The 107,123-nt window shown below is 52.2% G+C and overlaps 9 protein-coding genes across 13 annotated transcripts; 7 read left to right on the top strand and 2 right to left on the bottom strand.

Annotated features, from left to right (window-relative positions):
* Positions 1-5,349: 5,349 nt before the first annotated feature.
* LOC309581438 (specifically androgen-regulated gene protein) lies at positions 5,350-8,425 on the bottom strand (the record flags this gene model as incomplete). Its single annotated transcript, XM_082296046.1, has 3 exons — positions 5,350-6,497; positions 6,896-7,058; positions 8,339-8,425. The coding sequence occupies 3 exons, from the start codon at positions 8,423-8,425 to the stop codon at positions 5,350-5,352; spliced, it is 1,398 nt and encodes a 465-aa protein (XP_082152172.1).
* Positions 8,426-15,217: 6,792 nt separating this feature from the next.
* YOD1 (YOD1 deubiquitinase) lies at positions 15,218-19,149 on the bottom strand. The gene is made up of 2 exons (XM_082296294.1): positions 18,924-19,149; positions 15,218-18,319 (listed from the first exon to the last, which is right to left on the bottom strand). The coding sequence occupies exons 1-2, from the start codon at positions 19,129-19,131 to the stop codon at positions 17,613-17,615; spliced, it is 915 nt and encodes a 304-aa protein (XP_082152420.1). The 5' UTR covers positions 19,132-19,149; the 3' UTR covers positions 15,218-17,612.
* Positions 19,150-19,677: 528 nt separating this feature from the next.
* On the top strand, positions 19,678-32,378 carry PFKFB2 (6-phosphofructo-2-kinase/fructose-2,6-biphosphatase 2). 2 transcript variants are annotated; one of them, XM_082296285.1, is made up of 14 exons: positions 19,678-19,836; positions 20,476-20,601; positions 20,691-20,787; positions 21,151-21,217; positions 21,355-21,429; positions 21,546-21,602; positions 22,058-22,182; positions 22,695-22,902; positions 23,079-23,225; positions 23,794-23,898; positions 24,528-24,657; positions 25,639-25,701; positions 26,229-26,302; positions 29,203-32,378. In XM_082296285.1, the coding sequence occupies exons 1-14, from the start codon at positions 19,740-19,742 to the stop codon at positions 29,224-29,226; spliced, it is 1,395 nt and encodes a 464-aa protein (XP_082152411.1). In that variant the 5' UTR covers positions 19,678-19,739; the 3' UTR covers positions 29,227-32,378. The 2 variants fall into 2 exon arrangements, with proteins under 2 accessions (XP_082152411.1, XP_082152410.1); XM_082296284.1 differs by having other exon boundaries at positions 20,476-20,787.
* A 1,659-nt stretch (positions 32,379-34,037) lies between these two features.
* On the top strand, positions 34,038-41,207 carry LOC309581497 (complement component receptor 1-like protein; the record flags this gene model as incomplete). Its single annotated transcript, XM_082296121.1, has 13 exons — positions 34,038-34,125; positions 34,608-34,799; positions 35,390-35,489; positions 36,022-36,107; positions 36,504-36,716; positions 37,201-37,383; positions 37,909-38,097; positions 38,514-38,711; positions 39,381-39,563; positions 40,008-40,196; positions 40,435-40,614; positions 40,740-40,909; positions 41,052-41,207. The coding sequence occupies 13 exons, from the start codon at positions 34,038-34,040 to the stop codon at positions 41,205-41,207; spliced, it is 2,127 nt and encodes a 708-aa protein (XP_082152247.1).
* A 1,169-nt stretch (positions 41,208-42,376) lies between these two features.
* Positions 42,377-47,852, top strand: LOC309581498 (membrane cofactor protein-like; the record flags this gene model as incomplete). The annotated part of the gene is made up of 8 exons (XM_082296122.1): positions 42,377-42,449; positions 43,898-44,077; positions 44,549-44,728; positions 45,185-45,367; positions 45,871-46,059; positions 46,313-46,492; positions 47,184-47,383; positions 47,700-47,852. 8 exons carry the CDS (start codon positions 42,377-42,379, stop codon positions 47,850-47,852), a joined length of 1,338 nt encoding a protein of 445 aa, XP_082152248.1.
* A 1,813-nt stretch (positions 47,853-49,665) lies between these two features.
* LOC309581499 (complement decay-accelerating factor, GPI-anchored-like) lies at positions 49,666-55,866 on the top strand (the record flags this gene model as incomplete). The annotated part of the gene is made up of 8 exons (XM_082296123.1): positions 49,666-49,786; positions 50,020-50,208; positions 50,638-50,829; positions 51,466-51,565; positions 53,175-53,257; positions 53,757-53,951; positions 54,620-54,748; positions 55,847-55,866. The coding sequence occupies 8 exons, from the start codon at positions 49,666-49,668 to the stop codon at positions 55,864-55,866; spliced, it is 1,029 nt and encodes a 342-aa protein (XP_082152249.1).
* Positions 55,867-58,309: 2,443 nt separating this feature from the next.
* On the top strand, positions 58,310-64,882 carry LOC309581500 (uncharacterized protein; the record flags this gene model as incomplete). The annotated part of the gene is made up of 15 exons (XM_082296124.1): positions 58,310-58,373; positions 59,507-59,698; positions 60,207-60,398; positions 60,604-60,700; positions 60,868-60,953; positions 61,213-61,407; positions 61,783-61,842; positions 61,942-61,968; positions 62,075-62,138; positions 62,305-62,415; positions 62,644-62,835; positions 63,080-63,175; positions 63,434-63,529; positions 64,430-64,641; positions 64,760-64,882. 15 exons carry the CDS (start codon positions 58,310-58,312, stop codon positions 64,762-64,764), a joined length of 1,689 nt encoding a protein of 562 aa, XP_082152250.1. The 3' UTR covers positions 64,765-64,882.
* A 1,798-nt stretch (positions 64,883-66,680) lies between these two features.
* Positions 66,681-90,876, top strand: LOC309581501 (complement receptor type 1-like; the record flags this gene model as incomplete). The annotated part of the gene is made up of 45 exons (XM_082296125.1): positions 66,681-66,912; positions 67,334-67,430; positions 68,129-68,211; positions 68,311-68,454; positions 68,921-69,103; positions 69,211-69,399; positions 69,526-69,625; positions 69,956-70,032; positions 70,613-70,636; positions 72,806-72,830; positions 73,164-73,450; positions 74,070-74,249; positions 74,836-75,018; positions 75,175-75,354; positions 75,466-75,648; positions 76,151-76,333; positions 76,490-76,669; positions 76,843-77,025; positions 77,241-77,459; positions 77,754-77,945; positions 78,191-78,290; positions 78,563-78,648; positions 79,542-79,736; positions 80,090-80,269; positions 80,365-80,556; positions 80,717-80,816; positions 80,990-81,075; positions 81,611-81,805; positions 82,294-82,476; positions 82,829-83,008; positions 83,638-83,820; positions 83,998-84,180; positions 85,042-85,233; positions 85,747-85,929; positions 86,144-86,335; positions 86,581-86,680; positions 87,209-87,294; positions 88,009-88,188; positions 88,603-88,650; positions 88,858-89,040; positions 89,309-89,491; positions 89,703-89,882; positions 90,297-90,326; positions 90,470-90,545; positions 90,795-90,876. The coding sequence occupies 45 exons, from the start codon at positions 66,681-66,683 to the stop codon at positions 90,874-90,876; spliced, it is 6,702 nt and encodes a 2,233-aa protein (XP_082152251.1).
* A 2,117-nt stretch (positions 90,877-92,993) lies between these two features.
* On the top strand, positions 92,994-103,701 carry LOC309581396 (membrane cofactor protein-like). Of its 4 annotated transcripts, XR_014227044.1 has the most exons (13): positions 92,994-93,155; positions 93,999-94,190; positions 94,396-94,492; positions 95,100-95,185; positions 95,490-95,678; positions 96,218-96,400; positions 96,873-97,061; positions 97,171-97,362; positions 97,673-97,699; positions 98,369-98,435; positions 99,927-100,032; positions 100,495-100,547; positions 101,836-101,874. XR_014227044.1 is itself a non-coding variant. In XM_082295984.1 (12 exons), the coding sequence occupies exons 1-11, from the start codon at positions 93,077-93,079 to the stop codon at positions 100,502-100,504; spliced, it is 1,311 nt and encodes a 436-aa protein (XP_082152110.1). In that variant the 5' UTR covers positions 92,994-93,076; the 3' UTR covers positions 100,505-100,547; positions 101,836-101,896. The 4 variants fall into 4 exon arrangements, 3 of the variants coding, with proteins under 3 accessions (XP_082152110.1, XP_082152108.1, XP_082152109.1); XM_082295984.1 differs by lacking the exon at positions 99,927-100,032 and having other exon boundaries at positions 101,836-101,896; XM_082295982.1 differs by lacking the exon at positions 100,495-100,547 and having other exon boundaries at positions 101,836-101,894.
* The last annotated feature ends 3,422 nt before the right edge of the window (positions 103,702-107,123 follow it).

The raw sequence follows: 107,123 nt of genomic DNA on the forward strand, positions 1-107,123 counted from the left end.
GATACAGGTGATGGTGGGACCCCCTTAGGAGTACTCAGTGTTGGAGAATCATAAAACCATGGAATTACGGGAGACCCTCCTGGGGCAGCACCGCTGCCTCGCACCTTCCACTGCTAAAGGAGAGTTACAGTTCTTACAATTTATTCTTCCGGGCTGTGCCCGTAAAGGAAATTCCTCTTCCTTCCTCTGGCAAGCCCGAGCTGGAGGGGGAACCTCTCCCCAGGAGCAGCACCAGGACAGGCAGAGGCTCCATCCCGTGTGCTCCATCCCTGTGCAGATCTCCATCCCTGTCAGCACCTCAGCACGGCCTGCCCGCGCTCAGAGCTGTAATTAATGAATGATAACAACCCCTGCCTGCTCCACGGTGCCCGGTTAATGATTAAACTCCTTCTTGGAACCAGCCGGGGATGTCACTGCTGCACATAAACCCCTCTGCAAGGAACAACACTGCCCCTGTCTGTCTCTTCCTGGACTTCCAAATCCGAGGGTGTTTGGCAAAAACGAGCTGAGCTCTCGGGAAGTGGAGATCCTCACTCGCTGCCCTGCCAGCGTGATCCATCCTTGCCTGAACCCACCGGGTTTTAAGAGCAGGAACGAGGAGCACCGGGTCTAGTTCTGGTTTAAGATATTATCGGGTAACTTCGCACCCCCGGCAAACAGAGGAAAGCAAACCCAAACCAGTAAACCCTGCTTGCTTTGGCACAGCAGTAAAAGGCTGGAATGCCTCTGGCCGGGCTCCTCTTTGCAGGTTGTTGGATCTGTGGGACCAAGCCCTGCTCGGGTGGGAGCTGCAGTGACGAGCTTTGGCCTTTTTCCATTTACAATTCCATTAGAAACAAAGGCCAGGGGCAAAAAAAGAGAAAAAAGATAATGGAGAGAAGCCTGGTGGAGTTGGAGAGGGTCCCTCCCTCCACGTGGGGAAGGGCAGAGCCTCGGCTCCTGGTTATTGCCCAAACCATGCTGGAATGTGGTCAAAAAGCCGCAGACATCTCCAGCCATCTCCCACAGAGCTGGAGCAAGCCCAGCTCGATCCTGGAGCCCAGGTTTGGTGTTTTCCTGCTCGGTTCAGCAGCCTCCAACCCTCCTTCCCCACCTCTCAGCCCCAAGGCTCCCCTGACACCACCCCAGAGGCACAAGGGCTGTTATTAACAAACACAAATGATTCCTGCTGTGGCCTGTGCAGCTGATGATCCCTGACACCGCCAGAATTCCACCAGCCACTGCTCCTGAATTTGATCTTTGTAATGAAAGATGTGCACAAGGATGTTTCAGTTGGGCCAGTAGGTCTTGACAGGCTCATGTAGACATGGAAATGACACGTCTGAGCCAGGGTGGGACTGATAGTTAGGAATTAGATGAATATTCCGTGCAAAATGCAAAGCTGGGCGTTTTCTTTGTTGTTTTTAACATTGTTTTGCCACATAAACTCAGTCTGGATAATCTGCATGAAGACACTGAGGGTACATTCACCAACTCTTCTGAGACTTGTTGCTTCTGCAAGGCTGTGATCTCTCTTCGTGGCTGTTTTGTGTCTGGGCTCTGCTGGGATTTTGCCTTCTGGGCACAAATTGAGTCAAATATGCCCAGAATTAGATTCATGGAATGGTTTGGGTTGGAAGGGACCTTAAAGATCGTCTCATTCCATCCCCTGACAAAGTATGAAGTCTGATTTTGGGGGTCCCCAGACCAGAACCCAGGAGCTCTACTGGGCTCTGGCTGAACCTGGGGGTAGATTTTGTTTGTGTTCTTGCTTTGTCCCCCACCCAGACTTGGAGCAACCTGGGATGGTGGGAGGTGGGTGGAACTGGATCACCTTTAAGGTCCCTTCCAACCCAAACCATTCCATGATTTTATGCTGATGACAAAGTGAGTGCCCTTGTTCCTTACAGGCAATTTAATTTCCAAACTAACGCAGGCTTTCTTTAGAGAGAGGGCCTGACCCGTGGAGGCAATCGCACCAAACAATTTACTGATGTTAATTTAATTAACTGCTTGCAGCACTAAGCTGCACTCAGTCGTTTCCATCGCTGACCTTGCAGCACCAGCACCTTTCCAGGACAGTCTGTGAATACCAAACAGGCTCAGGCTGACAAAACCCACAGCCAGGCTTTTAATCCCTCTCCAAACAGGCAGCACTGGAGCTGCTCTGCGTGGAGAGGAGGGGAGGGGAGGGCACCCTAGAGCAGAACGGCACCGCTTCGCCCCCGCACACGGAAGGTGTGCACGGGGGGGGACGGTGCTGAGCCACAGAAAGAACCCGAGGAATGCAAGGCACCGATGCCTGGTGAGCTGCACTCGGGGGAAGCAGGGAAACACTCGCTTGTAGCTGAGCAATTCACTGAATTCCTCTGGGGCTGGCCAGCCTGATGCAAACCTGTACATCAGCAGAAGAAAACTCGCCGGCAGCAGGAGGCAAAAGGAGCAGCTGGGCTGCAGGAAGCCACTGCCAGGTGCTCCAGGTGGAGCTGAGGTGGCCGCGCTCCCAGCAGGAGCAGGAGCAGGAGCAGGGGCAGGGGCAGGGGCAGGAGGAGGAGCAGGGGCAGGGGCAGGGGCAGGAGCAGGGGCAGGGGCAGGGGCAGGGGCAGGGGCAGGGGCAGGAGGAGGAGCAGGGGCAGGGGCAGGGGCAGGGGCAGGGGCAGGAGCAGGGGCAGGGGCAGGGGCAGGGGCAGGAGCAGGGGCAGGAGCAGGGGCAGGAGCAGGGGCAGGGGCAGGAGGAGGAGCAGGGGCAGGGGCAGGAGCAGGGGCAGGGGCAGGAGCAGGGGTAGGAGCAGGAGCAGGGGCAGGGGCAGGAGCAGGAGCAGGGGCAGGAGCAGGGGCAGGGGCAGGGGCAGGGGCAGGAGCAGGGGCAGGAGCAGGGGTAGGAGCAGGAGCAGGGGCAGGAGCAGGAGCAGGAGCAGGAGCAGGGGCAGGAGCAGGAGCAGGAGCAGGGGCAGGGGCAGGGGCAGGGGTAGGGGCAGGAGCAGGGGCAGGGGCAGGAGCAGGGGTAGGAGCAGGAGCAGGGGCAGGGGCAGGGGCAGGAGCAGGAGCAGGAGCAGGGGCAGGGGCAGGAGCAGGGGCAGGGGCAGGAGCAGGGGCAGGAGCAGGAGCAGGAGCAGGAGCAGGAGCAGGGGCAGGGGCAGGGGCAGCGGCAGGGGTAGGAGCAGGGGCAGGAGCAGGAGCAGGGGTAGGAGCAGGAGCAGGGGCAGGGGCAGGGGTAGGAGCAGGAGCAGGGGCAGGAGCAGGGGCAGGGGTAGGAGCAGGAGCAGGAGCAGGGGCAGGAGCAGGGGCAGGGGCAGGGGCAGCGGCAGGGGCAGGGGCAGGAGCAGGGGTAGGGGCAGGGGTAGGGGCAGGAGCAGGATCCCTCTGTCAGCAGCAGGGCTCGGCTCTGGGTGGCACCAGGCACAGTCACGGGCCTGCTCTTGCATAAGGTCCTGGCCCCTGGGCATAAACAGCTCGGTTTCTAATGGCTACCGACAGATCCAGCAGGTAAAATTCCGTATTCTCGTCGCAGGATTAAACAGCAACGCCTGCTCTTGGAACGGGGCTTGCCCGTGGTGAGCGATTCAGCCCAGAGGATCTGGCAGCAGCAGCAGGAGAGGCACAGAAATGTGGAGTTCATTCCCAGAGGAATGACCCTGCTGCTCTGTGGCTGTTTTAATTTATTCTCTTTTGTTTCCATTTCATACCAGCGTGCACAGCTCCTGTTTGTGAAGATCACCACGTCACAGACTGATAAGTGATCTTTGGAAGATCTTTGAGATTCCTCCTTGGAAATCTGAACAGAACTGAGCTTTCATGGCACCAGCACACAATGGTTCTGACTAAAGCCAAGGACTGGAAGAGAAACCTTTTGTTTCCAAAACAATCTGATTTTAAGAAATGTTTAGGTTCTGTTTCAGGTCAAAAATGTTTTGAGAGAGTCCTTAATGCTCCCCTCCCTTCTCAGTAGATAAACAAGGTGAGATTTCCCTTGGGACTTGCATCATGCAGGTGCTGAGCAGTCAGACAGAGCATTAAATAGCTGGAATCAGCCCTGGGTGAGACAGAGTGGTCAGAGGAGAGGAGCACAGGGATGAAAATGCACCTTTCACCCAGGCAGGAGCTTGGCTGACCCTTTCACTCAGTGCTTACCCTGGCATCTCCTCTCTACACGGTGCTCTTGCTGCCTTTAAAGCCAACCATTTGCACTTGAAAGTCCCCAGCCCGAGGAGCTCAGGGCTGGGCGGAACTTCTGCTGCTGCCTGGCTGCACATCGGGCTGCTTCGAGCCTGCCAGCAAACACGGGAGCACCAGGAATTCCACACTCCCTCTTTGTGCTTGCAGGGAGAGCTGGGAATCACAAAATCATGGAACAGTTTGGGTTGGAAAGGACCTTAAAGCTCTCCTTGTTCCACCCCTTGTCACAGGCAGGGCCACCTTCCACTGTCCCAGGTGGCTCCATGGAAGACTTTGCCTGTGCTGATAAAATGATTCCATGTTATAGGTGGGACAGACCTGACCTGGCTCATCCTTTGTCTCAGAACTCTTTGTTTTACAACTCCAGCATTTAGATTTACCTGACTGCGACATAAATCTGTAGCACACGGCACTTTCTGATCACACACGGGTTTATTAGGAACACAAACCACCTCTGTTCCCCAAGGTGAGCAGCGAGGTGTTGGCAGCATCAGCCGGGCCTGAGAGGTGCCAGGACAGCTCAGAAGGGAAGGAGTTGGGGCTGTCCCAGCTTTGCATCTGTCCCATTTTGGCAGCACTCCTGGATCTGACACCAGCACAGCCTCTTGCCTCCTTAGCTGTCCCGTCCCTGCAGTTCAAAGTCTTCCACCTGCTGGATTCAGGTGGTCAGGGCTGGATGGGAGAGCAGAGAATGGCACAGGAAGCAGTGGGTGTGCAGCCCTCCAGCCCCTCCAGCAGGCAGTGGTGGTTTTGGGAGGCACTTTCATGTGTGCCTCAGGCCTCAGAGGCTGTGATAAAATTAATAAAAAAAAACCCCAAAAAAGTCCTAAAGGAGCAGCAAAGTCCGGCAGTTCTTCCCAGAGACGCTTTATCCACAGGCAACCCCTTTGAAAATATGCCAAATCCCTAATTCCATGGCTTCCCTGTTTTGATGAATCCCCAAATGCATTAAAGCCCTTGCAGGAGACTCCACCCCGTCCATGCTGAGAGATGCTTTGTATAAATAGCTCATATACATCTGCTCTATACAAAATACTCTGTACACGCGGCGCTCCTTTATTTGGCGTGAAGCTCCCACAGCGCTCCCGAGGTGCTGGGGCAGGAGGTGGCAGCAGAAAATGCTCATGGCCGAGGCCAGGCAGTGAAGGCCGCTGGATTTGGGGTGAAAAGCCCCTTTTCCACCAGCCCCGTGAGCTATTCCTTCAGCAGCCCCAACTTCTTGAGCGCCTCGCGCCGGTTCTCGTCGGCTGCACCCTTCGGGGAGATCTTCACGCTCACAGCGGAGCGGGGCGGCCTGGGAAAGCTGGGCAGAGGGTGGGATCTCCTCTTGCTGCTCTTGTCCTGCTCCTCCTGCTCCTTCAGGCCGGTAAAGTCCTTCCCTGCCCCGAGGGAGGCGGGCCGGGGGCGGCCGCTGCGGAGGAAGCTGGGGGCCAGGCGCTCGATGAAGGACATCTTGCCCAGGGAGCTGCTGCTGCTCTTGGCGTTCTGCTCCTTGGTGCTGCTGATGGAGCTGCCCAGCCCCACCCCGGAGCGCTCCAGGGTGTTGGATTTGAAGGCCATCTGCCGGATCCCCGGCACGGAGCCCTCCGCAGGCTGCCCAGGGATGGGGAGCGGCGTCTCGCTGGGGTGGGGATGGAGGTGGGCGCTGGGCTCCCTCCTGTCCTGGGACAGTCCCAGCTTCTCCAGTGCTTCCCGTCGGGCTTTCTCCTTCTCCTTGGGGTCGAGGTGCCCAGAATTCCCCTTTTCAGCAGTGCTGTCGCTGGCAGGGCTGGGGTGAGAGGCAGCTGAGGGTGGAGGTGCTGCTTTTACCTTCTGGTTGTGCTCCGTGGCCAGCGGCACGGGGCTGTTCCTGCTGGTTTTCAGGATGATGTTTGGTGGCAATTTCCGTGGTTTGGGGGCAGTTGGAGGCCCACGCTTGGCATCGTGGTCCTGAGGGGCCTCCTCCAATGTGGATTTCCCCGGGTGGCCCCACAAAGTCCAAGTCTTGGTCTCCTTGGCCGCCTCCCCTTTGGCATCTGAGCGAGGGCTGCGTGACCACTCCAGGTCATCCTGGAAGGGGTCTGGTGGTTGGATGATCACGGACTTCGTGTGGCTTCCTGTGTTGGCTTGGTCCAGCCTGCCCTCCTTGGGCACCTCCTGTGCAGGTTTTCCTGCTGGCACTGTGGAGACACATCCTTTGCTGCCAGAAGCTCCATTTGCTGCAGGGTTGTTCCTCGGGAGACTGGAATAACCCGGGCTTGGAGCAGCTGCTGGAGCCGAGCTGGAGGAGGCAGAGACGCTTTTACCACTCCTCTGTTCAGCCCCACACTGCTGATCTCTGCTTGGAGCCCCATTGCCCAAATCTGGGAAGAGAGGGAGATGAAGTCACGCACAGCACAGGGCCACAGAACACCCCTCACCCCTGCTGGGCCCACACAGCCACGGCTCAGGACGGGCACCCAGGGCTCCTCTGACTCCACCGATCCATCCCTGCTGGGGAAACCGGATCCTTTGGGCCTGACAAAGCCTTGTGAGTCTGTGTGAGCCCGTTCAGAGCACGAGCACAGATGCTGTGCCCCGCGGTTCTGCCGCCTTTGCTCCACACCCGCCTGTGAGAACCAGGAGGGCACAGATGGTGCCCGACTTGTGTGGCTACTGCAGCGTGATGGGGACCACCTGTGCCTTATCGACCCGGGGCACTCCCTCCCTGCCAAGGACATTCCCTTGGCACAGCCAAGCTGCACAAGGGTTTCCAGCTTACCCCGGGGCACAGGGCCCTTCCTGGGCTTGGAGGGCTCCCCGTAGTCAGTGTCGTCCGTGGAGACCCCGCTGTCTCCCTCTGCATCCAGGGAGCCAATGGTTTCTTCTAGGAACATCAAACACTCTTTCTCTTCCACAGATAAATAGTCATAGCTGTTGTCACTCTGGAGAAAGAAGATGAAGCAGTGCAGGTAAGAAAGAGAGGTTTACTTTATTCTCTTTTATATATATATATATATATATGTAACTTTATATAACTTTTTATATACATATAACTTTGTACTGTTTAATGTCTAGGTAGTTTAGAGAGCCTGTGGCAGCTTGGCCAGTGGCTGTTCAATGATGAGTATTTACAGCTCCAGAAAACCAGACAACCTCCTCTAAAATAGGAAATATATGTATACTTAAAGCCTTTTTTTATATTACCCTACTCTGTGGGTCAGGAGGTGGATTATTCTTAACTTGGGAACTTGGCCTCTTACTTTCAGTTCTTTAAATTACTGTGAAATGTGAGCAGATGGGTGACAGATCTGTAGGTACAGACACCTCTATTAATGCTTAGAAAACACCATAAATACTGAAGGTTTCTGTGCAGGTGATGAATTCTCCTTGTTCTCCCATTCACACCTCAGCAAGAGCTGCTTAATTTTTGTTGTATTTTGAGTACCAGGAGATGCGATATGTGATCAGATATCAAGGTGATTCCTGCAATCTGTCATGAACAAAATGAAGTGCAGGACAGGATGGAATGTGCATCAGATCAACAAGCACGGGGCAGGAATCATCCCAGGTGGAGTTGTTTTGCAGAGGCACCTTATCCAAATCTTTTACTGTGCACTATCACAACCAGTTTTTCCATCCCTATTACATTCAGAGGGTTTGGTTCTGGTTTGCAATACATCAAATGGAAAACCTGCCACATATCAATTATACTCCCAGCAAGGCAGGATGTAATTAGTGCATCAATCTTGGAATCGGCGTTGGGAGACAAACGAGCTTGAATGGAGAGATAGTGAAAAATGACACATCTACACCCACGGCCCACACTCATCTCTGCCTTAACTGGGGCATTCCTCTCTGCCAGGCAGGAGGAGCTCAGCTCGCTGTCTCCTCCAGGTGAAGTCACTCTCCTCGGAGCCAGTGTGACCCAGTTACCCAAGGGTCTGCCCCGCACCCCTGGCAGCGCAGGAGCCGCTGGCACGGATCCCAGCCTGGCCCAGAGCAGACCCTGCAGCAGCGAAGGCTCCCGGCTGCTGCCACACACGTGGCAGCTTGGGAAGGCTGCGAGTGCTCTGGGGCAGGAACTCATCTGGTCCTGGTGCTGGCTCAGGGCCTCCAGGTGCTCCCGAAGCACCGATGGAGAGCGGATTTGAACTGAGATCTGCCCCAAACCCTTGCTCAGCTCAGAGGGGCGAGCTGGGCCGGGCACCCCAGGGTTACTCACCCGCTGTGAGTGGTCGGAAGCCGTGCTGACCATGCTGTCACAGCTGCCGGAGCTGCAGCCAGCCATCCCCAGCTCCTTCCTAGGCATAGCACGGGCTGCCCTGGTGGCTGGAGAAAGGAGAAGCATTAAGTTGTGAGATTCTCCCGGGGCTGACTCAAGCACGCTGGGAGGGAGGACAGGCAGGCTCTGATGCTGCTGGGTGGAGGAAATGTGCTCCATCTCAGGCTGCTGTCTCCAGGAGAAGGCACAGCTGGGCTTTTTAAAATAATCTTTGAAGTTTTCCCCAAAATAATTTGGAATAGGGTCATCTCTGCACAGCCAGCTCGTGTTGGTGGCTCTCTAATCACCTCAGAGGGGTGGGTAAGGCAAAGGCAGGAGCTGCAAGCCCAGCTCAGCCTCAGAGATCCCAGCACCAGCCCCAGCCCCGACTCACGGGACCTCTTTCCTCCACCACACCCTGTGCCAGCCCTGCAGCTTGAACTTGAGAACGAGCTGGCCCCAAGTGCTGCTGGTTACTCACATCCTCGCTCTGTCAGGAGCTTCCTCTGCCGCCCTTCCTTGGGGGCCCCAGGGAGGTGCCCCCGGCCTTTGGGGCACGCCTGGGTGTGTTTGTGCACATGGCTGGTGCAGCCCGTGGGGAGCAGGGCAGGCTGGGGCTGTGCCCAGGCTGCTCCAGGGGGGTTCAAGCAGCCCCTCAATGTCCCCCCTGCTCACAGCAGGGTCCCCCTGATGCTCCTCTGGATGCAGCCCGGACCCCCCATCACCAGTGGGACCCCAGTGTGGCAGCAGCTGCCTGACAAACGCCCTGAACTTGGGTTCCAGCACCGTGACAGGGGCAGGGCAGGGGCCCACGTGGCACAGGGGACAGTTATCCCTGCACAGAGCTCTGCTGCCCGCAGAGAGAGGCTGAGCGCCCACGGAAGGTGTCATTACTGATGGATGCAAAGCACTGAGCTTCAGAAATTTCCTGGCACCACCAGTTAGTTCCCTCCACATGCACCACCCCATTCCTGGGGAGGGAATTGGGCTGTGGAGGCGAAAGGGAGCAGCAAAACAAACACCAACACCCCCTCCAAGACACACGGACCCACGCGAGAGGATTTGCTCCTCAGAAGACAGAGGAGCCCTTTGTGCTGTAACCTGCAGGCAGGAACACACTGCTGCTTTTATTTCTTGTAGCAGGATCAGGGAATTAGATCCAGCGATAAGTGAGCAGAACTGGCTGCTTGTTCAGAGCGTTAGACCCTGAAAGAATTCCTCTGTAATTGGAATATGCCGCAAAAATCAGATTTCAACACCCACGCCCTGACAGATCTAATCCTTCCACGCAGGAGGATTTTAATATTTCAGTCTCAGCTTTGCATTATTTACTGCTTAAATGACGTTGCAGTAAGTGGTGGCTTTGGAACAGCAGTTCCCTGGATTCTTTGAATTCAGATCACTTCATGGCCAGGGATTTGAGCTGTCAGGAAGCAGAGCTGAGCTTGGGGGACTTCAGGCCTCTGCAGGGTTTTGCTGTGCACTTGAACATCCACAGTGTGAAATTTAGATTTACATCAAAACTAGATTTATAGATTTATATCGACTCCTAAGTAGCAGGAGGCTTGACCATGGTTGTTGCAGTGTTCCTGGCTGCCTCCCTCCCAAATTTCAGACAGCAAAACCCTCCTGGGGAAGTGAAAGCCTTGCTGGAAGTTGAGTGTGCAGCTGGTTGGGGCCAACAGGGAGGCATTTCCACCATGAGGATCCCCACCACCACCAGGCCGTTAAAGAAAGAATTTCCTCTCATTCAAACAGCATTTGCAGGGACCTAAAGCAGCCGCCAAGGCTTTGGCACCCACCGAGCCCCGGCTCACGGGAGGCAAAGTTCAGCCCGAGCCCGCCAGGCGCTGCGGAGGATCCGCACTGAAACAAGAAGTTCCTTTTCCCGCCCATTAGTTCTCTGATGTGATTACGGCTCCAGCACACTCATCCAGCTTGGGAAAGGGGAAAAATCAGTGTTGAAACTCCCCAGTTTTAATGATTCAGAAGGATTTCAGTTCCTTCTTTTCGTGAATAAGAGCCACGAATTAAAAATGCAACTGAGCGTTTGATTTAAAAGATGCAGTACTCAAAAAGCTGTTTTATAGCTGGGTTTCAACGGTGTTGATCTCTTCCCCCACTAAAAATATATTTGGAAGAAGTTTTTTTAATCTAAATCCAAAGGCCAGGTCCCTCAGCTCTTGTGGCCGTTCTCATAACTGTCCTTTGAAAGCCCACGGAGCCATCAAAGAGGTGCTGGGTAGCAATTAATGCTAATTGCTTTAGACAAGAGGCTACTTTCTTTCAGCCAGCACCACCCCAAGCTCTCCATCCCGGGTTAAAACACCTCGGTTTTGCTGCCTGGGGCAGAGCAGCCGGACCCCTGCTGCCTCTGGCTTTGTCCGGCCACCCCAAACACAACCCGAAGCAAATCCCCTTTTGCAGGCACCTGCTCCTGAGCAGCCCAGGGGATGGATCGCACCTCAGGGGCAAAGGGGACGGTGGCAGATCCGCATTTCCTCCTCTCTGGACAAGAATGAAGCGCCCCAGCAGCTGCCTGAGCTGTTTGCTGTCCTGGGCACAGCTTTTCCCAGCTTTCCTCCACCACCACCACCACCTTCAAACCACCTTGTCCAGCTTCGCTGGTGAATCCCCCACCACATTTCACCCCTCCAAAGCAGAGCCCTGCAGGTACCCAGAGCCCCCCAGCCCTTCACCCGCAGCCCGTCCAGCACGAAAAGCACAGAAAGCAAAGGGCAAGCAGGAACACAAATGATTATTAATCCGTTTCGTTGTTTTTACCAGGCCGTCTGTCGTTCCGTGCTGCCCAATTCCTTGTCCCAGCCGTGCCTGTCCCAGGACTTCTTTGCTTTTCTGGGCTAAGCAAACACAGCCAGGTTACACATTAACTCTGCTCCCGCTGCAGATAAGGCTGTGCCGGGCCCGTGGCTGCTCGCAGGTACGTCCTGACAGGCGATCCCTGGCCCCTCACCTGCAGCCAGGGCGAGCGAAATTCATCCTGCAGCCCTGCAAGGCACCTTTCCTCCTGCTCCAGGCTGGGGTCACGGCGTGGCTGAGCCCCTAAAACCCGTCCGTGCCATGCCCCAGAGCGCTGGGTCGTGGCTGCAGCGCTGCCAGCGCTGGGTGTGAGCTGGCAGTGCCCGGGAGCTGCGGGCAGCTCTGCTCGGTACCACCCAGCTCCCTCACTTCCCTGATGTCCTCTGCCGTCCTCGGCACGGGTTTTGCCGGAGACTCCTTAATCCGACATCCTGTTCTGCCGCATAGCTGCTCGCTGACACCGGAGCAGCCGAGCCGAGCCCTGACCCGAGCCTTGCACACAATAATTACGTCCCCGGCTGGGCGTTTGCGCCCAGGAACGCGTCACCCACAACAGGTTTCTTCTCTCAGGTGGTTTGTGCAGGGATCCCGCAGCTCGGGGTAGAAGCTGGTTCCTCCTCGGCTCTGAAAACACAGCCTGGGCTAGGACAGGTAGGGACTTGCATTTCACCACAGCTTCCCAGAGGCCAAAAGTTTGCTGCCTGCAAAGGAAGGAGGTTGTGAAGACAGGCAGAAAGTGTTTTGGAAGGGAAGCTTCAGCACAGATTTATTTACGTGCTGCAGGATGGGGTGCCCAGGTCTGCGCAGCTCCGAGGCTCCTTCTGCCTGTCCCAACCTGCAGCTGCTTTTGCCCCAGTTGGCACCATTCCCTGCTGGCACCAAAACCCTCTGCAAGCTCCTTCCAGTGCTGGGGACTCCTTCCCCAGGCAGCTCGAGGTCAGTTCCTGGAGCTCTGGTGAAAGCTAAAGCTCCCCGAGATGCCCACCACACTCATCTTCACCCTGATGACACCTCCTCAGAAACTCTGCCAGGCATTTCCTTCAGCAGCATCTCCCACTCTGAGCCCCAGGGTACCACCTCTGCTGCCCCTTCCAAAGAGGGGCCCAGATTCGCCCACCCTGCGCAGGGTGACACCGACCCCCAGCCCGGGTGGTGCTGCAGGGCAGGGAGGCAGCAGCCGTGCCTCCTTATGACTGACTTTGGGCTCTGTTACTAAAATCAGAGCTTTTCCAGCTGATAAACACCACTTTGGCCATTCCCCACACACAGCACGGACTTGTACCTGCTTGACAAGGTGCTGCTCACTGAACATCTACAAACACCCTGCAGGGAATTTCCAGGGCTGACACAGCTGCGGGATTCGTTCACATTTCTATGCTACAATGATTTTTATTTTTTTTAGATTTGTATTTTTAGCAAAAGCCTGTGTTGCCACACATGTTCCCTGCTCCACAGAACAGGGAAGTCGAGCTAATGAAAGCCACAGGAAGATGGAGGGAAAGCAGATGAGCCGGGAAGCGTCGAGGCTCCCACTGGCGGTGCCGAGCCCAGCCGAGTGCTGTTCCAGAAGGGAACGTGCTGGGGAGCAAATCAACGAACCAGAGGCTGCTGCCAGCCCCAGCCAGCCCCAGCCCTTCCTGCTCTCCCATGCTGGCCTGCAGCAGCTGAGGGATGGGGATGCAGCACGTCGGGAGCAGCCGGAGCGCTGACAGCCAGGGATTGAGGGCAGGATTGGTGCCAGTGCTTCAGGAGTTGTGCTGGATGGTGCAGCAGTTTAAACAGAGTTTAAATGTGAAATTAATTAATGGAGTGGGTTTGATTCTAAATTAATTTTAATTTTAAATGGAAGCTTTAGAGCCATGCGGGTTTTGTCGAGTTGTGCCCGGTGCTGAGGCTGCTCTGAGAGAGGGAGGAAACCAAAGCTGGGGTTATTTTGTTATTGCAGTGCCAGCAGGGTGTGAGTGAGCACCAGCACAGGGCAGGGATGTCCTGACAGCACCAGGACTCCAATCTGGGCAGTAGAACAGGCAGAGCTGGCTGCCTGCAGCCCTGTGTGGGTCAGGAAGGTGTCATGATCCATCAGGAGAAATCTTGAGCTGCTCCAAATCAGAAGCCCAGAAAGAACCTGTTCTTTCTCCACATTCCTCTCCCTCTAACAAATACAAATAGATCCATCCCAAAACAAGGTGTGATTTCACACAGATGGCACGAAGGGTATGTGAGGAATCAAATGATGCAGAGAAAACTTCCCAGTGCCCTGGAAGGACTTTGGCAGGTTCACAGCCCTGCTGTGCCTCACCCTGTTCCTAAACACGAGGGCACAAATGACTCAGGCCTGGCCCTGAAGGAGAAGCATCCACATGGCGTCACTGATAAGATTCCTGTCAAGGTAAGGATGTTTATTTGACTCTGTGGAACTCTTGGGTACTTTCCTTCGCCCAAATTGCAGGTACAGCCTGGGTGCTGACAAATCAGTTATGGAAAGCACCACGTAGTTAATGCCTCCTGTTGCACAGCAGTCATTAAATCTTCCTATGGCCAAGGAGCTCTGTTTGTTATCTCTGCTTTACAGAAAAGAGCCAGAGAAGGGACGTGAGGTGTTTCCATAGCTTGGTTACCATTAACACCAGAGATGAGAAGGCAGCTCTCAAGCTCTCAAGTTCTTCTCCCCAACACTTTCCTCAAGACTTTAATTAAAAATAAAAGACAAGGGCACTGCAATCTTGGACAACCTGATTTTGTTAGCTCCTCTTTTGTATTCCTGCTCCAGGAAGCATCTGGTGCTCAGACAGGTGAAACAGCAGGAGTGATTTCACCCAATTTGAAGGATTTTTTTTCAGAGCAAGCCTGACGGCAGTTTTAGAGCTGGATGCAGTTTGATGTAAAATGCAGGCAGACATTTAATTGTGTGGCAGCAGCAATTTTCAAAACAGCAAGCTGACTACTTTTAGTTCCTCTTCTGGAGAGTTTCCTTGCCAGGGAGAGGTTCCCAGGGCTGGCCCATGGGCGGGTTCTGCAGCGAAATCAGCCAAACACAGATGATTCAGCACTCGTGTGTCCGTCTGATTTCTCAGAAGCTCCCCCAGCACAGGGCACAGCAGCACAGAACTTCTGCTCCCTCTTCACTCAGCCCTGTCCCCTCCCACGTGGAGAAAGGCAAAGAGGCAGCACTGCGGGGTCAGAGAGGTTTCAGTTTCACAGGGGGTTGGTTGCCCCAGAACAGATCCCAGTTCCAGTGCTGGGATGCTCTCCAAGTCTCCAGGAGAGCAGGATGGCTACAGGGGACTGTCCCCAACCTGTCTCAAGTGGCCCCTGCTGGGACTGTGCTCAGGGAAAGGTGCTGATTTTAGATACACCGTGGAACAAGATGTTCCTTTCCTCAGTGCTCTCCCCAGAAACTGCTCTTTTGATAGGATTCACACAGAACTTAGGAATTAGGTTTGTCCTTCAGAAATTCCAGTTACTACTGATTTTCTCCCCAGACTGGTCTTTCAGTCTACTGCATCCACGGAGTAGGTCTTTGTAACTGGACCCAAATATTCATAAAGTCTGTTTAATGATTTATATATTTCAATGCATAATAGATTCTGCAGGGATGTAAAACTCTCTTTACAGTCCTGATATCTCAGGTATCATATTTCATAGAATCCCAGAATGGTTTGGGTTGGAAAGGACCTTGAAGCTCATCTTGTCCCATTCTGATATTCAGAATTCATCCCACCACTAAAGGATGTCATTTTTGTGATAATTCCCTGACTGTGTCATTAAGGGCAGGAAAATCCTGGTTAAAAAGTACTAAAAAAACCCCTAAGAATAATTTGTAAAAAGAAAAGGAGCTGTAATTTAAATCTATCCAGACCTTACATTTTAAACAATGTAGATACTTTTTGTTTGGGAAAGTTTAGGAGAACAAGGAGAAGTTTTTCTCACAATCAGTGCCAAAGATGACTTGTTCTTTTACAACACAAATTACAGGTATTTTTTTTTTTTTAACCAAAGAGATTTTATTTTCTAGGCAACAGAAGAGAACATCCAAGCAGTGATAGTGACGCGCCTCCCTCCAACGGAACTGATTCTCTGTTAGCAGATTCCCAATGCAAACATGATCTAGCAAGCTCAACACTCTGGATTAAATAAAGCTCTTTTTTTTTTTTTTTTCAAATACTGCAACTGAGAAATACCAAAAAAAAAAAAAAAAAAAAAAAAAAAGGTTTCACACACTTTGAGAAATCCATCCAGGACACAAAGCTAAAATCTAAGGGTTGCTCCCCAAAGTCAAGGCAGACAATAAATATGGATCTTCCACTTGTGTTTCAAAGACACCTTGTGCACCTCTCTGAGGTAGGTATTGTGTCCATGTAACAGATGGCAAAGGGTGAGGATCAGCTCCTTGTCCCAGGCACGTCCCTGCTTCCCTGGGAAAGCTGAGAGCACACCTGGGGCTTGACAGTCTCTTGGTCTCATTCCTAGCCAGTACTTCAGCTCAAGTAGTTATAACACAGTGTAATCTTCAAGTTCCTTTGAACTGTCAGGTATTTCTGGAGGTTTTTAAGCGTCAGCTTCTACAGGGCTGGGTTTAATGCTGGGTTTTGGGGGTTTTTATCTTCTTTTCCTAATGAGAGGCTAAAAGCAGAGCGGGGTTTAACACTGGAAGCTAAATGGCTTTCTGTAGGAAACTCCCAACAGTGCTCATGTGTATTTTAATACTGAATTAAAAACAAACCTGGTCCATAGTGCTCTTGGCGATTCTAGGCTTTCTGTTTAATTATTCATGCCTTAATTCAGCAAAGCACTTATGTAATTATGTTCCTTCTTCAGTAAAACCCTTTTGCATTTCAAGATCCAAGTGGGAGCCTCCGCTGAGAACCTGAAATGTGATTTTTGCAGAAAAGGTGGTGTTGCTGCACCGGTTTGATCAGGTGCCTTAGGGAACAGAGGCCTTTCAAACTGGATTTTAGGTTCCACGTGGAAAGGGGGTTTATTTCTGCCTCAGTCCGAAGATGCTCGCTCTTGCTCCCCCTTCTAAAAGTGCAAGGAAGGTCACTCAAAACAGTAGCACAAGAATGGCAGGCAAAGGATATTTTAAAATTCAAGAAACAAGGATGTGTTGCAGGCATTTCAAAGAAAAAAAAAAACACCCCATAAATCCCCTTCAGTAATATGCACCTTTACAGCACCTTTTAAAAGCCCTCGAAAGCACTTGCTGTTAAGCTTCAAAGCCCCACTGTGAGGTAAGAGATCCCATTAAACCAATTTCATCTTCCCTGTTTCTGAACAGTCCAAGGAGTGGGGCACTTCACCCAGCTTATTTTGTTCTGAATATTCAGCTGCACCCTTCATGATCACAACGAAAGTCTCGCTACTCCACAGTCACCGGTGACAAATCAAACACATTAAGGCAGAAAGCAGATGAAATTTCAAGCCTCCCTTCTGGCTCTGGCCTTCAGAGGGCAAAACTTTTTACCAGCAAAGAGTGAGAACTCAACCTTAAAGTGCTCATTTACAGTATTTGGAAACTGGAACAGCTTAGTGACACCATGGCCGTGATTGGCTCTACTCAAGTAAAGTATTCAATGTATTTAACAGATGCAAATTAAGTCACTTCCCTAACTACTCACTTCCCTCTTGCAGGAATTTCCAATGCTCTTATGAAGAAGAATCCCAAGTACTCCAGGAAACATGCCTATGCTCTGATGCAGTGTAAACACCAGGGGGTTGAGAGTTATTTTTCAAGCAACTAAAAACTACCTACGGAGGATTAATAAGTTTTATTCAACACTTATCCATCTACTCATTAATTTAAAGGCTACCTTAAAGCTTAGAGGCCATTTCTCTCCCTAAAGTTGTCTCCACACAAACTACACAGTCTATTCCCGATGGTACAGGGCAGCTCAGAGATCCTCTTTCCACTACAAATTGTATTTTGCTATTGTACTTGATCTTTCCATTACAAATCATGCACCACACGAGCAGTTTCCCCTCTGAGAGCTGCTCCTGTGTGCAGAGCCTAATTCCCAGTGTAAGTGGTGCTGATGTGTGTGTGTCCCAAAGCCTTGCATCCCCTGAATTACCCTGAAATCGTCCAGAGACATTCATTCAGCACCTCAGAGGTGGGTTGGACAAGCCTGGTTGTGTCTGTCTGCTCAGATCACACACACACACACACACACACACAGAGAGAGCAGGTTATGAACTCAAGGTGTGGCTGCCACTGTCCACCACCAGCCCAAGTGCCATCCCTTAGCATCCCTACTCCCAGTCCCCTAGTCCCAAACCTGTGCGTTGGCCACCATTAAGTTAATTCGCTTTTCAAGCTCTGTGAACGGAATTTTATGATTACAAACAGCTTATCTGGGACTCCAGAATTTGATTCCAGAGCGGTGAGGTAGTCGATGGCACCCTCCTCATGCTGAGCTCACACCTCCCCGAAGTTGGTGTGTCCAGTCTCCTTGGCGTGCTCCCTGGCCTCCAGCTGCCCCGTGAGTCCCTTCTGGCACACCATGCAGCGCAGGGTGAAGTGATTCACATCCGTGAACTGCCTCTTCCTCCTGGCCTCGTCCGCCAGCTCCAGGGCTTGCGCCAGCACCACGTCATCGCTGGTGGAGAAGATGGTCTGGGGGGGAATGTCCGAGGCGGGGACGCGGCGCTCCAGGGGGTCGTAGTGGATGCCGTCGTAGATGAGCAGCACGCGCTTGGCGTAGCCGGCGTCCTCCCCGAAGCGGTCGATGCGCACGGTCTGCGTGTCCACCACGCAGATCTCGCACTGGTAGAACTTGGACAGGATGGACACTTCGATGGCTCCTCCCCAGGTCTCCTCCCTCCTGATCCAGTCACAGTATTCCCTGTTGGTTTTGCCCAGGACGGCCTCGCAGTAGGACTCGGGGTCGCTGGCCACGATCTGGGCGATGAGGCTGCGCATCTCGGGGGCGCAGCCGGGGTCGTACACGCCGCCCTCCACCACGTAGGACACGCTGGTGAACAGGCAGGAATTGTCTGCTGGCACAACCCTCCTGGCCAGCACAGGCACAGCTTCCCTGACAGGGTGGGACATTGTTTTTTTGGTGACCACAGGTGAGTCGGGCTCGGGTTTGGATGTGTCCTCTTCGACTATGAGAGTGTCGCCTGCCAGACAGGAGGAGGGAGAGGTGAGAGGGACATAAAGTGGGTACTTAAAAGCTGCTGCTGCTCCTACAACACAACAACACGGCTGTGCTGTCACTGCTGAGGATCACAGAGGACAATCATGGAATCATGGAATGGCTCGGGGTCTTAAACATCACCCAGTCCCACCCCTGCCACGCGTAGGGACACCTTCCAGTACCCCAGGGTGTTCCAAGCCCCGTCCAACCCGGCCTCGGACAGCTCCTCCCGTTTCCCCCATCTCGGTATCCTGCAGGGACACAGCCCCAGCCAACAGCCGCTGGCACCACAACGGCCCCGCGGGACTCACCTGGCGCGGCGCCGTCCCTGTCCCCTCCAGCCCCGCTCGCTTCTGCCTCCGGAGCCCCGGGACGCGGCCAAAGCACCACCGGCACTCGCAGCGAGCAGGAAGCGCCGCCGAGCCGGGCGGTGACGCCTCCCCCGGGACCAGAAACCGGCCCGACCGCCGGCTGACGAGGGGCGTGTGTGCCACGGCCTCTTTAATTAACGTAACAGCAGCCGGCGGGGCAGCAGAGCCCGCAAAGCGCCGCCCCCCGCCCTCCCCCTCCCCGCGCCGGGCCCTCACCCGAGTGGATGCCGAGCTCGCCGAGCCGCCGCTCGCCGTCGCTGAGGTCGAGGCTGCGCGGCGGGAAGCCGTGCAGGAGGCGCTGTGCGGGCGCGGGCACGCCGGTGAGCGCGGCGAGCGCGGCCTGCATGTCGCGGAGGCGGGAGTGCGGCGACAGCCCCGGCAGCGCGTGCGAGCCGCTCCGGGCCTTGCAGCGCAGCCGCAGCATCCTCGGGGCCGCCGCCGCACCGCCCGCCGCCGCCACTTCCGCTTCCGGCCCGCGCCCGCCCCGCTCTCGCGAGAGCGCGCGGCGTCACCGCGGCGCGCGGCCAATCAGAGCGCGGCCCGGGGCGGGGGGCGGAGCGCGCGCGGCGCCGGTTCATTTGCATGGCCTCATTTGCATGGCCTCATTTGCATAGAGCCGGGCCCCCGCGCCCGTGCCGTTCGTACAGCACGCCGGGCGTCTGATTTGCATAAAGAAGGGGATACCGCCCGTCTAATTTGCATACAACCGGACAGCCCCTGCCAGTCGTTTGCATAACGCGAGCTGCCGGGGCGGGCTCCGGTCCCCTCCCTTCCCCGTCGAGCCCCGCCCATCTCATTTGCATAGCCCGCCTGAATTTGCATGGAGGCGCGAGCTCCGTTCCCCTCTCATCCCCGGTGCCCCTCTCGCCCCGCCCACCGCCGCCCGGTTCATTTGCATGTAGCGCGCGCCCGCCCTCCCGCCCCGCCGCGCCCCTTTTCCCGCGCGTGCGGGGCCCGGGGCCCGGTTTCCGTCCCCGCTCCGCCGGGTGCGACCTCCCCCCTGCATTTGCATGCGATTTGCATGCGATTTGCATGCGGCGAGGCGCGGAGCGGCGGCGCGCAGCCATGTCGGCGGCGCCGCGGGGCTGCGCCGGGGCCCCGCGGGGCAGGGCCGGCGAGAAGCAGTGCTGTGAGTAACGGCGGCCCCGGGAGGGGGGGTGGATGATGCGGGGCAGGATGCGCGTTTCGTGTCCTTAAATGAAATCGGTAGCGGCGGGGGGATCGGGCGGCGCGGGGAGAAGCGCGCGTTTGCCCCGGAGCCGCGTCCGTCCCGCGCGGGACGCGCTCCGGGCGGGGATGCCGGTCCTGCTGCCTGCCCTGGCTCTCCCCTCCCTGGGGTCACGCTGTCCCGCCCGCCTCCAACCTCCCGGCTGCTGCATCCATCCCCATCCCGTGCTTTCCCCCCCAAATCTGCCTCTCCGCGGGCGTTTTCGGAGCTTTCTCCGGCTGTTTGCTGAGAGAACGTGATCGTTTTGTTAAAAACATCTTTCGTTCGCCCTTGACGGCTCCTGCCCGGGCGGTAAATGCTTCTAACGCTAAAAGCCCCATTAAGCAGCGGTGCTGCCCGTCCGCCTCGTTAGCAACGCCTGGGAGACCACAGAGTGGTCACAGCAGCTCATTAACGGCGCGGACTCAACGCGAGCCCGTTGTGGGATGCACGGAGGTGCTTTATCCACCGGGAGATGCGGTGACGCTGGCCTGGGTCTCGCTTTCTGCTCTGCAGTGCCGCTGATGCTGTTTTGGGGTGTTTGTATTTCTTTTTTTGCAGCATGGGCTTCCTACATGACCAACTCCCCGACGCTGATCGTGATGATCGGGCTGCCCGCGCGGGGCAAGACCTACATGTCCAAAAAGCTCACCCGCTATCTCAACTGGATCGGTGTGCCCACCAAAGGTGGGGGTGTGTGGGGGGGGACATCCCTGCCCTGTGCTGTGACACCTGTCAGGGCCGTGGCCTCATGCCCTCCTCTCTGGTGTGCAAAGTGTTTAATTTAGGGGTGTATCGGCGCGAGGCGGTGAAGTCCTACAAGTCCTATGACTTCTTCAGGCACGACAACAAAGAGGCCATGGAAATCCGCAAGTGAGTCCCTGTCAGGGGCTGAATCGGTCCGGGGTGGGCTGGGGGCACTCGGGTCTTGGCAGGCTGCGTGTCTGAGGAGCGCAGAGTCGCTCTGAGTGCCTGTGGCAGCGGGAGGGAAGAGCACAGCCTGTGCAGGGATCCTGCCAGGGATGGGCGTGGGAGTTTGGGCCTGGCACAAAGCTCAAGGACTGCGAGTGTCGGGTCACAGAGCAGGTTAGAGACAGAGGTGCCCTAAGATCTCTGAGGCTCTTAGGAAGGTGCAGGGGTGGGAGGGAGGTGTTTGAATCCCTCCCTGCTGGCTCAGGAGCTTTGCTGTGGGAATGCTTTCTGTCAGCTGTGAGCATCCCTTTTTCTGTCCCGCAGACGCTGCGCCTTGGTGGCTCTGGAAGATGTGAAGTCTTATCTGCTGGAGGAGTGCGGGCAAATAGCTGTAAGATCCTCTGCACTAAAAACAGTTCTACACAGGGGCAGTTCAAAGCTGCCCGGGGTGTTTGGGGACCTGATTTGGGGCTGGTTTAAAAGTCTTAAGCCAAACTTGCTCTGTGCTCCTTCCTCATCTTCTGCCAGGTGTTTGACGCGACCAACACGACTCGGGAGCGACGGGACCTGATCTTAAATTTTGCTAAGGAAAATGCTTTCAAGGTAGTGCCTTAATTGTGTGTTTAATTTGTAGTCGCTGTGCCGAGGGCATTGCAGCTCCCTGGGGCAGGAGCTCTTGAGTTTTGACTCTGAAATGTGTTTCCCTGCCTTCTCCATAGGTGTTTTTCGTGGAGTCTGTCTGTGATGATCCAGAGGTCATTGCTGCCAATATCTTGGTGCGTGCTGCTCTTCCCAGGCTCGGCTGCCGTGGGAACTCGGGCGCTCGGTGCAAGGTCACAGGCTCCGGGAGCTCTCGGGGATCTCTGCAAACGCCTCCCTCTCACGTTTCACCTGGGGAATAAGCAGCTGGGATTTGCAGGTTTATTAAAAGCCAGAGATGCCGTTATGTGAGAATGTGGAAATCAAATGGAGCCGGGGAATGTGTGACCTTGAAGCACTGTCCTGGCGAGGGAGGGAGGGCAGAGCTCGGAGCCAGCTGTGTCTGTCAGGGCCAAGCACTTCAGTGCCTTAAGAGTCGCCCTTTGTGTCCTCTCCAGGAGCAGGTTTTTCCTCAAGGCAGCCTTAAACAATGTGGATTTGTTTCAGAAGGGGGGAATATGTTATTCGTCGCTGCTTTTGTTCCCACTTGAGTTTGCTTAACTCTCACAAAGCGCCGCTGTCTGTTGGGCAGGAGGTGAAAGTTTCCAGCCCCGACTATCCAGAGAGGCACCGAGAGAACGTGATGGACGACTTCCTGAAGAGGATCGAGTGCTACAAGGTCACCTACCAGCCTCTGGACCCCGATGCTAATGACAAGTAAGCAAATCCCCAAATCCCCAAGGTACACTTTGTCCTTGGGCACTGGAGCTGCTTTGCTGTCTGGGGCTCAGGATGCTCCAGCACCTCTGCTCTCCGGAGGTGTGACTGTGTGAAGGTGAATCACAGGTCCCATGTGATTTGATTTGAAGGGATTTTTCTCTGTGTGCTGCAGTGTGAGCACAGAATAGCTAGGGTTGGAAGGGATCTAAAAGCCCATCTCTAAAAGCCATTGGCAGGGACACCTTCCACTGTCCCAGGCTGCTCCAAGCCCCTTCCAACCCAGCCTTGGGCACTTCCAGGGATCCAGGGGCAGCCACAGCTTCTCTGGGCACCCTGTGCCAGGGCCTGCCCACGCTCCCAGGGAAGGATTTTTAAGCACAGCAGTTCAGAGCCCGTCCTGCCTGCTGGAGCAGCCAGGGGCAGAGGAATAGCTGGGTGACACCCGCAGGTGCTCATGCCTCGTTTTTAAAACCAGTCGTGTGGGTGTTCTTATTTTATGTTGACTCCAGAGATCTTTCCTTCATTAAAGTGATCAATGTGGGCCAGCGGTTCCTGGTCAACAGAGTCCAGGATTACATCCAGAGTAAAATCGTCTATTACCTAATGAACATTCATGTCCAGCCACGCACCATCTACCTCTGCCGACACGGTGAGAGTGAATATAACCTTGTTGGCAAGATTGGTGGGGACTCTGGTCTGTCAGCCCGAGGGAAGCAGGTACGTGCCCGGCAGCCCCCGGGGCTGGGTCTGTGCCGTGTGAGCCGGGGCAGCGCCGGGCTCCGCGTCCCCCCCGCAGCCGGATCCTGCCGCGACCACCACGGCCCCGAACGATGCTCTGAGCAGCTGTGGCTCCCCCTGCCCCCTCCTAACCTCCCCGGAGCTTTTCTCCCCAGTTTTCCCAAGCGCTGAAGAAGTTCATCGAGGAGCAGGAGATCGTGGATCTGAAGGTGTGGACGAGCCAGCTGAAGAGGACGATCCAGACGGCCGAGTCCCTGGGGGTGCTGTACGAGCAGTGGAAGATCCTCAACGAGATCGATGCTGTGAGTGAAAGGCTGCTTAAAACCCTCGGCTTTTCTATGTGGGAATAGTGTTTAAAGCCAAGTTAATCACCATAAAATGGGCTGTTTTCTGTTGGTTTATAGCCATGTTCTTGTATCACGGACGTCAGCCGTCATGATGAGGTTTGGGGTGGTTTGGTACAGGGCTGAGAGTGTTCAGAGCTGCCAGGCCTTGCTGGGGACAGTCCAGCTGGTGTGGAGGAGGAGGATAACACTGAACATCCCAGACATCTGTCACACCCTCCTGGCTGGGCAAAGGTTGCTGCTCCCACTCTGATTCTCTCAGGAAATTGCAGGGTGGTTGCTGGGGAAGTGAGGGCTCATTTTTCATCCCTGGCAAACACAGGTTTTGAGACAAAACCAAAGCCCAGCCTCTTCAAACCACCCTGGTACCCACACTGGGGGCAGGGCTGGGTCAGATGCGACACCTAAAATTTCCATGCCATAAAGGGATCCCTGGTCTCAGCCTCTTGCTTTTCCTTCCCTCCCTGTTGTGGTGTTGGCCCTCTGATGAAATAAGGTTTGTGGTAACCAGTTTTCCTTCCCTCAGGGGGTCTGTGAAGAAATGACCTACGCAGAAATCGAAGCCAAGTACCCAGATGAGTTCGCCATGAGGGATCAGGAGAAGTACCTTTATCGTTATCCTGGAGGGGAGGTGAGGACCCTAAAGAAAATACAGTAATACAGAGTGCAGTGAAACAAACATTTACGTGTGGGATTGAGAGACTTGACTCAGTTTAACTTTTTCTGCCATTTGTATGAGAAACTGAAAACATTAGGATCCCCAATTCCCTTTTGGGGGAAATGCTTATTGATTTCCCTCGCTGTGGTGTGCAGATGATGCTTTTCAGTCCATTAATTTGGCCACTTGCTGGATGCTGCCCTCAGACACCGAGGGGGTTCTGCACCCCAGGCCTGAATTGTCGTTGAGAAACCATCTGGGAAATGAAATTGCCGTGGGTGTGGCCTGGAGTCATTTCTGGGTTTACTTCACAACCTGTTTAAATGAATCATTTACTATTTTATTTGGGTTTTTTTCTGACTCTACTCATTGAGTTACCAGTAATCCGATCCCTCCCACGGTCTGAGGGTTCTGACACTGCATTTCACCTTCTGCTGTGGGTTTTATTTTTGGGTGTTTTACTGTTTTTACCACATCAGCCATAGCCTCCTCATTTTGCTACTTTAACTGATATTTCCCTGGATGTGACGCTGCTAATTGCCACCTCTGCTTTAACCCCGTGTTTACACAACCCCTTGACAAGTTCCTGTTTGGTTTTCCAGTCCTACCAGGACTTAGTCCAGCGCCTGGAGCCGGTAATTATGGAGCTGGAAAGGCAAGGCAACGTCCTTGTTATCTCCCACCAGGCAGTTATGAGGTGCCTCCTGGCTTATTTTCTTGACAAGAGTGCAGGTACAAAAATACAGGGGTGGTGCTGGGGCTGGCTCCTCTCCCTCCTTCCCCTCACAGGGTTTTTGGGAGGGAGGCTTGTAATGACTGCTTGGGGGTTTTTTTAACAAGGGAGGAGTTGCTTAAAAAAGGAGGGAAGGAAACGTTTCAGCAGCGCTTTAACCATTGCGCTGCAGCAGCACAAGGAGCTCCCTGAGGGTCAAACACAAATGTGCTGCTGCTTTTCTGCTCCAGTGCTGTTTCTGGATCTGTTTTCAGCAGCAGCAGCACTTGCAGAATGTGTAGGGGACTGGTTTTTAATGTAAAGAAAAGGTTTTCTGATGAATTAAAGAGCCCCAGTGGCCCAGAAGGACTGGCAGGAGTGCTCTGTCCCAGGAAAATGCTGATTTCTTGCACAGACTGGAAGGCTCCAGTCTGCTGCAAGCTCCAGTGAGTGGCACTAGAGCTTAATAAAACTTTCAGTGAAGTTCATAAACTTCTAACAAACTTTGTGGACTTTTTAATGCAGTTCTGAATGAATCTCAAGTGGGCCCGTGGCAGCTGTTGCTGTGGTGCTTTCCCAGCCGTGTGCCACTGGAGAGGTTTCCTCTGGCAGGAATTATGGAATTGTTTGAGTTGGAAAAGCCCTTTTAGAGGGTTGAGTCCAACCCTTAACCCAGCCCTGCCAAGTGCTGGGGAGCCCTGAGCCAGCTGCCCTCCAGGCTGGCTGCAATCAGTGGGCTCCATTCTCCCTTCCAGCTCCTGTATTTTGATTTTCTGTGGCTCACTGCTGCCCTGGCTGAATGGCTGGGTGCCATCCACAGGCTCTCGTCCCCAGAACAATTTCTGTGCAATCCTAGAATGGTTTGGGTTGAAGGGACCCTTCAGAGGGTTTAGTCCAACCCCTCTGTGATGGGCAGGGACATCCCTGCTGCTGTGGGGCTGGGGAGGGACAGGGGGGCTGTGGCATCACAGGTGACCCCATAACACCTTTCTCTGTCCCAGATGAGCTGCCCTACCTGCGCTGCCCCCTCCACACCATTCTCAAGCTCACACCTGTTGCCTATGGTAAATGGCTGCTTTCTTTTAATTCTTAATTTTAATTTCTGGCCCGGTTTGTGTGTGGGATGTGATGGGCAGGTTTGTGTCCACGTGTGGCAGCACCTGGCCATGCTGTAAGAGCTTCTGGTGATACACAAACAGGTTATTTCCTGGCTAATGTGTAAAAGGTTAACATAGAAAAGGGTTCTGGAGGGTTGGGGGTGTTGGGGGAGCAGATGTGGAGGTGCAGGGTGTTCTGCCCTGGCCTCTCCTGTAAACAGTTGGATTTTCCCTGTGAGTGAGGAAGGCTGTGCCTCCAAGCTTGGGCTGCAGGCAGCTAAAAGTGGCTTTCCTGTGCAGCTCAAATAACCCAGGGCTGTGCTCTCACGCTTAAAGCCACAAAGTGAAGTGAGAAATTCTGTTTGTGGGGTGAACTGTGCGTTTATGAGCTGTGTTGTATTTTATAAGTAAAATCATAAATGTATTCCTGTTCACTTTCTGTGCTGTTTTTTAAATAAATTGCTTAAATAAAATTCCCTTTCTCTTTGGTGAAGGCTGTAAAGTGGAGACAATTACCCTGAATGTGGAAGCAGTGAACACCCACCGGGACAAACCCTCCCTGAACTCAGTAAGTTCTGCTGCTACACCTCTGGCTCTGTCCCTTCTCCAAAATAAGCCACAAACCCTGTTAAACACCGAGAACTGCTGGTGGTTTTCAGTGAGCAGAAGGATTCTCTTCAGAAATAACCCCCAAAAGCAGAATTAATTGTAGGCTGAATCAGTGCTTCCCAGGCCAGGGGGGTGAATGTTTCTCAGAGCTGTTGTAGGAAGCAGAGCAGGCAAGTTTTGGATGTAGATTTTAAACTCCAGGTCTCGTTCTCTGTTTTCAGTGCAGTGCTTGTTGTCAGTGCTTACTGATCATTCCAAAAGGACCTGGCAAAAGGGTTAAAGTGGATTTTTCTCCTTGTCTCGATGAGTTTTCTCTTTCTGGAATCCTCTCTCTGCCATTATTTAAATAGCTGTTGACCATCCACCTTGTAAGCCCGTGCTAAACCCGGGCAAGTTGCTGAGATTTGAGGTCCTTGCTTTTGCAAACCCTGTTTTGCAAAGGGACTGCCAGGGAAAGCCTCAGTGATTGCCTCTAATTAACGCCCCCAATTAGAGAGCACAAACCAGCTCTGCTCTGCTGGCTCACAGGAAGTCTGAATGCACCTGGTTTTAGGTGTTTTTGGTACATTTAGGCTTTTTGTTGTATTTTATGAAGAGCTCTTGGGCTGGGATCTGGTTATTCTTTTGTGCCGAGGGACTGGGGAAACTGGGAGCCTGCAGCTGTGGCTGGAGGGTTTGTGGAGCTGTCAAATGCCAAACTGAGGATATTGGGTGTGATTTGTGTGGATCCTCGTGGTTTCCAGCATGGGGTTGGATTGGGTGATGTTTAAAGGTCCTTCCAACCCAAACAGCCCTGGGATTTATCACTTTTCCAACTTCTCTGTGATCCCTGCATGGAAATCATTGCTGCCCACTTGGAGGCTGTTTCTGTTCTTTGCTTTGCTGGGGTAACACGACTGCTTTGGGGCAGAAAGAGGAAGAAGGGAGAGTTTTCTATTTGTTTATTTTTTTTCCCCTTTAAATGGATCGTGCAGAGGGAAAAAAAAAATAGGAAACAAAATAGAAAACCCCAAACCAAACCCAAACAGAGCCACCTAAGCAAAACAAGGATCCCAAAGGGAAGTAAAACTGCTGAAAAAGCACTTCCCAGTTGCCTCCAAGGTGGATTAAGTTGCTTCCCAAGCCGGTGCAGAGCTGGGGAAGGCGCAGCCCGATGCGGGGACATTCCGGGAGGGATGCTGGAGCTGTGTGACATGGCTTTAAACTGTGGTTCCCCCTTTTCATCCCTGGTGATTCCCTCTGTGTGGGATCAGCACGCCCTCCCCAGCAGGCAGAGCCCTGTGAGGATGAGGAGGAACAGCTTTACCCCGCGGGCCAGCGCCGACAGCGTAAAGCGCCCGCGGCACCACAGCCTGGGCAGCAAACCCCTCAACCTGCTGGGGCCTCTGCCATGCCTGGAAGCTCGAGAAGGGGCTGAGCAGCCACAGCTGGAAGTCCCTGTCCAGGTGGTACCTTCTCTCTGCTCCCCCTCCCCACCATCCCCCGTGGTCCTCTCTGAAATCCAGCCCGTGCCCAGGATTTTGAGCAGAGTCTCTGTTTCTGCATGGAGATCATCCATCCTGGATTGGGTTAAGGAAAGAACCCCAGCCAAAAAAACCCCGTGAAACCAACCCAAAACAGAAAAATCCCCCCCGTTCAACTGGAATTCTGGTGCCAGTCTCTTTCAGAATCAGGCTCCACACAGGCAGGTTTCCACCAGTGCCACGGGGTTTTGGCAGGGGGGCTAATTCTGGGTAGGATTTTGCTTCTGGGCTAAAACCTGACTGGAAAAGTTACAAACACCCTCTTTGTCCCAGTTTTTTACTGCAGCCAAGTGATGTCCCTGCCTTGTATCACCTCCTGCTGCCACACAAACCTGCCCTGGGCTGACACGAAATTTTGGGGCTGCTTCACTCCTTCCCTCATTTGCTTTGCTGCTTTTCCTGTTTCAATCTCCTTTAAGATGCACTTTGAGCCCTGCTGTGCTTCTCTGTTTCCTTTGCAGCCTCCAGTGGGAAATGCTTGCCTCTGAGTACCACTGCAAGCAGCTTTGGGTGCTCTCTTTGGGGTTAGTAAGTCGGATTTCTCTTGATTCGTGTTGCATGGAAACCACTCTGGGCAAAGAGAAACTCGTGGAGCAGAAGGAATTTTCTGCTGGATAAAACCTGAGACTGGGGGGCCTCAGTGGGGGCTGAGCCTGCTGATCCAGGGGCTCCTACTGGGCTTACTGGTGCTTGTGCTGGCTGCTGCTGAAGTGTGTTTGAAGCCCAGCTTGCTCCATCCCTGGATCAGGACATGGGATGGCTCCACGCTGGGGCTGAGCAGGGCAGGGTGCCAGCTGTGCCCAGGACAAGGTGTGGTGGTGTTGCTGCTCACAGGGATTTTGCAGGAGCCACTGGATCGTGGGTCTGTCATTCACTTCCACTGTCTGAGTGTGTTCCTGCTGTCTCTTGGTCCCTGAGTGAGGCAGAGGAGGGAGTTTTATCAAAACCCTGAGTATTTACTGTGGTTCATATGCAAGATGGTCACTGTGAGGGTTCTTAGGTGGCTCTGGAAGTGTGATTTCCCATGGAGAAGGTAAATAAAAAGGAGCAACCCCAAGTAACCAACTTGCCTCCTGACTCCTGAGCTTCTCCACCACTCTGAGCTTGTGTGGGCTCAGGCTGCAATGGGAGAACCCTTCAGGGGGGCTTGGCAGGAGGTTGAAGGGTGATGTAAAGAGCCAAATGGGTCTTTGTGTGCTCGGATGGAAGTGATGAAGGAAATCCTCAGGTGGTTGCTGCCGTGTGGAGCAATTCCGTGGAGCTGGAACTCACCTCTCAGTGTGCTGAGCTGAGCTGTCTCCTGCTTTACCCTCTCCTATTTCTCTTTTCTCTGCAGAGAATGGCCACTTTAGCTGTGTAGGGGTCCCTGCTTTCACCTGGGATCCGGCTGGGAATTCCACGGCTGGGAGGAGCCTGGCAGCTGGGACGGGAGCATCCCTGGAGCACAGTGAGCCACGAGCCACCTCGGCCAGTACTCGCCTTGAACTGTGTTTTTAGAGCCTGTCTGTGTCTTTTCTCTCCGATGTCTGTCCACGAGGCTGGAGAATATTTATTGTGGAGATTTTTCCAAGCTGCTTTTAACGCTCGTGAGCCAACGCATCCCCGGGTGTTGAAATAGTGTCCCACGTCTTTCCTCCTGGCCAGATGCCAAAATTAACCTCAGTGGGAGGACAAAATAATCATGTTCTTACTCACTGAGGCAGCTTTTCTTTGGAAGAGGCATTTTCAGGCCAAATCCTTGAGCTTTTGTTCCTCCATTACCATTTCCAAGTTATTTCCAAGTTCAAACACAATTTTTTCTGTTGTTCAGCCGTCCAGGGAGCTCCAGGTAGAGTTTGACTTTCCCTCCGTGAGTGCTGGTGTGAATCCCCCAATCTGAGCCACTTCCTTTGCCCTGGGGAGGCTTTTGCTTGGATGTAACACCCTGCACTTGCCAGGTCAGCACATCCATCCCCCGGCGTGCCTCCTGTGAGGGACAGATGGCAATAAAGCCTCCTGTCCCTCTCTGGAAGCTCCCAGTGCTTTAAATCCCACCTCAAACCCTATTTTAGCTCCTCATCCCCACCTAAACTTCATCCTCTCGCTCATTTTTCCTGCGTTTTGGGGATGTTTTATCCCTTACCCCAGAAAACGGGAGCATGGCTGGGACCAGCAGCGCTCCTGGGCAGGGTTTGCAGGCAGCACAAGGTTTTTACCAGTTTTCTTTTTAATGCACCAAATTTTAGACCCTCAACAAGCTTTTAACTTGCCTATGAATAAGCTGTGAATGTTCCCAATGCTGCCTTTCATAGTTTTAAGCTGGTTTAGAGTTTAGGGCACAGGTGCTGCAGCTCCGTGTGGCTGTGTCTGACTTCAGTCCTTTCCTTAAATCCCTTAAAACCCCAAATTTTCAGTTCTCTCCCACAAGTCTTGACTTGCATTTTGCCAAACTCCATTTCACCCCACTCCAGCTGTTCTTGCAATAAGGGCAGGGCCTTCAGGTTGGGTGAAGAAAGGAACATTTGGGTGCAGAGCAGGAGGCTGTTCTGGACCTGCTGTTCCCAGGTGACTCCAGGATTTCTCTGAGCAGTTCTGGGCCCCAGAAGTTGCTCATGTAAAATGTGGGAATTAACATTGGATATACCCACAGCAGGGAAACTGTGCCCTGGCTGTGGAGGAGCTCAGCAACCCCAGAGTTCAAGGCTTAGCTGGGCATTTTGAGCTCGAATTTGGTTGTTTTAAACACTCCCAGAGCTATAATTTGATAAAACTGAGATAGGACCAAGGCACTAATCCTGACCCCTCAGGATTTCAGAGGAGCAGAAGAATGTGTTGATCTAAAGCAGTTGTGCCACAGAGGGGTGAAATTTGGTGGTGAGAAATTGAATTTTTTAAATTTTCCTCCTCTGGCTTTTCCCCCCAGGGCGCAGCTGTCTGGTTTTGACTTTTAAATGTTTTTATGCTTAGAAATCAACCAGAAAAAAAAAAAAAAAAGATTAAATGTTGAAGGAAGAGGTTTAGAGCCTGTCCATGGCAGTGCTCACTGTCACACTCCAAAATGCTCTGAATGCACAACCCCGTCCTTGTCAGGCCGGCTGCTCCGACCAAACCCCTCCTGCTCTGTGGAAAAAAGGAGTGGAAAACGTACTGTAGGATGTTTACGCACAAAATGCTGGGGTGGCTCGCTGAAGAGTTCATTATGTTCATATCACTGAGCAGTAAATGATTGTAAGGAGACAAAAATCTCTATTTTTACCTGCCGGGATTCGTGAATGTCGCTGTTGATGTGTTGGTGGTCGTGACTTTTTTTTTATCACTGCTGAAAATCAGGTGTTTTGCAGTTTGGGTCAGTGGCTGGGGGTCCCTTATTCCCATGGAGTGGGTCCCTTTTTGGGCTGTGGGATGGAATTTCGTCCTTCTCTGCAGGGTTTGTGCCTCAGTGCTTTGATTAAAGCTTTTTCCTCCTGCATTTTAGCCTTGAAAAGCTTTGTGGTTTAAAGCAAACGTGTCTGGAGCAGAGCAGCAGCAGATTTGGGAGCAGATCATTGCCCTGAGGGTCCTGCTGAGCCCTCCGAGGTGCAGGGCTGGGATGCTGCCAGCGGGCATCTCCTGGCAGCTCCCTGTGCCAGGGATTTCCTTGAAACCACCTGATTTCCTTGGCACTGTGTGGGCAAACACCCCAGAATAAACAAACGTTGCACAATGGGGTTTTTGAGATGTTTTTGGTGGAGCAGGCTCAGCAGCAGCTCACGCTGTCAGTGGCATCAGTGGCGTGGGCTGGGCAGGTGGAGGTGGGTTTGGAGGTGTGGATGTGGGCCTGGCACCTTCCTGAGCATTTCCCCACAGCTGGGGGTTTCTGTGACCCCCTGACTCTCTGTCCCTCTGTGCCCAGCAGCAAAGGTGGTGGTGGCTGCTGTCACCTTCAGTGGGACCTGTCCCTCTGTGTCACTGCAGAGAAAAAGGAGCACTTGGGCTGAAACTGCTCCATCTCTGCTGCCAGTGGTGGGAAAATCTGGAAAATGGGGCAAAAGAGTTAAACCCAGCCTGGCTGGCTGATCTGTGTACACTGGCTGTGACCTCAGAGCTGCCACCTCTGCCGGGCGTCCCCTTCCCGGCAGCTCGGCTGGGTGACAGGGAAGAGCCTGGCCCGGGTGCCAAGGGGCTGAGGAGCTGCTGAGGGAGGAGAGGCACCTTCACCAGCACATCCAGGAGCCACCTGCCCTGGGGGCTGTCCCCAGGCCTCACCCCGTGCCCCTCTGAAGGGCTCTGGGTGACTGCTGCCGGTGCCACCCCTGCTGTGCCCCTGCTCCTGGGCGCTGTTCACAGGCTGCAGCTCTGTCTGTAGGGTTTGGTGAGAGGGGTCTTGCCCAGCTGCTTGTTAACTTTGCTGCTCTGCTGCCTTCTAATTGTTTTTTTTTTAGGTTTAAAACGCTGCAGTGTCCATCAGCTTGTGCTGTGTGTTGTGTGCTCTGTGCACTTGAGCATAAATATCTGTCAGTGTTTATTTACAATAAAGAGACTTAAAAAAATGCAGATCATTTCCTCTGTTCTTTTCCATTGTTTGCTCTAACTCTCCACCAGGTGCTGGTTTCCTGAGGTGGTGGGGAATTCGGGGAGTCTCTGGGATGTGCTTAGAGGAAGAGGGGCTGCAGGGGTGGGCAGCTGTCCCTGGCTTTGGGAATTGGAGTCAAAAAGGGCGAATCTCGAACCCTACTGCTGTTCCCCTTCTCTCCTCAGTTTTAAGGATGTTTTTATTGGAGCTTCTAGAGTTCAGAATTCCAGGGTTTCCGTGGAACTGAGCTTTAAGGTCCTTTCCAACCAAACCCTTCTGGACCTCTCCAGTGTTCAGCTCCAAGCGATGCTCCCAGGGACCTCTGGTGCTGCTGAGCTCCAGCTGCTGCTGCTTTAATGGGATTAAGTGGAGCTGGCTGAAGAAACCCCTTTTTGCATGCTGGCCAAGGGTTTCTGAGGTCAGAGGGGATGAACTCTTGGTGGCATGCCCTGGGGTGAAGCAGCTCTGCTGAGGACACCCCACAGTGTGCCCGAGCTCCCTGTGCTGGTGCTGCCCAGTGGAGCAGCTCAGCGAGGATTATCTCAAAGACTTGGCACCTCCACACATGAAAACCAAACAATTTCAACATCTGCCTGGGTTGCACTCGGTTTTGTAGAGTTTTGCTCTGTGGGTGGAATAAACTCCTTCCTTCTTGCTCGGGAGGAGTTAATGATTTATGGGTCAACGGGCCAGCTCTGCTTTCTGCAGAATTGGAGCTTCTTGCCATGGGGCCATATCTGAGCATGTGGGCGTTTCCAAACTCCTCCTTTGGCTGGGGCTGGAGCCCGAGGGGCTGGAGGAGAGCAGTCCCTGTTTCATCCTGCAAGTGCTGGACACGCCGGGGCTTTCCATCTGCTGCCTCCACAGCTCCAGGTAAGACAATTCCCAGCCCTGCAGCTCCGAGTGCTGCTCTTGGGACCTGGGTTGGAGCTTCTGTGCGACTCCAGCAGGCACGAAGGGCAGTAAGTGAAACCAGATTAAACCAGGAGGTGTGACAAGGGTTGGAAGAAAGGCAGAGGAGTGAAACAGCCATGGGGAGTGTTGGGTTTAGGGCAGGGAGCAGTGAGGGGGACCCTCATTTCCAGGAGGAAAGCAGGCACATGGAGCTTTCAGAGCTTTGGGAGGGTTCAGGCTCATGAATGACCCTGGATAACACAGAGAGGGCTCTTACTGATCCCTAGGGGTGCCAGGTGAGTGCAAATTGCCCTTAAATTCCATTTTGTAAAGCAATTTGGTTTGATTTGTCAGCTTTACTGCTTGACTCACGTAATGCTGTTTGCACAGAACTGATGGAACTTTTTGCTTAGATGCCTCTCTCTCCCTGAGGGTAATTCATTGTTAGGGGACTGAACTGGTGACTCCAGCAGGATTTCATCTGACTAGGAATTTACTTCCAAGAGATTTATTACTAAAGTGTTTTACCCCTAAGTTTCCAGAAAAGAAATTCACCTCCTGCTCCTGCTCCTGCTCCCCTCCTGGGACTGTAGGAAGTGCTCAGGGGTGGAGAAATGAGACCTGGGCAGATGAGCTGTGCTTGCCCTGAGTATAAATACCCCTAAATACCCTTCTGCTGTCTTCACAGACGTTGGCCCAGGAAAAGAATGTGGTAACATCTGTGGGATCTCCAGGCAGGAATAAACATGTCAGCCCTGGAGCTGAGGAGGCAGAGGAATTGTGCTGCTGTCCTTGGGTCACTCCTCACTGCCGCTCTCATTGTGACTGTCCACAGTAAGTGAATGAGTCCATCAGGATAAACGAAGATCCCCTGAAGGAAAACCTTCTCCAGGGCTTTACAAGACTTGGATCCTTCTCTTTTCCTCACTGCCTTTGCCTTTCAAGGATGCTGTAAATCTCCGTGATCAGAATCCATCTTCCTTTGCCCTTTTTTCCCTTTCTGTGGGAAGCAGATACAAAACTATTTCAGCTGAAAAAGTGCACTAATCTATACTAAATAGGGAGAAGAAATGCTTAATCTGTATTTTGTGTCCAGCCCTCGAATCTGCTGGGTGAGGTGTGAGGAGCGGGACTGGAGGGGTGAAGCTCCTCCCGATCCCTGCCAGCCACAGCCATCCCCAGCCACAGGCTGCACTTCTCCTCTTTGCTTCTGGCTTTGAGGAGTCTGTGGGCCACTGAGGGTCCTCCCCTGGACCTCCAGAGTGAATCCAGCCTGGAACCCCCCTGCACGTGTCTGATGGGGTCCGTGTCCGCAGGTCGCTGCCTTGCCCCGCCGCGCTCCCCGTCGGCAGAGCCCAAGGAGCAGCTCCAGGGCATTCAGCTGTTCCCCTACGGCTACAGGATGGAATTCGTCTGCCGGCCGGGCTTTGTGAGAAATGCTCGCACTGGAAACATCCTGGTCTGTGGAGTGAACGGCATGTGGAGTGGGCCAAGTGACATCTGCATAGGTGAGTGTGGTTTGGGTGGGCTTGGTGTCCCTGCTCCCGCAGGAGGGGTCCCTGCCCTCGGGTTGGACAAGATGAGCTTTAAGGTCCCTTCCAACCCAAACCATTCTGTGATTCTGTGGCTTTTCTTCTTGTCTGCTGATGCTGTCAGCTCCTTTGGTTGGAGCAGGATCCAAAGGGAGCCCTGGGATGGTGACAATGAGTGACCTGATGGAAAGCACCGGGTTTGTTCCTCTGGGTGCTGGCGGTGATGGCAGGAGCTGCAATCAGCTCTGGTGCTGGCTGTGCTTCACTGCGGACTCAAAGCATGTCCTTCTGCTCAGGCATTTTGAACTCTTGGGTCTACCAAAGCACTTGACCTGCAGAGGGAGAATCCTTTAGCAGGGAAGAGGCGCTGTCGTGGGTCACTGCAAACCCCAGAGGCAGCAGCTCACGAGGCAGGCCCGGCCAGCATCGTGAATCATGGAATAACTTTGGGTTGGAGGGAAGATCTGGAGGTCTCTGATCCATCCCCTGGCTCAGAACTGGGGGAGTCTTTGGCTTTCCTGCCAAGAAGCTGAGCTGGGAGCTGACTGGAGCCCTGTTGTCCCCAGCCAAGGCGTGCACCTACCCGGGGGAGCCGGCCAATGGCAGACTGGTCCTGGCCGAAAGCTTCGCTTTTGGCTCCAAAGTGAACTTCAGCTGCAACGCTGGGTAAGCCAGGAGCACCTGGGCCACAGGGCTTCTTCCCCTCCAGCCGTTTTCCCCCAAGTTTTCCCCCTCAAGAGGAAAGCCTGTGCTGTCAGAGCCTCCCCCATGGAGGTAATTGCAGACCCTGACTGAAATACCCTTTAAGCTTTCCTTTGGGAGCTTTAAGACTGGCTGTGAGTGTCTTGATCTCCTCCTTTGAGGCAGTTCTTCCCAGACTCAGGTTCACCCTCCTGGCTCTTTCCAAACCATTCCCAAAGTTTCAGTGTCTTTTTGAAGGAAAGACATGAATACTGAGCTCAGAGCTGTGAGCAGTTGATAAAGTAGATGCTTTTCCTTAGGAACATGTCCTTTTTTTTTAAATTTAAAAAATGCTTTTGTCAAAAGGCAGCGTGTCCTCGAGAAGATGATGCTGCTGGCCAATTTCTGGTCTGCTGGAATTCTGACAAAGGAGCCCAAACCTTCCTGGTGGTGATGTCATGGGTAACACATCAGGACTGAGTTTGTGGAGAAATTCCCTGTCCCCTGTCTCACGCAGGTACAGACTGATTGGACACTCTGAGATTGAATGCGTGGTTAGAAACGGGATTCTTACATGGAACAGAGATATCCCCACCTGTCAGGGTAAGCAGAGTGCCTTAATTATCTGTTCTTTCAGTATCTGGGATGTGACTGGGGCTGGATAAAGAAGCTGTTGTGTTGCTCTGGTGAGGATTTTGGTGTCTCAGTGCACGGTGGAGCCTGGAAAGATATTTTTAATCTGTGCTTCCCTTCCTGCAGAAATGTTCATTCGCTCTCTGGGAGTGATGCAACTGCTTTTGAGCCCGGGATATCCCAAACCCCCTCGGTGCCCAGTCCGAGCTTGGGGCTGGTGTGCAGCTCCTCAAGACCTGCCCTTGATTTCTGACCCTTCTGCCATCCCCTGTTTCCACTTTTTTCTGGCCAGATCTTTGGTTTGAAATGAATTAAATTTTTTTCTCTTCTTCTTCCTTTCCATGCTCATCTTCCCTCCTTCCACAGCGATTCCCTGTGCACCCCCTCCAGAGATAGAGAATGGGCAGCACAGTGGGATAGACAAGGATGATTTTGTGTACGGGGAATCTGTCACCTACCGGTGCCACAGCCCCAGGAGGGGGCAGAGACCTTTCTCCCTGGTGGGAGAGGCCTCGATTTTCTGCACAACCAGAGATAACCTGAATGGTGTGTGGAGCGGCCCAGCTCCGGAATGCAAAGGTGAGCTGCTCCCACGTCCCAGCACCAGCCCCTGCACTGCTCCTGCTCTGCTGTTTCCGCTCTTGGAACCTCCTCTGCTTCGTCCTGCTGCAGTTGAATCACCCATTGCAGATGGGATCCTCTGAGTTTGGTAGCTGCGACAGGAATTAGGGTCTCCCCTCACGGTCACCGCGTCAGCAGGGACGTGGGACTGGGATTTTACTGTGCTCACAGGGCAGGTGATCCATCTCACAGAACCCCTGCAAAGAATTCCCAGACCTGCTGGGGTACCTGCTGCTCCCTTCCCCTTGTTCTCTTTATGCTTTGCCTTAAAAGCCGCTGCTGTGACCTGGAGCGAGGTGAACAAACCCACCCCGTCAGCCTGCTGGGTGGCCTGGCCATTTCCAGCCTTTATGGTGCCAGAAGGCGATGGGGACATTTTCAACACCCTCATCTCCCCTCTGGAGCCTGACTGCCGATTCCCTGCGTGCTTTCCCTGGCACAGTGGTGACCTGCAAGCAGCCCAGAGTGGAGAACGGGAAGCTGCTGAGCGGGTACCGGCCCGACTACACCTTCGGGGACACGGTGGTGTTCGACTGCGACTTCCGCTACAGCCTCAGCGGCAGCGATGCCTCCACCTGCAGGGACAGCGACGTCTGGGAGCCCCCCCTGCCCCTCTGCCAGCGCAGTGAGTGTGCAGGGACAGCGGCCCCTGAGACCCACCCCTGCTCGGAGAGTATGGACCTGACTGGAAATTAGACGTTGTTACAGCAGTGAAAATTGCCATGCAGTCCGGAATCACACAGTCATGGAATGGGTGGGGTTGGAAGGGACCTTGGAGCTGATCTTATTCCACCCCCTTGCTGTGGGTAGGGACACCTCCCACTGTCCCAGGTTGCTCCAGCCTGGCCTGGGACGCTTCTCTGGGCATTACCCTCACAGGGAAGAATTTCTTCCCAATATCTGATCTAAACCCAACCTCCTTCTTTTTAAGGCCCTTACCCCTTTTCCTGTCACCCTTGTGAGAAGTCTCTCTTCTGGAGAAGAAAAAAAAAAAAAAATTATGTCTTCATTTGTCTGCCCTGCATTCCCTCTTTACCCTCCCCGAACTCGTGTGGTTCATGAAAAATGCGAGCCCACGGTTTTTACCCAAATTCCCTCCATGCCAAGCCCGCGATGCACCACTGTCCCTAAACTGGTGTCTCACCCCCAGGCAGCTGCGATGACCCCCCTGATGTGAGGAATGCTGTGAAGGCCAGGCTGGCTGGGAACCTGTTCCCTGTGGACACTGTGGTCACCTACGAGTGCCAGCAGGGCCACCAGTTCAGCACGGGGGAAACCACCCGCAACGTCACCTGCCTGCCGGATTTTGGGTGGAGCGCAGCCCCACCTCCGTGTGAAAGTGAGTGCCCTGTGACCTGCCAGAACGTGTGAAGGAGCTGCACGTGGCGTGGGGACTGCCTGGGGGACAGGGGATGCTCCGGGGGCCCAGCTTGGCCTTTGCTGAGTCTGGAATTCCTTTGATTTATTCCCCAGCCGCAGCGTTTTCTTTGCTTTATTTGCCAGCTCTGCTTTCCAGTCCCTTGAGCCTCTGGAAAAATCCGTTTTGGTGTTGAGGGTGCCTTGTTCCACCCAAGGGGAGGGTGCACCACAAACATTCCACCCTCCAGGAAAGCCCAGGGATGGTTTTGGGGCGGATTTAATGTCATGATGTGTCTGTGTCCTACAAGGCATCCGTCCTTGTCTTCACAACAAACCTCCTGTCACCCTGCTGGCCTTACCACACTTTCACCCTTGCTGATGTTTGGCATTTCCCAGGAATTCTTTGCCCAGATCCACACATCCCAAATGGAAAGCCCATGCACCCATGGCACGTGAAAGAGGTTTATGAGTACGGGGACAGGCTGGAGGTGGAGTGCAGTGAAGGATTTGCTTTCAAGAGCCGTGGCAGCAGCATCACTCTCCGCTGTAGCCACGACGGCAGCTGGGACCCAGCAGTACCAGAGTGCATTCCAGGTGGGACAGAGTGGAGGGATGATGGTGCTTGAAGCCATGGAGAGTTTTTCCCCACTCCAGGTGGCCCCAGATCTACTTCTCCTGGGTTAACTTGGAATGTACAGGCAGCAAAAATCCCAATGGGCCATTGTATTGCCCCATGGAAAAAGGGCAGGGTTTTGGCAGGGTGGAGCTGGTGTCCGGAGGGGTGCACAGGGTGTGTTGGAAGCTTCTAGAGGCTTGGGAGGTTCCTGAGAAGCCTGGGAGACATTTACCCAGCTGGAAGGGAGTGTGGTTTGTGTTTGGGGCTGCTTTGCTGACACGAGGCTGGGGAGCAGAGGATGTTCCCAACGCATTTTCCCTCCCAGCAGAAAATGCAACAGCATGAATTACTGACACTGCTCCAGCTCCTGACCCAGCAATGGGGCACTGCAGCAATATCCACAAAAGCTCAGGAGAACCTTGCCAGGAGGGAAAAACCTGCTCCACCTCCCAAGGCAGCCAACATTAGAGCATGGACAATTCCCTGTGCTGACCCTTTAGGGTTACAGAGGAGCCTGAGCCCTGCGCCTGGGTGATGGTCACTTTTCTTCCCAGAGTTCAGATTTGTTGGGAGCTCTTCTCCACAGAAAGCGTGACTGGAGTCCCATCTGGAAACACACAACATCCTTTATTTTCCATTATTTCTAGAACCACATTGCCCAAAGCCTGACATCCCTCATGGGAAAGAGGTTTACAGTCGCAGGAGTGGCTACACAGTGGGGGCCCAGGTGAGGCTGGCGTGTGACGAGGGCTACGCCCTCCGGGGCTCGGAGTCCATCACCTGTGGGGCCGATCTGAGCTGGGAGCCTGAGCTGCCCTTTTGTGACAAAGGTACGTGTGATGCACAGGGACAAGGGATCTCCTGCCTCGGTGCTGAGGAGCAGCACCAGTGGGTGATCTGCCTGCAGCACCCGGGGACAGGAGCTGAGCCAGGTGTCCCCTCCCTGGAGGTGGAATCAGAATCGTTAAGGTTGGAAAATACCTCCAACATCATCAGGCCCAGGCCACCATGCCCTAACCCACAGCCCCCAGTGCCACATCCACCTGTTTCTTGAACACTTCCAGGAGCAGGGAGTCCACTACTGGAAATATCCCAGTATTTCTGGAGCCCTGAGCTGGTGTAAGAGGCCAGAATCCAGGCAGCAGCTTCTTGTGAATTTGCCTCACACCAACCACGAAGGGAACTTTGTACTGGGTGCCCAGAAATGATTTTGATTCTCACCTGAAGATGATAACTGCACATTTCTTTCCTTATCACCTCCCTTTATTCCGCAGTCTGTGAGCCGCCTCCACAAATCTCCTTCGGGCAGCACTCTGGCAGAAGGGACAGGGTGTTCCCCTACGGCACCAACGTGACCTACAAATGTGCAGAGGGGCTGTCCCTCGTGGGGGACGAGTCCATCTACTGCACCTCGGACGATGGGAAGAACCTGGCGTGGAGTGGACCTGCCCCGGAGTGCAGGGGTGAGTGTGGGATCAGGTTAAGCCCTGCTCCAGGAGCTCCAAACCCGGAGTGGATGATCCAGTGCAGCTCCTGTGTGACACCAGGATGCCTCAGGGTGTCCTCGAGGGCTGCTGCAGGTGGCTGAGGGTCAGCTATTGCATTTGAGTACAAAGCTGCTGCAGAGAGCGGCAGCAGGAGCAGCTCTGCCCCAGCTCCTCTGTCCCCAGACCCCACTCCCAGCTCTGCTCTGTCCCGCAGTGGTTCGGTGCCCCAGGCCCGTGGTGGAGAGGGGAAGGATGACCCCGCAGAGGTTCACCTTTCCCTACGGGCTGCTCCTGCACTTCTCCTGTGACGAGGGCTTCAGGCTGCGCGGCGCTGCCCAGAGCCGCTGCCGGGCCGATGGCACCTGGGACCCTCCCGTGCCCACCTGCCAGCCAGGTGAGTGCCAGCCCCACCTGCACAGCCCGGGGGCTGCTCTGCTGGCTCACAGGGGGAGTTTGCAGGGTGTTTCCTCCTCCATCTCCTCCCATTATTTGACTTTTTGTGTGCATTTCCCCTTTCAGTTCAGTGCCCCAGGCTCCCAAGGCAGGAGGATGCTGTGGTTCACTTCAACAAGCTCTGGTATGAGGTGAATGAAACCGTGTCCTTCACCTGCAAACGTGATGGGTATTTAGGGACACTTTCAAAAACCACCTGCTCAGCTGATGGCACCTGGACACCGCCCCCCACATGTGTAAGTACCACCAGCTGCCCCATTTTTCCTGTTTCTTGCCCCATTTACAGCCTGGAATAGCTTTGCTCCAGCTTCACAGGGGCGGTTGCTTTGTCACCCTGCACTGGAGTCTCACCCTGCCTTTGCTTTTGTTCTTTTGAAGAAGAAGCGGGATACCTGTGAGAGGATTCTGCAAAACAAAGCAGCTTTCCAGTGTGGGATCCCTCTGTCAGACCTGAAAACACTGCTGGAAGTCCAGAAGCTCTACCTGGAGATCCAGAAACTTGAAAAGGAGCTAAAAATCCCCACCTACAGCTGACTGGTGGCACTGGGATTGTAAGAACCATTCCCTGGGTGTTGAATCATGATCTAACTGAGGATTTTTTATTACTTTGTAATTCGTGCTAATGCTAAAGCAGCCAGGACAGAATTTAGCAATTGGCCACAGATCTGGTCACACGAGGAGTCAAAGTGACTTGTGAGTCACCTTTTAGAGCTCACCAGGTTGAGTTTGTAGATCACCTCATGCCTTTTAAAGCTTCACATTTAGATCTGTTTGCTGCACTGGCAGTGCACAGCTGGGAAGGAACTGAGTGGAAGGAGAATTTTTGTGGTACAAACAGGAACGTGGTGGCAGCCACTCACCTCCCAGCTGCTGCACCTCTCCAGTCTCTCCCAGTGCTGCCCAGTTCACCCACGCTGCACTCACTAGTGAGAACAACCCCTGCACTGCCCAGTTACTTTTCTCGTGGCCAAGAAAACCTCAAAGCCTCTCTTCTAGCAAAGCAAAAACGCCAGGTTTCCTTCCCGAGCAGGATGGATGGATCCACAGCAGGGCCACATCTCCGTGCATGCACCAAGGACAAATCAAAATGTACAGAAAGAAAGAAATGGCTGATTTTAAATTTTTTTTTTCCTGCAACATCCAGTGAAGGGGAAGCGCTGTGTGGGCCACATGTCTTGTGATGGGACCAGGGATTACAATAAACCTGCAATTGTAACGGCAGCTCTGTCTGGGTTTCAATAATCCATCCCATCCCTCGTAAAGGGAAGCATTTATATAATATATATGAAGTATATATAATATATACAGTGTATATATTAAATATTGCTTGATGAGGTGCTGTTCCATGAGAGTAGGGGGGCGTGGGGGGTGTTTTCACAGCAGCCTGAGCCCCCAGCCCGCCTGCCCTGGGGGTAAATGTGCTTCACACACGTGGCCAGGCTGCTGCAGAGCTCTTTTAGCTGTAAAACGCCTTCGCTCCCTGTGTGCCCAGCAGGGCAGGGGCAGAGCAGCCTCCCCTGCCATGCCCATCCCTGCTGGGGAGCTCAGGGTGGTCAGCGCTGCCCAGGGCAGGTCAGCAGGGCTGGGGGTGGTGTCAGTGGCGTGTCTGGCCTGTCCCCAACTTCCCACTGCTGCTTCCCCTTCCCTGGCAGGCTCTCGGGGGAGAGGATCTCTCCTTCCCAGGGCAGCTCCCATCCCGCACCATGCCCGGGCTCCTCGGGCTGGGGCAGCTCCTGGCAGTGGTGATTCTCGTGCTGCAGCCCACGGGGACTCTGGGTGAGTGTCCTCCCCTCCCTCCTCGGCTTCTCGGCTTCTGGGGCTCTGCTTTCCTTTCACGAGGGCTTTGGGAAGAGCTCATAGAGCCTTGCAGTGCCTGAAGGGGCTCCTCAAAGGCTGGAGAGAGGCTTTTCACCAGGAATGGAGTGACAGGGAAAGGGGGAATGGGTTTAAGGTGAAGAAGGGAAGTTTTAGATTGGGTGTTAGGAAGGAATTGTTCCCTGGGAGGGTGGGCAGGCCCTGGCACAGGGTGCCCAGAGCAGCTGGGGCTGCCCCTGGATCCCTGGCAGTGTCCAGGGCCAGGCTGGATGGAGCTTGGAGCACCCTGGGATGGTGGAAGGTGTCCCTGCCCGTGGCAGGGGTGGCACTGGATGGGCTTTAAGGTCCCTTCCATTCCGAGTTTAATCAGTCATGATTCTCTGATTGATTCTGTGATGCCCAGGCTGATGCCTCAGCCCTGGGGCACCCTCCAGAGTTGCCCAAGGCAGCAGGGGCAATGCCGGGCATCCCCCAGGCTGACCTGAGAACTGGAGAAGTGCAAATCTGCTGAGCAATGAATGTCTCTGGGAAGGGGAATAAGCAGCAGTTTCTGTCTGGAAGTTGGGGGTTCAGTTAAAACCAAACCTTGCGAGGAACTTCCCCAGCCCATCCCAGCACCTCCCTGCACCAGCACCGCCTGTGCACACTGGTTTTATTCTTAATGTTTATTGCTTTTACTTCCTGATGCTTCTCCATCCATTCCCCAAAGCCAAACATTACTAACGAGGCGCCAGTAATTAATCTGGGGCCTGGAGGAGACACGTACAGGATATTTTCCATGGGGATGGCACCAAAGGCAGCATCGCTGGCACTGCCCGGGCACGGTGCGGGTGTGGGATGCTGCTGCACCTGGATGTGAGCCAGGATGTCCTAACATGTTTTTAACTCTGCCTTGGTGACCTGCCAGCACTGCCAGGCATGAAGAAATCCCAGTTAGAGCTGCTGGAGTTTCGTTTTCTCTGCTATGTGTGATAAGCCCCAAATATTTCTCATGGGAGACATGGAAAGAGGAGTTTTTTTGGGGACATCAGTGATGTGCAGGTGTGACAGAGGTTATGCAGTTGTTGTAGAGCCTCTGTTTTTTGTAAAGCTGGAGGGGGCTGCTGTACCCTGGAGTCACCCACATGAGTGTGCAGGTGAGTTGTCTGTGCCCTGCCTGAGCAAGGGCTCCAAGGGAAGGGCAGAAAAGGTGTTTGACTGTGTGGGAAGGAAACCCTACAGGTTTGGGGTCCTACCAGTGACTCCTCAGGATGTTTATGAACCCCCAAACCCTCTGCCTCAATCCCTGCAGTCCTTAAACGGCTTTGTCTCCTCTCACCCCCCAGACAGAGCTGCCGTGACTCTTGGTCACCATGGTGGGATTGTGTAAGGACACCCCTGAAAATCCCCTTTCTTTTGGTGATCCCCAGAGGCTCAGTGTCCCATCCCTTCCATTGCAAACGGGCAGCTGAGATCTGCAGAGAACTTCACCTATGGCAGCACGGCCACGCTGGAGTGTGACCCCGGCTTCACGGCGCTGGGCACCAGCACCACGGTGCGGTGCACGTTCAACGGCAGGTGGTACCCACGGGTGCCCTCCTGCGTCCCAGGTACGCTCAGGTTCCCTCTCCCGACCTTTACCAGGTGCAATCGGCTGCTCCCATTTCCCCAAAAGCACCTGGAGTGGGGCTTGGAGGGTGAGCATCACCAGGAGCGGTGCTGGCTGGCAGGATTCCCTCTGGGATCGCCCTGGGAAGCGTGGCAGGGCTGTCCCCTCCTGCAGGGTGCACCCACGAGGTACAAAAGTGCAGAGAATAAAGATTCCCCCTCAGTTCACATCCTCTGGTGAATTTTCCCCTTCGTTTTTCCCTTTCCCTTCACCCCACACACCCCACAGCCACGCTCGGGGGTGCTGCTGTCCCTCACTTATTTTTGGGGTTTTCCACCAAGGGAAAGCTCCCAGTGCTGAGGGTCTGTGCTGTCCCCTGCCCTGGCATGGGGCAGTGCTGAGGGTCTGTGCTGTCCCCTGCTCTGGCATGGGGCAGTGCTGAGGGTCTGTGCTGTCCCCTGCTCTGGCTCAGGGCAGTGTTCCCACCCTCCCGCTGTGGAGCACGCCGACATCCAGCACCGGCACGAGTTCCTCGTTGGGACCACGCTGACCTACTCCTGCAGAGTCGGGTTCTCTCTGATCCCTGGAGTGTCCCCAGCAATCACCTGCCTTCAAAACTTCACGTGGTCCTCGGTCCCAAGGCTCTGCCAGAGTGAGTACCACACTTCCTTTGCTTTGCCAACAAAGCATCAATTTAATGACACCGTTCTCAAACCCCTGCTCGTGCTGCTGGGCCAGCAGGGCTTTGTTGAGAAGCTTTGGCTCTCCCTGGCAATAATTTCGCTGCTCAAAGGGTGGCGTGGCTGGACAGGAAAAGCTGCAGCTCCCCCTGGTTATTTGGCCGCTCAGACAAGGATTCAGGGATGCAGCCGTGACATGCCATCCCCTCAGCACAATTTATAGCTGATCACAGGGCGCTCACATCCTTCTGCCTTCCAAGAGGAATGGTTGTTAATCTGTAATTACCACCCCTGAGCCTGCCAGCTCTGGTTAGAGGTGCCTGGCAGCGCTATCAGGCTGCCTGGCAGCTTTGCTGGGTCAGTGAAGCACCACTGCTGGGAGTCCCTCTGCGCAAATCTCTCCTCTCTGGTGCTGCTGTTCCCCTCAGAGGTGCAGTGTCCCACCCCGGTCATCCCCCACGGGAGAGAGGCCAGCCCCAGGAGAGAGGGATACACCTTCGGGCAGCAGGTGGAATTCCGGTGTGACCACGGCTACGTGCTCATGGGCAGCGAGAGGGTCCAGTGCCTGTCCGACGGGATGTGGAGACCCCCCGTGCCCTACTGTGACAGGGGTGAGTGGGAACAGCAGGAGCTGGGGGAATTCCATCCGTGGGGAGGGACAGCAGGGAGAAAATCGTGTGAGGAATGAGGAGGAGGTGCCCGAGGCACAGCACCGAAGGGCTGTAGCATTTCCATCTTCTACCAAAATTGATTAAATGCGTTGGTTAATGGGACTTGCAGCTGCTTCTCAAAGGACCCTTCAAGGGGTTTATGATACTCACCATTCCCTGACCTTGTTTAGGATCGTTTCTCATGGAAAAGAGGAGGGGATAAGGAAGGGGAAGGGGCTGAAGGGGAGGGCACAGATGCTGCAGTGCTGGGGCCATGCTGAGGGTTGGGTTCAGACTGGGAACACTGGCAGGGCCAGGGGAAAAGCTGGCCAGAGGCAAGGAGGACTGTGGGCAGAGCAGCATTTGGCATGAACATCGAGAACCAGCCTCTCCTGTTACCTCCCTGCATTCTGCCTCCCTCATGGAATGAGGAAAACCTGACTTTTTCCTTTCCCCTCACCCAGTCTGCAATGCCCCTCCCAAAATCACCAACGGGCAGCACTCTGGCATGGGGGTTAAGCAGTTCCCCTATGGCTCTGAAGTCAAGTACAGCTGTTCAGAGGGGCTGTCCCTCATCGGGGACGAATCCATCCACTGCACCTCCGAGGATGGGGAGAACCTGGCATGGAGCAGACCTGCCCCAGAGTGCAGGGGTGAGTGGTTAGTCCTGTGTGGGGTCGGGGTGTGGGGTCAGGCCCTGGGTGCAGTGCTAGCACTCAGCTCAATGGGTTAAAGCCAGCAGGGCTGCCAGGAGGTGCTGCTTCCTCCACAGGAGGGGGAATGATCCATTTGGAAGTGACAGACTCTGGTTCTCCCAGCTGGAGGCCATCAGGGGGTCGGGAGGAGCAGCTCTGCCCCAGCTCCTCTGTCCCCAGACCCCACTCCCAGCTCTGCTCTGTCCCGCAGTGGTTCGGTGCCCCAGGCCCGTGGTGGAGAGGGGAAGGATGACCCCGCAGAGGTTCACCTTTCCCTACGGGCTGCTCCTGCACTTCTCCTGTGACGAGGGCTTCAGGCTGCGCGGCGCTGCCCAGAGCCGCTGCCGGGCCGATGGCACCTGGGACCCTCCCGTGCCCACCTGCCAGCCAGGTGAGTGAGCGTTTCCTCCTCCACCTCCTCCCATTCCTTGATTTTTTAATGTGCATTTCCCTTTCAGTTCAGTGTCCCAAATCCCCACGGCAGGAGGATGCAGGGATTCACTAACCAACTGTGGTATGGGGTGAATGAAACCGTGTCCTTCTACTGCAAACGTGGTGGGCATTTACGGGTGCTCCCAAAATCTCCCTGCTCAGCCTGTGCCCCCTGGGGCAGAGCAGAGGGCTTGGGGTGCAGCACTGCCTGGCTCTGTCTGTCCTCGAGGCTCCCTGAGTCCTTCCCCTCTTTGCAGAAGAAACAACCTTCCCAAGTCTGATGTTTTCCAGGTAATAGTTGAGTTTTTATTGACAGCTGTGTGTAAAGGAGGCTCTGAGATCAGGTCAGGAGTTCCTGGACTTTCCCTTCCTTCCCTTCTTGCCAAATGTCCACCCCCATCGTGGGGGTGCCTGAGCCGAGATGCTGCCAGAAAACAGCAAATCCAGAACAAATTCACAGCACCTCTCAGGGGCTGCTCTGACCTCACCCTCTTGAAGAGAAGTATTTTTGCTTTAGCATTTGATTTCACAGCTCCACAGATTTAAGCTCCTCTGCACCTGCTCAGCCTTCCCGAACCTCCCAGGTTTTTTCTGCCCCCATGGCACTGACCCCTGGCTGAGCTGCCTTCTAATGTGGGTTTTCCTTTCAGTTGTGTGTCCACAACCACGAATTCCCTATGGAAGGCTGAAAAGCCCTTTGGGTGACAGAAAGTGGTACCAGACCAACGAGACTGTCACTTTTGAGTGCCTTCACGGGTACCAGTTTTCAGACAATGGAATGATGCCTTTGGGAGACACTGGGACCACCACGTGCTTGCCTGATGGCAGCTGGACACCGCTGCCCAAGTGTGTGAGTACCACAGAATTACGGAATGGTTTGGGTTCAGGAGGACCTTAAAGATCATCCAGTTCCACCCCTGCCATGGTTCAACCTTTCCAGTGCTCAGAGCCCCAGGTTGCTGAGCCTGGCTGAGCCCCTGGTGGATGCTGCCTGATTTCTAACATGAAAACTGCTCAAACTTCTCAAAAGCTTTTCATTTCTGGTCCTAAGGAGGATGCAGCCCCTGTCGGGACAGGGCAGCCGTGGAGCTGAGGGGTGGGTGGCTCTCCCTCTGCTCCAGTCCATTCTTACAGGCTTTTCTGGCATTTGTTTTCCTGTTTAATAGATCGAAGAAGGTGATGTTGATGTGTGTCAAGAGGTTCATTACATGAAAGCGACCTTTGACTGTGGTGTGCCTGTAGAAGAAGTGAAAACTCTGATGGAAATACAGAAACTGTTCCTGGAGATTAAAAAACTAGAGCTGGAACTAAAAAGCTGAAACAAAACTGGACCCCTGTAACCCTCATGTTTCCTTCGGTGAACTCACAGTTTGTGCAGTCGCAGCATCTCTAAGAAGGCTCTGGGTGATTTTATGGTTTATGTTTGCATGCCTGGAGCCAGAAAAATACTCACCAGTGCATGGGAGGCTGTGCTACATGCCAGAGCACCGAGTGGGTTTTGCTCTAACCTGCAAGCTTGATTTCCTCTTTAACTAACAAATGGTTTCACATTTCATATTAGGAGACATAGAAAGAGATTAAATTTAGCTTTTTAAAGTCACTGCCTTAACTGCGGTAAGCTGAGACTAATGGCAGCAGAGCCCAGAGAAGCTGAGTCTGGAGGTTGGCTCTGAAGGTGCTTCTGCTGGGGTTTGTGTACATTTGCACCCTGCTGGAAACAGCGGTGCAGTAAGTGTTGAACCTCCTGGTTTCCTGCTCACCCAGCTCCTGATTTCTGTTTGTCTGGCTAAGGGCAGTGCATGGGAAGTGCATTTCTAAAGGCTGCTGTTGCCCCATCCCTGGATTTAAAACAGGGCACAGGTTCCTGGCCTCGCCAAACATCTGAGTTGGTCTCATCCTCCACATCCCTATTTCTGGTGAGCAAATGCTGAGAATAGATGTTGGAATTCAACCAGTTGCAAGTGCAGAGAATCAGGCAGCAAATCCCTGTTCCTCAATAAATGCTGATCAGATCCTGAGGCTCTGCTGCAGTGCTTATTCCCGGGGATTTATCCAGGGGGTGAATTGTGATCTGTCATGTTGGCTGTAAATGGGGCAGATTTCCAGCATGATCCAGTGCTGGTTCTGGGGGAAAGCTGAGCCCTGGCAGCTGGGTGAGTCCTGGGGTGCTCGGGGAGCTGCATCAGCCCAGGCTGGATGGGAGAAGGAGGAGCCTTCACCTCCTGCACGAGCATCGCTGCCAGATGTGTGTTTTAGAAGTTACTGAAATCGCTTTACTTGTTACCAGAGCCTAAACAACAGCCAGGGAAGAGGTGGTGTCTCTAATTTGGCACAGAAAGGCGCTTGGGGATGCATCCTGTGCTTCTCCAGCCCCAGGTGAGGAGCTCTGCCATGAGAAGAGATCCCTGCTCTCCAGTGCTCTCTGACCACCAGACAAGCAGGGTTGCACCCTCTCAGCGTGACACCTCGGTCCCCTCCACCCCGAGCTTACCTGGGACTGCAGACAGGGGCTTTTTCCTCCCTGTGCAAGGCTTGGCACCCACAAGTGTGGGTAAAAGCTGGGTGTTGCATCCTGGGTGTATCTGAGGGTGTTTGAGCAGCCCTGGCTGATGTCACACGGGACTTGTCACAGGGTTAATCAGGACACAGATATGCTGCTCACACCCGTTCCTCATTACTAATGAGTCAGGCAATAAACAAAAAGGAAAATGCTTTTCTTTGCTTCACTGACTCTGCTGATCTGTGGTGTAACACCTGCCAGCAAATAACTGAGGAGGTGTTTTCCTACCCTGGACACAGCCTGGCGTGGGAACGGAGTCCTTCCTCCTCTGGGAACATAGTTTTGGAAAAACTGTGCTGGTCAGTGCTCACTGCCAGCCTCAGGACAAATAAAAGGCTTGAGCCTGATGGGGCAGGAGGACCAGCAGGCTCTTCCCGAGCCTGTGAGTGACAGCTGTCCCCACCCCGGCTGCTCTCTGTGTTCCTGACGGAGATTTCAGCTCCGTGTGTGTTCTGGGAAGGTTTCCACGCTCCAGAGGCTTGGTGGAGCCTGCTGCAGAGCATCTCCTCCCAGCTCTGCACTCAGCCCTTGGCAGCAGCGGTGCTCAGCAGAGGAGCACAGGAACTGCTGCAATGAGGGCTGGGGCACCAGCATCGGGGGGACACCCAGACCCCCCAACCTGCGGGGCTGCCTCTGGTCACCCTCTGCTGCTCCTGGCCGTGCTGGGGCTCCTCAGCATTCCTGTGGCTCGTGGTGAGTACAGGGCCATGGGAAGGACCAGAGACACCTGCCTGGATCCCACCTGGCTGCTCAGGGGCTGGCTGATGCCACCCCCAAGCCTGGGGACCAACCCATGGCTTGGTGCTGTCAGATCCAGCCCTGGCTGGGGCTTTCCCCACAGGGGACACCTGGGCCATCCCAACCACCCTCCTGGGGCGGGGAAGGGGCCAGGGGTCCTCACCTGAGGAGGTGTTCTCCTGCCACAGGTGACTGTGGGCCCCCTCCTGCCATGACCCACTCCAGGCCATCCAGCGATGAGCACCCCAGCAGCTTCCCGGTGGGGTCCAGGGTGACGTTCACCTGCGCGGAGGGCGCCCGCAAGATCCCGAGGCTGCCGGACACCACGGAATGCCTGCCCGGCAACCTCTGGTCCAGGCTGCTGGACCCCTGCGGCCGTAAATACCCTCCTTTCTCCGAAACACAGCCCCGGGTCGACATCCCTGTCCCTCCTGGGGCTGCGCTGCGCTGGCACCGTCCCTGTCCCAAGGGACAAACCCCAAACCCGCTGCCCTGTGCCGCTGCCCCTCGGAGCCGCTGGTGGCCGCGGGGGCTGGGAGAGGGGTCAGTCAGGGGGGTGGAGCTGGGGTCCTGTGCCCCCCCAGCCTGTGCATGTACTTCCCATGTCCTACTAACCCCTTCCCCGGGCTCCTAATGCCGCTCCATCCCCGCTTTGGTGCCTGCAGCAGTTTGGCAGCCTGGTAAGGAACCCGAATTAACCTGCCATGAGCACCAGGAGCTTTCCAGAAGCTTTCCCGTGATCTCAGGGTGTGTTTGGCACGCTCCTGGTGGGCAGCTCTTTCAGGCCGGCTTTCCTGGGCCGCCAGGGAGCTGCGCTGCCCCGACCAGGCTGAGGTTTGCTGCCCTGTCCAAGGAGGATGAGAGGAGGAATTTCTTCCCTGTGGGGACCAACGTGAGCTACGTCTGCCGGCCCGGCTACGAGAACACCTCGGAGAGCTCCCCCTCCAGCACTTGCCTCGAGAACCTGGCGTGGTCAGAAGCTGCTGAGCTGTGCAGGAGTGAGTATTTCTGCTCCACCCCATGCCCCAAAAAAGCAGCCTTGGCTGCTCCCAACCTGCATCCCAAAATGCAGCCTGGTTGTCATCCCAAGAGCCCCATTAGCACAAAGCTGGGTGGATATTCCTTGTCATCCCTATTCAAGACTGAACAGCAGAACTATCAGTGATGTTCTTTCTTTATTTTTCTGCTGGCATAAACAGATGTGGTTTGATTTTCATGTTAGGGAACGTTTGGTTGGACTCGATGAGCTTACAGGTCTTTTCCAACATTTTTACAATCCTAAAGGCGTTTTCACTGGGACATGGCACATGCAGGGGACAAATCCCAATCTGCTATTCTAGCACTGAACTTCAAAATGAGGGCAAAGCATCCTCTTGGTGACCCCCATGGAATATTAAGACTGGTGATATGAGAGGAATATTTTTTCACAGTCAAGCACTTTCTTCCTAATCCAGTGAGATGGAAACACCTCTGTGAGTGTGGAGCCTTTTGGGATCCCCACCTTCCCCTGCAGCTGAGTCTCGCTCCTGCCAGCCCGGCTGTGACGCCCATGCAGTAAAATGCTTTGGAACCTTTGGGAATAACCCTCTAAGCCTGTGTCTGATGTCTCATTCAGCCTTCTCTGTGTCCCCCAGGGAGGTCCTGCGGCGCCCCGGGAGCGCCGCCCGGGGGGAGGATGGGGCCCCTCACGGACCTGCAGCTGGGAGCGCGGGTGGATGTGTTCTGTGAGGATGGGTGAGTGCTGGGCACTGCCACGGCGGGGCAGGGCTGGGACACAGCTGCAGAGTGGCACACAGCTGGAGGGAGGGGACCAGGGTCAGGATTCACCTTTTCCTTCAAGTGCCACCCAGAGGAGCTTTAAGTGTCCATTCCCAGCAGCACCAGCTGGTTGCACTCTCAGCTGATAACTCTGGACTTCAACACAAGTTATTTAAAATATTTCAGCGTAAGATAGTTGAGAGGTACCGAATAAAAAGAGTTACATGGGGATTTTTAAAATCCAGTTAAGTTCAGCTGGAAAAGTGCAGTGAAGCACAGTTTCCATCAGTCAGGAGCTGACTCACGGCTGCTGCCTGCTTTCAATCAGGGCCCAAATGCAGTGGACTGAGCTGAAATGTCAAGTTCTTGCTACTCCAGCCAGTGTTCCTCCCTCCCAAGCAGGATGCACCTGGCATCATCTGGCTTGTGCTGCCCAGCTCCAAATATAGCAGAGGAGTTTGTTCTTTCCCTCAGGATGTAATTAAAGAAAATGACAGCATGTCCCACCCTTCTGGGGTTGAGAGAAACTTTGGAAATCTACAGCAGGGTGGAGGGATGATGTTGCTCATATAATTTAGATCAGATAATTTCCATCATGTCCAGATGCTGAGGGCTTTAGCACAGGAGGGTAATTCAGAGATGGGGAAGGTGTCAGAACAAGATCCATGAGCTTCCAGCAAGCCAATGCAGAAACCACTTTAATTAGATGTGGATCGATCCCTGTTGCCCCTCACTGGTTTCTGCTGTACATGAAGGATGTATCTGAATCCCAGAATCCCAGACTGGTTTGGGTTGGAAGAGACTTTAAACCTCATCCAGTGCCATGCCCTGCCATGGGCAGGGACACCTTCCAGTAGCCCAGGTGGCTCCAAGCCCCATCCAACCTGGCCTTGGAGACTTCCAGGGATGGGAAGTCCACAGGATCTCTGGGGAAAGCACCTTATCAGCTGAGAAGGTGCCCCCACAATGTGCAGGTGTTTGATTTTCTGGCAAAACTTCAGCAAAACAGCTGCACCTGACACCCCAAAGCAGGTGTTGGGCAGGAGGTGGCACTGGGGGACACTGGGGCCCCTGCCCTGCCCCACCAGCACCGAGGGGTTTGGCAGATCCAGTTCCGTGACCCCAGCGAGCAGCAGCCAGGGCTGAGCCCCAGCCTTTGGAGGTGCTGTGTGTGCTCGGCAGGGAGCTGCACCCTCGTCACCTCGTCCTGGAGGTGACAGCGGCGTGGGAAAGGCCCTGGGTGGCGGCAGAATGAATCAACCCCAGCACTGCTGGGCTGGGAAACCGGCAGGGACGGAGTCTCTGATTCAGCAAATCCGTGTGGGAATCCACACCTCAGCTCGGCGCTGTCTGGCATTCCCGGAGAGCTGTGCCAGCCCCATTCCCCTGCCGTGGAAAATGCCGAGTCAGAGCAGAGAATCGCCTAAAATAGATTAACACGGATCCTGGAAGGAGTTCTGCTGGTAACCGGCAGTGTCATCATCACCGCTGGCTTTACACTCCCGATCCTACTCGTGCTGGGGGTGGGTGGGAAATATTCACAGATTTTGGATAGTTACACTGAATTTTTCCTCGTGTATTTTAGGTACAAACTAGTTGGGAATAATTTCATCCGGTGCCAGCTGAAAGGAAACGATGTTGAATGGAGCGAACTTCCAACTTGTGAATGTGAGATTCATCTTTAATTGTGAGATTAAACCTTTTACTTCACTCCAGCAGACCCTGCATCCCCATGACCAGTCCGAACCTCTCTTTGGATTGTTTCTGCTGATATTCTGTGGCTGATCTGTCTCGAACACTGCAGCTGAGAAAGGCCCATTCTGCTGCTGACACAGTTTCAGCAGTTTTGTTCCCACAAAATCAACATTTTTGTCATGACTGAAGGCGATGGGGTGAGATTTCCAGGAATCCTGAGTCAGGGCATGGCAAGCTGCTGTTTATTTGTTGGGGCCGTGTTGTGAGAGGGAGAAAGGTGTGAGAAGAGAAACGCTTCAGGGACAAACAAGAGAGAATTGGGACAGGCAGCAGTGCTTTACCCATCTAGTGCTGGTTACCCACCTTCACTGTCCAAAGTTTATCTCCAGGAACCTTAGCTAGACTCAAACATTTTGTATTTTTATTAAAACCGAAGCTTTTAGCACACATACATTGTCCCTCTCTCCTGCAGCAATTACCTGCCCTCCACCTCCTCCAATCAGCCACGGGAGACACGACAGGGAAGGCATTGAAATTTTTGCTTTTAACTCCACGGTGACCTACAGCTGTGACCCCAACTTCCAGCTGGTCGGGAATGGGAGCATCCATTGTACGAGCAGGAACAAAACCAGCGGAGCCTGGAGCGGAGCCGCGCCCCAGTGCAAAGGTGGTTTCATCATTTCATTCATATTATTTATTATTATTCATTATTTATTGCTGTTGAATATTGAATAGTGAATATTGAATATTGAATACTGAATATTGAGTATTGAGTATTGAATATTTAATATTTAATGGTTAATATTTAATATTTAATGTTTAATATTGTATATTGTATATTGTATATTGTACATTGTATGTTGTATGCTGTATGTTGTAGATTTGTAGATTTGTAAATTTGTAAATTTGTATATTTAATATTTAATATTGAATACTTAATATTTATATAGTTATGTATTTACTATTTATATATTTAATATTTATTATTAATTCAGTATTTAGGATGAATCAGCTTAAAATACTGTGGTTATGAGGTGCAGGAGGTGTCAAATGTCAGTTGTAAGGAAATTTTAAAGGGGGAAAAGGCAGTGCTGGAGCAAGGATGGAGCAGTCTCTGCAAGGAAGGCAGAGTGCCCCGAGCAATGCTCACTCTTTGTCCCCCAGAGAAAAGCTCAGCTGTCAGACTCAGAGCACAAGACATGAAGAGGACAGTTCCTCCCAAAAGTGAGTTGAAATGACTCGACATTGAATCAAGTCCCATTTATTTTTCTCCTCTATCACATTTCTACGAAAGGCCACCTGATGAAGCTCACCCCGTGAATTTCCTTTTCTCAGGTCCACAGGGAAATGGAATCCAGCCCTCTAAGAAAACTTCCACGTGGGAGATGAAGCTCAGCCTCTATCAAAAGGCGCTCCAAAATACCATTTCCTTCTCCCAGTCTTCCTCTTTCTTCAGGGAACCAGGTCAGTCCTGGAGGGATGATGACATCAGTGGCACTTCCTGCTTACTCCCAGCCCTAAAACCCAGAGTTTTCTTTTCTTCCCCCCATATTTCTGTTCAGTGAGCAGGAGCTGGGCTGCCTCAAAGTTCAGATTTGTTCTACCTTTGTACAAATCCCCAAAATCCTATTCTGGGACCAGCAAAGGATTCATGTGTCCTCCAAAGTACATGGGGATCCTCCCCCAACCCGGCTGCTTTCAAAACTTGAAATGGTCCAAAGCTGCATCATTTCATGGAAGTGAGTGGGGTTTTTGTCATGTTCTGTTCTCCGTAAGTTTTCTCTGTATAATTTATATTTTTTGCTGGTTGGGCTTCTGGTTCACAACTCAGCTTTGGCTGCACTGACCTCCCATTCTAAAAAAGCTTTGCTTCATCTGAAATACATTTTAATTTATCAATTCTTCCTTGCCCTCACGTTATTACCGCTCTTTTTTTTTTTTAACTCAGTTTTTGGGCCTTTTGAAAAGCATGAGATAACTTTGTACCACGTAGCCCTGAGAGTGCCAGGGCTCCTGTCCTTGCTCTGAGGTGCTGATGCCAACCTTGTTCCACACAGGGAGGTCGTGGGTGGCCAGGAGGAGCTGGACACGGCGGAAGTGCTGCTCCTCCAGATTCCCCACCCGCTGCAAAGGATGATTCCATCCATGAAAGGGTGAGTGTTGGCTCTGTGGGACGCGCTGGGAGCTGTAATTGTGTCATTGTAAGCAGGGCAACACCCGCTGGAGGGTCTCAGTGTCCAACTGGGGGATGGTGAGAAGTGTTTCTCTGGTGTCAGGGTCAAGCTGAGTTTGCCCATCCCTGGCTTTTGTCTCTTGGGTCAAAGTCAGAAAATCTTTAACTGTTCCTGATCTGTTCCAAAAGTGCCCCATGCAATGGTCACACATCAGGACTCTTACACTTTGCTCTGAGATAAAGGATGACCTCAGTCAGGTCTGTCCCACATATAAAATGTAACTTTTTAATGGCGATGTTTTAGCATTCCAAGAAATCGATTGGAAGTTACTCCCGCAAGCATTGGCTGATTTCCATACTTGCTCCTCCCATCTGCGTTTTTCTTACAGCAGTTGCCTTCCAGCTGTGATTCCTGCTCATCCCACCAGAGTTTCAGAGGCTGCGTTGTCCCAGAAACCCTCAGACCTCCGGCAGAAGTTCCTCCGGGGCCCGGCTATGTCACGCCCAGCCTGATGCTGTGTTTCCAGGGCCGCAGGTTTTCTGCTCGCTGGCAACGCCACAACAAACCCTAAATACAGCCCCAGCCTCCCTGGGGAGCTGAGCTGCTCCCGTAACTTCCCAGGAATTCCAGCCGTGGATCCAGCTGCCAGTGGGGCTGAAAAGCAAAGCACGGATTTCCCCGTCCTGCAGAGTTATGAGCTGACTTCTTTTAGGAAACCGTGGTACTCTGGCTATTAAATGGCTTGATCTTTTTATCCTGAGTGGTTTTAGCCCTTCCTTTAGGAAAAGCTTCTTGTATCAGCCCCAAAGTTCCTTGCAGTTTTGGTTTCTACCACAGGAAGATAAAGCCACGTGTGGGCCGGGCATCCCTAATCTTGTAACGTAAAGGAGCCACTTCTGCTTTCCAGAGGGAGGGAGGCAGCTCAGTCATGCTGTGGGCACATGAAGCACTCCCAGACACAGAAATACAGCTCCTAAATATCCTCCCCAGTGTTGCCACCCTGCAACAGAGGGACAGGAAATGTCATGCTCATTCCTTTGGCTGCCTACCCCAATTTTGTCCTTAAAGGCCTAAAACTCCCAAAGCCTCTCTGGGTTTTTATTTATATTTAGTGATAAATGGTAGTTGTTTATAAAGGACAGTCTGTAAATTCAGCTCCCTGCTGTTCCCTTGTCATATTTTATTCTCTTTTTCAGGAAGGAATCAGCTTTTAGGTATATCCTGGCAATGTTCAGGTTTGATGTTCAGTCAGTTCTTTATCAGCACTCTGAACATTTATTTTCTGAATGCCATTCAGGGCAAGTTAAACTCAGTTATACAAAAAAAAAAAAAAAGTAGTAAAGGAGAAAATCAAATCCATGCAGGAATGTGTGGGAATGTGTTTCTGGGAAGTGGTCTGGAAAAGGAAGCTGGAATTACACCTCCCTCAATCCCATTCAGCCACCCTGGGCCTGAGCCGTGCAGCCCCTGAGCTGTGGCTCAGCCCATGCAGACCCAGGGCCAGTCCCAGAGGGTTTTGGGAGCTGAGGCTGAGTTTCTGTGGGAGGCCTGGAGCAGCTCCAGCGCTGTTCTTGCTGGCAGGTTTTGCCGGACACCTCCCGCTGCCCCAGCCCTGCACCAGCTCGGGTCAGGCTGCTCCCTGAGTGTGTCCTTCTGCCACCAGCAGCTGCTTGGCCTGATTCCTGCCGTGCAGGGAGGGATGTCCGGGCCAGATAAAGCAAGTGGCCGTCGCTGGCTGGGCAGGCACGGAGCTGCTATCGTGGGGCTCAGCTGCTGCGTGGAAGGAGATGGTGCTTCCCCGGTTCCTGGGGCAAAAAAGGGGCAGCAAATGTGGGTGCAGAGGGGCAGGGCTGAGCCGGGCCGGTGGTACAGACGTCTCCTGTTTCCTGCTCAAGCAGGAAAACAACCCGGCTCAAGGGTCCAGCCTGTTAGCAAGAGGATTTTACTGAGCTGAAGCTGCAGCCCTTGGTTCTGTGAGCGGAGCCGCTCCCTGCGGGGGCTGGGCATCACGCGAAGCCTTTGCCAGAGACTTTTCAGCATCTCCTGCCCCGTGCCAAGGTCACTGCCCTGAGCTAATACAGGAGAATTCCCCAGAACTTAAGGTGTGGTTTTTTTCCTGTTAACAGATTTCTTCAGCGTTACGCAGCCCCCATCCCCGTTCAGGCCAGTGACTGTAAAAACGCAGCCAAGGTGTCTCCACGTAGTTTGTCATGGTGCTTACAAGGAAGTATTTTAAAGAAATACGTTATCCAAGGTGCTGGATTCCTCCCTTAGGAAAACATCTCTGCGTCTCATTGCAAATGCCTTTGTTACATCTGCTGGGGATGAAATTGTACTGGAATGGAAAATAAAGTGGAAATTAAAAAAAAAAATAGAGTAAAAGAGGTAAGTTTGAGCTTCTCAGCGGAAACATCACTGTTTCCTGGATAACAAAGGGAAGCAGGAAGGTGCAGGTCGGCTGCTGCTGGCTGCCCTTTCCTCGGGGTGGCAGGACCCATTCCCCTTCCTGCCGTTTTTGCTTTGGGTCTTTTGTTTTCCTTTGGCACTTGGCAGCTTTGGAAGGAGGGGGGTCTTCACCTTTAGAAGGTGCAGAGTAACGCTGAGAAGCAGCTGCTGAGGCAGCGGGTTCCCGGAGAGCCGCTCTTTGGGATGCCAGGCGTGACTGGTGGAGGGGGCACCGCGGCCACCGCGTTTTCCACACCCAGTCCCACTCCCCCCCTCACACACGGCTTTCGTCAGAGATTTCCCGGAGCTGAGCTGGCCGGGAGGGGCGGGCGGGGGCTCCGGCTGCGGAGCTCGGACCAGCCCCGCGGGAGTGGCTCCGCTGCCCGGGCAGTGCCGGGGGGCCGCGATGGGCTCCGGCCGCCGCTGCTCGCTCCTGCTGCTGCTGCTGCTGCTGCTGCCCGCGGCCTGGGGTGAGCCCCTGCGGAGGGGTGGGGTGTGCGGGGAGCCCGGCTCGCCGGGGCTGGGTGTTCCCTGCGTGCGGGAGCGCTCTGCGCGTCCGCGGGCGTGCGCTCGGTGTGCGAGTGTGTGCTCCGTGTGTGATCCTTGTGAGTGTGCTCCGTGCGTGATCCTTGTGTGTGTGTGCTCCGTGCGTGATCCTTGTGTGTGTGTGTGATCCTTGTGAGTGTGTGCTCCGTGTGTGATCCTTGGGAGTGTGTGCTCCGTGTGTGATCCTTGGGAGTGTGTGTGCTCCGTGCGTGATCCTTGTGTGTGTGTGTGCTCCGTGCGTGATCCTTGTGTGTGTGTGATCCTTGTGTGTGTGTGCTCCGTGCGTGATCCTTGTGAGTGTGTGCTCCGTGCGTGATCCTTGTGTGTGTGCTCCGTGCGTGATCCTTGTGTGTGTGCTCTGTGCGAGTGTGTGCTCCGTGTGTGATCCTTGTGTGTGTGCTCCGTGCGTGATCCTTGGGAGTGTGTGCTCCGTGTGTGATCCTTGTGAGTGTGTGCTCCGTGTGTGCTCCGTGTGTGATCCTTGTGTGTGTGTGCTCCGTGCGTGATCCTTGGGAGTGTGTGTGATCCTTGTGAGTGTGTGCTCCGTGCGTGATCCTTGTGTGTGTGTGTGCTCCGTGTGTGATCCTTGTGTGTGTGCTCCGTGTGTGATCCTTGTGTGTGTGTGCTCCGTGTGTGCTCCGTGTGTGTGTGTGCTCCGTGTGTGATCCTTGTGTGTGTGTGCTCCGTGTGTGTGTGTGCTCCGTGTGTGATCCTTGTGTGTGTGCTCCGTGTGTGATCCTTGGGAGTGTGTGCTCCGTGTGTTATCCATGTGCATATGTGTGATCCTTGTGTGTGTGCTCCATGTGCTTCCTGTGCTCCACGTGTGTTTTCTGTGTGCTCCGTGTGTGCCCCATACCCACATCCGTGTGTGCTCTGTGCGGGTTTGTGTGCTCTGTTCCCACTTACCTCGAGTCTGTGTGCCCCTGGCGCTGCCCCGGGTGTGCTCCATGTGCCCTGCTCTGTGTGCCGCCCGTTCCCACAGGCTCTGCGTGTGCCCAGCCCGGGCTACAAAAGCAGCAGCAGAAGCCCCGATAAATCCTCGTTTATTTTCCCACAGGGGACTGCGGGCCGCTGCCAAATATCAGCCACGCCGAGCCCCGAGGGGACACCAGACACCAGGAAAGCTTCAGTGTGGGCTCCACGGTGACCTACAGCTGTGTCCCGGGTTACACCAAGCTCCCCTTTCTCTCCGACACCATCCGCTGCCTGCCAAATTCCCAGTGGTCCAGCCTGCTGGAGTTCTGTGGCCGTGAGCGTTTCCCTTTCTCTGACACAAGGAGGGTGCAGGCTGCTTGTGAAAACATCCACGGCTTTGGCAATCGCTGCCTCAGGGGTTTCCTCATCTGCAGCGACACAGGATGAAGTGGTTTGGCCACTTCTCTCGCTGCCCTTTTTTCCTACATGCCACCGAGGCTGTTGGAGCCCCGTGCTGGCACTTGTGTGTTAATAAATATAGAGGAACAGCTTGGGAAGCACATGGAAAAGGGGAAGGACTGCAGGGGCGAAGCACTGAGTGATCAAAGGGCTAAACAAGGGTGGAGGTTTGGCTTTGGGGACTTGGAAACTTCTACAGTGAGAATTGGCTGCACTTTCCCTCCTCAGAGAATTCCCTGGTGGAGGAGGCCAGGGAGGAGGGCACTGTTTGGGGCACCCATGTTCTTAGTGAGACTCGTGCGTTATCGCTCAGATTTATGTTCATAGTTGAAAGCTAAATATTGCTATTTTTGCTCTGTTTCTGTTGTCTCTGTGGCTGCCAGGCAGCTGTCCCCGACCGCCATCCGTGCCATTTGCTGGGATATCACCACAAGATCAAAGGCAGAACTTCTACGCCGTTAATACCACGGTGAGGTACATCTGTCGCCTGGGCTATGAAAACACCACAGACCAGCCCCCCACCAGCACCTGTCTGGACAACTTAACGTGGACAAAAGTTCCTGAGCTGTGTCAGAGTGAGTGTCTCCGTGTCATTTCACTTTCTCCAGCACTCTGTTCCGAGTGCCACATCTGTATTTTAAAATTGCTCTTTTCTAATGCCATTTAACATGAAATGCCATTAACTGCCTGGTTTGACATTGCCGTACTGCCATGGAAATTAAGTCTGCGGGGTTTTTCCCAGCCTCACAGTGTCCTAAGGATAATCTTACTCTTTTTTAGAGAAATCTTGTGGTATTCCAGCCAATCCAGAACACGGACAAATTATTGCAGACAATCACCTGCTGGGTGCAAGAGCCAGGGTGGTTTGTGACCGTGGGTGAGTGTGAAGCCGCTGCCCACTGCATCCCAGTTGCGCAGCCAGAGTCACTGGGGTGTGAACTGGGACGTGGGGCTCTGCCCATACCGAGTCCTCAGCACCCCTTGTGGCACATTCTTGGCTGGTGACAACAAGCTGATTTTGGGATGTGCCTTTTGCTCCTGCAGGTACAGATTAGAGGGAGCATCACCTTTCATCAGGTGTCTCCTACAGGGAAACAAAGCTGCCTGGAGTCCTCCTCCAGCTTGTCAGGGTAAGTGAAGTTGCCCAGTGCTTGACTGGAAATACCAAATATTCCAACCCAGAAATGCTCCTTTTTTGGTTTACTTCACTGAGTGAAGTCAGGTCAGCATCCCCACAAGGGGAGAGCTGCTGTCACAAAGCAGGGACTCCCCGGGAGCATCACTGCTGCCTTCTGCCTGTGAAAGCCTGACAGAAGCAGCGTCCCCTCAGGCTGCCGAGAAGAGCATCCCAGGGGTCACCTCCTGAACTCTTTTCTCTTCCTCCCACAGCTATTTCCTGTCCCCCTCCTCCAGCCATCCCCCACGGGCAGCACAGTGGTAACAGCTCGGAGGAGTTTGTGTTCGGCTCCGTCACAACCTACACGTGCGAGCCGGGGCTGGAGCTCGTGGGACAGGACACCCTGAGCTGCACCACGGAGAACGGGACCCACGGCACCTGGAGCGGGGCCCCTCCCGAGTGCCGGGGTGAGCACTCATCCCTCTCCTCACAACCATCCCGGTCCCCAGCAGTTTTTCTTGCACAAGCAGGCATGGTTTTACGTTTTCCCTTCAAGAGGAACAGGCAGAAATGTAATTAACCGTGTGTGAAATGTAGCAGTGACCGCAAAGCTGGTGGAGTGAACTTAGAAGGGATTTATATCTCGTGTCCAGCAACACCCAGGCAATAACGCCAAGTAGAACAGCAGAATCCCCTCTGTCCATATGGCCTGGAGTGTCACAAGAGGTCCCTGTCCCTGCCCATGTGATGTTGACTCCTCACTGAGCGATTATGTACATTATGTGCGAGTTGAGCACCACATAAACCAGCATTTTGAGTGCTTTTCCTTTGTCTCTCTCTAGTTAAAACCACAGCAGAGACAAACCAAACCAAACCTTTGGAAGACAACCCTTACTGGCTGGGTAAGAGCTCCATTTCTTAAAAGTCCTGTTAATTGCTGTAATTGCACCACATTTTGGGCTTCATATTTTTAACACCCATTTCATTGTTTCCCTCCCCAGCAAGCATCCTCATTCCGAGTTGCATCGGTAAGTAGCTTAAAACTGAAAGTACATTTCCCTACCCCAAAGCTGTTTGCTATTAAATACCTGGAGTCAATGGTTGATTTCACTCTCCCTTTCCCTTCTTTGTTAGTTCCCCCAGTAGTCCTTGGAATTCTAGCTGGGATCATCGTGAGACGGAAAGAGAGTGAGAAGCAGTAAGTGACACTAAGCTGCCCCTCGTAAATCATAACCTTCCCTAGGGATAAGTGGCTATTTCCTTTCAAGCCCTACACCTTCATTATATTTGCATGGTTAGCACTATCTTTTCGTGTTGCTAAGTTTCTTTTTTTTCTACAAATTTTCTCCTCTCTGTCTCTTCAGCTCGTACGATGTGAGTTTACAAAAGCACGAGACGAAGGGAAGGGATGCAGTGATGCGCCCGGAGGTAACGCATGAGAAGAAGCAGCCCAAGCCCTGGAATTACTATTTTTGGTAGGTTTGCTTGTTCACCTGCCCAAAACCTTGTGTCAGACTTCTGGCGACAGCCAGGGGTCTCACTGGTGCTGAGCACACCCGTGCAGAACATCTCTGAGCGGTCTTTGACTTTCAAACACCACGATGAACATCCCGCTGTGCAAAGGGCGCCGGCTGCCTCACAGGAGGGTTCGGGCTTTGCTGGCTGCTCTCTGGAGGGATTTCCCCTGTATCTCTCATCCACAGCCACACAGGGAACTGCCACGTGTGTCCCAGCTGTGAGGAGCAGCTCCACGGTGACCTGTCCCCTCTCTTGGAGCCCGCACGCCACGGCTGCACCGCCTGCCGGGACTGGCTGAGCTCCCAGCCCCAAAAACCCCGCACCTACTCGGTCCCCAGCATTGGGGATGGGGACAGACCAAGCACAGCAGGCACCAGGTACAGCATCAACAGGGGCTTGCTCCTGCTCCCCTGGTACAGGCCCATGGAAAGCAAAACAAGGGGAAAGGGGGAGAAAGCATCTTTGTGTGGAGAGAGCGAGTTTGGCGGTTGGAATTCATGTGGTTGCTGTTTTAGAGGCAGCAAGTCTTTGATATTTAGAAAGCAGTGGCTCTGTCGGGCAGTAGGTGTTTTTGGAAAGCCACACACTCAGGTTGCTCTCTCTCTCTCTCTCTGCATTCAGCTCTCCTGCCAAAGCTGTGGATGTGCTGAGGGGAGATGGCACAGGAGAAGCTGCTCCGTGGTGGAGTGAGGCAGAGCAGCCCATGGACAACAAAAGGTCAGTCTTCCACCTAAAAATAACCAGATGCCACAGTTGGCCTGGACAAAAATCACTTCAGAATGGAGTAGAACTGTGCTTATCAGAGAATCCTGGAATGATTTGGGTTGGAAGGGACCTTAAAGCTCACCTCCTTCCCACCCCCTGCCATGGGCAGGGACACCTTCCCCTATCCCAGGTTGCTCCAAGCCCCAGAAACATGGCCTGGAAGGCACATCCATGCTCTCAGTGCACATCCTCAATGGTTCTTCTCCACAGTGACCACATCTGTCCCATCTGTGAGAGCTGGCTCCGTGCCCACACTGGCCAGGATGGCAACAGTGCTGTGACACCGGGGGAGTGGCGGGACAAGGGGTGAGTGTGGCCAGTGCAGGCAGCTCCTGTCCAGCTCCTCTCAGCAGCAGCACTGCAGTGTGTGCCCAGTGCCCTCAAAACTGAGAGTTCATTGCATAACTTAAAATAGAAATAGGTGGCGGTGTGTGAATGTTGGTGGCACTTGCTCCCAGCCCTGTGCCAGGGCAGAAGTGTGGGGCCTGCTTGAGCAGAGAGATGTGAAACCGGGTGAGGTTTATTCAGATGGTGCTTGTGGAGTTTCCTTGGGTGTCTCTGAAGCAGCCTGTGCCCCTCAGCTGTGCTCACCTGGCTCGGCCTTGTGTTCTTTGGAGCTCTGGTTTTGGTTAAGCAGCAAAGAGCCCAAGTGAGACCCTACAGCAGGAGTCTCTTTTCACCCACTGCCCAGGGCTTTTCCCACCTGTGGGTATGGTTCATTTGCCTGTGGCAAGGTCAGGTTTCGGGCCAGAGCAGTGATGAGGTGAGCAAGGTAAGCCTATTGGCTCAGTTCATTTATTTATTTATCTTCTGACATTTGCCTATGAGAGACCGGTGCTCTCTCAGGCTCACAAAGCTTCCTTAAGAGAGTCACCACTGACAGAGGCAAATTCATAGGAGAAAACAGATCAACATGGTTTGACAGGCATCTGCTTGCTTTGGCTTTAGGAAGTGTGAACTCCTTGTTGCTGTGTTTGTTTGGGGTTTTTTTTTTCATTTATTCTTGTGAGTGCCTGGCTGTGGGCCCCAATCCTGGGGGAGCAGTTCCAGATCTGCGTTCTTGAATCACTGCTTATTTGAGTTTAAAAAGTGAAATCGTGAAGGAAATCAGCTTTTGTGGGTGCTGGAGCCTGTGCAGGGTGCTTTGGAGAGGGGCAGGTTCTGTCACGATCCCATTGGGACTCACCCTCAGCTCTCTCCCCACAGCCCATGGGGCACTGTCTGCCCTCCCTGCACGGACCAGCAGCTCCTGTCACTTGTCCACGGGGACACAGCCAGCAGCCCTGTGTGTCCCCTGGCCGCGGAGGGGAGCCAGGTCCACCTGGTCCCTCTGCACAGCCCCGGCTGCCACGTCTGCCCCGTGTGCGCGGTGCCCACCCACGCTCACCTGTGCCAGCCCCAGCGCCTGGCACCCGATGGTAGGAGCTGCACGGGGCACCCCAAACACCCCGGGGTCTCTGGGGAGGGGGCCAGGGCTCCATAAACCCTCCCCAGGCCGAGGGAGTCCCCCTGATTACTGCTTGTTTCCCGTTGCAGGATAAATCCAGCGGCTGAGGAGGGAAGGGGAGTTCTGACACCGATCCCTGGCGCTGTCAGGGGTTCGGTTCTTAGTGCAATAAATAGACCTGAAGTCAAGGGTCTGACTTCACCTGACTTGGCAAAGAAGCAGAAAAATCAAACATACTTCAAACCCAGCTCTGTGTTGGTTTAATACCTACTTTTTTGTTTATTTTTGTATGAACAAAGTATTTTTGCAACTCTTAAAGCAAGAGTTCGAAAAGTCAGTAAACGTTTCATTCCACTAGGAAAATAATTTCCTCTTTGCACAATCTTATGTGATTTATTTGTACTTTTAAACTACTTTTTTTGACTGGGGTTCTTTTCCTAGTGTGCAGATAGAAGTACAAGATTTACAGTATTTCTAGTAAAACTGTTCTGTAAATAAAAGGAATGTAAAATAAGGAATACTGCTATCCTGGCTCTGGGGTTTATTTCATAGTTACTAATCAAGCCTTCCCATAGAATGCTTTCCTTTTGCAGTCTCATTCTTCGGCGGATGTATTCAAGTTCATTAATTACTTCTGCTCAGTTAATTGCTGTTGTTGCACTGGTGTCCCGTGCCTGGCCTTTTCTGAGCATGGCAATGATGGAGGTGGGGCAGCGCTGCTGGGTGGGAGCCTGTGTGCACTCTGGGCAGCACCTGGGCATGTGCCAGGGAAGGTGTGAGCTCTGCCCAGGTAGAACCTTTTCCCTGGGTGGACCCTGAGTGTTCCTGCACTGGTTTTATTTTCTCTGCCTAAAAAACCAGGCTGCAGCTGCAGCGGGGTGTTCAGAGAATTAAACTACGTGTTCCATGCTCAGCTTGTGCTCCCCTTTTTGCTTTGCTATGGGGACAAAATATTGATAAAGCAGAAGCTGAAACATTTGCCTTTCTGCTTTATCAGTGTTTGCAGGAGATTGGGTTGGGGTTTTGGTTATTCTGGAGAAACAGGGGCAGTGCCACAGGGAAACAAAAGTGCCAGACCCTTATCAGACTCTGCTGTTGTGTTTGTTATCGTACTGGGACACAGAGCATTCCCGTGGGGTTGTGCTGGCAGGTGGGGTCCTGCTGAGAGGAGAGGGAGAGGCAATGGCCACCCGGCTTTTCCGAGCGTGACCAGATTTACAGCGCACAGGCCATTCACGCACCCGGCGTTGCATGTTTTGCTGCACGTGTGGGTGGTGCAGCACCGTGGCAGGAGGACAAGGGCTCTTCCAAGGAAACCTTGGTGACCTCGCGCTGAATTCCAAGGGTAGGATGAAGAACGGGAAACTTTCCCAAGGCGGACACTCCCCGAGTTCAGAGAGCTGATTACGGGAAGGCGTGCACTGCATGCCGGCTTGCGCAGCCCGGGGATAAATTCCTTCCCTGGAACCGGGCGGGTGCGGCAGGAGGGGCCGGGGGGCGGGGGGAAGGAACCCCGAGCCCAGCGCCAGCCGCCCCTGGTTCGCCGTTCCTCGTTCGTCGAGCGGTGCCATTCCCTAATGATATAAAGCAGCAGCGCCGTAGGAACGGCCAGAGCCGGTGTGGGAGCGGCCGCGGCAACCGGCGGAGGAGCCGCTGCGCCCGCTGACCGTCCCGGGGACCCTGCCCGCAGCCCCGGGGGCTCAGCCGAGCCAAAGCCCCCGCTTCCCTCCGTAGCCGGAGAACGCCTCTTCGTGCAACAGCCGCGAGGGGAATCCGCGGCTGAGCCGCCCTCCGCCCGTCCCGGAACGAGCCGCGCTCCGCATCCCTGCGCATCCCGCGGAGCCAGCACCGGCCCCGGGAGCGACCCCGGCCATGGCGCTGCGCTGGCTCTGCGCGCTGCTGCTGGCGCTGCCCGGAGCCGCGGGTGAGCGGGGACACGGGGGGACAGGGGCGGGACACGGGGGGACTTGGGGATGGGGCTCCGCGGGATGGACCCGCGGGGAAACGGGGATGGGGCAGCGGCTGCGCGGCCCCGCCGTCATCGCCCTTCTGCCCGCAGGTGTCTGCTCGCAGCCGCCCAGGATCGTCTTTGCGGAGCCGATCATGCCCCTCGAGCAGTCCTACCCCGAGGGGGCCGTGGTGAAGTACAGGTGCCGCCCGGGCTACGTGAGGAACGGCGAGGAGTTCCCCTATGTCACCTGTCTCGCCAACTCCTGGTCGAGGAATTCCGCCTTCTGCACCAGTGGGTTCCGGGACTGGGGAGGGCACATCCTTTGCAGCACCCCAAGCCCCTTCAGGCCTCAGAATTGGGTGGGGGGGTCTCTTCCTGTTCCCATCCCCTTCACGCTGTTTTCCCATGGACCGAGACGTTTGTCCCGAGCCCATGGGTTCTCTCTCTGTCCTTTCTGGGTAAGCACATAAACCCCAACTTTTTTCTCACTTGTCCTCAGCTCTGTCTTTGCTGTTACTTGCTTTTCTTTCAGTTCCTCATAAGTTAACGTGGATCTTGTATCTCTTCTGCAAGTGCTGGCACTTGCTCTGAGGGCAGTCAGGTACCTGATAATCAGGTCACCTATTCTGCAATGACACTGAACATCTGCTGTCACCTGCATTCCACTCTGATCCTATAAAGCAAAGCCAATGCCGAGCACTTGTCCTTTCAGGAAAGTCCTGCGGGCAACCGCACATTGAGAATGGCAACTTTTACGCCAGGACCGACCTGCTCTTTGGGGCCACCGTGACCTTCACCTGTCACGCTGGGTAGGTGTCACCCCGGGCTGCCGCTGGGTCGAGGCTGGGTGACAGCAGCCAGAGGACACTCAGAGGCTCTGAGTGCTGGGGGCTGCTCCTTGGCTCTCAGGTGTTCAGATCAGGGACCACGGGGGTCGGGCTGTTCCCCTGATTTGCTGTCAAACCAAACAATTTTCTGGGCCCTCGTGTGGACTTTGCAGGTTGTTTGTTAGCTGCTTTGCAAAGAATTGTGCTCGTTTCCTATGGCTGCTCATTAGTAATTGAGGGGTGTGTCAGGGTGAGTCAGGCTGCCTGTATGGTAGCCGAGGGCTTGCCGAAAAAAGGGCTGTGGTGTCCTGGGGATGCCCGGAGCAGGGTGAGAGGGAAGGAGAGGCCTTCAGGAAGAGCGGTGACACCTGAATCTGCTCAGAAGATAAATTCCTGTTTGGGTGTACTGCTGCACGGACGGGACTGAACAGACTCAGGGTGAGAGGAGGTCCTGCTCGTGGTCCTGTGAGTTTGTATCCACCCATTGCAAGTATTTCCTTCAACTTCGTCATATATTACATTTCTTTAGGTGTTGACAAAATCATATTTTATAGGAGAGCCAGCTGATTACATCCTAGGGTTCCCCTCCTCCAGAGAATACAATTAGAAACTCTTCAACTTCCTCAAGCTCCCGAGGGTTTTTCACTTTTTTCAGAGAGATTCACCTTTCCTTTCCTCAGGTACCAACTGGTTGGGCCGCCGTCTGCAGAGTGTGTGGTGAGAAATGGGAAAGTTTCTTGGAGTGCTGTTCCATCCTGTGAGAGTAAGCAGATCTTAACTGGTTTATGGACATCTCTTCCTCAAAGCTAAACCTACATGATGGAAATGTTCTTTCATTTCTTACCGTTTCCTTCCCCTGCAGTTATTCTCTGCCCACCACCGCCTCCAATTAAGAATGGGCATCTCCTCAGCGAGAATGAAGAGTTTGCCTTTGGCATGGCTGTAAGATACAGCTGCAACAAAGGTTTATCTCTTATTGGAGAAGCCACAATCTTCTGTAACAGTGGTAGGAACTTCCAGGGAGTCTGGAGCGGTCCAGCCCCTGAATGCAAAGGTAAAGAAATGTTAAATGTGCTTTCCTGATGGGCTGCCAAATAGGAGAAGGTGGATTTGAGCCTGAAAGGATTCCCAGCAGTGGGCTGCCAGGTTGTGGTCAGAGGCAGGGCTTGGTTTACTAGATTCTTCAGCCCACAAAAAGCTCCCTCTCCCTGCCCATGCCCAGGGCTTCTGCAAATGAGAAATGAAGTGTTCAGAGGTTCTTAATGATGTCTCTGTTCTCTCGCTCCACTGGGGACTTGCCCGTGTCAAAGTGACAGTTCTGATCTAGTAGGTGACATCCTGCCCATGGCAGGGGGTTGGAACCAGAAAATCTTCCAACCCAGACCATTCTGTGATTCTCCCAGCAAGCTTCTCACGCCACATCTCTGGTAATAATGTAATAAATATTCTTATTGTCTTATCTTCACTTCCAGAAGTCAAATGTGAAAATCCAGAAGTGACAAATGGGAAAAAGTTATCTGGCTTCAGATCTGAGCACACGTATGGAGATCAAGTGAGCTTTGAGTGCAATCCTGGCTATTCCATGAAAGGCAGCAACGTTGTTACCTGTGATGCAAACAGCACCTGGACACCACCTCTGCCAACCTGTGATGAAAGTGAGCACAGACAAATTTATTTCTGTGCTCCAAAGCTGCAGTTCACTGTTGTTAGTCCAGGCCTTTGGGCATCTTCTGTAACCAGCCCTGTGTTTGTCTCCCTTTAGTCCGCTGTGGTCGTCCCCCAGAATTCCCTTTTGCCTCCCCAACAACGGCAGTGGGTGAGAGCTCTGCTTTCGGGATGAAAGTGATGTATCGCTGCAAGCCAGGCTTCGAGCTAGCGCCTGGAAGTTCCTCTGCTGTCACCTGTCAGAAGAACTCATCCTGGTCTGCTGCAAACCCACCATCCTGTACCCGTGAGCATCTCCACTTCATCCTGACCGTGGGAGGGGTCTGGACATGCTTGGGATGTCCCTCTGAAATTTGGGTCGTGTCCATCTCTGGGTTTGAAGTAATTCCTGTGCTGCTTTCTTTTCCTCCAGGACAGCAGTGCCCTGCTCCCAGGGTAGAGCACGGGAAAGTGGTCGGAAATGCCAAGACTTTCCCGTTTGAAGGAGTTGTGACATTCACCTGCGACCCTCCGTGAGTGGATCCCTGCTCAGTAGGGACGGGCTCGGGGGGCTGGGACTGGGATCACAGGCAGCACCATCCCTCCTGTGCAATTCTCCAGTGAAACCCTGTATTTTGGGCCTCAGCGTGGCAACACACGTGTGCTGGATGACAAACAGCACTGAGCTGCTCCAGCCTGGCTCCTATCAGCGCCCTCATTCAGTGGCTTTGCTGTGGCCAGGTCCCATTTCACAGCGGGACAGTTCTGGTTAATCCCTTGCCTGTGTGCAGTGGTGGGGAGCGTGGGGAAAAACCCTGCTGGGTCATCTTCTGCAAAGTACTAAACTTCTTCTCTTTCCTTAGGTACAAATTGAAGCAGTCTTCTGCCACATGTGTGGTAGCAGGAGATGGAGTCGATTGGGATCCAGCACCTCCATACTGTAAGAGGGACAATCCCTGCACAGAGTCATTAAACAGCAGCTGGCACTGCTCTGGTGGAGCTGCCTTGCTGGTGGCCTTGGGCTGCTCCTACTTGTGCTTCTTTATCAACCAGCTGTAAAAATCAGCATTTCAATCCTAACTCAGGCTGGGAGGCCTCAGGTGCAATACTCTTGTACAATTCAGGAATCATTCTGACAAAAGAGAAAGAGCAAGGCAAGAGCAGAAATTAGGGGGAAAACCTTCACAAGAGGAAAGCTTTCTGTCTCCAGTACCAGGGAGAGATGAAGATAATCAGATGTGAGAACTGTTCACTCTGGTGTAACGCTGAAATTGGGTGTTACGAAATGTTTCTTCTGGCCTGACTGGGCACCTCAGTGATTTATTCCATGGGGAGATCCTGCAATAAATCCATCTGGCTTTTAACCTGTGGAGCTGGGCTGTGCAGGGGTCCCGTTCTGTGTGCTGCTGATGTTTCCCACGTGCACTGGCTCCAGTCTGAGATGCTGCACGTTGTGTAGTTCATGAATTCCTGTGCTGGATGGGCGCAGAGTTTCATGTTTTGTCTCATTTCCTTTCCAGGTGGAGCGAACACGATCATTGTTGGTGAGTAGCGGAGACCCAGGGGTTGGACTTGATCTTTGTGGGTCCTTCCAACTTGACATATTATGACATTCTGGATTCCTGAGTCCCTCCCTTACCCAGCTCCTGCCTGCCTTTGTTATTGTGTCCTATGTGTTCTGCTTGAAATCGGCTTCAAAGCTGCAGTCTGTGCTCATCTTGGTATTGTTGGTGCTTTAAATCAGGATGTGAAAGGGAAGGGGGAGCTAAAGGGGACCAGGGAGGGAAAAGACTGAAACTTCTTCTTTGTGTCTTGTAGGAATCCTCCCCTTCCTCCTGGCAATGCTGGTTATGAACATCTAGGTGAGGGAAGGGGCGCAATGAGAAGGCACCTGTAGACACGTTGGACTTGATCCCAGTGCTCCCAGTGCTCGCAGTGCTCTGCTTTTTCCTCCTGTGAAAGTGGCCTTGAAGCACCAACCGCCCACCCTCGGCTGGCAAAGCCCAGCCAGGAAACCCTCGCAGTGCTATGTGGGGCTGGAGTGGTTTGGAAGCTCCCTGCCACCATGCTGCCCAGAAATCAGGGCCCTTATCCCCGTGTGAAGTCACAGAGACGCCAAAGGCCTTCACGCTGCAAGAGAGGGAGCTCGAGAAATCCCTGTGCTTTGGGTGCCACACGTGTTGGGTTCCTCAGCACCACTGAGGGCACGCTGGGCCTGGGGCTGGTCAGGACTCGGGGGTCCCTGAAGTGTCCTGAGGTGGGAAGTGCAGTCCCTGCTGAAGGATCAGCAGGGAACGTCCTCCTGGGAGTGATCTGTGCTTGCTTTGATCCAAGGAGGATGCGCGAGTCCGGCCTTATCTCTGAGTACTGACAGCACGGAAAGCCACGCAGTGCTCAAGGTTGGGAAAGACCTCCAGGATCATCGAGTCCGGCCTTTGACCGAACACCACTTTGTCCAGCAGGATCCTGGGCTCTTGCTCTGCTCAGGGCAGGGCTGGGGGACAGCTCTTGCTCTGATCCCAAGTAGGTGCAGATGGACATCAAGCCAAATCCCTGATGGGATCCCCTGTCCTCCGTGGGGAACAGGACACCAACCCCACAGCTTTTGGGCACTTTGTTTTCATCCTGCCTGACCTGACCCAGTCGTGGTTGTGCTGAGGATGGCGTGTGAGCACAGAGAGAGGTGAGGGAGGAACCATGTGGACAAAATGCCCAGGATTTGTGTGGCTGATGGAAAGGCCATGCTGAGGCATTGGGGTCCTTTCCTGCTTGTAACTCAGCCTGGCTAAAGGATCACTGAATAAGCTGAAGAGGTGTCATAAACTGGAGTTAAGATTAGAAGGTTTCCTGTTTAGAAGGAAAACAACACTGTGGTGGAATTTTGACTATTTAAGCCTGAGACACTCAGAATTTTAGCTGCTGGTAAAGCAAAATGTTGAGGTTCGGGGTTTTGTGTGCTGCAGAGATAAATCACCCATCTGGGAGCTCCTCATGATGCGCACTTGGGAACAGGAACCATCCAAAATGTGTCTACTACAGGCCTTTGGTTTCTCCATTTTCCCCAGTGCCTTCCTGCTAGCAGGAACATTCCTCTGATAAGGAGGAAACCAACAAATAACCATTTCCATCCACACGTCAGCCTTGTTCCAAACTGACCCCAAAGTTCTCCCTTCCCAGCAGAGCACTGTCCTGTTCAGCTGTCACAGGGCCACTGCAGATCCTGTTTCTTCAGCCTTGCAGAACAAGCACTTGCACATTGCTGGTTATTTTTATTTCTCTCTTACCATAAGCCACGGGAGTGACTAAACGGACCAGACACAACCTAAAGCCTCACAGCTCTGGGTTGTGCTTGGCTTTGCTATTTTAATCCCAGCACATTTACTCCTACTGCATATTCCAAAGTGATTTTTTTTTTTTTCAAATGATTTAGCATGTGATTTGGGGATCAGCTTGGAATTATCTCCCCACAACCAAATGAAAGGAATTGTGAATGCTGTGACAGAGGTTTACAGGTGTGGTCACCAAGATTTACCATGGAGAGGGTTTATTTACTGTATTTGCAATCAACTGTGCATAATTCTACTTTATAATCTGAGTGCAAACTACCCAGTGCAATTCTGAAGTGTGAATGTTGGATTTGTAAGCATTGGAAGCTCTCTGTCAATAAAGGGATAAAAGGACTTGAGCAGTTCTTGTCTCGCTGTTTGTTTTAGGCTCAGAAAGTGTCACCTGTGTGAGGTGGGGAGCTGGAGCTGCTGGGGCTGCTCCTTCAGCACAAAGTCCTGTCTGGGGGGTTTTATTCTTCCTGCCAGTGGTGAGGGATGAGCCCAGGGTCGGGTCAGGAGGATTTGGGGCCCATTTTTATGGGAGGAGGGAATGCCCCACTCTGCCCATCCCATACCTGGGCAGCTGAATTGTGCCGTGTCCCTTTAGGTGCCACCACCTGGGGACCTGGGACAGAGCTTGGGCCACTTCTCCTAAGGGAGGACGCTCTGCACCGTGGGCACAGGGCAGCTACAGCGCCTCTGCTCACACTCGCCCCTTTTTCACCCCTCTTTCTGCATCCTCCAGTACCAAAACCAGCAGCAGCAGCAGCAGCGTGAGGCACCTGCAGCCTCCGGGGGGTGCTGGCTGTGCCTGCGTGTGCTGGGGAGCCCACAGGTTCCTGTCCCACAGCCCTGGGAAGTCCCTCAGCAGCGTCTCGTTCCGCACACGGGGGCAGTGGGGGGGAACTGGGATGCCCATATCTGCCCCGTGCCCCCGGGAGCCGCCGCCTGTGCCGGGGATGGTGCCCACCTTCACCCTCTGCCTGCTGGGCAGCTCCGTCCTGCTCCTCAGCACCGCGCCCGGGGCTCAAGGTAAGGCAGACCAGCAGCTCTGCTCCTCTGGGGCCTTCCTCCCACGGCCCTCCTCTTCTTCATCGCTGACCCCTGTGCTTTTCCCTGCGGGGGAAAACGGAAGCCCTGCGCCGGTCCCAGGTGGAGCTCGGCATCACAGAGCCTCCGAGCTCCTCTGCTGACGACAGAGACCCTCTGGGACAGCACCAGAGCCACACGTCCGCGGCCTGGGAATGGCACCCCCAGCCCAGGCTGGGCACCCCCACCCAGCTCCCTGGCACAGCCGTGTGCTCCTGGCAGCACAGATCCCTGCACTGCTGCTGGGTCGGTCCTGGACTGCCCTGCCAATGTTTTCCTGGGCAGGATTGGGCCCTTAGGATGGGCTTCAGAGCCTGCAGAACGGCCAGGACCTCGCTGGGTGGTTGACATGAGATCCTGGACACCCAGATTTTTGGCAGCTGAGGAAGCCGCGGGGTCCCCCAGGAGCCCAGGGAGGGTCCTGCAGCCCCAGGGACCCCCGCCCCAGCTGCAGCCTGCAGTGCACCCCACTGCTGCCGGACACCAGGCTGCACGGACGCCCTCCATCACGGCAGGAACCCCCGGGAGCTGTGTCGGTAAACATTTCCTTTCCCTTCCCCAGCTGCCTGGTGCCGGTCCCCACTGGTCCGGTATGGGAGGGTGTACCCTGTCCGCTATTACTACAACAGACGGGACACCGTGACCTTCACCTGCAAGCCGGGGTACACCCTGCAGGGCCCCCGCAGCAGCAGCTGCGGAGCTGACTCCAAGTGGAACCCCCCTCCGCCGCAGTGCAAAAAGGGTGAGCGTCCCGGGGGTGTGAGCAGTGGCGGCCGCGAGGAAAGCTCCCTCTTCTGTCCTCTCAGATTCCGTGGGAAGGCAGAGCCGGGATGGATCTGTCCTGGCTTCCCTTCCCAATCAAAGTGCTGCCAGCGTGGCTGGCAGAGACAGAAACACGCTGGGGTGGGACATGGGGATGGCTGTGCCCTGTCGGGGGCTCCGAGAGGGATGGGGAGAAGTTAACCCCGTGGGATGGCAGGATCTGAAACCTGGTGGGATTCCTGTCACTCTGCTCCCGGGAGATGTGGGGCATTTTCACCTTCACTGAGGAACGGGAAGTAATCACAGCTTCTCACTGCTCTTGCTGCTTCCACGTCCGTGTGGATCCCTGCCAAACCCTGTGATGTGCCCGTTGTCCTTCGGGACTGCCATTACTGCCAGCAATTTCTTCCAGGTGCAGCTGCACCTTTAGAGAACTAAAGCCTTGATCCAGCAAATGGAACACAGAGCAGAATTCGGGATATCACTCTGACTTTACCCAAGCTGGCCCAGCAGCAACCCAAACCAGCAAAGAGCTCACCCGCAGGACTCCTCCTTTCCCTCTGCAGAGGTGACATGTCCTCGGCCACCAAGCATCGCCAATGGGCTGCGCAGTGGACAGTCCTCGGACAAGTTTTCCCGGGGAGTGACCGTGTCCTACAGCTGCAAGGAGGGCTTTGAGCTGCTCGGGAATGTGTCCATCACCTGCACGGACAGCGGGCTGTGGAGCCGACCCCTGCCCCGCTGTCAAGGTGTGTGGATGCTTCACTCCCGGGGTGGGGGGGCAGGAAGGGTGCTGGGTGTGCTGTAGGATCAGAGCTTATGGCAGTGAGCAGAGGGGAGGCTCTGTGTGTGCAGGCTCTGGCCCACGCAGTGAAGTTTGAAGGCTGCTGTCACTGTTCCCACAGCGATCGGCTGTCAGGTACCCGAGGTGCAGAATGGGAAGGTCTACAACGTGCAGAGCACCTACAGAGCTGGAGACACTCTCCACTTTGACTGTCTGCCTGGTTATGCAGCAGAGGACACCTACGAGGCTCGGTGCCAGCCCGGGGGCACCTGGGACCCGCCGGTGCTCGTGTGCCAGAGGGGTGAGTGTGGGTGCTGCTGGGATTTAACCCATCCGTGCAGCATCACTCTGGCTGCCTTCCCCTTGCTCCCTGTTCTCTCGCTGAGCTAAATTTCCCATCTCCCTCTCGCAGTCCGGCCGTGCCCGATGCCTCCGGAGGTCGCCAATGGAAACCACAACGGCCACGGCAAAGCAGGTTTCACCATGGGGATGTCTGTAATGTACTCCTGCAATCCCGGCTATTACCTGGTCGGAAATGCCGCTGTGTCCTGCAGAGCATCGGGGAACTGGAGCCAGCCCCGCCCTCGCTGTGAAGGTGAGTCCGGGCTCTGTCCCCTCGGGACAAACTCTCAGTGTGGCTCTGAGCACAGGGGACACCCTCACCATTGCCACTGCGACCTTCAGTGAGAGACTGAATTCCCTTTTAATGAAATATACGGGTTTATAATATTTAAAGAATTAGCTAAGATCCATGAATCCAAAGGCAGCACCGTCCTCCCTGTGCTCCGGTCACAGCCTGGCTCCAGCATGTCCATGGAGAGCTGGATGGTGACAGTGCTGGGACCAGGCACGGGCATGGGGTGGGACACAGCTTTTAGGGGGAGACCAGCTGGGTTTTTATGAATCATTTCAATACTCTCTGTTCAGAAAAATCACAGGAGAGACAACCCAAAGGCTGCTGTCAGGATGGACCTGGCAGTACCTGCGGTTCGAGCCCTCTGTCCTCCCAAAGTCTGACATGCTGGAGGGTGGGGCTGAGCTGGCTCTCTGAAATCACCTCTCCCAAACTCTCATGAGCTTTTCCCCTCCCTCTGCAGAGGTGACATGTCCTCGGCCACCAAGCATCGCCAATGGGCTGCACAGTGGACAGTCCTCGGACAAGTTTTCCCGGGGAGTGACCGTGTCCTACAGCTGCAAGGAGGGCTTTGAGCTGCTCGGGAATGTGTCCATCACCTGCACGGACAGCGGGCTGTGGAGCCGACCCCTGCCCCGCTGTCAAGGTGTGTGGATGCTTCACTCCCGGGGTGGGGGGGCAGGAAGGGTGCTGGGTGTGCTGTAGGATCAGAGCTTATGGCAGTGAGCAGAGGGGAGGCTCTGTGTGTGCAGGCTCTGGCCCACGCAGTGAAGTTTGAAGGCTGCTGTCACTGTTCCCACAGCGATCGGCTGTCAGGTACCCGAGGTGCAGAATGGGAAGGTCTACAACGTGCAGAGCACCTACAGAGCTGGAGACACTCTCCACTTTTCCTGTGATGCCAGTTACACCACAGAGGACACCTATGAGGCTCGGTGCCAGCCCGGGGGCACCTGGGACCCGCCGGTGCTCGTGTGCCAGAGGGGTGAGTGTGGGTGCTGCTGCTTCCCCAGGGCTGCCCTGCCTGGCAGGGGCTCTCTGCGGGCAGGAACAGGGGATGAGGCAGGGATTTAACCCATCCGTGCAGCATCACTCTGGCTGCCTTCCCCTTGCTCCCTGTTCTCTCGCTGAGCTAAATTTCCCATCTCCCTCTCGCAGTCCGGCCGTGCCCGATGCCTCCGGAGGTCGCCAATGGAAACCACAACGGCCACGGCAAAGCGTTTTTTACCGCTGGAATGTCTGTAATGTACTCCTGCAATCCCGGCTATTACCTGGTCGGAAATGCCGCTGTGTCCTGCAGAGCATCGGGGAACTGGAGCCAGCCCCGCCCTCGCTGTGAAGGTGAGTCCGGGCTCTGTCCCCTCGAGACAAACTCTCAGATCCTGCAAGAGGGTTAATTCCATGTAAAGTGTATAATGGAATCAATTAATGTCAAGCCTTCCTATGGCTGGGGAGGTTTGTGTGGACATCACACTGAGTTTGTTGTTGCAATATTAACAGCCTGTGCTTTTGTGTTTTCTTTTGCTCCGACTCCTCCTGCACGCCCTCATTGCCAGTGACTGTCTGCATCAATCCAAACGTAGCCAATGGAAGGCAAATCGATGGTCACGGACTTCTCTCTGCTCCTGGGCAAACGGTGACATTTCAGTGCCACGATGGGTACAGCCTGCAGGGCAGTGCCAGGGTGTCCTGCCAGGAGGATGGCAGCTGGAAGCCCCCTGCTCCTGTGTGTGACAGACCACTGCACTACCAGAACTCCTTAAACAGGTCTCCAGGTAAATCATGATGTAGCTGCCTCAGGATACACTGCTATTTTATGTCCCCTAACCCCATTTAAAAAATGTTGTTAAACCCTTTGAGGGGAAGATTTAAGCCTACCCTGGGAATAAGAACCTAATCCTCTGCAATCCTTTTGGAAAATATCTTGTGTTGATTAATGGCTGTATTAACCAAAATAAACATTTTTGCAAGGCAAACCAAACCCCTTTCCTCCTAACAGTGCTCTTTGTGCTCTTGCCCCCGACGTGCCTGTCCTGCCTGGTCCTCATGTCTCTTTTCTCTCTCAATAGGTGCTTGTGATGCTCCCCCAAGGTTACAGTTTGCTGAGCTAAATGCGGAGCATAGAAATGCCATTGATTTTTCTGTTGGGAAGACTGTGCAATACACTTGCCGCCCTGGATATGCTAAAGTCCCAAGAATGTCACCTACTATTACATGCCTTGAGAGCGGAGTGTGGTCAGAAGCACTAGAGTTCTGTAAAAGTGAATAACTCCTTGATTTAGTGTCCATTGTTGCAGGAGGAACAGGTCCCAGGTTCTGTCCATGCTGCCAAAACCTCAATGTTATTCTGAATATGTGACTAGTAAAGCCATGTAACTCTCTGCTGTTAGAAACCCGTGTTGGGGGTAACTGGGAATGTGGGCGGGTGGCTGGAGGAATAATTACATCTGTTGTACTGTGCTACAGAGAGACAGGAGCCTAAACCAAGGGTGTTTTCCTCCCCCAGGGAAAAAGTGCAGTCACCCTCATGAGCCTATGAATGGGAAGATTATTTCCCTGGCAGATCTCCAGTTTGGGTCTACAGTGGTCTACGGCTGTGAGGAAGGGTAAGTCCTGCTTTAGAGGTGGATTAGGTAAGTGTCCCCTTTTTTAACTCCTGTTCATTCACTCCCAGTAAATGGCTCTGTACCTACAGAGCACAGAAGGTGCTCACTGCTGTGTCTGTACATACAAATACTGTGAAATGGAGGAAAGAACCTCTCCTTCAGGGCCACAGCTCTGCTGCCAGGAGGGCTGATCCCACATCCCAGGTGGCTGGGAGGAGAAATAACTCCGAATGGAATGGCTTGGGATGAATGACCAATCCTTTTAACACCAGGCACAGGTTAATTGGACAGTCCAGCAGACGCTGTGAGATCGCTGGGGAGCAAGTTGCATGGAGCGGTGACGTTCCCTTCTGCCAGCGTAAGTAGCTTATGGCTCCGGGGATTTGCATGGATCTGGGAAATATTTTCCAGCAGAGACTGCCACATCTTTCCAGTCAGAGCTTTCACAGGCAATTTCTCTGCTCTGTGGGCAGGAAAACCATCAGAAGGTTTGGAAGTCATAAGAAAGCAGTCTGGGAAAAGGTACAAGATCCCAAAGCTTAACGGATTATGGAAAGCAATGTCTCAGCTGGAGCTTTTCCAGCAGTGCTTGAGTATCCTGCTGCTGACTGACACCACGAACCCATTGCAGGAGAGGAAGGGAAAACATGTTCAGCTTAGGGGTTGTTTTGTCAGACCCACAGAGACCAAGGGTCAGTCCTAAGGAGCGACAGCAGTGAATCCCCAAATCCCAAACTGTGGGCTTGCTCCTGCTCTCCAAGCACTGGCGAATGCCCAAGAGCTGCTGTGCTGCTCCTCAGCAATTCCACCTGGGTGTTTCTCTGCTGGTCAAGCAATGTGGCCGATTAGGGGACAGTTTCATACAAAGAAAGAAACATTTGCTGGTACATTCTGGGTCTTAAAACATTTCCCAGGTTCTTCAGGGAGGTGTGAACCACAGGTGACACACGGACTGTACCCGCTCCATGTCTTGGCACCAGGATTTTACACAAGTGATGCAAAACAAGTATTTGCTTTCTTATTCCTTAAGGTGTAGAAAATACAAAGCACGCAGGTGTTTCCTCCACAGAGGTTTGATTACTGCTCTGCCTTCTCCCTGCCAGGGAGGTGGGATCCTGCTGCCAACAAGGTCTTGCCCGGGAGGTCACTGTACTCCATCTTTAGAACAAGTGCTTGTGCCCCACAGACTGATGGATTTCCAGCATTTGGTGCTGCTGTTGAATTGAGAAGCCTTGTTCTGCCCCTCTGCAGGCATCCCTTGCATGCCACCTCCGGACATCCCCAACGGGAAGCACACGGGCACGCTGCTGAGCGAGTTCCACTACGGCACCTCGGTGAAGTACACCTGCAACCCCGGCTTCCCGCTGCACGGGGAGCCCTCCATCCACTGCACCACCCGCGACGGCAAGAACGGCGTGTGGAGCGAGCCCCTGCCGGCGTGTGGAGGTGGGGCTGTGCTGCCTGTGGGTGCAGGGACCCCCAGCAATCCTCCCAGCACTGCTGCTTCATGTTGGGAAAGACTGGGAAACTCCAGCCAGCTGGAATTCTTGCCCCAGGATTTTCAGGGCCTGAGGTGCAGCTGAGGCCAGGCAGAGTAGGGGAGGCTGGAGGGTCACCCTGCTGTCCCAGGATCCCCTTTCCCCTTGGAGATGTTTGATATTGCTGGGTGCAGGCACAACATAATCTCTAGGAAAATGATTTTCAGGCTTGTGTTTTAAAACTGCAACCCTTGGTGGCTTCTCAGCTGCACAGCTCTGCCTGAGGGCCTGTTCTGAGCACCTGCACCTCTCTTTTTTCAGCGGCGAGTTGTCCTGTCCCACAGATCCAGAATGGGAGGATCGTGGCTCCCAGGGCTGCCTACACACACAGGGACACCGTGACCTTTGAGTGTGACCCGGGCTATGCCCTACGTGGCCACAGAGAGGTCCAGTGCCAACCAAACAACACCTGGGAGCCACCCGTGCCGGTCTGCGAGCAGGGCAAGTGTCCCAACAGGGTGTTAGCCATCCCCTGCTCTCCCAAATCTGTCTCTTCTTGGCTCTTTAACACCCGGGCTGGTTCTCTCTCCTGGCAGCTGGCTGCAGAGCCCCTGCCAGGCTGGGCTTTGCCGAGCTGAAGGAGCCCTACAGGAACCAGACAGTGTTTCCCGAGGGGAGCAGGGTGGAGTACGTGTGCCGGCCGGGGTACACCCAGCTCCCGGGGATGTCACCAGCCATCACCTGCCTCAGGAACCAGGCGTGGTCTGCAGCGCTGGAGTTCTGTAAAAGTACGTCCTACAAGTGCTGGAAAAACTGCAGTGTCAGGCTGGGCTGGTTTCCCATGTTTTCCCAGCTTTGTGGGTTTCCTTGCCTGCTCTCTGTGGTGACATCCCTGGCTGGGATGTGAGCAGCAGCTCAGGGCTACCAGAGGCTGGTGTTCCCTTCCAGGGAAGCAGTGTCCCAACCCAGGGAACCCAGCGAACGGCAGAGCTGTTGTCCTGACAGATCTCTTCTTCGGGTCCAAAATTAATTACACTTGCAACAAAGGGTGAGTCCTGCTCTGCTTCAATTCAGCTGCCAGGTGAGAGTGAAGTGGATTTTCAGCTTTACACAACCCAGTTCCCAAGTCAGAGCTCTTGGCTGCCACTTGCAAGGGTTGTAAAGAAATCTCAAGCCAAGAAATCTCACTGTTAAATTAATTAATCCTTCTGTGTGGTTCAGGTACAAGTTGGTTGGAGGCTCCCAGAGAACTTGTGAGGTCTCTGGCACAGGTGTCTCGTGGAGTGGGGATGCTCCTGTCTGCCAACGTAAGTAGGCCACCACAACAGGCCCTTGGAGATGGTTTGCGAGATAAGGTGGAACTGCTTTCAAGCCAAAGGTTTTATTACAAAAGATTTCTAAAGTCACTGAATGTGTAAAATCCTTCCTTTTCATTTTGTTGTGGATGCTTCTGAAAATGTTTTCAAAGGACTTTTACTTATTCTGGTCCAAACAGGGAGGAAACATTACTATTTTAAACTCCCTATTAGTGGGTAAGTATTTCTCCGGGGGGCATTTGTAGGAATGGTGTGGCCAGTCTCTCTCTGTGTCACCAGTGGTTACAGGAAGGGAGGTGAGAATGGTCCCAGCACTCCAGACACGGGCAGCAAGGAAGTGACTCACAGGAGGGCACAGATTTTCCCTCCCACATGTGATTTTTTTGCGTGCAAAGTTCGTTCCTGGAGAATTCGTGTCATTGTGTCACTGCTGAGGTGGCTTCCTCTCCATCAGTGCCCTTCCTGGGCAGTGTGTGTGCCCTGCAGCCCCTGGGCAGTGCTGAACGTCCCCTTGTACTGCCCACAGGCATCACCTGTGATCCCCCTCCGGCCATCCCCCACGGGACACACAACGGGAGCTCCAGGGACACCTTCTCCTTCGGGGACGTGGTCACCTACAGCTGTGCCTCGGGGCTGTCCCTGGCCGGGGACGCCTCCCTGTCCTGCAGCTCTGCGGACGGGCAGCGCGGCTCGTGGAGCGGGGCAGCGCCGCGGTGCCAAGGTACAGCTCTGGGTGTGCCCCCCGATCCCGGGCTGTCACAAGGGACAAGCCACGGCTGTGCTGGGACCTGCACCCGCCGACAGCTCACACGACTGATATTTATTCACAGCAGTTAACGTCAGTGTTCAAAGCAACTCGAAGAATTTACAATGCATTTTTATCTTTTTCCTAGGCATAAAATGCTTATTTGGGTAGTGCCTTAGTGTAACATTTTTTCCTTCTTGATGCTGATGGGAAAGTCCAATTATTACTTCAGTTTTCATTACATTTTAATTTGATGTATTATTTTTGTCAAAGCTCTAAAAGCCCAGGATGTTGGCCTCTGATTGAGAACAGAGCTAAGCAAAGGTCCTGGAGAAGTTACATATCACCTTCTCCTGACTGCTTACACTTGTCTTGTCTCCCTCCTTTGCTTTCAGAAGGTTGGATTTTTGCTGTTTTCCTTCCCCTGTCCCTGTTTCTCACCCGCCTTTCCTTGTCCCTGGCAGAGGTGAGGTGCCCTGCCCCGCCGAGCATCGCCAACGGGCAGCACAGTGCCAGCGCCGGGGACAGGCACGGGCTGGGCTCGGTGGTGCTGTACACCTGCACCGAGGGGTACTCCCTGGTCGGGAACGCCTCCATCCGCTGCACGGCCGCGGGAACCTGGAGCCGGCCCCAGCCCCGCTGCCAAGGTGTGTTTGTGTGACTTCCTCTGCCTGTCCCTGGGCTCTTTCCTCCTTCCTGGCTCTTTGTTTGATCGCTGCAGATCAAATCTCCTGGGAGAGGCAGAGACCAGAGGTGCCACGGGCAGGAGGAGCCCCATGTGCCTCTCTGGGTTTCCCTTTCTGTCCCCACTGAGCACAAACGCTCAGGAAGAGCTGAACAATGATACTTTGTGTAAGAACAAGAGTCAGTAATGTTGAAATGCCCGTGACAGTGATGGCAAGGCTCAGCAGCAGGTGCTGTCCCTGCCCAGTGTCCCTCCACAGCCAGGATGGGTTTCACATCCCCAGCTCCTCACATCCTCGTGCTCTTCCCTTCCAGCAATTGGCTGCACCCGGCCGGAGATCAAGAATGGAAAAGTGGCTGGGTTGGAGACCACCTACAGCCTGGAGGACATTGTTGTCTTCGAGTGCAACTTTGGTTATGCCTTGAAGGGCTCTCAAGAGTCTCAGTGCAAGTTTGGGGGCAAGTGGGACCCTCCTGTCCCCACCTGTGAGAAGCGTAAGTGCAGAGGAGGGACAGGGTGGGAGCTGATTTCTGAACCCCTGTGTGGAGGTAAAGGGGCTGCTCTCAAGGACTGGAAAGGAAAAACATGCACATATCTGTCCTTCCATCCTCATAATCCCCATTCAAACCCCGGAAGAGGCTGCCCAGGGAGGTGTGGGCATCATCTGGCACCATCCCTGGAGGGATTTAAAAGACATGTGGATGTGGCACTAGGGCACGTGGGGTAGTGGTGGGCTTCTCCAACCTAAATGATTCTGTGACTCAGACCCTTGTTAAATGGAGGGCTCTTTAAGTGAATCCTCAAAATCCAAGGAGCCAGGCTGGTGCCCGATATCATTCAAAACCCCAGAAAAACCAGAGCAAGCTGTTAGGGCCACAGATGGAAACAAACCACTGTAGCTGCCTAAGTAGTGAGAAACTACCATTTTCATGTCAATAAGCTCAGAAAACATGAAAGCTGGAAGGTAAGAGAGGGTAGGATGGAAATACCATTCAGTGACAGCCCTTGTAGCTCTTGGGCAGAAGTTAATGGGAAACAACAAAGTTAAAAGGCTGCCTTACCCTACACGGGGAGTTTGTGGTACCAGCTCTTGGCTAGCTGGGACTTTTCCCCCTCCTTGCAGTGCTGCCGTGTCCTTCCCCTCCAAATATCAGAAATGGCCAGCACGACAGCAAAGGTATGAAGGAGTTTATCCCTGGAATGTCAGTGAAGTACTACTGTGACCCGGGGTACGTCCTCACTGGGAAAACCACGGTTTCCTGTTTGCCATCGGGATCCTGGAGCATCCCTTACCCCCGGTGTGAAGGTGAGCTGCAAATGCCGTTACCCACGGGGAAAGGGAGTCGCTGCAGTAGATGGATGATCACTGTAGTAGCCGTGACCACAGTGCCTCCCCTGAACTGTGACCTCGCCAACCCAAAGGGGACCCCTCAGCTCTGGCAGCTGCTTCCCCAGCCCGAGCTCTGTTGCTTTTCCCTCCCAGTGATCACCTGCACCCACCCCAGCATCAAGGATGGAGAGGTGGCTGAAGGCCAGAGGGCCGTGTACCGCCCTGGGGACAACGTCACCTTCCAGTGCCACCCAGGCTTTGTGCTGAGGGGCAGCCGCGGGGCCAAGTGCCAGCCCGACAGCCGCTGGGTGCCCGCGGTCCCCACCTGCCATCCAGGTGAGCCAGGTGTGACAGGCTTTGCTGTGGTACAAGTGATCCACCTCCAGGTAAAATCCCTAAAACTCTGCTCTCTGCTCCTGCCCCGGCAGTGCCGCTCTGCCCGCCGCCCCCCGTCATCGCCCACGCCACGCTCAGCGCCGAGCCGGGGACAAACTTCACCAGCGGCACCTCCGTGAGCTACAGCTGCCAGCCCGGCTTCTCCCTGCTCGGGGACCCCTCCATCCTCTGCACGGCCTGGGGCAACTGGAGCCTTCCCTATCCACGCTGCGCAGGTGGGGCTGGCTCAGCAGCCATCCCGTGCTGGGCTCAGCAGCCATCCCGTGCCAGGCTCAGCATCCATCCTGTGCTGGGCTCAGCAGCCATCCCATGCTAGGCTCAGCAGCCATCCCGTGCCAGGCTCAGCAGCCATCCCGTGCCAGGCTCAGCCTGGATCAGGCAAACCTGCCAGCCTGCAGGATTGCATGGTACAGGGGGAACCACACGCAGGAGCTGTGTTCACTTTGGTGGCACTGGGAATAAGCTGGTGGCATTGCTCAAGTTTCCCAAAAGGAGGCAGGCTTGGGTGCTCTAAATACTGAAATTAAAGATTTCTGTGCTCTACAGCCCAAGATGTGTGAAGGCACCATGCTGGCCATATTTGGGGGGGCATTGTTTTATTTAGGGGTTTTTTTAAGAGCATATAAATCGGTGCCTGTGTCCTTACATGCTGAGTGCTACTTGATGCAGACAAATGTCAGACTACACAGAAGATATATTAATAACTTGGAGTTCAGCAGTGCCTATCAAAGCACCTGTTTCTCTTTAGCTGCATTTCACAGCCAAGGACACAGTTCTCATGCCCATTTTGTTTCTTGGCAGCCGGTTGTGGCACACCAACACCGATGTTATTTGCTGAGCTAAGTGAGGAATATAAAAATCAGACCGAGTTTCCTGTTGGGATGACTGTGAACTACACTTGTCGGCCTGGATACGTTCAGCAGCCACAGATATCACCAACCATCACATGTCTTGAAAACCTAACGTGGTCTGAAGCCCAGGAGTTTTGCAAAAGTAAGTTTTGCAGATGCTTCTAATTTGTTTAAATTGTTGTGCGATGAAGCCTTGTGATTTCTCCTTTACTGCTCCCTCCTCTGAAGGGTTTGGGCAGACTCCTGAAAACAGTGACTCTTCTCCTATGACACTGGGTTAAAGAAGTGTAAAATCAGCTCATCTCAACCCCTGCCATGGCAGGGACACCTTCCACCATCCCAGGCTGCTCCAAACATGTCCAGGGGCAGCACAGCCACAGCAGCTCTGGGCACCCTCACAGGGTCTCCCCACCCTCACAGAGAGGAATTCCTTCCCAATCTCCCATCCAGCCCTGCCCTCTGGCACTGGGAAGCCATCCCCCTTGTCCTGTCCCTTCAGATCCTTGTCCAAAGTCCCTCTCCAGCTCTCCTGGAGCCCCTCTAAGATCTCCCCAGAGGCTTCTCCTCTCCAGCCGGAACAACCCCAACTTCCCCAGCCTGTCCCAGCATCTCGGCCTTGCCCTTTTCTCAGTTCTGTTTTGTCCTCTCTCTTTAGTGCTGCAATGCCCTTCACCTCCAAATATTGACAAAGGAAACCACGACAGCCAGGACTTGGAGGTGTTCCCCGCTGGGATGGTTGTGAACTACAGCTGTGACCCTGGCTACAGCCTGCTGGGAGCAGCATCCATCTACTGCACTGACTCTGGCAACTGGAGCCTCCCTGTCCCTCAGTGTGCAGGTACACTGCGGTTCTAAGGTTGGACTTAAGGATAGCCTGGGAGTTTCTGCCTGTAGGACTCATCCTCACCCTTCCCAAAATTCTGAATCCTTCACCCTCCCCTTTTTTTCCCCATTTTGCACGTAAATTTATATCTGTACGTACTCAAAATGCATTTTAAAACAACTTTTGTCGTTGACACCCCCGTTTCTCCCTATGTTTTCTCCCCTGATAGGTGGCTGTGGTGCACCTCCAAACCTCACCTTTGCTGAGCTAGCCAAGGAATACAAAACTCAGCTGAAATTTGCTGTTGGAGACACTGTGCGCTACAGCTGCCGGCCGGGACACTCGAGACGCCACAGAATGCCCCAAACTCTGACTTGCCTCCAAAACCACACGTGGTCTGAAGCCCCAGAGTTCTGTACAAGTGAATAGCTCCATCAGTTTGGTGTTGCTTGTCGGAAATTGTCTATTTTGTGGGTTTCTTAGAGCAATTTTTGAAGAACAGATTTGTACATGGCTTTACTTGTCACATGGTCTGGGCCGCTTTGGGCCTTTTCAAAATCACAGCTTTATTGGTGTCAGAGCATGGACAGAACCTTAAGATACCTTCTCATAGTGTGTTACACAACTGCAAGGGAGGAGTTTAAACTCAGCCTTGTTCTTTCCCAGGGAAGCAATGTAAATACCCAGAAACCCCCAAGAACGGCAGAGTTGTTGTTCTGACTGATCTCCTTTTTGGGTCAACCGTGAGCCACGCGTGTGAGGAAGGGTGAGTCGCACGCTGCCTTTGCTGACTCCGTGTCTGAGTTTGGTGCTGGGTAAAGGATCAGAGCCTGCTCCTCTGCACATCTGTTCTCCCACAGCAGACCAGAATTGGAATTTTGGTTCTAATTTCGCCATAGTTGCCTGCTCTAGAGAGGGAGAACTGTCTAATTTTTCCCTCATGTGCTCAATAGATTAATTTGCAAACCAGTTTCAGTTTTCCTTCTCAGGGGGCCTCGAGCAGGAGCTGGGAGTGGGAGCAAGCCCGTGCTGCAAGGAGGCTCCAGCCACTGGAAATCAGTTGGGTCCTGATTTAGCACCTGACCAACCTAACCCAGCGTTTTTGGGATCAGTGCTGCTCCTCCTGGATCTGGGAAGAAGGAACTTGGTGTCCTTCATTCCCATGTGTCAAACCAGCAGAGGGACCTTGGTGATCAGCTGGAATCAGGAGGCTGCAGAAAGAATCCTCTGGGGAGTGCAAAATCCAAGCTGAAGGACTTGGTATGAGCTGATATTTCTCTCTCTGTGCCTCCAGGTACAGACTGGTTGGACAGTCCCACAGGAGATGTGAGGTTTCGGGACGAGATGTTGCATGGACTGGTTCGCCTCCCACCTGTCAGAGTAAGTAGGTCACCACTAGATTGGGGCCAGAATTCCCAAATTAAGTCCTTGAAATGAAAAAGCATTTCCTTTAAATAAATAGAACTAGAGGAATAATACCATTAAAGTATAATACTCCTCTGGGACAGTTTTTTTTTATGCTTGCATGTTTGGTTTCTTCTAAAAATCTGTCACAGCAATGCAGACTGGAGAGCTGTGACATGCCTGCAGGGACTTGTCCCTTTTGTTTCACAAGCATACATAAGAAATCAAGGAAGAAAAGTGTTTTGTAGTAGAAGAGAGGGATTTTGAGTAAGATTGAAGTGGAATCTTCCAAATCCTGTACTGTTACCCAAAGCACAAGGATGTTTTGCAGGGGTTGATCATTGCAATTAGTCTTTCCTTCAGATGGAATTGCTTTGGAAGGCACGAGGTTGGGACAGTAAAGCATTCACGGGAATGACAGTACTGACAGATTTCTACCCCATTTCATGCATTTATTAGACTGTATTTGCACCATTCTGTTTATAGGCACAAAAGTATGTTTATATAAATAACACTGTGGTACCCTTACAGCACCTGAAAAAACTAAAACCCCTCAGTTCTTGAAATTCTTTTCTGAGCCTCTAAGTAGTACCAGTGAAACTCCTCTGAGCACACTGAGAATGGACTTTAGGATGTGTTAACTACAACATCACATGGCTTTGCATCCCTAAATAGCAATTTCTCTTTCAGGGGTGGTGTGCCCAGTCCCACAGATCCACAACGGGAAGGTGATTGGCCCTAAGTCCCGCTACACCTACAAGGACTCTGTCACCTTTAAGTGCCGCAGGGGCTTCACCTTGCGGGGCCACTCCACGTCCCAGTGCCGAGGGGACAGGAGGTGGCACCCACCCGTACCTGTCTGTGAGAAGGGTAAGAATCAGAACTTGGGCTTGTCAGGATTGCACATTCCTCCTGGTTCCTCCTGCCCACTCACCAAAGCCAAAGTTGCTTTTATTTTTCCCGTTTGCCCCAACTACTTTAATGAGAAAGCAGAAATTTTTCCTTTCATTTATGCCTCTCTTCACACGCAGGAGATGAGCCAGGGCTAGGGTAATGCTGTAAGTATTGGCACGATTTGCACTTTCTCACACTGCTAGTTGCAATCCATAATCCACATTCTCTTCATTCCCTGGAAGTGAGGAATTTGGTAGCTTCAGGACACTGACAATCAGAGAGGAGTGAATTTTTTCCTGGAAACATAACATCAGGATGATGGGGAATGAAAGTAAATTTGTGCATTTTATTTGCTCAATCACATTTTTAAACTCTTAATGCTGCATCTAGATGGAGTGGCAGAACGTTATCACCATCCTGATACCACAACAAAGCCAGGTAGGTCTCTCACCTGAAGAGGTGAGATTTGATTTACTAATCTCTAACTCCGTCTCCCAACCTGTCCTGCTTTTCCGAGGGAACTTTGCAGAGCGCTGGGCAGGGCTGTTGGAGTCAGCGCTGTGGGAGAGAGCGTCCAGCCTTCCCTGCAAGATTTCCCTCTTGCCCCTCTGAGCTCTGTTTTGACCTGCACGTCTCTGTTTTCAGTGCTGCACTGCTCCAAGCCTGCAGATATCACCCACGGGTCTTTCCGTGGCCCAGCAAAAGCAGTTTTTACTCCGGGAACATCTGTAAACTACATCTGTGAGCCCGGCTTCTCTCTCCTGGGGACAGCATCCATTTATTGCACACCGTCTGGAGCCTGGAGCCATCCCCCTCCGGTCTGCCAAGGTGTGTGTGGCTGCAGAGAGCTAAGAACAAAGGACATTTAACAAGTCTTGCCTTAGGGGAAGGTTTGTAGAAGGTCTAAATCTGGGTACAGAATGTGTGACAAGAACAAGCTCAAGTTTTTAGCCTTTCCAAGGCCTGCTGGAGTTACAGGGGTCTGAGTTGCTGAGTCCAGGGGAAGAAATTCAAAGGGAACAGTCAAGGCTGCAGAGGGACAAGGTCCCAGTCACTCCTTCAGCATCCTGTTGTTTGTCTCTCCCTGACTTTCCAGTTGTGAAATGTCTGCAGCCTCCAAACATCAGCAATGGGAGGCTCAAAGGCAACACCTCTGACACCTTTCCCTATGGAGCCGCTGTATCCTACAGCTGCGATCCTGGTTATTCGCTGGTTGGGAATGCTTTCATCAACTGCACGGTGTCGGGAGCCTGGAGCCAGCCCCTCCCTCAGTGCAAAGGTGAGTCTGTGCTTCCTTTGTTGTTCGAAATCTCACGTGGGATTGAGGCACTTCTGCAGCCACAAAGAAAGGAATTATCCTGCGGAATAAGAATTCATTCCTGGCTACACTCAGAAGGAACTCAAGAGCAATGTCCTAAATAACCCACAGCTGTGTTTCACATATTTTGTGTTTCCTCTAAATGTCCTCCTTTTATTGCTTCCAATTTCAGAGATCAGATGTGAATTCCCGGATATCCAAGGTGTTAAAAGAGCCATTAAAGGAAATACTTACCGCTCTGGGACTAACATCACTCTTGAATGTGAAGATGGTTACATGCTGGAAGGCATCAGTCACACCCAGTGCCAAGAGGATTTCAGCTGGGACCCTCCTGTGCCAGCCTGTAAACTGAGTGAGTGGAACGGGAAGGAAGCAAAGATCAAACAGAAACATGTAAATGCATTTTAAACATGCAAATGCCTGTCTGCGTTTAAAAAGAAGTGTATAAGGGTGTGGTTTTAAGAAATCTGGTGTTGTGGGTATTAGCAGGGTCTCTTGTGGGACCCTGGCACAGAGAAGCTGTGGCTGCCCCTGGATCCCTGGCAGTGTCCAAGGCCAGGTTGGACAGGGCTTGGAGCAGCCTGGGATAGTGGAAAGTGTCCCTGCCCATGGCAGGGGACTGGAACTGGATGAGCTTTAAACTCCCTTCAACCCAAACCATTCCGTGATTCTAAAAAGTTTGTCGGTAAAGCAATTAGGGACAGTTGAGAAATGCTGTATTTTGGTAGAACAATCTTCTGATTTTTCTGTTTTTCCTTCCCTCCAGCATCCCCCAAGTCTGGGTCAGTGGGCCTAGGTAAGCAGCTTACAAACATTTTGCATTTGAGGTCAGTGGCTCAGGGGCACAGGCTCCCTCTGCTTACCTGGCACACACACTCTGTTGTGTATTTCGTGTGCTTTACACACACGGTGAAAATAACCCGGGCTCTTCTCCCTCAGGAGTGGCAGCCGCGGCAGTTGTGCTGCTCCTGGGGGCAGGCGTTGCCTGGAAAATCATTTCCAAGCAGAAGGAAGGGTAAGGCTGGTTTGTTCCTATCATTTGCTGCCAAGTCCCAAGCTTTGTACACTTGATAGCACTTGAAATATTTGCCTCAGTGTGCTTAGGCCTAATTGGTTTTTTACCTTCAGCTCAGACTCGCAAATGATAGAATTGGGAATCCATGGCATGGTTATGTCATTTTATGTCAAGCTTTTCTTTCCTAAAGGAAACCAACGTGAGTGTTTTTTTACAAAGCAACTCACTGTTCTCTTCTTTTTCACGTAGCTATTATCGTACGTATGAAAACTATAATTGCAGAACCCCCCTGAACCCAGCAACTGAACAGAAAGGCTCATGTCTCCCATAGGAGGTATGGATTTCTATTCCTCTACATAAAATATCAGTTACAGCTGCAATAATTGCATTGTCACTTGTTTACATTGCTGACTACATTGTCTCCTTCAGTCACTATTTTCCTAATACAGTCGTTCACGTAGAAACCTCTTTCCCCTCCATCTTCTGATAGAATAATTTCTTTTGCTGAATAAAAGATGTTTTAAACATATTGGGGCTTTAAAACATCCTATTTCTTTCCGACACCACCCTCAATGCGTGGCTTTCCTTTTCCATAATCTGGTGTGCACAGGTCAGACTTCCAGACCAGCCCTTGCTGTTGACATAAAGCTGCTTTTAATTTGCACAGATGATGAAAAAATGGAAAAAGCTGTAGTAGAGTCAGAAAAGGACACTGAACTTGGTTTGGGGGGTTTTTTATTGCTTTCACATTTACTACAATGGTATTTTTACTTACAGGTGAATCTACTTTCTGTGGTGGATCTGTTGCAGCCAACGGTGTTGGCAGCACTTTGCCTACAAAGAGGCATGTGCAAACAATAGCTCTTTTGGGTTTTTTCCGTGATTTCTTTGAAACAAAGCATTTCCCAGAAATCCCCTCCTCCCTTTCTGGGTGGTGATGGAATCTCTACACAACAGGAAAGCTCTGATGACAACACCAGGATATCATCTCTTTCCTAGGCTGGGCGTCTGTGCTGCTGCTAACCGGGCCCTGGGCTCTTTCCCCACAGCGAGGAAGCGCTGCTCACGTGGAGACTGGAATTCTTTGGCCAAAAAAAAGGGCATTTTACTGTAAATCTTTAACGCTCTTCTGCTCCCAGTAGTTTCTGTAAGGATCTAATGAGGCTCAGACTGCACACAGTGCAGATGCTGCCTCAGAGGGAATTCTGTGCACTGCTCCTGATGAAGAATATTTCCTTTATTCCCAAAAAACTGGATAACCAAGTGGATAACCCCAAGCTTTGGTAGGGAGAAACAATGTGTAAAGCACTGACCATAACCCCCTCTCCCTGTCTCCCTGTGCCCACCAAAACAGGGGTGGAAGTCACCACGTGTTAATTAATATCTTAATTACAGCTGTATTTACATCTTTATTTCCTTCCAGCAATGCTTATGTGCAGTGTTCCTTTACCAATGCTTAACCTAATAAAAGCTGATGATGACAATTCTGTGTCTTCTTGGTCTATCTAGAACTTTAAGTAATTTCTGCTGTTCTGTTAAATTTTTTTGGCTGTTCTATTTTAATGCTGCTCTGCCACACACGGGCTTGAACTTCCAAAGGCAAGCAGCCCTGCACAGGGGTGTCCATCCTGCGCTGGCTGTTATTTTTAATTAATCACCGTAGGTGTTCAGATCTTGGCAGCTGCACAACTAAATACACTTTGATTTTTCCCCCTCTTTCCTTGAGCTGCCCAGGAAAGGGTTTGATCTTCTCACACCCGGGGCTGTAATGCACTGAGGGTGTTCTAGAAGGCGGAATATGCCCACATATTCAAGATTACTTTAAGTCAGGGCGTTTTTTGGCAGAAGATCTTTTCGTACCTAAAATCCTAATCCATAAAAAAAGGAGATGTAATGATTGGAACAGGCAGGAGCATCCCTTAGCCAAGGACATCCCCGAGTGAACACGTTTTGAGGATGAAGTAAATCAAGGTGCTGATACGTCTCTAGGTGTACACCGCTAATTTGGCAAGATGATCTGGGTCCGTGTATCCTACAGCTGGACTAGGTTCATTATCCTGCTAAAAACCACACTTTCGGGTCAAACATACCCTGCTAAAAACCACACTTTCGGGTCAAACACAGCCTTCCCCGAGCATGCGTGGACCTGAGCCGGGATTGCGCCATTAGCGTGCAAATTAACTCATCACAACAGAGCGGCTGTGCTTGGAAACCGACCTAACCCCGCACTCCTGCGTGCAGCAACGGCACCGAGAGGCGGGGCTGCGGAACGTGGACGAGCACCGGAGCAAATGTCCGAGCTGTGTCCGAGCTGTGTCCGAGCTGTGTCCGAGCTGTGCCCCGGCCCTGCCCCGGCCCCACAGAGCCGCGGAGGGCGGGCGCGGCCATGGCGCCTCGCGCTGCGGGCGGGGCGGGCCGCGCATGCGCACCCGGCCCCGCGCTGCGTCTGCCGCCGCCGGGAGCGGAGCGGAGCTGAGGGGAGCCGAGCGGAGCTGAGGGGAGCCGAGCGGAGCCCCGGTCCCGCTGCCGGGATGCGGCCGCTGCCGGTGCCCGCGCTGCTGCTGCCGCCCGTGCTGCTGCTGTGGCGGCTCGGCGGAGCCTGGGCTCAGGGTGAGCGGCGGCCGCTCGCTGCCCCGGGCGGGCGGTGCCGGTGGGGAAGGGGCGCGCGGAGGGGCGGGCGCGGTGCGGAGCCCCCGCGGGGGCCGCCCCCGGGAGCAGCCGGGAGGAGGGATGGGGATGGGGATGGGGATCGGGATCGTGCCCTGCTCCCCGCTCCGGTCCCCGCGGTGCTGAAGGGGCCCTCGGGGCCTGCCCGGAGGGGCGAGGGAGGGGGAGGAAGGAAGGAAATGGTTTAAGGGCGGCGGTGGAACCACGAGGGTTTGGGCGGTTTCGGGCGGGCTCGAATTGTAGAATTATGAGACTGTTTTGGTTGGGAGGGACCTCGAAACCTGTCTCGTTCTACCCCTGCCATGGGCAGGGACACCTGCCGCTAAACCAGGTTCCTGCAAGCCCCGTCCAGCCTGGCCTTGGAGCTGATTTTAAACTCCGCTCTCTGTCCCTTAGACTCGCTTTCTTTTTTCCTTAAGAAAGGACGGTGAGCTCTGCGAGCGGGGCTGGCTTGTTTGTTTTTCATGCAGCAAGTTAGATGGGTGTGCGGTGAGTTAAGTCGTGTATTTCACTCTAAAAAAGGCAAATAGACAACAGCTGTGGTCTGGAAGGAAGTGCATTATCTGGGTAGAATGACGAAAGAACTTGAGAAAACAATAAGTGACGTGTCCTGTACACGTGTAGAGCTGGACTCTGGCTGCAGTTCAAACCGAAATTAAAAATTTGGGAGTGAGTTAAATATATCCTTAAAGCCTTCTGAGTTAGCCTGGCTCCCGTGCTGTTTCACCTCGGCGTGTTTCTCTGCTCGTTGCTAAGGTGCTGTGTTGCCTTTTCCTGCCTCTCCAGACGCGTGTCCCAGACCCGAGCGGCTGCAGTACGCAGAGCTCGACGAGAGCTCCAGGGACGAGCAGAGTTTTCCAGTTGGGAGCAAGGTGACGTTCCGCTGCCGCCCGGGATACGTGAGAGTCCCGGGGATGTCACTGACCTGGACATGTGGTGCTGACTTGCAGTGGTCACCCACGGGCGTGTTCTGTACAGGTGATTTTTTTGTACCCCTTTTTTCCTCTGATATGTAACAATTTCAGTTGGTTTGTGAGTGGGAATGAGGGTTTTGTCGTATTTTAAAAGAAGCTTGGAAAACGCTGGTGCAGGTAAGAGCAGTAAATGCCACAGACTTTGTCTTTGTATGTAACTACAAAAATGTAGATTTTGGTTCTTTTCTTTTTTTTTTTCATCTCCCCAGAGAGAAAATGTAAGTACCCAGGAGACTTGGAAAATGGTTATTTTGATGCGACAGAGCTTACATTTGGTTCAAAATTGACATTTTCTTGTAAAGAAGGGTAAGTGTTTGGTGAAGTTAATGAATCCTTTTAGTTTTTTTTTTTTTATGTTTACACCTGATTTGAACCAAACCCAAATTTTCTATTCCAGTTCTGACCCGAAATCTGAATTCTACCTGTAGCAAATGAAATTGCAGCTGAATTTACTTTGATTCCCTGGTTTAATTACTCTTTGCATCAACCCAAAGCTTTTTAGGGAGGTTCTGCAGAACTAGAGTGTTACCTCTAGTGGCTTCTTTTAATGCTCCTGTGGCAGAGGGCATAAATAGATATTCATCATCCTTCATTGTTGAACAATTAAGTCAAAAACACTGAGGAGGTTTTTTTCTCCTTTTCCTGTAGAATTAGTAGTTTTAGGACTTTAGTATTAGAGAGTATATCTGAAAATGGTGAGATTTCCACAGTTCCCTTAGCGATGTCTCATTTGCTTCTGTTTTGCTTTCAAAGTGAGGCTGTCAGCAAAATAAATGAGATTCTGTTCTCATTACAGCAAAGCCTTTATGTCCCCATAATCACAGAACAGAATTATTATAAACCCATTTTTAGGTGCTTGTTGGAGAAATGAGAGATTTAATTTTCCCCTCTTTCGAAATTTTTACCTCTCTAGATACAGATTACGGGGTAATGAGGAGATTACCTGTGTTATCAAGAATGAAGGTGTTGACTGGAGTGGACCTCTGCCTTACTGTGAAAGTAAGTAAATCATTGCTGTGTTGGATTTTCTGTTCAGAGGGTGGTAGTTCATACAAAATCAGCTGTGCTGTCAACTTTCCAGTGTAAAAAATAATGGTAAAACAGGGATGAAAAATATCAGTTATTGTGGTAATTATCTCATATTAAAATCAACTTCTTGTTGAAATTGAGGTTCTGTAGCGTGACTTCAAGTAGCTGTGTCAGATTTTCGATGAAATTACTTGAAAAGCAGGGCTTGCTCTTTGAAATGAACCAGCTAACACAGCAAAACCCTGTTTGGCCAATTTTTGTGCTTTATTTACAGTAATTCCTTGTATGCCACCGCCTGAAATAGCCAACGGGAGGTATGAGGAAAGAGCTGACTATGTGTACCAGAGCTCAGTGACCTACAGGTGTCAGGATCCCTTCTCCCTCATTGGCACAGACACGATTCACTGCACATCTGATGCACACTTCAATGGAGTTTGGAGTGGACCACCTCCAGAATGCAGAGGTTGTTGGGATTTTTCATTCTTTATTACAGTGTTTGTCCCTTTTTTGGAAGCAGCGGGGGGAGAATGGACTTTCTTTCTAGGAAAGAAGAAACAAATCCTCTGGTACAAAGTTTGGTGCAGTTCCAGAGGAGGTCACGTCAGTATGGTGGATATTGATTGATTATGACACAGAATATGACTGAAATTTGAGTTAAAGCTTGAAAAATACCTGTGTGAGTGTCTTGTTGGTTGAAGTGACAAGGCCAAAGTGAAGGACCTGAGAGACCACAAATCCTGGGTAGCCACAGAAAAATTGTGTCAATGGCAAGGATGTTGGAGCCGGGTTAGGAATTGTAAAAAGCTAAGGAAGAATCCTTTTCCTAAAAACACAGCTACTGTGGAAGTGCAGGAATCAACCAGATTCCCTCCAAAACAACTTTTTTGTTGTTTTGCAACACAATTTTTGCAAAGAAATTTGCAAGTAGGGAAAGGATGTTGTGTTTGTTGCAACGTTAGTGTTAACAGATGTTTGTGTTAACAAATGTTTCCCCTCTGTCAGTGGTCAAATGTGAAAACCCCAGAGTTGAACATGGGAGAAAAACATCTGGATTTGGACCTTCCTACAGTTACAAGGACGCAGTTGTGTTTGAGTGTGATCAAGGCTATTTCTTGGTTGGAGCAGAGGTAATTACCTGTGGAGAAGATAGCAGCTGGGTTCCTCCAGAACCAACTTGTGAGAAAAGTAAGACTTTCTGTAAGATTCTGACTTCTGTTGTGTGTTGAAAGTATTTCAGCTGAAATAGAGCATCGTGGTGGTAAAGACAGCAGAAAGGGTGGGGAATACAGGAGAAAAGATTGGATACAGAGAATTAGGAGTTTGCACAATGAGGAAAGCTGTAGTATCCTTCTGCAGTAATTGAAGTCTTTGTGTATGGTTTTTTTTTTTAATGCAGCTCTTCAGCTCCTACTTTCTAGAAATTATTCTAGAGCTCAGAGAAATAATGAACCAGTACAGATTTCTGAGCTGCCACACTGTAGGGTTGTATTGCCTTAATGAATACCTACAGTGATGTTGAGGTTGTCTAAAGGGAATATTTGTACTTAAAATTAAGGGTAATAAACTACTGAGGTGCTGTCACGGGAGAACGTGTATGTGTGTGGAGTGAGTTACTGAAGTTTCTTCTCACTAAACTTGTTTGTAATTGCTGTGTTAGTTACTGCAGATGTGTGTCCTGCCCCGAAGATCCCCAACGCGGTCCTGACTCCAGCCAAGGCTGCCTATGGCAAAGGAGAGTCTGTGCAGGTCAGGTGCAATGCTGGCTGCTCCTTCCCTGATGGCTCTGCAGAGGTGACCGTGACCTGTCAGGAGCAGAATTCCTGGGGTGCTTTAGAGCGCTGTGCCTGTGAGTGAAATGCACAATTGCTGAAACTGGGGCAGACTGACAAGTTTGAGATGTCTGATGCAGTAATACATCTTTTATTAATTTCTTTACTCCCCCTTTTTCTTTCCAGGTGTGTCTGAAGGTTCTGGTTCCACGCCAGTCATAAGTTACGGCAGAGTAACAGCTGGACAAAAACCTTCCTATTCCGTGGGGGATTTCATTACCATTGAATGTTACACAGGGTACACCTTGCATGGGGAGGCTCAGATTCAGTACATTGGAAACAACCAGTGGGTGCCTGCAGTGCCAACCTGCCAGCTGAGTAAGTATGGACTGCAAAAACTCCACCAGGGTGAAAATACATCCACGGGAACAGTCCTTTTATATTCGGGAGAAATAATTTAGTGCAACTTCCTTTTTTATTTTGATGTGAAAAATAGGGTTGGATAAAATTAATTACAATATTCGTATTTAAAGTTAAATCAGTGTTATGATTTAAACTGGCCTTCTTCAAAGATTGTGTTGACAGAAGTGCTTGATGACTTGAAATAGCTCTGTGAATATTTTTATAATAATGTTTGGGTAAGAAGCACCTGTGTTCCTCTTGTGATACTGATTCCTTGTCTTTTTAGGTGGATATATTATAGCCATCATCTGTGGTAAGTGTTTTCTAAAACCTTAACAAAATATCACACAAATTATATTTTTTATGTGAAAATCCATTTTTGATTCCAGCCACGTGGGACGGCAGCAGTGTGATTTTGGAGCGTTGGTTAAAGCTGCATGATTCAAAAAAAAAGATTGCTTAGCAATTCTAGTTTAATTTAGTGTGAAATGTGTATTTTCTCGTGTGGTGAGGTCGCATTTCAAAGGCAGTTTGCAACAACTTAGCAGCTTTGATAGATTTCAGAGCTTGGTTTTACTGGGGGTGTGAGTGAATAACTCTGCAGTGAACAGGAGTGTTCAGTGCCTCTTCTGTCCTTGCATTTGTTACCCAGATTTGTATGAACTCGTAAAAAGTGACATTAGGGCCTTGTCATTCCTGTTTTCGTGTTCCTGAGCTGGTGGGGTTTTGCCATCATGGTGGTCACTGGTTTTGAGCTGAACTATCTTGCAGAGTCTTGAGTAAAGCATCAAATATTTAATTTGCATGGCTTATTCCAAAAATTAGTTGGGTTGTGGGGGTTTTTTGAGGGGAGTGTAGAGGTGGGGTAGACCTGTAGATGAAAACAAGGCTATTTCTGCAAAATTTTTTGATGCTTTTTTGTCAGCTGGAGATGATCTTTATCACTCAAAGGCTTTTTTTTTTTTTTAAATTCTTCCTAAAGTGATTGTGGTAATTGTGGTGCTCCTGGCAGCCTTCTGGGTCTACAAGAAATTCTTCTCACAGAATGGGTGAGTAAGCTTCCTTTTTTATTAATATTGCAAATTTCCAAATGACTGAGCCAAAGCTGTGCTGATGTTTAAGTTCTTTGAGCTTTGTGTGCCCTTTCTTTTTCAAATGTCTGATTTTGTGTGAGCTCCTGCCAGCAGCTGATGGAAGCTAAAGCCTAACCTTGTATTTGACTTTGGGTTTGGATCTGCTGTTCAGCTCAGCTGCTAATTAACGCTTGCACTAATTTCAAGGAAGGAAAAATCCCGTTCTTAAGTGTGTGTTTGGCAACGTCCACTGGACGAGGAAAGCATTTTGTCCATCTGCTTCAAACATGTCAGTTTATCTGCTGAAGCCAGGGGGAGCATTGGTTGTGTGGGCTTGTGCTGCCAAAAGGTTTTCAGGTTTTTCTTTTCCTCCTGCAGTCCCAGTGTTGGTGTCCATTGTTAAAGACTTGCAAAATCAACTGTAAAATATTAGATTTGTGCATGAGCAATTAGTGTTCTGTTTTTAATGAGACATGTAGGGTGTTTTAAACTTTATCTTCAGAACAACTGGGGTTTATGTGTGGTTTTTCATGGAGGGGTGGCAGGAGATTTAAATGCCTCTTTGTGCATTGCTTTTTGCTGTGATACCTGATTTTATCTTCTGGAAAAAACCTTTTTTGTCAGAGAAATATTTTGTAACACAAAACACTGACCCAATCCAGAGCAGGTTAGGTGGTACACACGGAATGTTGGGATAAGCATCTCATCAAAACTGTGTTGTCTTTTACCAAAATCTGTTGGGATTTATCTGGAGGACATGAAACAAAGGAAGGGATGCTTTAAAGGAAGTAAACCAGTGGGAAGATTCCTGTGGTTCCTATTCATAGTAAAGTACACACAGAGGACTAGGGAGAGCCCTGGAGGTGGTTTATATCCAGTGAGATTTTGGCCTTAGTGTCTTTTGAACCGACACTGCAGTATCAGTCCAAGGGCCAGAGTGTGCTGCTGAGTAATTTGGTGCTTTTGAGTCACTGCTTTTCATCCAGTGCTTGAATATTCTGCAGCCTGGATGGGCCAGAGAAGAGCTCTTGGCAGTTCAGGGCAGCACTTGCTGCCTTCATCCGTGGAGAGACTTCTCAGGGTGTAGAAAGCAGGAGGGATCTAAACCAGCATCATCAAAAATTAAAGAATGTGACATTCCTGAATATTTGACAGCATGAAAAGCCTTATTGTGCCCAGTGCTTCCCTTTATCTTCCTCTCTGTGAACATCTGACTGTTAAAGCTCTTTCGTGTCTGAAAACCCTGATCTAATCTCCTTTCATTAAGGCCTCCATCTCCCTGTGTAGTGTTCTGAGTTCCTGATGCAGCTGAGCCTTTGTGAGCTGTTGTGCTTCCAGCCCCTGATCCTTGCTGGTTTGTAGCCTCCAAATGGCAGCAAATCTTTCCTCAGCCTCTCTTTCTTTTGTGTTTAAAATGCCACTTGGATGGGACATTCAATTAGACCTTTCTCCCCTTCTGCTGTTCAGCTCGTACACAGTTGATGAGAGTTGCAAGGAAACATGTATTTTAAAAACTAATGTCCCAGCTGAGATGGAAGAAACTGCACAAATGAATTAATTGAATCTTTAAAAGGTATAACTTTCCACTTCATTTGGACTTTTTTGCAATGCAGCATAAGTGTCTTTTTTGTTGTGGTTTACTTGGAATTTCGGGAGTGTGGAATCCGGCTAGCTGGGAACCTTGGCTTCCTGTAGGAAAGAATATCTTAACCTTTCATTCATTTTGGGAGAACAGGATGTAATACATAAAGAATTATCATCTAGCACTCTCAGTAATAGCTTCCAGTGATTGTAAATCCCATTTCTTGGTGTTGTCTTTGAGGAATGAGTAGCGTATTGCCTTCAATGCTCAGCAGAATGTTTGCACCCATTCCAGTGGTGAGTTACTTTACTTAGCTGATTGTCAATTCCCTGTAATCAGAAGCTGGAAACCACCTTTGGACACTACAACTCTGAAAGTAGTTGTGCATCCCTTCAGAGAAAACCAGATCACATCTCTCACAATTACTGATTCATCTGCATTTTTGCTTTCTAGAAGAGAATAAACAAAGGTTCTAACAAGATCTTTTGAAGCCTTCTTATGAAAAGGTGATTTCTTTTTCAAATTCAGAGTTCTGTAGCCCTAAAAAGGATCATAACACAGTTGCTTGTTTGCTGCTGCTGTCCTCTCCTGTACTTTAACCTAAAGCTCAGCCCAGTGGTGAGATGCATGTGATGAGTGTTGGGGTTCCTCCTGCACTTGTGTAGGGTCAGACAAGCTCTTCCAAAATCTGACTCTCCAAACCTTGTTTGAACAGAACGCTTTGCAGACAGGACAGCTCAGTTTGACTGTTCCTTGACAGGATTTTGTCGTTGCTGCCTTAACAGAGCTGGAACTACAAATATTTTTTGAACCAGCATCTTCTTTTTTTGTGTTGCTTTTCTCCACTGCACAAATTCTGAGGAGGTGACGGGTTCTCTTATTCCAGCTTAATGCAAAGGTCTTTCATGTGCATAGTCTTGATTTTATTGACTTGTAAAGGACAAGTGAATTTTCAGTGTTTTTGGTGAGTTTTTATATGAAGATTAAGCTTGGCATTTCTTCTAAAATATTGTATAGATTAAGGAATATCATCTTCACTGTGAAGAAAGATGTTTCTAATTAAGATAGGATTCATTTTCTGAGTTAGTTGGGCTTATTTTTGGAGAGAGAAAAGGAATTGGGAGATAGAACAGAATAGAATTCTTCATTCCAATCTTACCTGTACACATGATATGAGAAATTACTGGTCTGGTGTGTGAAAACACTGTTAAAGTCTGGAAGTTTTCTTATGGAATGTGGAACTCCTTAGAGACTTGGAGTAATAGCACCGAGGTTTGGCGTGGAGTGGGTTTTTTGGTAAAGCAAAACAGGAGTTATTCAAGAACTTGGGACATACATAAGAATGTTATTGTGAATTTTAATTCTTGAATGTTTAAGTATTGTAAAGTTGCTGCTAGTGGAGTGCAGAATCAAAATCCACACAGAATAATAGTCCATTTCTGGTTAGATAAACAACACACTGTGATGAAAATGAATTTCAGGGTGCACCTGGTAGAGTTCTGGGAATCCTGTACCTGTTCTGGTGTTAGTTTTTGGTAATATCAGTCATCACTTGAAACGATCCCATTGGATCAAGGGCTCTTCTCCTCCTTGGGTCATTCCTAACAGTTCAGTAGCTGAATGAAGCTCAAATCTCCTCAGTCCAGCAGTTGCTTGGGAAAGAGAGGATAAAGAATGACCCAGTTTGTGACTTTACCTGCTGCTTTAATGATAAAACTAAGGATGTGCTTCAGTGTAAATGTAAAACCTGTTGAAATGTAAAACCTCTGATTTGACTTGTTTTTTTGTTTGTAGGAAACGTGAGAGCACTCCCAGTTCTGCCGAATATAAGATGTGTAAAGCATGACTGGCCTTGTTGGGGGGGTGGGAGGGACTTTGTGGTGGAATATCCCTGTCAGAGCTGCAAAATTACTGCCCTTGCAGTGAGTTGCTGTCGATGAGTTCCTTGTGCTGTGTCTTGCTCTGCTGATGAACTGCAGGAGGAGATGCTTAATAGGATAAAAAGTGTGTATGTATATAGGTAACACAGATAGATCCTGCTTCGCCTTCTGTGCCCCTCATTGTCCTTCTGTGCATGTGAGCTGGGGGAAAGGCAATACCTGTGGCATGCCAGAGTCTGTGGGAGTGCTGGAATGTCACTGTCCCAGTGCCAGCTGCTGCTGCCTGCTGCCTTCAGTGCCACCTCTTTGCTTTCAGAAGATGTCCAGTATTCTCCTCTCTCCTGTAGAGCTCTGATCACTCAAACCTGGTTGTCCTTCCCGTCCCTTTTTGCAGTTGAGGTGGTGTAAATGGTTCTGTTGTTTTCTTTGTACTCTGAAATGTGTTGTTGCTCATTCCCTGAAGAGTTTGGTGCCGTTGAAGGCGATGTCATTTGGGAACGATCACAATCAAGATCTTATATACTCTACCTCTTTGTTTGCCAAGGTGGTTGTTGTATATATAGTGAATTAAAGTGTGCCTTGAAATCAGAGTTTTATAGCTTTTCCTTTGCTTTTAAGAAGGAAAAAAGCCATATATATATATTTCTGATTCTTTGGTATAATCCACCAAAGACTGCAGCGGATTTGTTCGAGCAGGAAACTGAAGGGTTCTGTAGCAGAGGCATCCCCTGCCTGTTGACAGGAGCTCCCTAATTAAAGGAACTGCTGAGAGCTCAGTGGTGACCATGTCCTGTCATGAGCACAGTGGAAGCTCCTTAGGGTGCTTGATTTTTAGGGAATCTTGATGTCAGTTCTGGAGATCTTCTGTTGATTTGAAGGGCAGAAATGGATGCTGTGCGATTCCCCCATCCTTGCTTTTTTACTTGAAGTCACATATTCCACATTTCTAACCTCTGTCTGTGGACTGTGATGTTAAATCAAGCTCTGAAAGGCTGGATTTAGCATCACATTCGTGTTCAGAAGCAGAAGTTTTTCCCTGTCACTCACTTTTCACGTTAAAGGAAAACCAGACTGGCTCAGTTGTGGGAGTGCTGGTAGATGTGGTGGTCTCTTGTTTGCTGTTTGTTCATCAAGGTTTTAGTCCAGGTTCTGACTCCAGGAGCTCCCACCACAGTGTTTGCCATTAGTTGAGACTCATTGCTACTTCTAATTCCTTGGCAAACCCCAGACTTTAGCTTCATGAATCTCACTATCAACATGCAGGCAGCTTCTAAGAACCAGTTTTCGCAGAAAACCCAAATAGCCTCACTTCAGATGCCTGAGGCAGCACTGAAACGACTCTGGCTTGTCTGTGGCTGCTTGGCACTGCTCTCCCTGTCATCATCAGATTGTTGGAGTGGCACAGAACTGTTTAGGGCTTTATAGAGCTTTTTTGGGACAATCCCAGCAGTTGTATTATTAGAGTTCATAATAGGCTGTCGTTATTAGAAAGGGGCTTTGGCTCTGCAGAAGGATTTGCTGTTCGTGGCCTGGCTGATATCTGAGTTTGAGAGTTGTTTGTAAACACTGGGATGTGTGATTGGGAGTGAGTGCAGTGGTGGTCAGGAGCTCAGCTTGCTTTGCGTGGCATCTGCAATGTCCTCAAATACACTGAAATGCACTTCACTGGCAAGTGAAATCACTGTAAAAGTTGGCCGTATTTTTGCACTTCTTTCTGGATGTAAAGATTAGCGATGATTTGTAATATTGCAAATAAAAATGTTAAATTATTTAGCAGTAAGTGTTTGTCTTTCATTCGTCATGGTGCTGAGCAGCTCTTTTCCCATTGTTACCCAGCTGATTTTTCATGTCCCAAACATCAGGTGGTAACTGCTGAGATTGAAGTTTGCAGCTCGTGCACAGAGTTACTCAGTGGTAGTGTAGGGGATGTGTTTTAATTTGCTGAGCAGCCTTTGGGGGTTTTCTTTTAGAATTGCAGAGAGTTTCCCAGAACCTCCAAAACTTTCCAGTGTTGACTCCTGAAAAACTTGGTGAAAAGTTGATGGAGAAGAGGAAGATTATCCTGGGGCTGTTCTGGTGGAACACTTGAGGCAAAGCCCAGAGGGTGTTTTGGCCCTTTTGTCCAGTGTGTGACAAATGCAATCCCTAGGGAATACAGCCCTGGTGGGTTTAGGTTTAGGAATTGTAGGGGTTTCACACTTGAAATGTACTTAATTTCTGTGGCAAAGCCATGTGTGGAGTCAGCTGCCTGACAGAGTGAAGCCTTTCAGAAGGTGGAATAGAAAAAATAACCTCATATGCTGTATTTCTTTCCCAGTTTGTGGTTGTGACACTCAAAGTGAGTTGGTGTGGAAATGATGCCAGACTAAACAACTGTGCACCATGAAGTTCTGGGTTTGCAGTGAGCATTGAGGGGATAAGCAGAGTTTCTGGTGGAAGGTGTCCCTGCCCATGGGCATGGAATGGGATGATCTTTATGGTCCCTTCCAACCCAAACCATTCTGGGATTCTGCTCTGTGATTCTAGGAATCTGACTTAAACACTACAAATTAATTTAGCCTAATTGTTGTGAGTCCTGTGCTGTTTTTCTGAAACTCAGTGCTGCGTGAATTGTTTCATTTTGGAGTCTGGAACTGAAAGTTGAAGAGCCATGAACACATGAGCTCTGTGCTGAGGGAGAAAAGATGTGTTGTTGCCATCTACTGGTAACAGGTCCAGAGTCACCTGGTTTAGGGTTAAATAGTGCAAAGTGTCAGTGCTTGGTGGGTTCTCAGTGTCACGCTTAAGGTCAGTGTAAATTAAACCCTGCCCATGGCAGGGCTTGGAACTGGATGATTTTAAGGTCCCTTCCGAGCCAAACCATTCTGATTCTCTGAATCTAAATACTTCTGAGAGTGGGGAAAGTGGAGCTGGGGGCTGAAATGAAGAGACTTGCAGCACTTAGGTGTTGTCCAGCAGGGAATCAGGTGATCTGTCTACCTGAGACACAGCCCAGGAGCGTAGAGCACTCAATTTTATTTAAAAGGGAAAAAAAAAAAATCTGTGTAAAGAACAGGTTAAGGCAAACAAACAGCACATGGAGTAGAAGGTTGGGAGGCTGTGCTGTCACACCCAGGCCCTGGCTTGCTTGAGTTGAAGAGTCTGAGTTATGTTTGAAGAGATGCTTCTCTCTGTGTGGAAGCATCCCATCCTTACTTGAAAGGGATGCTGACTGTCCTCCTTTTGTGCAGGATGTTCGGCCTGTGGGGGGAACTCCAGGTCAGAGAACAGCAAACCACTGGTGTTTGGGAGGCCAGGTTGTGCTCTGGATGGTGTTTGTTTGTGACTTGGGGATGGGGGAAGGAAGTTTTCCACTATTGTTGCTTTTCCCCCTACATCATAACCGATTTCAAATGGTGCTAGACAAAAACTGAGACTCTGAACACCAAGAGAAATCGGTCAGCCTGTGTAAGAGATGTTTTCCTGGCTCAGAGAAGGATCCTCTTGTAGATGACAGCTATGCATTCTTTAGAGATGACTACTCAGTGCTCTGACCAAACCTTCATCCGCACAGGGATCAGCTTTTCCATGTCTGGGAACACGCTGGACATCAGTGAGGGCAAACAAAAAGAGTTCCACTTCGTTTTAGTGGTTGGGATGCAGGGCTGGAGAAGTGAAAGACTGCTGGATGTTACCAGCAGCAAACTGGAAAATAATTGTAGAAAAAGGAGTGGGCTCTGTGTGTGCTGTGTGGCACCTTCAAGATGCCCGTGGCAGGGGGTTGGAACAAGATGATCTTTAAGGTCCCTTCCAACCCAAACCAGTCTGGGGTTCTGGGATTCTGGGATTGCTGAAGGCACTTCTGTGTTTAACTGCTGAGGTCAAATTGTTGGAGGGAATTTCTGTGATTGCAGAGCAAGTCTCTGGGAGCTATGGAATGAGAAGCTTGTGGTGATGGAGTCCCCAAGCAGAGAGTGGAAATCCTTTTGCTCTGAGGCAGTAAATTAAATGTTGGTCCTACTTTTTGGATATTAAACACACTCTGCCTGTCAAGGTGCAAGAAGCACCACGTTGGTTTTCATGCAACTTCTGGATCACTTTACTCTGGACAACTTGAACTCATATCCATTGTTTATTAAGCAGAAGTACATGAGCAGGAGGCTGTTCTGGCGTGGCCCTGGCTTGGGATCGTGCATACAGTGGTTGGAGAAGTGTCTAGAAATCAGATGATGTTACAAAGTGGATGGCTGGCAAAAAAATAACCTTTGGAAAAGGGGCTGATCTGAGGAGCAAGGGATGTTGTTGAAGTGAGCAGGTGCTTGGTCTCCTCCCACGCTGTAATTCTTGCTCCTAGAACACTGATTTCAAATGGTGCTAGATACAAAGTGGGAAAATCTAAGCCACCATGTGAAACCAGCTTCCAGAGGAAGACACATCTTGTGCATGGCTGCAGGCTGAGGGAGAAAATCCTTCATCTCCACCGTACCTAGAGAAAAATTCATTTATTTAATTTTATTAGATAGCAAGACAGTTACCTTTGGCTTAGCTACTTTATGGATACACTTTCTTGTGGCATCTTGCGGATGGTTGAGGCTGGTGTAGGAGAAGTTGAGTATGTGGTGAGGAAAGCCCCAGCCTGGCAGTGAGTGTTGTCCCTGCCCTAGCCAGGGGAATGCACTCAAGCTCTTCCCAGCAAGTGGGGATCGAGGTTTTATTTCGTGGTGGTGCAGAGCACGATGCTGTTGGGGTGACTGTGGGAAGCTCGTGTTGTACAGGAATGCTTTTTCCATTTCACTGCGGATGAAACCAGGCTCTAAACCTCGTTCTGTCCGAGACAGAGAGTGTTCTGGCTTTCTGTCACTCACTGATCAGAGAGTACAGGGCAGATCAGGTGCTTTTGTGACAAGAAAAGGAAATGTGACCATCCTGATAGAGCTTCCTCTGTCACCAGTCCCTGTGCTTTAAATAAGCGAGGACTTGCAGATTTTTGTGAGACAACTTTTAAATTCTGCAGGCAGAATGAAAATAAATGGGATTGGAAGTGCCTTGAGTGTGGGTCAGAACAAAAAGGGAGCGTTCAGAAATTGAACTGTAAATGGTTCAGTGGAAGTTGTTGAGGAAGGAGAGTGTGGAAATGAGTGGCTGATGGTTCCTGGAACTGCAGCAGGGCTGAGCAGTGCACTTAACCTGCAGTGGCCATGGCTCAGAGCAGAGGGAATAGAT

The sequence above is a fragment of the Coloeus monedula genome (assembly GCF_965178545.1).
Source record: "Coloeus monedula genome assembly, chromosome: 23".
NCBI lineage: Eukaryota > Metazoa > Chordata > Aves > Passeriformes > Corvidae > Coloeus > Coloeus monedula.

Coding starts and splice junctions, on each gene's coding strand:
- YOD1 (XM_082296294.1), bottom strand. CDS start 19,131: ATGCTGCGGCTGCGCTGCAAGGCCCGGAGCGGCTCGCACGCGCTGCCG. Junction 18,320..18,923: donor CGAGCTCGGCATCCACTCGG/GTGAGGGCCCGG, acceptor CCTGTCTGGCAG/GCGACACTCTCATAGTCGAA.
- PFKFB2 (XM_082296284.1), top strand. CDS start 19,718: ATGCGATTTGCATGCGATTTGCATGCGGCGAGGCGCGGAGCGGCGGCG. Junction 21,430..21,545: donor CTAAGGAAAATGCTTTCAAG/GTAGTGCCTTAA, acceptor CCTTCTCCATAG/GTGTTTTTCGTGGAGTCTGT. Junction 23,899..24,527: donor ATCGTTATCCTGGAGGGGAG/GTGAGGACCCTA, acceptor TTGGTTTTCCAG/TCCTACCAGGACTTAGTCCA.
- LOC309581396 (XM_082295982.1), top strand. CDS start 93,077: ATGCGGCCGCTGCCGGTGCCCGCGCTGCTGCTGCCGCCCGTGCTGCTG. Junction 93,156..93,998: donor CGGCGGAGCCTGGGCTCAGG/GTGAGCGGCGGC, acceptor CTGCCTCTCCAG/ACGCGTGTCCCAGACCCGAG. Junction 97,700..98,368: donor TATTATAGCCATCATCTGTG/GTAAGTGTTTTC, acceptor TTCTTCCTAAAG/TGATTGTGGTAATTGTGGTG.